Raw genomic sequence first — 137,150 nt, forward strand, 5'->3', positions numbered from 1 at the left:
TCTCAAATCATCTGACTATATCAGTTCCTGCAACTGTGTTCTCGCCTCATGACTGAGGACTCTTTTCACTGAGTCTCATCACAGCGTTGACCCTCCTCTGCTTCTTTCTCTTCTTATAAAGGTCCTTTGCCACTGAACCGTTCCCAAATACTTTCCCGGTACGCTCTATCGTACTCTCACGAAGGTGTCAAGGGTACCACCATGGTTGATCCTATTGGCGTTATCGGCGTGGCTAGCCAGCTCTTGGAGTATACCTTCAAGTTTTATAACAACTGGAAAGATATTACGGCGGAGACAAAAAGCTTCATTTTCGAAGTACAGGCCCTCAAGACTACTCTGCTATATGCCCGTTCTATTCTCTTGGATCCAATTTGCAAATGCTTGCAAAGATGGTTCTTCAGCGTTGCTTTCTGAGCTTGATCCCATGCACGGTACGGACACGGCTATCCTCTTATCTACCTGTGAGGAAGAGCTGCAATATTTGCTCTCCAAGATGAAAAAGCGGGCAGATGGTCGTAGATTTGGATGGGAATGCCTCAAGGCCGCACTCGATGGTGGGAAAGCGCGCGAAGCTTTCGAAAACCTCCAACGGCGATATCAGACCCTGACTTTTCTTTTCGGCCGAGTTCAGAAGCTTCAATCTATTGAACAACGGACGTGGGAGATTGAAGAGAGAGTCAATACTGTGGCATCCGGTGTACATCCCATGATTCAGGAGACCTATACCGCCGAAGCTCGACAAATATATGACGAAATGCTTCAATGGCTCTCTCCAATGGACTATTCGCCACAACAAGCCGACTTTTTACGCCAAATCCAAGAAGGAACAGGACAGTGGTTCCTAGAATCTCGTCAGTTTCAGGAATGGTATAATCCTTGTTTGTTTTACACCTGTCTCCTTCCCAATTTTCCTCAAGCTAATAAGTCCACCAGGCTGTCAAGGAAGCCAGTGACTCTTTCTGCCCCGGCATACCTGGTGCTGGGAAGACTATCCTTGTGTCCGGGTAATTTGAAACAGCGCGTAAACTGGACATCTGAGTGCGTATGTATTGCTCGATGTCGTTCTTTGGGGCTACAATCTCAAGACGGGAGTGCCCATCAAAGGCTTCCACAATATCAGGTACAGGGCGGGCTGTGGTCAGGAGCTTGACATTACCTTCCCTCGATTGTAGACGTAGTAATGATTCAATCAGCTTGGAACGAACATTGTCGCTCATTTGGCACTCGTCCAGCGCATCAACAATAACGAAGTCCCCATCCTTGTACAGTTCGGCAACAGCATGGAACATCTCCTCGAGATCGATCAACGATGGCTGTGATTTATGTTTCTTGGAGTGAGCATAGGCATCCATGACTGCGAGCGGCGTCGGAAACTTATTGCTGAGTAGTTGCTTCACGATGTTGGTAGTGAGCTGCTCTACGGTTTGGTCGTTTACGCGCCGGAAGTTACAGAATAGGTATGCGATGCCAACGTCACGGTCTCTTAAATTCCTTTGGAGTAATCAATGACGATCGACCTCCAACATGAGATCATTAATTGTATTGCAAATGTCGGAGATGGCATGTAAGTAATCAGTATTCCATGACCAAAGGGTTATCGATTCAGTTGAGCACATGCTTACTCTCAGAGTCAGGTTCCTACTCGCTCACCTCTTCTTCGAGTCCTTGAAGGACAAAGTTAGTGCAAAACTTGTCCGTAAGACACTGAACGGGCTTCAAAACGACTCGGAGAAAAAGGAGCCGAAGCTTACTCTATTACGCCGGGCATATGACAACGCAATGGAGCGAATCCATACCTTTCGTTTGAGGACTTTTCAGGTGGCCCCATCAGGACGTATGAGGAGGCGCGTGAACGACTTGAAAAGCACCTCTTTACCTATGCTGTTGACTACTGGGGATATCATACATCTGCGTGTTCGGCCTGCGTTCCTCAACTGCTCGACTTATTGAAAAATCCGGAATGGGTCAGTATGGTGGTGCAACTTTGTGCAAGATTTTCCGACATCAAAGAGTGGCCTTGGCTCCTTGATGATCGAGACCTGAGTTCGGAGTATTCAAGGTCGTCTCAGAATGCTCTTTATATAGTTTGTTTTTTGCGGACTCAATTATTTAGCCAAGGAGCTTCTCACTAGCGCCCGGAATATTGATCCTAATCAACGAGATCATCGAAGTCGACCGCCGCTGAGTTACGCTGCAGAATATGGCCACACAGATGTTATCAAAGCTCTGTTATCCGATGACCGAGTTGACCCAGAACGACAAGATAACCATGGCTAAACGCCGTTGTTTTTGGCTGCATCGCATGGCCATACAGAGGTTGTTAAGGCTATGTTGTGTGATTTCGAGTTGATCCAGACCGACAAAATGATTATGGCCAAACACCGCTGAGTGTTGCTGCGCGGTTTGGCCATATGGAGGTTGTTAGAACTCTGTTATTCGATGGCCGAGTTGATTCAGAACGACAAGACAAGCGAGGCCGACCGCCGCTAAGTTTGGCTGCAATGGATGACCAAATGGAGGTGATTAAAACCCTGTTATGTAATGCGCGAGTTCATCTAGACCGACAAGACAACGAAGGTCGAGCGCCGCGAAGTTACGCCGCTATGGATGGTCACACTGAGACTGTTAAAATTCTGCTGTCGGATGGACGAGTTGATCCAGATCGACAAGACGGGGAAGGGCGAACGCCGCTAAGTTGGGCTGCAGAGTCTGGCCATGCGGATGTTGTTAGAGCTCTGTTATGTGATGACCGCGTTGACCCAGATCGAGAAGACAACTGTAGCTGAACGCCACTAAGTTGGGCGGCAAAGAATGGCTGTATTGAGGTTGTTAGAGCTCTGTTATGTGATGGGCGAGTGGATCCAGACCGACAAGACAAGGAGGGCAAAACACTGCTGAATTACGCTGCAAAGTGTGGCTATACCGAGGTTATAGGGGCTCTGTTACTCGATAGCCGAGTCAGGTCAGTGGGTTAGTTAGGACTAATCTTAGATTGGAGTCAGTCATTTGGATATTGCATAGTTAGTTAGTCTATTTCCTTGCTCATCCCTTCTTAACTCTAAACTGTCTTACTCCTTTTCAATTCTAAGATTTTGGAAGAGTAGATGACATTTTGATTCTCTAAAGGGAAAATATCGTCGCAAACATAGCACTCATTCTCGTAAACAAGTTTACAAGCTGTATCGTTCGAAGTCAGATATTGCCTTATCTTTACTTAGTAGTCAAAGCATATTGTGCCACCGCTGACCTACCTCGGTCAGCCCGGGCTCCGCTGAGGTCAGGTGCACACTTGACCTTATTAAGAGCCATGCTCATTCATCCACCCCCACGCGTGTGTAGTTTAGAAGGTAGAGCGTTGTTGTTCTGCGACAACTATTGTGCTCGACAGATTCCCTTAGGGCCGCGTGTCGTGCAGGGCAACGCCCAAATACTCCTATCCACATCGCCATTTTCTTATACATCGAACATCAAACGTAGTGACCAGGCTACATAATTTGAGAGATAGAAGTTCCCACACAGAATGTTCAATACTGTAGTAATCAGTTTTGGTAAACAGTTGTATATATTGCTGGCTGAGGAGTTCTCATGAACATTCTTGAGTGAGTGACTCACTACATTCTTGTATACAAGATGTTGATCATTCTCCTGTGGTGATTATCACTGTTTCCTAGGTAATTCTTGTGTCTGTGTAGTTGCATTGAACTGAACTGTATGTTCGACCCGTCTCACCCTTGAGGGTGCTTGGTCGTGCCCACGACGGCGGCGCGCAAGAGGTGATTATGGGCTTCCCAAACTACACTATTCACATGTGGGAAAACCGCCTGTGTAGTTGATTATCACTCCTTGCTTGGTGATTATTAACGGTGCATACATGGCCGTGTTTTCTCATTGGTTAGTTTCATTTATGCCTTTCTACCTTGCAAGTTAGACCTTCCTCTATATGCCTTATTCTGTTTATAACATAACATAACAAAAAAAAAGCTAGTCGACAGCCAGGGAGGATCAAACGTTTATCCCTCTTCTAGGTCTAGGTCTTATAAGCGAGTTCCCAAGTGTGAGTGAGTTTCGGCTCTACTGCTACGGCCAGAGTGCAAGCCAATCAGGAGGTTTGAAGATTATCCGTGTCAAGGAAGCGTTGATAATGAGACTCAACACCTGGCGATAATTAAAGAAGTGCTCGATAATAATTGAATCGGCAGGGCAGGCGTGTCAATAACCCTCGAATATAAATATGTATACAGAATTGCACATTTTCAGAGCCATGATGAGGACTCCTCGTTCAGCAGTAATCTGTCAATCACATACACTACTGTGTGAGGACCCCAGTCCTTTAGGTTCTGCAACCTGGTCGCTACCTTCGAACCCATTTTCAAAGGTTGTGAAATTGTCACATCTACTGGTTGAATAGGAAGCAAAATAAGCAGTTACGTAAAGATAAGTATTTTTGGATTTGTATGCTAATATCTTGGATTTGCAAAAGTTGTGTGTTTTGCTAGTGTAACGGGTGACTTGGTCTGGTGCAGGCAGGGATCGACAATAGGTCAAATGGGTTAGATGATGGCCACTGATGATGTGGGGTGCACAGCGAAGTCAATTACTACGTGTAATCATCTTTCTTGGTCCTCAGTATCCTTGTGTCAGGGAGAGGAGGAACCAAGGGAAGTCTTATCATGACTGGGCAGCTTCCTTTATAAAATTTTCATCATGCCTCGGCCATATGGCTCATTCTCTTCAGTCATCCGGCTCTAGACGTCTTCCGGGATCAACCACTTATTTGTGCCACTCACAATCATCCTGTCTCTGGTGTCCCTTGTGTTGGCAGTTGGGGACATCCCTTTCCTTGGACTGCCGTGTCCATGTGACAGCTAGTGAAACCCTGAAATCGTAGGGCATCCAGCAAGAGACAGAAGAGACAATATATCCAACACTAAAAACTCAAATGTTAACACATACATACATAGTGAAACGAGTTTAACATACCATGGCTTCCTCGCTCCCAACGGTTGTGGGTGTTGGAGATTGTATCTTTGGCTAAAGGACCAGCAATGTTATGCTCGCCGTCAAATCCCATTATGGCGGATTAAAATCGGACTTGCTCACTCGGACATTTGACCTACTTGAGCTGAACTGGTAGGGAGCAATTAAGTACTTCAAAGACAAGTTGCCCTCAAGTCAACCAGCTTCGAAGGGTGCCATGTCTCAAAAAATCACATCATGTCTCCCTGTATTCGCTCATCACTCTTCTAGTAGTGTCAGGAATCCAGTTTATTCCAAACCAGATTTCAACACGAGCTCAAAAGTTTAAAGCCATCATTAATCGTCATCGCTATCCTGAGTTGAGAATCGTGCCAACGGTGGATGGTCCTCTGGCCGATCGAACTTGCAACGCCGATTACTGCACCTCCCGTTCGCATCAAGACTAGGACACTGTTGTTGTAAAACATTAGCTACACTGTCATTTTGCCTTCCTTATAGCCAACCGCAGCTTAAAGGCCAGGCAGTCAAGCATGACTCACATGATGCCCGAAAATACAATTTTCCACCTCGCACAACTGACGATCCTTGCACGGATACAGACGGGCCGCGTAGATGAGAGCGGCGCGCTGTGCAGCATCCAAAGATGACAAGGTAACGTCGTGTCTGAACGGACAGCCGTCCCGATGACAAACGCCGCGAAGAACCATGTACTTGCACACATTTCGGACAGATTCAAGGTCTGTGTTAGCGAAGGAAGCTTCCAATAGTGGATCGAGGCCCCGTGGACCTTGCGGCCTTTGGGTTTAAGACATGTTAGTGGGAGTTTTACTTGGGGTCTAAAGGGGTAAGTGGGGGTATAACAGACCATTGTTCGCTTCAGGAAAGGGAATCCAGCAAAGGGTGGCTTGAACTCCGATGTAGAGTGGTTATGGTGGTCAATTCTGAGGAGGGCAGCCTGTCTGGAAGCTGGAGATCAATGCGGTCGAGGCCGGTGGCTTCGATGGCACTGTGAACGAAGCCTGAGGATAATAGTGTGACGCGCTCGCGCCAGGTGTCATCCTGTTTGAAGAGTCCCAAGAAAGAAGCATAACCGGAGTCGTGGCAGATGCCCAGGTAAACGTGTTTGCAGTTGGGGTTGCGGAGGTGCCAACGGGCCATCTCTGCATCTGTCGTTAGCCTGCTTGGATCTTCAACAAGAAGCTCTAACTTGTCAATTCACCTCGAATCTTGCTATCTGCCCGTTCCTTACCGGGCCCGACATCAACAAAGTCGAATGTAGCCTTTGCCCCAGTAAAGCCCTGAGCAAACTCTCGAAACTGGAGTTTAGAAGTTCCGTAGTCCTTGCTAAACTCAGCCTTTGGCTTGAGACGGCAGAGATCAGTAAGGTTGGCGTAGATTGTAGCAACAACGTCAAACTGCTTTAGGTAGTGTTGCGAACGAATGAGGTTCAACAGCTTTGAAGCCATCTCCTTGCCGCCACTCTCGCCGTCAAAGATGCTAGTCCTCGTGTACTAGATGGGGAATGTGTTAGCAGGGAAAGGAACTTAATACTTAGCGAAGAACTGAGAACATACGTAGTCTGTACAATCGCCATCAATTAAGACAGCGACGTAAGCACTATTATTACGCCACCTGTCGTTTTCTGCCCGCTCCTGCTCCAGCTGTTGCTTGAGACCTTCAACTTGTACCTTATATTCCAGGTCTGCTTGTCTCCTTGCTTCCACAAATATCTCATTTTTCTTGAACTTGCGGTTCTCTATTTTCAGTTGCTCGAGCTCTTGTTCCAGGGCTTTATTTCTCTGCTGGTAAAGCCGAGCGGTATCTTCTTCACGCTCAAGATCGAGTTTCACTTTTCTGAATTCTTCTCTTTCCTGTTCTAGTTTGAGGCGGAGTTGATTGACCTCTTCTTTTAGTTCCTTTACTTGACGTTCAGTTTCGATTAGGGCTGGGAGGATCTCATTCTAAAATGCGAGGTGTTAGCATCAACTTGGCAGAGTGATACTTGGGAGCAGCTGACGTTGAAGAGTATCTGCTGTTTGTGAAGGAGATCCGAGTAGCGATTTTGAAAGTCGGATACAGTTGAGCAGTTATGGGTGTTCACCACATTGCGAATGTCAGCAGCCTCGCAAGGCGCAGACACATAGAACTGACCACCAGGGTACCAAGGACTAAGAGGAGGAGAGTGCTGGGCTTGAAGCTTGCTTACGTAAGAGTCTGACGTCACGATGCACGGTTTTTCAGCCATTGCAATGAATTTTGTTTAGCGCATCGGTCCCAACTCATCATCATGAAAACCAGGAAGTCCAGGATGGTTTTCATGTCTGGGGTGGCCCATCTTATAAGTGAGACCTGAGACGCCAAGTGCAGATGAGGGGGTAGGTTGAATTCAAGCGTGAAAGTTAAATCGAGGCGCTTCAGCATAATAGATAATGATATCCTGATTGGAACGACTATCGAGTGACCAATCCAACATTTCAAACTCACGTTACTCGACGTCGAAAGGCTGTGCCCGGCAAGGCAGCCACATGGGTGTCTTGGCTTCTCTTCGCTCGTGCTCGGCCATTCGTTGAGAGAATTCCACGTTTCATCGGAAAAAACTGTGATTCTTACCAAGCAATGCATATAATGTCATGAATATTGAAGTCACTTGGGTGAAAGAATCAGTCAAAGCCTGAAGAAGACTAAAACGGTGAAGGCGAGGGTGGCGATTGGGGGAAGCATAGAGTGGTGGAATCTAGTGGAAGTCAGAATTACAAATTCTGAGATATGAAGACAGAAAACAACGCCGTTTAGTCAGCAAGACAGTTCATATAAATAGACCCTGCTTAGTTCATGAACTTCTGCTCTGATACTGTCGAGGGAATATGATAAGAGAGTTTGATTAAATGAGTTATGGCAAGCTGAAGTCTCTGAGTCGCTGCAGGGTTAGGGTTAATTCTGGACTAGAATCAATGCCCCACTACAGAGATCCACATCTCAACTGTCCCAGATCTCCGTCAATTGGCACTTTGGTAACCTCACCTCATTGCGAGGCGTGACATCCACAGGACCTTAAGTTCAACGTCGACCTCTTCTCCAACGTCCCCCCGCAGCCACAAGACTCAGTCCGTCAACCTGATCACAAATAAACCACCACCCAAAATAATGTCGCACCCCCGCGTAGAAGAGGTCTCCGATAGCGACCTCGAAATGTCAGACCCCTCCGAAGCCGACATTGACGACTTTGTCGAATCAGACATCCTCCGCGCCCGCAATCAACAACAGTCATCATCTTCCTCCTCAAGACCCTCCCAAAACCCCCCCAAACCAGCCCCCTCCTCCCAAAAACAACCCCACTTCCCCCGTCCTTACCCCGCTATGGCCACTACAACCGATGAATCTGCCTACAAGCGCTTCCAATGCCTCTACCCCGTCTACTTCGACGCGACCCGCTCCCGAGCCGAAGGCCGTCGCGTTCCGGCCCATCTGGCCGTCAAGAACCCCTTAGCTACCGAGATCGTCGCCGCCTGCGCCAACCTCCGCCTAACCACCGTCCTCGAAGTTGGCAAGCAACACCCCAAGGACTGGGCAAACCCCGGCCGCGTCAAGGTCGACCTGGCCAGTTTGCCCCCCAACGCGCCGGTTAAGATCAAAAATAAACACCACCTGTATCTGCTCGTGGCGCAACACTTGCGCGAGAACCCAACCAGCGACACCTCCCCCGCATTGCACGTTGTCGTGCGGGGGGCGCCGCCTCCGCCGCCGGGAGTCGTGGAGCCAGGGAAGCCATGGCCTAGACCGGCTGTGCCGAGGGGTTGGAAGATGGGGGAGTTGTTGCCGTATTATAGTCCTGCGATGACGGGTGGCGGGGTTAGTGAGAACTTTTTAAAGGATATGATGAAGGAGATGCAGAATGCGGGGGCGGGAGGAGGGTTTCCAGGGCTTGGTGGGGATATGGCGAGTTTGTTGGGGGCAATGGGAGGGGGTTTGGGAGGGATGGGGGTTGCGCCTGCGGCGGGGGGCAGTTCGGGGGGGAAGAAAAAGGGGAAGAAATGAATGGAATAGAGAGAGGGCGGGGATGGATTAGGAATATATGCAAAGAGTGGGTATGGTCATGAGAGAAGACTTTGGCGCTTTGCGAAGCGCCCTAATCGAGATCTTCCTAACGATTGTTCCATGGGCCATCGATAGTACTTGGTGTCTCCCTCAACTGCGCTCTTTCTAGCTTCGTTAAGTAGGTCATCAGGACTAGCCCATTGTCAAGCACCTCAAGCTTCTGTACTTGGATTTAGGAGCTGTACGTGCTCCATGGCAGAGCTCGAGGTTATCCCTGCTTCCCAGTCCCTTGTCACACTCTCTGGTTGTCAAGCTTTAGCAACCTTCAATCAAGTGCTGTCCTCCCATGCTGAGGGGCAGTTGAGAATCACTATGTGAACCATCAAGTCTAACCAAAAGGCGCACCAATCCGTATATTGATCTTATTCGCACCTTGAAACCAAGTCCCTATCCAAAAAAAAAAACCGCTTAAATCGCGCTCTCATCGACGCATACACATGAGAATCGAAAAAGTACCATTTTCGTGCTTCAATGATGATGATGATGATGATGATGATGAATCCCAACCCATCCAATAATCCATCCCTATCCCAAAATCCCATTCATCCTAATTACCCTCCAATTATGAATCCCATTACCCCCTACTCATCCTTCCCCAGTCGCCCCAAATAAGCCTTCCACGCCCTCTTCCTATACCTCTCCGCCTCGCTAACCGGATCCGCTGCCTCCAGAATGCCTCTCCCCACGATAACAATATCCGTGCCCGCCCCTTTGATCAGCTTGTCGGGGGTGTTGTACTGCTGCCCCAAACCGTCCCCATCAATCGGCTTGTCCTCCTCGCCGGGAGGAGGCAACTTGCAACCAGGCGTCATATGGATGAAGGCATCGTCATCAGCAGAATTGAGAGCCTCTTGAGACACAAAGCCCATGACGAAGTCGCGGTGGTCGCGCGCCGCCTCAACGCAGGCTTGCGTGTACTCGCGGGTCATGAGGCAGCCTTTGGAGGACATCTGGGCCAGGAGTAGAAGCCCGCGGTCTGCGGGGGCTTCCTCGATGCCAGGGAACACGGACTCCGCGTCGTCAGCGTGGCCTGAGGCGCCGGCGTGCTCGAAGGACTGAGTCACGGTGGTGATGGACACGATGCTGCCCTTACGGCCGTCGGCGTCACGCTCTGGAGAAACGGGACGGATTTGCTCTTCCAGGGGCTCGACATGGGAAGGGCTGACGCCGTTGACAGTACCGTCTTCGTCGAGAGCGCCGACAGTGACGGAGGTCTTGACCTCGCAGTGGCGGCGGCCCTTCCACTTGGCAGCCGCCTCGGCCAGCGCGCGCACCATATCCTTGCCAGCATCAATGTTTGCATTCGTAATGTGCGCCCAGTCGATGATGCGCGCGGTGCCGGCGGTGTACTGCATCTGCACGGTCTTTCCGATGTCGACGAACTTGCGGTCCTCGAAGATGAGGAAGCCGTGCTTGCGGGCGAGCGCTGCCAGCTTTGCGCCCGTGCCGGTCTGCGGGTTATAGTCCCACCCGCTGATCAGGTCGTAGTGTGTTTTGAGCACGACTATGTAAGGGCCGACCTTGTCCGCGATCGCGAGCAGTCCGCGGGCTGTGGTCACGTCCGCGCTCAGGCACAGGTTGGATTGCTTCAGCTCCATCAGGCGGAAGAGGTAGCGAGTAAGGGGGTGCGTGGCCTTCTCGGCCCGCTCGGCGAAGGTTTGGGTGAGGGTGGCGTGCCGGCTTGTCGTCATTGTGTCTGGTATTTGTAGAGGTGATGAGGTACGGGTATCAAGGCAGGAGATGGTAGTGGTCACGTAGGGTACACGCAGATCAAGGATCGGTCGAGGAGTTGGTACAGTCGCCGTCGTCCGAAAAACCGGAGAGAGGTATATATATATGTTTGTATCGTGGCGCCGAGACTCTTGTGCGTTGCCAAAGAGCTCTAGGCCAGGGTGTAGAGCCGCTGAGGAGTGTTGTGGCAGGGAAAAAGAAAAAAAAATGAGGGAGAGGCAAGCAAGGTCTAATCAGCAATGGCAAGTCAGCGATCAAAGGAATGTGTTCGTATCTCTCAAGGAGATGCAGATTTGCAATGGGCAGTGTCTCGACCCGACCGTAAAAAAGTGAAGACGTCGGCGAATTGGGATGGGATGCTTCGTGCCTGGGACTTTGCGACTTTTTGACTTTTCTCGTGTCGGCCGTCGAGTGGTTTCTTAAGAAGGCGGGGCTCCCTCGATGATGGCAGGATCCGGCTGTGGATTGGATTGCGCGCTTTTGGAAACCCCGCACAGTGGAGCGATCTGGGACAGGGCCGGCCGGTGGACACGCTGGGTTTGGTGGATTGGGCCGCTTGGTGCCGACACTCAAGTGATCCCAAGAGGCCGACAGCCAGTGGGCAAGCGCGGATTGACGATTCCGAATGCAGATCGAGTTGCACGGCTAGCGCAAGGGGAACTCCCTCAAGTTGGGTCGGCAGCTGATTGGAAACAAAAATGGCTGAAAAATTTCAACTGGCAAGGGCATGTACAGCTGAGTTGTCCGTGACCTTTTATATCGATTTTCATATTGCCAACACGACTCAAACTTGCTGCAGCTGCACGGAGCTGAGGGCAAGAGAAGGGGGCCGCTGTATCACACAACACACAACTGACAACCACCGAATCGACTCCCCCGGACTGACAGACACCCTTCTCCCAAAAGTCCCAACCGCCGCCGAGCAGGGATACACTGTCGAGCCCGGAGCCGCAGCGGAAGACGGCTCGCTTGGCGCCTCCCGGATTGGACAGCGCAGATCTCACCTTCAGAGGGACGGACCATGGGGTAGCGATGGAACGGTCCAATGCAGAACGATTGCGCTATAGGCACTGGATGGCTTGTGCTTCACGGCTTCACGGGGAGTTAGGATTGGTCTAGCACTCGGCAGAAACGGATAGGCTGCACCAGACAGAAAGGATCAAAGGATCTTGAAGAAAAAGGATCGGGAGAGAGGAACACCGACGGCTGCTCGCCCCGCATCCATCCATTGATGACCATCGACCTCTTCCCCTCGGTAAGCAGGTGAGTGGCCGGTAAGCTCCGATCTCTCTCTCTCTCGGTGGGCAGCCAAAAAACCCCAACCCAAGGAGCAAAAACTGGAAGCGACGGTAACTGCAACCGCAGACCGATCCGTCTGTTCCGGTCCCAGACCGCACTAGGCGATTTGCATTGGCGAGACGAAGGCAGAGGGCCAGGATCGAGGTTGACCCGGCGGTCGCAATTCGGTGGTTCACTGGCATCGCCATCTGCAAGCTCCACTCGCTGTGAGCGATGCTGAGCCTGGGCAAATCTAAAAATTGGGACCCTCACATCACGAGACGAGAGGTTCATAGCACATGCCGTGGTTCTCTAAAGTATGGGGTATCGCCACACAGGTTCGAGCCTGGTCTATAGCTGGCTGTTCGAACGGTCGAGACGTGCTCTGAGTCAAATATTTGATGCTTTTGATCGAAATGAGGCTCGATGCGCAAGACTGCGACTTGGAGTTGCGATCTAGCGGGGTCTACGTACATCACTTCCCCCCCCCCTTGGGTGTGTCCGGTCAGCGCTAAGATTGACACCTGTTACGTAGGGGGGTCGTGCGGCTACTTGTTGCTCCTGCTGCTGCCGTGGCTGCGTGAAAATTCGACGACACCTGCAGATTCATCGATTGGATGTGTTGGCATTGCAGCGGCAGGTCTGGCAAGTTCCGTGACGCAGCCCGGAAGCAAACCTCCCTTGGAGCAGCTTGCCTCGCAACTGAGCTGGAGGACCGACTTCCGATGCTGAGCGCTCCGAATGAGGCGCCGACTTTACTCCCGGCGATCAGGAAGCTTTAAGCATCGCATGCCACTTGCATTCGGATGCCAACAAAAATATGCATTCCTCCAGCTGCCTAACTCTTTTTGCCTTCTCTCTAACCTTTCACTCTTCCTCTCAGGATAAGTTCTGAGTGGATCCCATCTACTTGAAGGAAGACCATGAGACCGCAGTGTCCTTGACCGAGTGAGTCGGTGATTTCGCGGCCTTTGGAGTATGCAGGGCCAGCAGAAACCAGCTCTGATGCAAGCACAGACCTCATCTCGCTGGCATTTTGGCACAAGGTGGGCTGTATCAGTCGATCTCGATGGAGCCATCACCACTGCACACGAATCATCACCGCTGGATACTGTACGCGCGCGTGTAATGTGGGGAGAGTGTCGATGAAGGACGATGGTGTTGGAGAAAGGACTGGGACGATGGGTAACCCTGTTGATTGGGAACGAATGGATGGCCCTGCAAGGCCCGAAGCCTAATACATGGTGTGGATGAAGTACAGGAGCGATGCTGTGGAAGAAAAACAGGAAGAGGTTCCTCCAGGCTGGCCAAAGCCAAGAAATAGTGCTCCAACAGGGCCAACGCTCCTCCCCACTCAGCAGGAGGGACCCCCTGAAAGTGTTGGTGTGTTAAAAAGTGCGGTCGTGGTTCATGGGCAAACCCAGGAATCGCAGAGTTCAGACCACAACGTCCCATCGGGCCAGACAACCGGTGTGATCGCCGCCCCACGCAGATCGTACCGTCTTGGTGTTTGGGAGAAAGTGCCGTGCGCGTGAGCTACAATTGTTGAACGAGGGCATATGGGCTGGATTTTCTGTCCATTTTGTGTTCCAGGAGCGACCTCTGAGGAAGACAGTAGAGCATTCTTCCGAAAGGCAAGCAGAGGGTCCTCTGCGTTTACAGCTCGTTGTGTGCCTTCAGGTATGCATCTCCAATACTTCTCTCTCAAAAAGTTCCTACCACCTCTTATAGTAGGTGGTACGGATTGTGAGATGTTGGAGGAGGGGTACTCAGGACGAAGCAATTTCACTGAGTTCAGTGCTTGGTCGAACCCCCGCGGAACTACTATCGGAGGATAAATGGGATGTTTGGACATGAGCCTAGATAAGACCTTGCCATCAAGTCGTTGATACAACAAGCTAAGGTTAAACGCGGGGCATGATTTCAGAGTTGCACTGCGTCGCGGGGAAGAGTGACGAGGAAGGCAGAAAAGATCTGATAAGGGTCGGCTGCCCATACATAACCCTGGAATTATTCCTCGGCATGTGTCGATATGACCAGGGTTTGTATCGACCGGCAGCTGACAGATACTCCTTATCAGCCGCTTAGCGGACCAAAAAAACTGGGTCCAGCAACGCAAGCACCACCAACAAAAAGCGCGCTTCGTCGCGTGGTTCGTGGCCGGCCCAGCGATCCAGCATTTGCCAATTGTCAGAGAGACTGGCGAGACAACCCTAGCTCTTGTCCAACCACGCAGCTCAAAAGCCCAATCCAAAGGAGCCCACCAGGCGAAGCTTGTCTCTGATTTGAAGGTTTCCCGAGCCCCCGACGACTCATCTTGCGAAGCCCGGCCCGTCCTCAACGACGCCCCGTTCCGACTCCGCCCCTTTCTCCAAACTCACGTTCAGGCTCTCGCTTTCGCCTTTCGCGTCACTCGTGCCTTGCAGCCTGCTCTCTGCTCGGCTGACCGTCGTGATCTGACCTCGCCTGCTCAAACTTCCGCAATCAATCGCAAGCACCGTGCTTCACCAGCTCAGCCTGCGTCTGGTTGCACAAGCCGCGCCGCGGTTTTGCCAAACAAACCCTACTGCCCGCTGCGTTTGGATTCTGATTTCAACCGCGGCACTCCTGACCCTTCGTCATCGGAGCCCACATCCACATCTGTGTCTCCTTCTATTTAGCTCCGCCCCCCTTTTCTCGCGCGCAATCTCCACTACTTCAGCCGTCGATTTCTCTCCATAGAACAACTACAACAACCTTCTGTGTAGCCTGACAACCCGTCATCATGGCAGGAGCCAAGAGTCGCCGCCAGGGCCCGTCCCAGGAGAAGGAGGACATCCCCGTCAACGGGTCTGCCCACATTGAGGCCAAGGATGCCGCCGACGATGAGCCCCGCGAGAACATCTTCTGGTTCTGGCCCAACATCATCGGTAGGCATCTGCCACACTCCCCAGGCTTCGACACCTTACCGAGCTAACCGCCCGCCGCCACAGGCTATTCCCGCATCATCCTCGCCGTTGCTTCCCTCTACTACATGCCTCTGCATCCGCGCACCTGCTCGCTTCTGTATAGTGTCTCGTGCCTGCTCGACGCACTAGACGGCTATGCGGCGCGGTACTTCGAGCAATCGACACGCTTCGGCGCCGTGCTCGACATGGTCACCGACCGTTGCACAACCGCCTGTTTGCTTGTCTTTTTGTCGTCTGCCTTCCCCCGTTGGGCCATCCTCTTCCAGGGCCTAATCTCCCTCGACCTGGCCTCGCACTACATGCACATGTACGCGACCCTCGCCATGGGCGGCGCCGACCAGTCGCACAAGTCGGTCGACAAGTCGCGCTCGCGCATCCTGTCTCTGTACTACACCAACAAGACGGTTCTGTTCATGGCCTGCGCCCTCAACGAGGCCTTCTTCATCGCTCTCTATCTGCTATCCTTTTCCTCGCCCTTGCTCTCCCCCTCCCTGCTACAGCAAGTGCCCGACCAGGCGGCCGCCGCCATCCAGCAGGGCGCGCAGGTCAATACCTCTCTGTTGAGCCAGCTGTTTGGTCCCAGCCCGTATAGCGCCGCTGCCCTCGAGCTCGCCCGCGCAAACAAGATCGATAGCTTCTGGCCGTGGGTCCTGGCTGCTGTTAGCTTCCCTGTCATGGCGCTCAAGCAGATTATCAATGTCGTGCAACTGGTTAAGGCAAGTAAGTGGCTCGCGGAGGGCGATATTCGCGCTCGCAGGGCTGCGGGGCTGCCTAGGAAGAAGGCTAAGACGAACTAAGAAGTGGGGAGTGAATGGGATGTAAGAGGAGGGAAGAAAAGAGATGTATGAATGAAGGTTGCCGTTCAGGGGTGTGTTTATATGCTGATTGGTTGTTGACAGTCTGGACTAGGTATGGACAGGTGGTCGGTCAGGCTGGCTGGTCTTGAAAGTAAGGGGAGGATTAGTATTGTTTTTAATCTCGCGTTCTCTTTCTTGTTGGGGATGTCGGGTTTTCTGTTACGTCTTCTTTTTTAAGAACCTGTCTTCGCTTCTCATGTCACTCGTGGGGTTTGTAAGGAAAGAAGGGAAGGAAGGAGAAAGGGGAAAGGTTAAAAGAAGAAATAAATCTATACAATCCAAGGGTGATGATTCATGGGTAGGATCCGGGGATGGTGATGGGTGATGAGTAATGCTAGGTACCTCCTCATTTCCTACTTTTCTCTGGAAGACGGCTGATTCTTGCTGTGGTGGGAAGTACCTATATATTTCTCATGGTCATCATGACGGACGACAATTACCTACATCATTGGATTCAGGCAGCGGATGGTATTTCGTGGGATCGATGTCTGGCCGGCTGGATGGATGGACTGGTGGTTTGTGAATGAACCGTATGGGAATTGGAGGGATGGATGGCGACCTAGGTCTTTTTTTGTTGTTGTTGTTGTTGTTGTTGTTGTTGTTGAGATGAGAAAAGGAGGATCATGCATTGCCATTCATGAGCTTCGTTCAACGCCTTAATTACCTTTTTGACGACGTCCTATCTAATCTGGATGACACAGAGGGTGTGAGATGGTTGCTAGCGAGGGCTGGGGGTTAGTTGCTTTGAAGTCATATTGAAAGATGGTGTCGCTTTTCATTGGACATTCTTGCTCCTAGTCATTTTCTTTTTTAGATGTACATAGCCCTATTATCTTTAGTACCGTATGTCCCTAAGTCATTGGAGATGGATGAGACTTAGAGAGACTCAGTCACCCAAGTATCTCCGCCTTTCTCATGTGACCCTCGCCAGTACCCTGCTCAGCCCCATACCTTACCCTCCTGGCCCTAGCTCCTTCCTCCCAGCACCGCCTACCCTCCCCCACGCAAGCAAGCAACCATATAATGCGCCCTTCGGATTCTACCTTTCAACAACGGGGCATCCGACTACGCCATTTGGCGTAGATGAAGGCACGCCAGACTAGAGATATAAATCACATAAATCACTGCCGCTACCCTCACGAGGGTCGTAGCTTCGAATCGCTGACCTGTGTTTTCAGCGGACCCAAAAATATCCTAAGATATTGGTTAGGGGCCACGGGGATCTTTTCCACAGCCACGCACAGGACCCTACCCCTCTAGTCAGGGCTCCGGTTGCAGCGGGATTCCCGGTACTTGCGGTCGCCGAAGACAAGCCCAAGTTAACCGCGAGTTTCCGTAGCCGGATCACTCCCCATTGATAAGTGGGCTGGCTGGTGAACTTTACTCGTCGGTCTGAATTTGGCTTTTTGGCATCGTTGTGCTGAAATTTGAGTGACCAGGTATGTCTCTCAAGCATGAACAGGGAGGTGAGAGAAGGGAAGGGAAACAGCTTTGATGCTCTCCAACTCAAAAAGTCCATGGACTTGGTGTTCTGGTTGATGCTATTGCTAGCGTGAGATAAGAGAATCGGTGGATGAAGTCCCATCCTTGTAAGGCAGAAGATCTGGATACTTTCTACATTGCTTGCAGGATGTAATATATCCAGAAAGGAAGTGTTGACAACCAACAAATATCATGAGCGGCTGCAATGCAACGGTGTGGTTCGGCCCAAGATGGGGACAGCCGACAACCATTTTATAAACAGAACGGGATGTCACCATTGATGTCTGCAGCCCCTCACGCGTTCTTGTTGGCTTCGGGTTGAGTTCCGATGGCCTATACTGCAACCCTGGCTGAGCAAATTTGGTCCCTTCAGCCTGGTTGAAATGTATTTAGTAGATTTTGACAACAAGCTGGTCTCATGACTTTGGTTGGGAAATGACAACAAAACTGATATAGGTTCTATCTTGATAAATACTTTCAACCACTGGTTTAATACATCAGATATCTTCAGAGCTGCTCTTCCAACCGGTAGACCACCTGCAGGGAAGTCCACACAATCAATGTCCTGCTATGATCATAATTGTGGAATCCTAGAGAGTTTATAGCCTATTCCAAAGTGCAACAGAAGTAGTTATCACCGCCAGGGCAAGTCCAATCTGCCCAGTGCCTATCAGCCTGTTCTGGTCTAATCGGTATCAGGTCCCTTGAACACTTACCTGAGATGAGGTGAGAACCAGGATTACACTTGAAAGCACACTCACTGTACCCCATTGGCCTCTTCTTGTCACATCCAGGTACGAGACAGGCCTTGATGTTGTCCGGGTCCCAAGGGCACGGCTACTGGCTTTGCCATCCGGTAATGACATTGCCACCATACTTTTTTTTTTTTTTGCACTCGTTTTCATCCCTGCAGATGCACTTGTCGCCCTGGAAGATCCTGGAACAGCGATCACCGGAATAAGCTAGGGTTACTGGGGGAGAGTGGAAGACAACAGTCAGAAAAAGAAGCTTCAAGCTCTGAACACTTGATCATATGTAGGTACTTTACCCACACCTTGCACCTCCATAACCGTCTAACCTCATTCTTTTCCCCATCCCATCTGTGATCTGTGTTTCTACCCCTTCAAAAAAAATACACATGAGCAAAAACTCAGATTATCATCTAGACTGTTTAGACTCTAGTGCAGCAGAAAGGAGACCGAGAAACTTCATTGTGATTAGAGATTTGTGGACAGAGGATTTGCTGTGGGGGACTGTTGTGGGGATCCTGTATCTAAGCCAGTCTGTTGCCAAGAGGATGCCATGGGTGTCCTTTATACCTCTGACAAAACGAATCACCAGTTGATGACCCATCCCATCCCATAATACTAAGATTGGAAGGCTATGCTAAACTCTTGAACGTCTTGGAGATCACATGGCCGAGGAACATTATTATGGTGAAATATGGATTGGGATAAGGAGAATCAGGGTCTCATAAGGACAGGCTAAACACCACAAAGATCAGCCACCTCGGATTTTGCAATTCTAGTCCCATTTGAACCTCGTCACCTTCTTCTCAGATGCACTCTGACAGTAGCTGGACTTCGGCCCGTCTTTGGCAGTGTAGATCATCAGGTTATTTTGGCCTTCCAAAGGGAAAGTGAGTACCGTGCATCAGCATGCACCCAAATCCAATGACAGAACAGAAAGCCTCAGATTGCTACAGAATATGGCCATCCCCACAATAACACTGACATTCAGCCCAACCCAATTCGCAATCAATAACGACAGTAGGTGCAGCAAAAGAAGTCATTCTCCCCAGGGCAAGTCCGGTCTATCCAGATCCCATAGCCCAAAGCCTCGCAAGCACAATAGCACCAAAGAATATGGGACTTGCCTGTGGTCGGCTTCCAACCAGAATAACACTCGTTGAACCGGCACTGACTATTCAATAGATAGACCGCCTTGTGATCACGCCATCTCATAAAGCATCCAGCAGTGTTGTTCGGATCATTTGAACAGGTCCAGTCACCGGGCTTGCCCTCGATAATCAAGCAATTGTACCTATGGATGTATTGTTGTGGCCCCAGCAGATACAGCCTCCGTGAGTGCAACTGCCAATGCAGTGGTCGCCGAGTTTTCCAAGGACAAGAGTGGTAGTGAGAACGAAGAGGAGGAGTGCGAGGAACTTAATTCTGGCCATACGATGATGAGAGCAAAATACCTCTGGCATGTATTCCCAGGAGATGAGGACCTGGTAGGCTTGAGCACAGAAAAAAGGTTGTAGGAGAGGCTATGTATATCTGTCTTCACCGGCGAGAGATTTGTTTTTCTTGAAAGTTTCTGTCATGCGCAGAATCGTCTCTAAAATACACAACCTTTGTAATTGATGCTGCTACTATTTGAGTGTGATAGAACACCTCGTTGATGCATTGAGACCATGTTTAAGCCCTCCAAACGAGGAAAATATTCACCATGACTCCGTAATCTTGATGCTTCTAGAAGTCATGAATGCTAAAATTAGGTTTTGCGTGAGTGGATTGGAAGAGCCCGTATTGACAGTAACCGGTATTCCCAAAGTTGACCTTCTGATCTCAAAGATATTGCATCCAAATTCAGTTATCCCGCCATTTTATATTTCATTTCCATTTGATAATTCTTTATATAACAACGCTTATGCCATATGGAAGCTTTGATATGCTACAGCGGCACTGCAGCTAAAGTTGGGAACAGCAAAATAAGTAATTGTCACCAGGGCAAGTAGAAATTATTAGCTTCCTGTCAGTTCTCCGTCCATATGACGAGCTCAGCATCCTCGCTAACGACTTACCATTAATCTTCCAAAATCCCATGGCCTCACTGCACTGACACGCGCAATAACTGCAGGCGTTGGAGCCCCTATAGTCGCAGCCCCTGACAAAGCAGGCTTGCATGTTGGCCGGATCGTCCGGGCAGGGCCAATTGCCAGTATCTCCGGGCTCCGGAGTGCCGTAATATTTCTGGCACTCTGTGACGTCGTGACAGATGCAGTTGTCGGTATTCCAGCTGCCGTGGCAGCGGCCGCCAATCTTGGCCAGGGTTATGGGGTTGAATAGGAGGAGGAAGGCGAGCGGTCTCATTTTGTTAGGGGCAGCATGGGGGCTTGGGGAATGAGATTGAATGATGACTTTTGGGATTTTAGAGAGCTGCGAAGCTGTTTGACAGGAAGAAACTGGGTTTTATGAGGCTCAAACAAGAGCGTAGTCTTTTTCGGGACATCTTTATAGTGCCTTGATTAGGATATTGCCTCGAAAGTCAATATTCGCCTGTCGTATGTGCCTTCTGGAAGTAGTAATTTCAAGTAGATACATGCTTACAATGACCCATCCCCAGATTTACGCTCTTGAAAACACTTTGCCGATCCATTGATTGTCATACAACAAGAATTGTCATTTCAAGTATCAAGTTGTAGTTGTATTTCTTCTCATTACAACCTCAGTTGACCGAGAGCATGCAGGCAAACTTCTCTCTTCGGTGAATGCATGGGAACTAGAAGAGTGGCGATGTAAGTAGTCAGCACGACCCGCAAGAATATGTGCTAGTTTCTATTCGCCAACTGATCAATGTTGGACGGTTCCCTTTACATCGATGGCATCTTGAACAGCAAGGTTTCCAAGACATAGCATCGAACTCAGCGCTATGATCCTTCTTCTAAAAGCTAAGGTCGTCACTTCACCGCCTCCTGTTACGGAAAGCCCGGAGCTTCCAGAAATCCGGGACACCGAAGTGTTGTTCCCAATCGAGAAGGAGGCTAAACGGCTGTGGCACTGCGCCCGACGTTGCACCCCGCCGCCACCTTGTATGGCTTCCCCAAGGGGTCCGGGGCGGCGGACCGGAATTATGCCGCCGCTGGTTACAGCTTACGGTTCACAGTTCACGGGCTGTTGGGGATATATTAGTTTGCATAGGGCTGCATAGAGCTGTGGAACATATTCCCGGATTGAAGAGAGAGAAAATTAGTTGGACAGGACTGGTACGCCCACATGTCAAGGGGTAAAGAGTCCCAGTGGTGAAGAGTTGGAGGGGAGGTTGAAACTCGGGAATTACAGTCTTAATTAAGTGTCAGTTATGGAAGAGCTAAGAATCAGGTGTGAAGCCGAGTGACCCAATGCAAAATGATTGCTCTAGAAAGGACTTTGCTTCCCTGTTTAATAACTTTGTTCTGGATGTGAAAGGTGCTGCGATGGCCAGTTGAGCAGTCCTGCTAGCAAGGCTGAATCTGAGTCTCATTGATCCTCACACAGAGCTTGATCTCACTCTCGACCCGGGCTGATCGCTGCAAGTGAGGGGCTCCAAGCCTTCATGTTACAAGGTAGTTCCGAGTTGTTTCAGCTGAATGGTTCTTTGTGGCTGAAGCTTGCACCAGAGAGATGAACTTAATGTAATCCAGGAGTTAATGTTGCAAATAGGTAAACCAACTTCGTCAGGATTGGCTGAGTCTTGACTCGGAACCAGCTAGTTAACCTCAACAAAACAACAACGTAGAGAATCGCCTTTGCAGATTGACAATGGGAAGCAAACAGTGTTGATTTTGCTGGAGGAAAGACCTGGTGTCCTGTCGCCAAATTATCAGATATTGAGAACCTGAACTGCTCTATGAAGGCTCTCATGACAGCCATTCATTGCCATAGATATGTTGACGTCAGGTCGTATAGCGAACCTATTAAGAACCTTGAGATACTACGGGTCGTGGCTGTGTCTAAAACTCTGAACTCTACCAGCTTTGCAACATCACGAATGTGTTTCGGGATCCTGTCGTAAGCAGTCTACATGGACAGTATGATAGCAAGGACAGTAAGTGCAATTAAGCAGCCTCTTTTTTCACTATCAACTATTGCTTCAAGCTATGAGGAGCGCAAAACCAAGTGTTAATGCTCTGTGTAGCAGGGTTCTTCAGTTCGAAAGGCATCGTCAGTGTTCCAACTTGTGCATCTCTTGAATGATTGTCTCACTCGAACCCAACTCCCTCATACTATCAATTCTGCCTCGTCATGGATAAATAACCCCTTTGTTCTCTCTTCCTTAAAGTCAATCGAGTCATAAATCACAAGCTTCGAGCTCAGGCGTACTCGAAGCAACCTGCTCTGCGGACTAAGCCAGTCACCAAACACACATACCACAAAACAACCAAAATGCAGTTCCTCAGCATTCGAACCATTACCTTCCTCTTCCTTGCCCTCCCCTCGGCACTGGCAAAGGCCGGCGGTCCTTGTGCTCCGCCCTATAACTCCGACAACGACTGCATTTGCTATGATAAGGCGCGATGCGAAAGCATGCACGGCTTCACTATCGTGGGCTCTCCTGGCAACTGGCCCTGCCCGGATGATCTGAGCAACATCGTTGGCTGCAAGAAGGTCGGCTGCGACCCCAAGGGCCGTGGCAGCTACTGCGCTTTTGGCTGTAGGCCAGGTTATAGCAAAATTCCTGGTAATGATCCTAACATCACTCCCTCATGAATGTTATCTATGAAGAGAGTTGTTGCTGACGATAACGACAACTAGACCCTGTCTGCCCTGGCGGCAATGACTTCTTCTGCTGCGTTGGGATCTGAATGCGGTTGGGTGGTTCTTGGCTTGACTGCTAGCCCTTTCATATCCCGCGGAGATGTTGCGAAGGGCGAAGACAACGCTGTGAGAGCAGTTCAGATCCAATCTGGACACGGATTGAAGCCGTTGGTGGAATACGGGTGCAGGGGTTGGTGTGAGACTTGAGCAGCGTAATCTCAGTTCTGCTAGATATGTCAATAAGGAATTGGTGATCTCTTGAGTTCTTTTTAACTTGCCATGTTACCGGGTCCTTACAATCTTTTACTACTTGATGTCAAGACACACCCCCTACACAATAGAGACCGAAGGCTGCAGATCCCAAAACACATTCTCCAATAACGGGATGGCTGTCTGTCTGTTTCATCACAGGTTATTTACCATCTTCCCCACATATTGGAAATACATAACCTTTTTAGTACTAAGTCAGTCAATTGCCGGCTAATCTAAGACCCCTGCCGTCACACAAGAGTAATTCACGACTCTCGTTGAGCTTTATTGGCAACTAGCAATCATTTATCACAATGGCAGCAAGCCATCAGGGTAACTTGCCTCTTACTAAAGTATATGCACCAATATTAAAATCCATCTCTTTTGTCTTGTAACCAGCAGTCAATCTCAGCAAAGTTTTGCTCATACTGCCCCAGTTCTGTAAATCTCCCAGATCATTCACATAATGAGATCTCCATCCTTTTTATCTCAGCCCCGCCTACCCCGTGAGCTGCTGCTCCAACAGTCATTACTTATCAGCATGCATCTATCTCGATGTTATTAAGTGCAGAGTATCTGGCAGGAACTCAATTCTAAATAAGCCAGGTGACCGGCCCTTTCCTTTATGAGCCTGACAACATCCAGGGCTGCAACATCAAGCCTAACGACCCAGCTGGGTGTGCTAGCTCCTGCGGTTGGAGCTGTGATAGTTCGATGCGTCTCAGATTGGGCACTGTAAGAATCAATGTTCTGGGATTTGTAATGGATACGAATGGCAAAGTTAGCTACGAGTACTGGCTAGAATAAAACGGTTCGAAGACTTTAGTGCTCAAACACGGGAACAATGAGACCTCGAAGCCAGAACTGCTACAGATATCGTATGCGACCAAGTTATTTTGGGCTAAAGACTCTCGGGGAAACGATCCAAAAAAATTCAGACTACCTGGTGATGCATGCCAGCCTTAAAAGTCCCAAGCGGCGCCCAATGATCAGAGAACATCCCGTTCTCGTCTTACAGTTGGTTCATCTGCTTCCTTCAAAGCCCTGTTGCGTTCCCGGAAGACTACTAGCAGCTTCACTAAAACTTTGTTTACTTCAATATGAGTCCAAATTAGACAAGAAATTTTCAGAGGCAGCCGGGTATGTTGGGTCATAACAAGCAACAACACTGCATGATCCATGTAAACCCGATGGGATTACATATAATCCCCTTTCAATATCCCATCTTTCCATGTCCAGCCCATCCTCTAAGTTCAACCTCCGACTCCATCAGAGGCTAACACCAACTACCTCCTGACCATTCCCAAAAACAAACGTGATGTTTCCCCTTACCTTACTCTTCCCTCCCTTACCCTTTATATCTCCGGCTAACCCAGGCGGGCTCCTGCTCCTTCCTTCACAACAGCCAAGACTGCATCTGCATTGACGTCAATCAATATCGACAATGGCGAGGAACTCAGTTCCTCGGAGAGCTGGGTGAATGTTCCAATCCCAAAATGTGTGAGGTCAGAACCATGACCTGCTAAGCTCGTACTCAGTCTCACGCTCACCAAACATTCCTTGATACCCGCATCTGTCGTGCTTATGGAACAGGAGCCCATCGACCAGATAAATGCTTCCTCCTTCCCTCATTTTTGAACTCCCCTTCATGGACACGTCTCAGAACTCACCTACCCTTCACCAATAGTTATAGTTCCCTTCGTTGCAACCAAGTTCCCTAAACCAACCCTGCCCCTCATCCTCCTCCTTTTTCCCCTCTCCCTTGAAGCCCTCAACCGACCCTGCACCGGTCGACCCTTCGACAACACGTACATCTGCCCGTCCGTCACTGAACGCCAACAATTTAGTGGCTGGTCCAATCCCAATCCGAGCAACTGGCTCTATACTAACGATCCCCTTACCATTCTGGGATCTTAGGTTTGGGGATGTAACAACCGTAGGAACGATATAGAGAACATCTGTACTTTTCCGAGAGAATATACTGTTGTTTTTTTTTTTTTTTGGAGGGGGGGGGGGAGGGAGGGATTTGCTTTGAGTGCCAATGAAAAGTGACTGATGCTTACATGCCTGAGTTGAATCAAGTTACTTAGAGGTGAGAATGCTGATGAAGGGGGGTACTAGACTGGATGGCCTGTCCTGGGAGGATAGCATGGCTTGCTGTTGTTGGGTTGAGGAGAGGGGACAAACTAGGAGTGAGTAGGATGTCAACGGAGTCAGGAGAGGAGAAGTCAAGGCCAGGCATCTTAACCTAGGGGAACGAAATATGGTAGGAAGAGAAAAGTTTAGCAGAGAGTCTAAAAGCTTCATAGATGTCTTCACCTTCATGCCGTAGCTGTGCGCAATTGCTGATCGGGTTACGTCCCTAAAAAGTGGTTCTCAGGCCAGCCAGCACTTCTAATATCGATTAGGCGGAGCTCACTTCCTTACTGAAAGATCGAATAGCGTAGCACACCAACTATATGTATGTAGTCGGGATTCCATACCATCATTGAGACCCTGGGGGAAAACCTGAAACAGAGCAAGTAACCAGCATACTGCTGCGCCTCTCGGCTGCTCTACTCTGATCCGTCTTAGCCTGTAGGTAAAAGAAATACTGAGAGCATGAAAGCGATATTGCAACACTTCAATGATGCTGATTAGGCGTTCCTAAGGCATGCGACATTTATTTCCCAAGATATAACCCTCCTGAAATGGGGACTGAGAGCCTTATCGTGAGCTTCCTTCCAAGCCTCTCAAGCATACCAGGTTCATTCATCATCTCTTGATACCATCAGCATGAGGCCTCTTCCCTCCTCTCTTCCGTCCTCCTTCCCTTAGGAGTCCAAGCCTGCCCAGGCGGCTGCTGGTCCGGCATGTATGGCCACCAATAGTGCATTTGCCTCGGCTTCAACAATAGTCCCGCTACGAGGGCTACTCCTAACCCGGAGAGCCCGGTGCCTGGCCATGCCTATGGGACCCCGATATCCAGGGATGTGTGGTCTGAGGGTGCGATACCTATGAGCAGGGCCGATTGCGCAGCTATTGTGCTCGGGATATACGGAGAGTGAGCCGGCTTTGAGGGGTGAGTTTTCCTTACTGAACTGGTGTGAGTTGTTTTTTGGAGCGATGGGTGATACGGGGGTGGGTAAACAGATCGGGTATATCCTGGAGGGAGATGGGTTTGCTATATGCGGTGGGTGTGAGGTTAAGGAGGGGGAATGCTGGTTGAAGCGGAAGTGTTTCGTAGGAGACTGGATGATAAAGCGAGGGAGTCTGAACGTATAGCCTGTCTTGTTATTACATAGGATGTCACGCATCTAGTGATCACGCAGTATGAGACTATTGCTCCAAAGGTCGCAGCCTCTATAACAAATATGTGAACTCAAGCCGGCTTCAAACTTGAAGTTTAGAGAGCAATGAAGTCTCTGCACATAGTCAGTGTGGCAAGATTAGGGGAATGAACATACAAGTCGTCCTTCCAAAGCAGGACTCCCTTGCAGAATGACTTAGCAGTGTTGGTAGTCTTCTACACATATGCATGTATTCGGAAGCCTAGTTGATCACTAACATACTGGGGTAGAAAGCCGAAGGAGAGCCGATTACCAGTGTACGGTTGTGCTTGTGGCCAGCTCACTTTGATCCGGCTTACTGTTTATTGTCTCGCCTACGCTGCGAAACGAGCTGGTCAGAATGGTCACATGTGTTTAATGACATGAGACGTCACTCACTTCGGGGCTTTGGAACACTCATAAATATGGTGGACCGAGCAATGGTACCCTTATCTTGAGCTCTTACTCACCAAAAACTCCATCATTCCCATCCCAGTTCTCTGTTTAATCCCATAACAACATGAAACCCCATCTCTCCCTCTCTCTTCTTTTTCTCCCCTTGCCCGTCCAAGCCTACCCCGGCGGACAATGCAGCTACCCACCAGACCACAGGCTCTGCATATGTCTCGACCGCAACGAATGCCTGAGATATGGAGGTCAGCCGTTCGAGAAACTTAACGGGCATTGGCCGTGCCTACACGATCCGAATAATATCCAAGGGTGCATGATATACAATTGTGACCCGAAAGCCTGGAGCTGGTGCTCGTTTGGGTGTGGGGATACAGGGAGTTGGCCGTTGAAAGGCGAGTTTTTGATCATCAGTTCATTGAGATCTGGGTCATGGCGAGTTGAGGATGTTGATGGGGTTGGCTTGTAGATCCGCTTTGTCCTGGAGGGAATGACTTCGTCTGCTGCACCACGAGAGAGTAGAGGGAAAAAATTGGCCTGAAAGGGTGGGCGCTGTGAGGTGAGAGAATAGAGGGCGATGGCTGCAGGCTGAGGAGAGAAAAGCGAGGAAGTTTGGACAGAGGGAGAGGGAACAATGCAGCCCCAGAGTTATGAACGAGAGGATATCAATGCAACAAGTTTCGTGTCACGATCTCAAACCCATCATCGCATCACCCAAACCTCCACCTCCCCATCCCCTCTTCCCTCCCCTGATCCTCCTCCGGCGTCCAATCCCACTCATCTGCCGTAAACAACTCCCTCGCAATACGCTCCGTAGCCATAGCCCCCTCATACCTCAGCCTCTGATCCGTCGCGATGCCCCTAGTGAACCGAAACACTCTCTTCTCTCTTTTTCCATTATCTCTCGGCATCCAACTCGTCGCCTCACGTGCCTTAAGCCATGATACCCGGCCAATAGCGACGGCACTACTCGACAACATAGCCTGGACAAAATCCACTATGGGCAGGATCCTCATCCGAAGGCCACAACTAGTGTGATATTTATCGAGTGGATACGAAGGACACTGCCTGAGGGAAGCGATGACGTGTCCTAGATCGGTAGCGGCAAAGTCGCGGATGGTGTCGAGAGAATGGGGGGAGAAGTCCACTAAGAAGAGGAGGTCTCGGGACACGAAGAACTTGATCATCTCGCCCAGCTGGAAGGAGTCACAAGCGGGGGAGGTGTCATAGCCGAGGGAGCATTGGCGTGTGCGAGAGGTGTAGAGGCGAAGGAAGTGGCGTGGGATGGAGGCTAGGGTGTTGAGGATGCAGTCCCGGCGGTAGTGGAGCTCCCCTGGGGACGTTAGCAAGCTCTCATACGTGAAATGGAAGAGGGGAGCTTACTCTCCAAATCATCGGGGAGATCCCACCACGCAGCATGTCCAACCTCCTCGTCCTCCTCGTCCTCCTCATCGCCGAAGGTCCGCCATCTCCGGGAGCCATACATAATCAGCTCCCGTGTAGAAGTCATCAGCTTAGGCGGCTGATCCAACAGCCATGCCACCAAAATCTTCTGCCGCAGCGTCTCCTCAGCGGCACGGGACAAGGTCGGGCCGTCATTCTTGCCTAGCCGCGTTTGAGTGGCCGGCCACTTGTACTTGAGCGCGCTCACATAGCGGGACACGATCCCCGTGGAGGCAAATCTGTCGGCCAACACGGCTAGGACAGCCAGGTAGTGCATGGACACATGCTTGGTGTTGGTAGTGGATTGCTTCCTATGCAAGATGCGCAGAAGATCCTCGAAGATGCCCTCGCGGCCTACGGAGCGCGTAGTCTCGTCATCTTCGTGGATCTTTACCACAGGCAAGTCGGTTGGACTGGCATTTTCGGGCTTTATGCCTTGCAGGGAGAGCCGTTGTAGAGCAGACTCGATCGACTTTGCCTCAGCAAATCGCTTGTCGCCAAGGAGGTTGTCGAAGTACTTGGACTGCTGGCGCAGGACGGCCAGGTGCACGCGGTAGGCGACGCGGACGGTTGACCTCAGCGTCGGCTGTGGCAGCTCCTTGGGAACCGACGGGACCGTTTTCCTGGCCGCCTTACGCGCGGCTTGCAGGACATCTTTTGAGGTGTAAAATGTCACATCGAGTATGAGATCACCGTCTGGAACGATATCGACGACCTTGACGCCATTCAAGCCGGAAGGGTCGGAGCCGTCATCCTGGGCGGGGGCTTCTGCACTGTCGCCCATTGTCTGCGTTCGAGCCAGCGGTCATCGAACAGGATACCAGATCTGTATTGTACGTGTCGAGGTATCAGTCCAGAAGTACTATGTGTGCATTTCCGCGATTGGACAGTAGCTGAGCACCTGACAGGCGGGACGTTCAGCTCAGGCTGTCAGGCTGTCTTCAGCAGTGATGATGTGGATGAAGTTGATGGTCCCTAGTCAGAACCCCAACGCCAAGACGCATGGCTGCCAAGCGGTGTCGCACTGTGATTGGGCAGACGCGCAAATCCACTCCCACAACAAGACCCACCAAATGACGTTGGCCCTGGCTCCACCAGTAACAGGGCTTTTGCGCCCGGCATCGTAAGAGCAGGGGGGTGGAGGAGGGCGGCCAGCCCGAAGTGTGCATGCTCTCGCACGTTGTTACGATGGAGCAACGAGAAAAAAAATGGAGGGATGAAGAAAAAAAAGGAAACTCTGTCAGAAAATCTTGTCGGCACTGACACGTTTGTGTTGGAGCTGGCGGCGGAGAGAAGCAGAATTGCAGAGAAGAAAAATCAAAATTCTTAGATAAAAAATCCACTGCAGCAGCCAATCACAGGGCTGACCGCCAGTGGAAAACAAGACCCGAGTGTCCATCGTCGATGGACTCGAAGCTGTCAGCCCAAAAGCCAAGCCGCCAGAGATGCCAAGACTCGATGCAGAACCCCATGTGGACATGCAGCAAAAATGCAGGCAGCCCGTGAAAGTTTGGCAGCGATTGGCAGGGGGGCATGGGGCATGGAACATGGGGTATGTTGTGCGCTCCCGATGCCTTCGAACCTCAGTAAAGTTGCTCAACGACTTTTGAAGGTGGTGCGCCATCAACAAAAGCTCAAATTGGTCCCTGTCCCCGTCCCTAGCCTTTGCCTCGTGGCCGCAGCCCTCTGCCTTTATTTTCTTCGTTTTGACTCTCTTGTTATGATTGCATAGTGGGCGAGTTATGCAGCAATTGCAGCGCTATTGCATCGCGCCGTCGCATTTGGTTGGCATTCTCGCTTCTGATCTTTGATAACGCCCATTTTTTCACTTCGTAATTACGACTTCTCAAGCCCAATGCCACCTCGATCACGTCCTTCTGCCGTCCAGCAGACTGCATTACTCGATCTCTTTGGCGATTATGTTGCGACCTTTTTCCATTCTCCAGGACATCCAAACTATCAACAGACCCGAGCTCTCTCTACATACCCTTGTCGTCCACGCATGACCTCTCTAGCAAAAACCTCGCGCTTCCTGCGCGTCCCCTCTGCTCTATGCCTACCATCACGGCGCAACTTCCATAACTACTTCGTCTCACACCTCCCATCGGCCTCCCTTTTCCCAGATTCGCGCTCAACCGCTGGTCCTTCGGCTCCCAATCGCGATCTAACCGTCGTGCGCATCCCGCTGCGCAGCGCCAAGCATCACTTTGGCGTGGCCGTCTCCCGTGGTCAGCGCATTCAGAATGAGGACACCAACCAAGCCGGGACCATCACCATGCCCGCGTTTGCGAAGCGCCCTCCGATCAGTCTGGTTAGAGGCCAGGACGCCGCGGCGGCGGCAAAGGCAGCGGGGATTGGGACCACGGCAGCCAGTGCGCTTGGCGACCCGCAGGTATTCTATTTCGCCGTGTTTGATGGGCATGGAGGGACCGAGTGTAGCGATTTCTTGAGGGACGAATTACATGGGTACATCGAGCAGGCGGCTGCCGATCTGCAGTTGCAGAGCAGCCTGCAGAAGAAAGACGACCCGAAGAAGCTCCCGTCTTCCTTACAAGACCCGTCAACGCTCTCATCGCCGACGATCCTCCCTCAACATGACCACGAAGTCCCCCCCTCCGAGTCGTCGACCCCTCGGCCTCTTCGCCTGCAATCCGACCTTCTCCAGGAGTACCGCCGCACCATCGGCGGCTACTGGCGCCGTTTCCGACCCTCCTGCTTTACCATTCCCCCAATTCCTTCCTCCCGGGACCCAAACCCCCCTCCCCCGTTAACCTCTCAAGGACCAATCACCCTCGAAACAGTCCTCACTTACGCCTTTCTCCGTGCCGACCTCGACTTCGTCACTGCGCAAGCCCGTAAGCCCGACCCCGATGATCCTTACGTCGCCGACTTCCCCCTCAACAAAGATGAGATACTGGGCTCCCCCCAACTCCCCCCTCGGGCCACGGGATTGGAGGGCCGCACCGCTTTAAAGGGGGATCGACTGCCTCCGTGGCGTTGATCTCTACCCCCTCGTCAACGCCTTTCTGGCATCCTTCCGCGCACGCAACCATTGCCGTTGCCCACGTAGGCGATACGCGAGTCTTACTGTGCGAAACCAAGACCGGGTTAGCCGTCCCTCTGACAGCAGACCACCGTCCCTCTAGCCCGACCGAATCTCGCCGTCTACGCCGCTACCTCTCGGACAGTCTCGTAACGGACTCCTTCGGCGAGGAACGCCTCCACGGCCTCGCCAACTCCCGCTCCTTCGGCGACATGGGCAGCAAACGCATCGGTGTTAGCGCCGAACCGGACATAGTCCGCGTGGACCTGCACCCCGCTCAGTACAGCTTCATGGTCCTCTGCTCCGACGGCGTGAGCGGGACACTGAGCGACCAGGAGATAGTGGATATTGTTAAGGAGGCGGGGACGCCGGAAGAAGGGGCTAGGAGTGTAGTCGAGTATGCGACGGAGGTTAGTTCAGATGGGGATAATGCGACGTGTCTTGTGGTCAGGTTGGGGGGATGGGAGAGGAGGTGTGAGGGCGGGCTAGGGAGTATGGGGACGAAGGAGGTGAGGGAGATGAGGAGGGTTGAGGCGGAGGATCCGAGACGGAGGGGGCGGTAAGGGCCTTTCTTTCTTTCTTCTTTTTTTCCCTGTCCTCAAGGCGAAGAATTGCAAAGGTTTATTATGGTATTGAGTTGATTGATGTTTATTTGGGCTCGAGTTTTCAGGGTAACGGTCTGGTTTGATGATATTGGGTTTATGTATATAGAGGTAGAATGGGTGTGTGCATCTATATTTGAACGGAGTTCAAGAGGATGGTGGGGGGGGGGAAAAGATGGTTTTACCGTTTTTTTTTTTTTGGCATACGACATGTTGTTGATGGCTATGGCATTCGGGAGAGAAGAGAGTCATCAATTCTGCATTATCAAACAGATATAGTGGATGGAATCTTTAATAGAAGTTATATATAACACACCAAGATCTTTCCCATGATCAACTGTGAATTATTCTTCAGTTACTTGAACAGGAAATTTTTCTAAGTCCTCTTAATTTACTTTTTTTTTTTTTTTTTTTTTTTTTTTACCTGAGCAAGCTATTCCCAAGACAGCTTGGCTCTGGTCACTTCACAGTCCAGTCCTTGAGATTTGAGTCTGGGGAATCGCGTTTATTAACGTTCCAAAGCACATAAAACAAGACTGGTATCTCACATACACGCTGTCATCGACCTCCCACCGATAGCCAACACAACCTATACGATTGCGAATAAGCCGACTACCAATGACAGCAAAGACACAAACATGACTAACACATGCCATCATCTGCAAGCAAACCCTTCCTCTTAGAAGGAAGCTGTCTCTTCCGCATCAGTCAACCTTAATCCCACCATCATATACCCCCCCCCCACCCTGTCGTATCCCCCCTTAATACCTAGGATACCCCCACCCTCCTCCAGGCGGCCCCTGATGGTGCGGCGAACCCGGATACCCCCCATGATGCCCCGGCCCAGGCGGGTAGTACCCATGCGGCGAAGCCGGCGCTTGCCCATACCCATGATGCCCTCCATACGGTGCCGGCTGCTGTTGCCCATAATACCCCGCCGGCGGCGAAGTCTGCGGATGGTAATATCCGGCCGCCTGTCCATGTCCATGTCCATACCCCGTAGGGCTCTGAACGTGATGCGGAGATCCATACCCCGCCCCGCTAGAGTATGCCGGCGAAGGCGAGGAGGTCGTCGCCGAGGAATAGTAACTCGCTGCGTGGCCGGTCATGGAGACAGGGGAGTGGGCGGAACCGTGCGTACCTGTAGAGGAGGGACGGGTATTCTCCGTCTGCAGGGAGAGTTGGCCCTGCTTTTTGAGCTGGTTCCAGAGGGAGTTGGCGGGCTTGCCATGGCCTTCGAGGCCGTGACCGCAGCCGCCGTGGCCGGGAACGCCGCGGGAACTGGTGCTCGCGCTGAGTTGCAGCTGCTGCATCTCGCTGGAGAGGACGTGGTTCTTGTGGTTGCGGACTGATTCGGCCGAGAGCAAGTGGTTGAGTTGGTGGCGATAGGGGGTTTCTTGGGTCCACTTGCGAACGGTCTCGAACATCTCGCGCTGGATCTCAACACGCTCGTCGCGCGCGGCGGGATGGTGCAGGGCACGAAGGACGTCGTTGACAACTTCGTCGACGGGGACGCCGGGGTTCTCCCAGGCGTAGACGACGCGTGGGACGACGTAGGCCACGATGGTTGCGGCCACGCGGCCCGCGCACGAGTTGAGGATGTTGGTGAAGTGGTCCTTGGAGAGCATGCTGTGCGTGGGGTTGTCACAGCGAGGGTTGTTCCAAGGCTCGAACTGCGAGGAGGCTGAAGTCTCGATCAAACCCGAGGAGCCTTCCTTCAGGAGCTTAGAGGCCTGGTTGATGAGCGGGCGGACGAAAGGGGCCAGGAGGGAGAGGATAAAGATGGTCAGGCGCTCGCTGATGCTTTCGAGAAGGTTCTCCAGGCCGGGGATTTTAGAGATGGTGTTGCTGATGGCGCGCACGATCTTGTCGCGGAACTCGAGGATCGGGTAGATCTGCGCGGCGATCTTGACCGCGTCAAAGGTAGGGTTGACGTCGGGGCTGCCGCTGACACGGGCGTTTTCTTGCTCCTGAGCGCTGGCCGCTGCCCTCAGGTTCCTGGCCTGGGCAGCGAAGTCGTTGCCGACGGTGGGCATCTGGGAAAGGAGAGAGATGAAGTCGTTGCCACTGTTCGAGCTCGAGCCAAAGAAGCCGCGCTGGCTCGAGTAGCTGCCGTCGCCCGAATGTTCGGCGTTGCGAAGGGCGGTGTCCATCTCATCGATCTCGGATTGTGTGAAGTGGTCGTTGGCCTCGCTGCGAGGGTCAGCGCTGATCATCGTCGTCGCTTAGAGGGAAGACTTACCCAAGGACAGAGTGCAAGAAGTCCACAGCGCCAAAGGTACCAGTAACCAGGGGGTAAACCATTTTGCCACGCAGGTTGATCTTGGTATCTCTGCCGACGTGAGGGAAGACGTCACGGTAGCCCAGCTCGATCAAGGCCAGCTCGCAGTAGTTGCTGTGGGCAGGGAAGTCCTCCAGGCAGTGCAGAGCCTGGCCCAAGCAGCGCAGAGCCTCGCAGAGGTCGCTCTCCCTGCCCGAAGTACCATGGGCGCCGCTAGTGTAGACACGTCCGAAGTGGATGCTGCGGGCGAAGCTCCAGCGAAGGTAGCCAGCACTGGTCGCCCATCCTCCAGACTCGTTGGCGATGTAGTTCTTCATGCCGGTACGAGGATCGATCTCCAACTCGCGCTTATCAACGGGGGCGCGCAGGCGCGGGTCATACTTGCGCGCGTCCTGGCCATCGGCATAGCCCAGCGGGTTATCGATGTGCTCCTCGGGACGATACACGCCTAGTCGCTCCTCAGTGACCTCGAATTCGCCGGTCGCATAACCGTTAGCAAGGAACGACAAGACCCAAACCAGCACGCGGATGGTTGCCGCGTTGACCTTGGTCAAGCTGCCGACATCGACGGCTTGGGAGTAGTCGCGCAGCCAGTTGCCGAAATAAACACGCGCGATCATCATGCTGGACCACTTCTTGCCGTATAGAAAAGCCAGCGTTTTGATCGTGTCCTCGATGTCGCCATGGCGCCAGTTGTGGCCTTCGACCTGCGCAATTGAGGGGATGTTGCCGGCGCCGAACGCGGCCGCCTTGTCGGGGAGTACGACGAGCAGGATGGCGAAGGCCAGCAGCATGGTGCCCCAGCCTAATCTGAGGCCGGCCATGGTTGCGTGAAAGGTTGTCAGATGCTTAGTGAAGTGCCTGTGATGGTTATGGTGATAATCTAAGCTCTGAGCGAGGGTTGAGCGACTGAGAACGCACTGAATCGTCGCTTCTTGAGCTCAGGAAGTCGGCGACAATGTTGGTGACAAGAGCTAAGTAAGACGAAGGAAGTCTCAAATGCAAGTGAAATAGGAGTCTGGTCTGCAAGTGGCTGGCTAGAAAACACAGTCAGGCCTCCCGTCCGGGGCTGCTTCCAGGTTTTGGACCCAGCCTGAAGCCCAGTGCTGCGAGAGAGAGTCGCTACTGGAGCTGGGAGCAAGAATGAGCCAGCCGCCGATTTCCTGGTTCTAGGCAGTTTGGCAGTTCCCGCTTTGTACGATGGACGCCAGGCGAATGCTCGGCTACGACTCGGCTAACACCTCAGATGCGCAAAAAAAAAAAATATGCTAAAGATGCAGTCGCAACTGCAAGTTCCTAGAGTCCCAAGTCTAGGTCAATTTACAATTAGAATTGATTTAAAAAAGCCTTGTCTTGGATCATCGAGCCCTGATCTTCAATATTCGCCGACGAGCTTGTGATGAGGGGCAGAACCCCGCCATCGCAGCTGATGTGGGTCCGGTCCTGGCGGGTTCTTGGCGCCAAGATATGGCCACCCTCAAATGCATATTCCCGCATAAATTCATATCAGCAGGATCGATGCATGATCGCGTATTCAACAAGGCAGGGGATGGAGTCGATCGCCAAAACGAAACTCCGTTTGCCTAATGCTATTGGCACCCATGCGGCATCCGGCGGTAGCACTCTTCACACTGTATCCGTAGAGCCTTGATCTCTTCTCCGACGACCATCATGAAGTCCGGGGACCTAGCGTGTAAGAGACGACTCTACGTGTAGGTGAGGTTGTATTGTTCATCGGATTTGAAGAACCCGAACCGACAGTTCCGGTCAGTCGCTCCAGCACTCTTGGCATTCTCACAGTGCCGGAGGTAACGCCACTGCAATCCGCTGTCATCCGATGCCACCAGAAGTCCCCCAGTGGCCGCGGCGACCGCAAATGCCCGTCTGCGCGGCGAGTCCACGCATCCTCGCTGCTGCGCGTCTCTGATTCGTGCGACCCCTGAATCTTGGGTTTCTGGAACCAAAACCTTGTCCACTCACTCAACCCGCGGGACGGAGACTGCCACAGTCCGTTGCAGCGGTCAAAGCTTTGCACTTGCACGGTGTCTTGCAGTCTCTTTTTACACCACCCCCTTCCCAACACTTCTCCCTTCCCTTTTTTTTTTTTATTTTTTCAACCTCATCTTCCTTCTCTTCTACTCCTGTCCGTCGTTTGTGTGTCCCCTTTTTGCGCTGCACTTGCGCCTCGCTGCCGTCATCCGAGAGAGCCGAGTCCACGCGTCAGGACACCATATATAATCCCCAGAGCACATCATCTACAAGACACTGCCCAGCGGCCGCCATGTCGCGCACCTTCACTCTCGCCGAAGTCCAGAAGCACAACTCCAAGAAGTCGTGCTACGTCACCCTGGGCTCCAATGTATACGACGTGACCGACTTCCTCGATGCCCATCCCGGCGGCGCCGATCTCATCCTCGACTGGGCCGGCAAGGACATCACCGAGATACTCAAGGACCCGTCCTCGCACGCCCATTCCGATGCCGCCTACGAGGTGCTCGACGAGGCCCTTGTTGGCACCCTCGTCGATGCCAACGACAAGATTTCTGCCAATGGCTCTGCTAATGGCAGCGCAAACGGCCGCCCTGTGCACCCGCGCACCGGCATGTCCTGCGAGGAAGACCTGACGAAGGACACTGACATCGTCGCCGACTACAAGACCCACAAGTTCCTCGACTTGAGCCGTCCGCTCTTCCCTCAGGTCTGGTTTGGCGGCTTCTCGAAGGAGTTCTACCTCGACCAAGTGCACCGTCCGCGTCACTACAAGGGCGGTGCCTCTGCGCCACTCTTTGGCAACTTCCTCGAGCCGCTGACCAAGACACCGTGGTGGATGATCCCGGTCGTCTGGCTGCCCCCCGTCAGCTACGGCCTGTATCTGGCCTATCCTGGGTTCCAGAACCCAACCAACCAGGTTATCTGCTTCGTGGGCGGCCTGTTCATCTGGACTCTGGTCGAGTACATGATGCATCGGTTCCTCTTCCACATTGACTAGTAGGTACCCTTGTAGGCTTTCTGCTTAGAATTTTGCTAACGTTCTAAACTAGTTACCTTCCTGACAACCGCGTCGGCATCACGCTGCACTTCACCCTCCACGGAATCCACCACTACCTGCCCATGGACAGGTACCGCCTGGTCATGCCACCCGCGCTCTTCGCGATTCTGGCTGCCCCATTCTGGAAGCTGGCTCACACCGTCTTCTTTTGGAACTGGTCCGTTGCTACGTCTGTCTATTGCGGTGGCATCTTTGGCTACATCTGCTATGACCTTACCCACTACTTCCTGCACCACCAGAACCTCCCTCTGTGGTGGAAGAAGCTCAAGAAGCTGCACCTCGAGCACCACTTCCTCGACTACGAGAACGGCTTCGGCGTCACCAGTCCCTTCTGGGACTGGGTCTTTGGCACTGAACTGAACTCTGCAAAGCCTAATCTCAAGCTGCAATAAACATGCTTGTGGGGACAGCTGATGACGGGCAGGGGAGCGTGACGTTTTTAAGGACAGCATGTGGTTCTAATCTCTACCTAATGAGCTTGGCTGGCATGTCGGATGGTCTTGTATTCAGTGATTCCCAGCTGACGATGGACTGATTATGAAGAGGTTAGTGAACTGGGCAGGCAGGCATCGGATTCCTCTTCATGATGAATGTTGATGATACGTAATGCCTTAAAATACAGTACGTAGAATACCCTAATAATACATTGATGTAAGCAACCCTTCCTACAGTCCGGATGCTGGGAACCAACGCATTGTAACACCCTCTTTTTACATGTGCCCACGCAGGGTCCTTGCTTGTTCTTTGCCATCACTGAGTTGCGGAAGAATTTCATCTGTTCACAATCCGTGATGCACGGTAAAGCTAACCCTTTAAATTGCTTAAACTCGACCATCAGATCAGAATCATGATCGCCCTAACACCGTATGGATAACCGTGCACGGATCACGCATGTACTGTACCATCATCCCCGCCACCGACGAGGCTGAAGAACTTCACGTGACTTGAAGGCTGCGGAATTCCCTTCCCTTGGGCATCCACTGCTTCGATTCCCATCCACTTTCCTACAAGTCTCTGCCTTTCGACCATCTCCCCACCCCAAGGTCATTGTCAACTCCACCGACTCATCACCTCCTCCCATTGCTACTCATCGCGGCTTGCTCTCAGCGCATCGGGAGGTCAGCATACGCCCTCGCGCAGTAGCGCAATTTTCTCCAGAAAAGAAGGGGGAAAAAAAAATATTATCTAGGAAAAGAAAAAAAAAACAAGAAGAGAAGATAGAGGGAAGAGCAAAATGTCAGGCTTAGACGTGGAGGCCCTCCTCGATTCGACTGCCTCCTCCAAGGAGCAGAACAGCAAGGCCACCGCTAATGGCGACTCGCCGCAGAACGGAAGCCGCAGCGAGCATACCGACCGCGAACGTGGTCGGGACGACCGTAGCCGCGACGACACCAGAGGCCGGAGCCGCGACCGTTCCTACTCCCGCTCGCGCGACCGGGACCGCGATCGTGACCGCAGCCGCAGCCCATCCCGCGATACCAGAGACCGTGACCGCGACCGTCGCCGCCGTGACCGCAGCCCCGCCCGCTACCGCGGCTCGTCTAGCGGACGGGACACACCCAGGAGCGAAGCCGGAAGTCACAAGAGTAGGCGCAGGAGCCGGAGCCGTGAATCTGGCCGACACTCACGTCGTCATAGAGACGGAGACTACTATCGTGGCAGCACCCGAGGAGCTGGCCGCTCCCGCTCTCGCTCGCCCACCCGCTATTACCGCCCGGACCGTGACCGCGACCGCGATGCTAGGGACCGCGGTGACCGCTACCGGCGCCGCGACGACGATCGTGACCATGACCGTGATCGGGACCGCGACCGCGAACGTGACCGCGAACGTGACCGCGAACGTGACCGTGACCGCCGCGACCGCGCCCGCCGGCGCAGCACCCCGCGCGAGCCTTCGCCCACCAACGACGAGCGCGATCGTCGCACCGTGTTTGTCCAGCAGCTGGCCGCTCGCCTCCGTACTCGCGAGCTGAAGGAGTTTTTTGAGAAGGCTGGTCCTGTTGCTGAGGCCCAGATCGTCAAGGATCGTGTCAGCAACCGTTCTAAAGGGTGAGTGGACCTTGTCTCTCTTTTGGATTTGAAGAACCAAGCTAACTTCTCTCAGCGTCGGCTATGTCGAGTTCAAGAGTGAAGAGTCCGTTGCTGCCGCCCTTCAGCTCACTGGTCAGAAACTCCTAGGTATTCCCATCATCGTGCAACCCACCGAGGCCGAGAAGAACCGCCAGGCCCGCACCACGTCCGGTCACCATCCAAACTCCGTTCCCTTCCATCGTCTCTACGTGGGCAACATCCACTTCAGCATCACCGAGACAGATCTCCAGCATGTGTTTGAGCCTTTTGGTGAGCTTGAGTTTGTCCAACTGCAGAAGGATGAGAACGGCCGCAGCCGCGGCTACGGTTTTGTCCAGTATGTTTTACTTCCCCTTCCTCCTTCCCTTTTCCCCCTGGGTAACCATGGCATGGGGCGCTGACATCATCTCTTTCAGGTTTCGCGATGCTGCGAACGCCCGTGAGGCTCTCGAGAAGATGAACGGATTCGACCTCGCCGGTCGGCCGATTCGCGTGGGACTTGGCAATGATAAGTTTACCCCCGAGTCAACTGCCAATCTCTTACGGGGCTTCCCAGGCCAGGGTTCCGCTTTCTCCGGCGCCGGCGGCCGTGGCCCACCGGCCTCAACCTTTGACCGCGCCGGCGGCCGCGACAGCGACAAGGTGTCGGGCGCCAGCGCGCTCGACGACACAGACGTCGCCGGCGTCAACTTTAACAATTACAGCCGTGACGCCCTCATGCGCAAGCTGGCCAGGACTGACGAGCCAGCGCCCGAGCGACAGATTCTCAAGCCCAAGACCGTGGAGACTAAGCCGCTTCCTGTTAATGTTAACATGGCCAGTCGGTGTGTCGTACTGCATAATATGTTCGATCCTGCCGAGTATGTCCTCTTCCCTTTTACATATATGAGTCACGTCAGCTAACAACAAGACAGGCAACAAGGCGAAGACTGGATCAAGGAGCTCGAGGACGAGGTGCGCCAGGAGGCCGAGGAGAAGTATGGCCACGTCGTGCACATTGCCGTCGACCCTAACTCCAACGGCGACATCTACCTCAAGTTTGACAAGGTGCAGGGCGGCGAGAACGCCATCAAAGGCCTCAACGGCCGCTATTTCGACGGCCGCATGATTACGGCCGCGCCCGTCGTCGACGCCGTCTACAGCAGTTTGTTCTCTCGCGCCAAGGCTCTCTAACTTTGTAAGAGAGGGCAACAACACGACTACTAATCTCACACTTTACATTTTTATTTTCAGTTCGTTCGTCGTCGGCATGATGAGACATTGGTTGATGTGCTTTGCTTTCGCGCTTTTTAGGGTTCTCGACGAGACGGTTAGTAGTTTAGCTCTCTTACCTATCTTACTCTCTCCTACCTAGTTAAGTTTGTTGCTGGGTCGTTAAACTACTCCTGGCAGCGCGAAGTTCGTCACCATTGAGAAACGGGATAAATTCTGACTGGATTGTTTAAATCTAGAAATGTTGATTCCGACTCCGGCAAAGTGCAAGGCCTGCGTTTGCCTGACGGGTGTTATCCTAGTGTCTTCCTACCTACCTACCTGCCTACCTACCTACCTACCTACCTACCTACTTACTTACTTACCTACTTACCTACTTACCTACCTACTTAACTTACCCCCCCCCTTCCTCTCTCAAGTACTTACGACTTCGTCAGATGGTGACTCTTGGTCGTGGTCCGGAATTTCTTTTCTAGGATTCGACCCTTTCTCCGTTCGTCCGTCCGTCCGTCCGGTCGTCTCGCCCATCAATCGCTCTTCGGCCTCCTCTTCGACCCGTTCGCCAAGTCATTTTTTTTCTTTGGGGATGATCATCCTCTCCGCGCGTAAAGGTTCCAGATCTGAGTCAAACTCGTTTTAGGGTCTGTTTACATCTGCCGTCAATGAGCCGGTTTTTTGTCACCACCCACTCTCATCTTAACTGCCACTCAGATCTGCCTCTGCTTCGTCGAGCAACTTAACTGGGTCACAGTTGCGCCTGTCTGCATTGGCTGCATCGGTTCAACCAAAGTTGTATTGGTCATTCTATAGCTCTCATCTGACGACCACTGGAAACAGATCACTTCTCGACCAGAAGACCTGATTACTTCAAGTCAAGTCGGTCCAACCAGTCACCCACCCGGGGTTGGGCTTAGCGATCGATCAGGCCACTGAGACAGTCAAACCTCGAACTTCTCGGTCGTCTATGATCAACTGTTTGACGGCAGCGTTGCTGATGTGGTTGTAGTCTATTTTGCGTTTCTTTTCTAGGAAGATCATACCGCGACTGTCAGCACGTAGATAGCTACTATCAACAAGCGGACAAACAAACTGTAGGGTAGAGAACGTAAGATGACAATATCACTCTAAGTACACACGTCTCGCTCGCTTTGTCATCGGTGCTATAACTGTATCGCTGTGTCCCTTACTTTTCCTAGTGCTCGTTGAGCAAGAGTGTTTTATGGTCTTGGAAGCGTACAGTCTGATTCGCCACCCAAGCTACATGAGCTGATAGGATTCTGTAGACGCTCTGTCATGCACCTTTTCATGATCACAAAACCCTTTGATATCAACCGCCACAATGCGAGGGCCATTGATCCCAATCCCCAAATCTTAGATGGAGATGACGTGTACCATGTCTTGAGATGCCTAGCTCGGATGTAAAGATTGACTTGTTTGACCCAGAGAAGCTCTTTCCTTTTCACTCCTGTAGGTGTCTGTAATTATCGTTCTTCTGTTGTTTTCACGGTTTGCCAAAGAGCAGGCTGGAGCTTCGTACCTGACTTGCTTAATCGTTCCCTCACGCACTAATAACAACACGACTCCCACATTTCTACAAGATACTTCACACAAAAACCAATTTTTTTTCCCAAAGGGAAGTATAAGTTTCTAAATGAGGTGGCGAGGCGACGCGTTCCGGCTTGATATGCATTCATCCATAATTACGCTTGCCCAGCAGTTGTTATTTCCCAAGAGAATTATCCAACGTGCAAGAGAGCATAGATAGACTGGCTGACGCGGTGTGCGAGGAGAGGCAAGGCACATTTGCCTAGGGCACATTTGCAACATTTACTCATGTCCGTCTTTCTTCAGCCGCGCCAGAGCTTCATAAGACCAATCAATCAAATCATATAATAGGACTGTGATTTACTAATTGGTATGTCAGCACTCACTTCCCTCTACTAAAGATCTACTGACATGGTTGTCTGATCAGTTGACATCCTAAGTTTGGTTGTGACTTCAAACTTTCATATTGCTCTCCTTTGGCTTTTTTTTTTTTTTCAAACGCTTATCGACATTCGCAAAAGATGCCGAATGCCGATGTCCAAGTGGCGATGACACATTCATAACACGAGCTACAAAAAGTCCAGTCTCAACAAGTAGTATCCTATCAGCAGTTCCATAATCCTTGCCCGTCATTTCACTGTTGAAGAAATGCGGATGAGAACAGCCGCTTGTGTGTAGTTACCATATCGCGGCATACTGCGGGTTAGCGCCTTAGAAATTAGGTATCCGTTTCCCCCTTGCTTGGGGTGCCCCAATTGCTTGGGGCTGCCACGGATTTTTTTTAAAAAAGATATATCCAACAAATTCTGTTCCTCGGCATCTTTTCTGTTCAGATGCATTCCTCACACCTCTGCTAGTTTGGCTGAATGTTTTCACATGGAGGGTTTTGGACTCAGTACCAGGTTTTTGTTTATAAGTTTCCTCTTCTGGAAGTGTGTTTACCACCTCAAGTGTGGAGTTCGTGAGACTGAGGCTCAGATCCATGCACATGCTCACAATTCCATCATCGCAGATGCAAGTGTGGTTATGGTAGAGAAGTGCACCAACAGTTAAATGCGGTGGTTTTGTGAAACTCTCACAGCATCTAACATCTCTTTATCTGGCCAGTTCCATTGTAAGATCACCAAGTGGTAACTCAAAGCAAATGCCTAGTAAAGCTTCCTTGTTTTCATTGTTTGTTTCCCATCAGACAAGCATCATCCACATATGAAGAAGAAATCATTTGAACGAAGGCAACAGGGGAGCCACATCGATTTCATCTTTCATGCTTTGTGACCGACAGTACAGACTTCCTAAAGCTCAAGTATTTCCTGAGCCCGCTTGGGCTCTACAGGTCGCCAGTCGTGCCCTCGTCCTGTATTCTTGTTGCTCATCACTGAATTGATCCGAATTGATAAGCATGTGGATGAGCTCAAAGGACACCATACATAGGTTTCGATCTAATCACCCCCGCTTTCCAATATTGATGCTAGCCAGTTGATGCGGGGAGCCTAGGTTCCCGAGCTTTTTCCACATAGCTACGTTCTCCCGAGTTGTTTTGTCTTCTTGAACCTCACATGAGATTTGGATCACGGCTTGATCTGATGTCAATCGCTTGAACAGGCTGATCAGTCCGATTAGGGTTTACAGACGTACTCTGGGAAAATACTCAAAGCTTTTGTATAGCCTCGTTCTCCCAAGTCGCTTTGTCTTCTCAAGTCTTCCATCATAACCGTATCCAATGTCCTCCTTTCATAAGGGTTGTTCATCCGATTCAGGGGCATCGAGACATGTTCGAGATACTCATAGGCTACCTTTGAACCTCTCTTGTGTACCCGCATCCCTCCGAGTTACTTTGTCTTCTGAAGTCTCACATTGTGAGCTCATCCAATTATCGCTCTTTCATACAGAAAGTTGGTCCGATTCAGGGGCATGCGGGCATGTTCCGGGAGAACACAGACCACATTGAGCTTCCTCGATATAAGTACCCTCACTCCTCCCCGAGTTCCTTTTCCGCTTTACTCTTCCGCTTGTTTTGTTCCATGAATTCACCACTCATCGAGATCAGTCCTCTAGCTTGTGTTCTCAGCGAGTTTCCTCGCCATCCCTGGATCATCACGATCTCATTGACTGAGTCGCCCTCCCTGTGTACTTCCACGCTCAAGCTTTCTCGAAAAGAGCATTGAACTCAGGGGTAAGTCCCGATCTCAATTCTTGATATTCTCACTCTCATTGTCCATTATCTCCCTTTGTGTATCGCCAACGCCTTGTACTTTGTTATTCATTTGAAGTTTTCGATCACATGGCTTGAGGTCGGCAAACTTCACTTAGTCGTCCATGGTGATCACTGTCAGCCCAGTCCGGTAATAGACTCAAGAGTAAACACGCGGGTTTCAGACATGAAATTGCGAGGGTGCACCTGTACCCGCGGTCCGGATTCGACTCCTGAATTGCATTTACCAAGTTCCACCATCATAGGGAGTTGTCTCTGGATCGTCAAAAACGGGTCTCAAGCTTTGCCGGCAGGTACAGGATCAATGTCATTTGCTCGATTTAACGTCATCTCTCAGCATGTCCGCGTTTGTCACGTGTTCGGAAAGAATTGCTGTCGCGTTCCTGTTGTTGGTTGCACCAAGATGTTAGCAATGTCTCTAGACGCATGACAAAGCAGATCCTCACCGGGCTTTTGCTAGAACTTGAAAGAACTTCCAACGGGAACTATGCCAGCAAACGACAGATACGAACTGGAAAGCCGATGTCTTCGTTTGTTCAGGATTCTGCACCCAGTGATCTACGTCAGATAGAACCTGCCATAAAGAGAGCACTGCGGCGTCATCAGCGAGTCTTATAGTTTCAGCCCTGGGTCGACCTGAAACATTTGACCTCCGGCAGCTGGTGGAAGTCAAGCTTATTTAATGGCGTTCTCATCGTTATTAATGAAAAGCTCGGCCTTAGACCTCACGCTTGTCGGGAAAACGGTCGTTCATAGAGCACAGCTATTTGATCACAACCTCATCATCCAGTTGCTTGGACTCGACTAGGCCTTTCCCAAAGTTTGCTTTGACTTCTAGGTCCTATGAACCTATCTCACGGGAACTCTCTTGGGGAGCATTGTCAGGCTGGCAGCACGTCCAGAATCACCAAGTTCTCTTCCCGAACCGAACATCTATCAGCACTTCCTTTCAAGATCGTCTGGACATCTTCAGGGTGAGACTAGTTTAGTACTAAGATCAGTCAGCATAGGACATACGGACCGAGGGCGATAGCCGTGTTCGGACGACTTTCCTGAATAATGCTGAAAGATCAGGCTGGTTGCGATCTACACAATATCAATGTTGTCTTGCGATGAAGTCGTTGTGAACTCGCTGCAAGCAAACGAAGAGTGCCTGCCGGACGAAACACAGCAAGACGAAAACGCAATTCTTTGACTCGTGAACTTTCCATCTCACCATCCTGGCATTAAGAGATCAGGGGCTGCGTTCAGCTTGAGAAGGAAGGCATGAGGGCACAATAGGAAAAACGAAGAAGCCAGAAGAATAGGATCGCGCTTAGAAGGGTACACGATTTGGACGTGTTGTGCCCAAGTGGTGTGCCTCGATAAGTGCACGCCCCCTCGCCCCCCTCCCCCAGACACACCTATAAATTTCCCCTCATCTTTTCCAACTTCCTCCCGAAAACTTCTTTCTTCCTACAACGCCAACACGACTAGTCTTCGCCAGCTCCCGCACCCTTCTCATTTCCCCTCTTGGCAGCCCCGGAGGATTCGTTTGGTGTTTTCTTTTTCTTTTCTTCGTTTTCGTTTCCGTTTCCTGGCCGTCGGCAACGACGGGCAGGATGGCTGGGCGACCAGCCAACACGGGGCGTTTTCACGCCCTGCTGTCGCGGGCTGCTTCTAGCAGCTCCGACAGCAGCTCCGAGGGAAGCTCATCCCTCGATTTGCCCACGTCTGCGGGCAAGCCGGCGTCTTCGGGCGCTGGCCCTTCCAAGGCCGCCGCGCCCTCGGCTCCCATGGGCGCTCCCGCGAGTGGGAACGGGCCCTCGCGGCAGGCTCAAGGTTTGCTCCCGGCGACTCCCATTGTGGGAAACGATCGTGGGGCCTCGATCCCGGCCTCTACTACGGAGGCCTTCATCGAGGCCATGCAGGCCTTGAGCCTGCGGCCGGATGAGAAGCTTCATCCGGCCCACCAGGTACGTGCTATCTTTCCCTCCCTCCCCCCATGCAATCTGCTTCTTAATCAACGACTCTCTTCCCCTTCCCCACTGCGATCTGCTTCAGCAACGACCTCAATGACGACTTCGCCGACTGCTAGTGTCTGTTGTGGTCGCCCGCCGTGGCAGCGATGCCGGTTCGTCTATCTCGGTTTTTACCTCCCCTCCGTTTTTTTTTTCGCCTATCCTTCCCCTGGTCATCGGCTTCGCCATGAGCTCTTACCTTCATGATCGTCTAGTCTCCTTTCTATTGTCTTTCTTTCACCTAAACTTCTGTCTTCTGGTCCGGTATTGGGCACTTGGGGAAGAAATGAGAGATACCGAGAAGCTTCACGGTCTACAACTGATTTTGCCCCAATCACTGTCACCTCTTCATCATTTCCCATCTATTCACACCAGAACTTTCTCTTTCCCGCTGTTCTCTCTAGTCTTCTTATTTTACTCTCCAATATTTCTTGAAGATCTGCTTATTTTGCCCCCTTTTCAACGTGTTCCTGATCGTTGCGCTACTGTCAGTGAGGATCATCAACCATGAGCATGCTGACTGTTTTTCAGGCACTCCGCGACCAGGCCTGCAAGCTCCAGTCGCGGATTTGGGGTCTGCGCCAGGGCATGCAAGCCCAGTCCTCGGTCGTTCCGGCGGACCTAATTGCGTCCTTCGAGTTCGACCTCAAGCTGTTGATTGGCACCACAGTCACAATCAACAAGCTCGGCGATGACCTGGCCACCGAGCTCAAGAAGGCGCAGGATGATGTCAAGCGCCTCACCGACCGTGTAAATGCCCTGGAGCGCGACGTTGAGAGTCGACAGCGTCGCGAGGAGAACCTGCAACGCCTCGTCTCCAAGGCTGAGGAGGACAAGAAGCTCATAGCTGTATGTCAAAACTGCTTAAAGTTGAACCACTGACGTGACCTGTCTAACTCCGATATCCAGGAGCTTCAAGAAAAGCTGCGTCAAAATGAAGTTACCCGAATGGCAAGTATTTTCTCTCATATGCTCTGCTGAGACACAACGGTCAAGTCTAACGTTACACAGATGCTTCAAGACCAAGTGGACGGCAAGCGCAGTCTGTGGATGGACGTCCACCGCGACCCCCAGGAGCGTGCTGCCGCTCTCCAGAACCTCGCCCGGTCATCGGCGCTGATCAGCCCAACCTATCCCAATTTCCCTCGGCCAGCAGAGACTAAGCCCTACCAGCCCCGACAGGGAGGTCCTACCCTTATGGGCCCGCCGCGTCCGGTCAGCGCAATGGGCCACATCCCTCCCGCGATGCGTCAGGGCCCTCATCACCCGCCAACTCACTTATCGGGCGCCCAAACCATGCGCGCTCGCACCAACCTAATGGGTTTCGGTCACCCCCCTCACCACCGCCAGGCATCAATGGCGCTGACGCCAACTGGACCTTCACAACCTCCTCGCTTCGCGGGCACGTACCTCGGCAACATGCCGTCCAGCCAATATTCCGTGGCTCCGAAGGGTAGCTTCCAGAACTTCGACAGCCCCGAGTGTTCCAACCCTCCGGCTTTCCCTGCGGCCCCGGGCCCCACTCTTTCGCCGGTTCCGCCGCCGAATGCTCTCATCTCCGATAAGGATGTTCACATGTGGGCTGGTGAATTCCAGACCCTCTTTTCCCTCATTAACGGCTTCTGCAACACTTACTTCCGAGAACTGCCCTGCCTCAACGACGATCTAAGGAACCGCCTACAAAAGGAAGCCAAAGGCGCCCTCTGGGACTACGTTTGCAAGGTCTGTCATACTCTTCCTGGTTCGAGCCAGTCCAATGGCGAACGAGCTCTTCGTCTTCTTCACGACAGGGTTGCCCGCCCTTATCTCATGGAGCGTCTTATCCTTCAACATATTGTCAACTCCATCTTCCACTATGAGGGTTGGAATGATTACTCCGATGACGTGGATGCCGAGATGGCGAGAATCCATCGGGATCTCAAGTTCATTGAGCGTAAGCGGTTTCTTTATTTTCTTCCTCTCCGGCTCTGACTAACGCTTCGCAGCCGCGCGTACATTTGAGCGCCAAATGTGCGTTGACCGCCGTGCCGAGCTGATCAAGAAGATGACAACCGGCCCCAACGCCCCGGCGTTCAAGAATCACAAGCTTAACCAACATCATCAACACCTGAAGACTATCGTCACGCCCCTACTTCCTTACGACCCTAACCGCAAGAAGTCCGACCTCACTAACGAGGCTCTCTACGACCTGTTTGCCGTCGTCAATGCCGCTTGGGAATTGTCTTCCAAGATGATGATGTCCCGGTTTACCTTCAGCTTTGACTGGGCCCAGGGTCACGATCGCTTCTCTGCCGAGACTCACGACGCAATTGCCTGCGACATCCACCCCACCATCCTCCAACGCGATCACTGGCTCGTCAAGCTCGGCGTGACACCCATCATCACGGCGAGAAGCGATGCAGGTTTGTCCATTGCCACCCGAACCATTCTTAAGTCCGGTGTCCTGGTCACCCGGATGTGATTACCGAGCAAGCGCTCATATTCGTCTCTTCCCACTCTGCTCTCTTCATATGCTTTGGGTTGCGTCCATGGCTTACGACTTTCTGGTCCTCTTCCATTTTTCATATTCTCTTCTCTTCCGATGGTGATGACTTCGACGATTTTCGGCTCAGAAAGCTTGTGTCCTGGCCATGCCTAAAAATGCGCAAAAAAAAAAAAACTTGAAAAGCCAGAAAAATTGTTAAAGTATAAAAAAGACAAAAAAGTGAAGAATGTGCTTGTGCCTAGTTAACTCTCGGCTCTTACATTTTCCGAGTTCATTGCACTTACCTCGGACGCAACCATCATCAGCGTGAAGAACGACAGAAGTCTGCGATCTTCACCAGTTAATGTCTAATTTCCACCTCTTTGCTGGCTTCAGAGTCCTGGACCAGTTACCCTTGGCTGGTAGAGTTTCCGACACGATACCGACAAGGCTTCGGCATCAGACTTCCAGAGCTCTCAACCAACTTCTCAAGGCCTCAGCTTCATGAGGGCATAAGATGTAGAGTCATCCGCTCTGGTTAACGACAATGGCTTTCTCGAGCGCAATATCGAGTGATCGACAGATTTTTACCCCAGTTTACGATGGTTAATGATTTTCATGAATTATGACGAGCAGGAAGGAATGACACTGGTTGATTGGCGGAGGTTTCAGCGGCCTGGGACTGGCGTTCGTGGTCTAGTGAGTTAGATAGATAGTTTGTGGAGTTTTTGGGATCGTTTGGGCACTGGTTCACGGGCGGAAGGAAGTTCGGAGTTTAGGAGACTTAGGACTGGCGTTCATGGATTGGTGCAGGGATCTGTGACATAGAACAGGATCAAGCAAGGCGTTGAGGATACAGATGGGCATATGATAGGAGCTGGTGAGAGGAATGAAGCTTGATCCTTAACTTTCGAGTGTCTGACCTGGTACTCATGACCGCAGTGGCCACGGTGCTCGACCATTTAAGAAAGCAGGACAGAGCCAGATTGCAGGACATTCGACTCGTAACCATGAAATGATGTGTTCGATGAACTACTAATATTACTTTATTTGCTAGGGCATGCATGCTCTCGTACGGTCCGGCACTAGACCATCCATCCCATTCTTCCTTCGACTATGTTTCCCATCCGTTGATGCTGAAACCCACCGTCCAAGCCACCCGCTCGAAATGCAGTACATAGGAAATAAGTCACTTGGGGGTATACGGACAAGAAGTAACACGCGCCTCATCAGAGGCAGGAATAGCAACAAAGGACGAAGCACTCATCTAAACATATCACCACAGCCCCATTCATCCAACGGTTAGTTACTCAGTCCCAAACACCGGCGTCCATCATGTCATCAAACCCGAGCCCAAAGCCAGACCCCCGACCAGACCGTCTCCGAGAAGCCCCTGCAAACCCGCTCACAAACTCTCCCGAGCCAAAAACAGCCGAGGAAGCAGGCACGTCCTGCTCTTCATCCCCAACACCCGAGTTGAACCCGAAATTCACACTCTCACGTTTAGCAGTATCGCTAATAGTGGAGATACTATCACCCATCTCCAACCCAAATCCAACTCTAGATTGTTGCTCTATCTGTCTCTGCTGCCTAGCCATACTCCTCAGCTCGGCGTCCAAATCCCAGCTCGTGCCGAGGAACTCATCTAGGTTTTGGAGCACGGCATTGACGTCGTCGAGTTGGGTGTCAAGTTCTTGGCTCAGTTGGTTGGGGTCGATGTTTTCTTCGTTTTCGGAGTCTATCTCGGAAGAGTGGTGGGAGGGGGATTGTGAAGATTCTTCGAGCTCGGTCGAGACTTCGAGGGGGTTAGGTTCATCGAGGGGTTCGGGGGTGATGTTTTCTTTGTTGGAGTCCTCGTCGTCGTCTTTATCTTCAGAGGGATCGGCTTCTTGAGGTAGGGCGTTTTCTTCGGGTTGGGGGGTGGATTGCTGAGATGATGGGACTTGATCGGTAGAACCAACGCCACGTCTGCGCCTAGAAACGGCAGCAAAGTGCTTCCCAAATTTTTCACCCTCCCCAGGGAGCTTGGCACGAGAGAGGATACTCGGCGGAGGGGAGGATGCCCTCCTAGACAGTTTCTCCCTCGCGACACAAGACGCTGTCTCAGTCTCGGCCTGGCTGTCACCCCCCTCCTCTTGACAGAGATTCTGCCCCTCTAGATCCGCCCACGAGACTCTCTTCTTTCTCCGCCGCTTGATCCCCCTGTTTTCGCTCTTCGCTGTGCAAGGCATGCTTGATGAGGGACGCAAAGCAGATGAGGACTGCCACGGGTTCGTGGTCGCTGCGTCGACCAATGCTTGGGTGCTGGGGAGCAGCTCACTTGTGTCCTCATCACTCTTTCTATCCGTGTAATGAAGAGATGTCCGTCTGCGCTTCATAGCACGCTTAGGCCGCGGCGAGGGCGTCATGAACTCCTTGAAGGAACGGACCGAGATGCTGAAATCAGGGGGGGTTGGCAAGCTCGAGGGCTTTGTCTCGGGGGTAGAAGGCTGTGGAGGGAGGCTGTCGGCTTCACCGCCCTGGGAGTCGGGCATGGTAGTATTTTGCACTCGAAGCTTGCATAGTGATTGCGGCTGTTGCTCGGGATTCTGCGAGAGGGAGTACTCGGCCTCGAGTTCGGTGTTTTCGGGAAGGATGCTGCTGTTGGCGGGGGAGGAGAGCGGGTTGACCATGCGGGCCACGAGGGACGGAATTTGAGAATCGCCACGGGCCCAGGGACTTTGTGAGGCGGTGTTGACCAGACCCTGGTTGGCGATGAGGGAGAGACGGGGATTTTGAAGGGCACCGAGGGCTGAGAGGATGGAGTCGTCCTTCGTCCAGGGGCTCTGGACGGCTTGGGGAGTTCGGGCGACTTTGGGCTCTGCGGGTTCAGCTTCCTGAACAGTCTCGGGAGCAGGAGGGGGAGGAATGGCCTCTTCCTTAATCCACGGGCTCTGTGCCGCAGGCTCTGGAACAGAGGAAGGCCGTCTTGTCTCAGGCTCATCGTTTGCTTCCTCAGGCTGTGGGGGCTCCTCAGGATGAACGTTCTCTTCCTCAGCTTCGCTGGCAGTCTCGCTTCCCGAATATTGAGCTACGGTGGCCGTCGGCGTCACGTCATTGCCGTCTTCATTGGTCTCTGTTGGAGCATCCCTATCCGCGACCACGGGCTCGATGGCATCATTCTTATCCTGCACAACATGGTTTTCTTCTGGACCAGCCTGAACCGCCTGCGTCTGGTTCTTTGCCGGGATCGAAGCAAACCCAAACAGCGGCCCCGGACTATTGCTCGCCCTCTGAGACCTGGGCCAGAGCAGCCTTCTCGGCGAAGGCAGAACTTTCGAGGGCATATCCTGGGAGAAGCCCTCTTGCGAGAAGTAGGCGAAACTGCTGGGTTCGCTGGACGCGAATGAGTCTCCCGTGGCGATCAATGTAGGGCCATCAAGCTGGGAGACGGATGCCGCTGGAGTATACGTCTCGGCTTGTTGAGCCGGACAGGCCACAGGGCTGCTGCCGCTGGTCCTTTGTACGCTCCTCTGAGCGGAGTTGGGCCGAGGTGTAGCCTCAGATGGTGTCTGTTGTGTGACGTCGTTGGGACCGGCAATTGGCTCGTGGACAGCAGGGGGAGTGGATGTAGCATCGCCTTCCTTCTGCTCCGGCTCTGACTCGGGAGTTTGATCCCTGGGCTCAGAGCCTTGTAGGAGTGCTTCCGCTGCCGCGGGAGCTCCAACTTGCTGCTCGGGAGATGGAAAATTATCCTCCAGTGCATTTTCTGGGCCAATTTGCTCAGGCACCGTTCCGACAGTCTGAGGTTCCGTGTCAGGGATATGCTCACTCGACATAGAGACCTCTCTTGACTGATCCTCTGGTGGCTCTATCTTGACCTGAGACTCAGGCTCCGGTCTGGTACTTTCCTGTTCTAGCCGAGGATGATCATCACCTGGTGGTAAAGCCTGCTTGAGCACCTCCAGTTCTGGCCCAGCAACCTCAGGCTGTTCCTCAGACACTTGGTGTTGCTCCAATGTCGGACCACTCTCCCTCCTACTCGCCGGCCTCTGTTCCGAGCCCGGACTAGTCGGCCTGCTGTCATCCCCGCTTGGTGCAGACCTTTTCCTCCGGAAGCGAAAGCTCCCGTCAGTTTGGGTACTGTACTGTAGTTGATATCGGATTGCGGAGACGGGATGATCGGGCAGGACATCCGGTGTAGCATACGCCTGAGAGGCAACACCCTGGATATCTTCAAGACTCGGCTCCCTGGGCTCTTCCTTCACAGGTGTATCCTCTCCGGGTGGTTCCACGCCTTGAGGTGCTCGTACCGGCGAGTGTGCCGATGACTTGCCAGCCATAACAAACTGCTCGTAGAGCTTCACTGCATGTGGAGAGAGGTCGATAGCGGCAGTCGGCTTCGGAAGAGTAGCGCTCTGAGGAGTGCTGTGGACAGCTTGAGGTTGACTGGCTGCAGGCAGTAGACTCGAGGGACCGGGCTCGTTCGGCTGATGGAATGTTTTCGATTTGCTTAATGATCTCGATTCCTGTTTGGAAGCCTGTACTGGCGTGCTTGGGGGGAGTACAAAGCTGCTCTGGGGGATTTCGTCGCATACAATACGAGACGAGCTTCCTGGTGTTCTGACGGTCCATTGGATGGCCTTTCTCGAGTCGGCTGAGGTGGGAGTTTGGGGTGCAGAATGCCCTGGAGTTCTAACACTGAACTCTCTGGCAACCCTCTGTCTCCAAGCCTCAATCCTATAGAGCGCATCCTCGTCTAAGTACTGCAATGGGCCTTGTAAGTTGTCGTAGTCTTCTTCATATTGGATATTGGTAGTCTTGAAGGAGGCAAGGTTTGCAGCATTACTGTTGGCGGACTCGAAGGTATGGCTGGAGACATTATGGTCTTGAGAGGTTCGCAACGAGGCGGCGGTCTGCTTTGGTCTGGACAGCCACTTGCTTGTGCGCTTATGCTTATCCACTCTAGACGCTGAACGGGAGCGCCAGGGGTTGACCCAGCCGGAACTGCTATCAAACGGGCCGCGGAGTGAGGTAGATAGCAGGAAGACTGACTTCCCTTCGAGGTATCGGAGGGCCTGGGTCTCGACGCGTCGGCTACGTTCTTCGGGGTCGGAATAGGCATCGTCGTCGGAACCGGAATAGATGACGTCTTCGGGACCATGCAGGGGATCACATCGCAAAGGTTCGACATTAACGCTCATGGGCTGCAACCACGGGAAGGACTGCGACATTGTGGGCAATGGTCTGTTTGCTCTCGTCGGTACACGGATCTGCTGGAATGGAATTGGCTACATTGGCATGGCGCGGGGCTCAAATGGCTGCAAATTGGTGATGGAGGGGTTGCGTCTGGACGTCAATGGACGTTGTGTCGCGCGATTGTTTTGCAGATTGGCGCCAGAGCTCAAGCAAATGCTTAAAGAGTGCAAGCTGAGTGTGGGGGACAGGGGCTGTTCGTTGCCAGGGCTTCAGCTTGTGGAGCGAACGCGTAAAATCGCGCCAAGACTACACAGACGCGACGCGCGCAGTCACCTGACTTTAATTGGCTGCGTGCGAACGTCACGTTATGGCTTTATGACGTCGATCGATTCTTCAACCACATCGTTTGTAATTGACCTTCTTTAGCTCTATTTCAGCTGCAAGATCATTAGTCCTGATCTGGTAATCAACGTCCCATCATAATAGTTTCCAGTATTATCATATGCTGGCGATCGACTTCCTGACAATGAATTGTTCGTCTGAAAAAATCGACAAAGAGGGGGGGGTCAATGAACAATTAACCTCATGAAGAAACTTATGATTCAGTGCCCTCCACTTGACTTGGACTTAATTGTTTTCTCATTGACTAACTGTCTGGTATACCAGGGTGGTTTATCGCTTTGCTTCGAGGCACTTTTAAAATTTGGTCAAGTGTTTCATCAATTTGGCCACCAGTTCCTTTCCGAACACCTGAACTGCACACCCGCAAGTAAGTCAAGCATATGTAGTTAGAGATGTCAGGGAGTAGCGGCCATGTAGTGTGATTGTGGAATCAGATGAACCGAGACACTCCATAGCTCCATAGCTTACTAAAAGTATTAAGACACTCAAAGTAGACAATTTCTAAAGAACTCTGTGAAGGGAATATAAAATACTTGTCACAGGTCTTTTTTTTTTTGTGAAGTGTGCTCCTGCACTCCCAGTCCCAGTTCCAGTTTCTGCATGGGTACGTTTCAATGATTGATACACCCAGGTCACCGACTTCCCTGTAAGTTACCATATGATGTTGTGTAATAAACCTACTTGAATACGGAAATTTAACTGCGGTTTAACCGAAGGCTCAGTGTGGTTGCTCCGTGGCTGCTACAACCCTTTTATCGTTTGTTTACTTTGGTATCAAATGTAACCTTCAGGGAGGTCACAAAGATTGCTACGTAATTTTCATAATATTTGATCTCAGAGAACAGCTTCATGGGGTAATAAAGCTGCGTTTAATTGCTTAAAATACCTTGCTACCGCAATCTAGCACTCTGTAACAGTCATACTGTAACGTTTGTAAGTATGCCGTAATATATATGATAAGCGAGCGGTCGGGTGTGACGATCCAGACAGACCTCCTGAGATGGGTTCGATGATTGTCAGGCTGCTGGGTTGAGAGACAGGAGTTCTCACACAACCTAAGTGGCCGTTGTGCTCACCAGTTGGTAAGCAACTGTTTGTATTGCTGACTAGAAAGTTTTCTTGGGCCAGATGGCCCTGCTTGGAATCCATATACATCTCATGCACTCTTGTGGCTTCCCCTCCTTCTTCCTCAACAGCACATACTGTTGAGAGTCAACATCCTTGGGTGTTGAGGAACACTTTTTCAATGTTCGGTTGTTTGGGGCGGGATATCCGAGTTTAATGGTTCACAACTCCCTTCTACTCCGATCAGTGAGTTGCACGGAAGCTACTCTCCCAGAGGGAGTCATCGTTGGTCGTGACATCGGGGGCCAAGCTCATCTTGATCTTAAACATGAATGCATTAAGAAAAACAGTATCCTTCCGCAATCTTGAACAAATCTGGATCACTGGTTAGCATATAGCAACATCTATCCTCACTTAGGGAAAAATAAGTTTCTTGGCTCTGCACGGCCACAGTGAATGGATCTTACCTGCATGATTCATTGGGAAGGTTGTTAAGTTATCATCTGCCTCGGAAGATACTAGTCCATTACGCAGCCTGGTCGGTGCAATCGTTTTGTAGCCAACTCATCTTCATGGTTAACTATTCTATTAAAAAAGAATCATGATCTGCCAACATCAGTTGACTAGCATACCAGAAAGTATGTGCTGGTACTTGTAGCCACCTATAATGCCTGATTTTAGTTGTAGATGTATCCACCGATATTGAATAAGCAAATGTATCTGCCCATGTCGTTTCATAATAAAAACGGATTAAAAATATCGTGAACATCAACATGAGTCAATGTTACAAGATTGTTGGAAGGTATCTACGCTTGAGCGAAGCACTGGTCAAACATCAGGAGAGGTATATCTGTGTTTATCTCTCGATAACAAGACTGGTGTGTTTGCATTTAGATAAAACGACTAGCAAAGTACTTGCAGCCTCGTATCTCGAGTGGTTATAGCTGGAACAAAACGGAGCTTCTGAGTGGGATTTCACACGAACTGTGCATGCTTTATACTAGATTAAAATATTCTACACACTGTTTCCTTCTAATGCTCTTTTGACTTCGAGAAGAAAAGGAATGCTCTATCGTCAAATGCTCTGGAGGATCCTCAGTACATGTTCCTTCAACGTATATCCACGTTGAAGTATTCCAGCCGTATGCTGTCTGGCATTCACTGTTTTTTTCAAGTAAGGAGGTATAAATGGAGTTTTATCATCATCAAGGGCTTATTTTCGAACATACTTGGTTGACTTACATTACTAATATAGTGCCCGACGAGATCATCAGGGAACCAACAACTAACGAAGCCACAATTGAGAACAACATGAAGTTGGCTAACAAGGATCAAGTTGGTCCTAAGGTGGATATTATCTCGTGCGGTCTCTCTTGTCTCCAGCCTCATCTTATGCTGAAAGAAGAGCAATCTAGCCGCTTTCCCATCGAGCGCAAGAACGTCAGTCACAGTGTACGACAAAACAAGGCGTCTATCTTCAGCCAGAGGCTGGGAAGCCTCTCAATTCTCAGATTCATCGTTGCATTCTCTCACCAGGTTGGAGGTAAGATAGATTGGAAAAACTACCCAGAAGATATCTGCATGCTCCGTAAGTGTAGCCGGGCCGGATGACCCTCTTAACTGGCGTATGTATGGAGACGCGTGGTCCTGAAGATGGTGAACTAGCCAATGGCCATCCCTCCGAGGCAGCAAAACGCTGGATATTGATGTGGGTGGTTCATGAAGAGCCGGTCTCCTATACCCTGATACACAGCAGACGCATCTCTTGGGCCAGGAAGAGATTTCATGAAGCTAATTGGTTGGGCGAACCCTAAAATCATATCTACCGGAGGGTAGAAAGAGGCTCAAGTGGGAGGACACGTTTCTCATCATGGACAGTTGCGCAACTTGCCTTAACAATAAACAGGAAGGCAAGGAGTCCACATAAAAGGACCTAGTGATATCGCAGTTAGACATAAGATGTTGCCTGAGATGCCTGGCCAGTCCGACAACCTTTAGGACAACCAGAGAATCGATCAGGAGTGCAGTCAAGCGATGAGAAAATGGTGGGGGTAAAGGTCGTAATTGGCGAGAGCCGACATTGCAAACTCGGCGGAGCAAAAACTGCTCAGAGAACCGTGAGAAGTCGGTCTCCAAGGAGCTTCTTGACGAGGATTGGAAAAAGGATGAGCTCAAAGAGATATACTTAGATTCAGGGATGGAAGGACGAGGCGAAAGGGAGAGCAAGACATTACCAAGACCCTCCCGAGAGAGTGTGATGTTGAGGATCCGCTTGTGGAAAAGGCTTCCATTCTAGATCTCAAGCATCCTTCTTCGTCTGGTCGAGGTCACTTGTTGGAACTCTGCCCCTCTATGTGTTTGTTTACGTTGTATATTACAACACTAGTTACGAGAGGTACACTATGCAGGCAGCCGTTGTTGCCAGGGCATGTGGGTGGGGTTAACTGCAGCCAATAGAAATGCAATGTGGTGTTTACGACGACGCGACAGGGAGTTGTGGCCAATGAAAAGGTAGCGCGGCGCATTCCATGAACATTTTCCAGCACGAGCACATGCGCCGGCAGCGATCGCAGGGGGGAACTCGTCCATCCAGCCTATCTTATCGCCGTTTTTCTTCCTGAACTCTTAGCTGATGACGACACGGAGGGGGATTTGGATTTTGTTCATTTTACTAAAGCCAGCAACAAGCAAACCTTTCTCTTAGAGCGCGATTCAACAGCCCTAAGAAGCCCGTTTCGACGCGGTGACGGCGACGGTGACATTGAGACCGCGGGTCGAGTGCCCCGCCATCGACCGAACGGTTTAAGTCCGACACGGATCACGAACACGCCACCATCGCGTACTATCACCGCCAGGACCAAGATCACGAGCGGTTACGAACGAAGCAAGCTGGCGCGCAACACTTCGCACATATCATAGGCCAGCCGCCATGGGCCCTGCATGGCTGGACTCGCTCGACGAGGACTGGGTGTCGCAGCCCGGGTCGCCGATCGACGCGTCGTTTGCCGACCTTGCGCCTTCGCCGTCGCCTAAGCCACAACTTCGTCCCAAAGCGGCTGCGCGCAGTAGCAAGATCCCGCGGCCCAGTCCCCGAGGGAAAAAAGGACTACAACAGCATGGCGCCGATAACAGCATCAGCAGCAGTCCGAACGGGAACACGAGCGTCCTCAACGAGCGCAACCTTCATCTGCACGAGCGCCGAACCGCCGCGCTGGGCCATAGTAGAAAACATACCCCGTCAAAGCTGTCGCGGGAGATATATCCTGGGAGTAGCAATAATAGCGATGGCAATAACACGAGCAATGCTAGCCGCAGTCATAGTTGCAGCAGTAATAATTCGAGTGCAAACCCCGGAAAAAGCGGCGTGCGTGACTGCCAGGCATGTCGCTCAGCATCGGCATCATCAACGGCATCGGTCATACGACGACCAATGCTTCGCAAATCGGGCGGCGCGGCGAATGTCCGTGGTACAGGAGATACGCCCGAGTGGAAGCGACGACTGGTATATGGGGAACTGTCTTACGGCGAGCAGCGCGACTTATTCACATCGGCAGGAACAGGTCTCGAGAATATTTTCAAGCCTCCGCCCACGACCACTCCATCCACACGTCCGACGACCGCTGTGACCGAGAAGATGGAGGAGTCACCGCAGCCGCAAACGTGGAACAATGATGAGCAACATGAGCAGGAAGATGATGAGCACGAGCACGAGTTCGAGCTCGAGCCTGAGCATGAGCATGAGCATGAGCATGAGCATGAGCACGAGAATGATCATGAAGAGCACGAACAGGATCAAGAACAGGAAGAACAGGACCAAGAACATGAACAAGAATCTGACCACAACGAGCCCGAGCCTTCAGAAGAATACCCAGAGCCCCAGAGCCATCCTCGTGTCACATTCTCAGCCAGACCTCCGCCTGTATATCCTCCCGACGCATCCCCCGAACCAAACGCTGCCCACGACGATGACAAGTTCTCCCGATCCCCAACCGAATCCCCTCCTCAACCGCCTCCTCCCCGCCGCGGCCCCCGACAAATCCGTTACCGTCGCACCTCCTCTGAATCCGACCGTTCCCCGAGCAGACGCTCCCCTTCCCCAGATGGCATGCCCCCAGCAGACCAAAACCATCAACAACAGCCGATCCCCCCAGCGATCAACACATCCTCCCCAGCCGTGCCCCCCCCAAAACCAGCCCAACACCTCAACGTCCCCTCCGACATTCTCAGTAACGGCGGCGACGACGGCTCCCGCAAGGTCAGCGGACGCAGCGACATCCGCAATGAGGACTTCAGCCCAATCATTCTGGAGCGACTCCAAGCCAGCGACGGGCGCACCATTGCTTTTCAGCCCATGGAACTTCCGCCGGAGGAGCTTAAGAGAAGATTGCAGCGTCTTAGGCAGAGGCAGAATCAGATGCTCTTCACGGGCGATGCGAGGTCTGAGACGGGGTCGTTGATGGGAATTGTTGAGACGAGTGAAGATTTGGAGCGGTTGGGGAGGTATGTCAATTTCAAGAGGGGGAGCAGGGAAGTCGATTCGTTTAGGATGGAGGGGTTGAGCGAGGCGTTGAATGAGATTTCGGAACTGAATCCGGAGACATCGTTGCAGGCGAGTACGCCGAAGAAGTTTCCTAGTGTTCGGTCGGAGAGGCCTGAGGAAGAGGAAAATGATCCTGCGTTTGATAAGAGTCCGGATCAGAGCCCCCCCAGAGAGGAGAAGAGAGCTGGTCTGGCTGTTGGGCCGGGGAACAGTCCGCTCAAACTATTCCAGCCGTACGACACGTTCACCAGTCAGACGCTCATGCGCAGGCTTAGTCAGTTCCATGAGCCTGCTGGTGATGGTGAGGCCAACGGCAGTACTTACTCTCCCGGCGCCAAAGAAGGCGAGTCCCCGCCGCGTAACCAGTCCCACGGCCGCCCTAGGCAGGTCTCAACCAGCCGTTTCGGCGCAGGCGAGCTCGACGGGTACGAGTTTCATGAAGACGAGTTCTCTCACCTCGATCACTCAGGAGGCATGGACGGCGACAAGGAGAACCGCGGTCCTTATCGCCAGCTCGACGGTGACGACGAATACGGCGACTCCCCCAGCCCGAACCAGAAATTCCAGCCTATCTTCGACCTCAGCCACACAAACTCGCCATCTGACCAAGCCGACTCCCAGTTCGTGCTCCCTCGACGCAGGGGAAAATCTCGTCGGCGCACAGCTAGGGCCTCGCTACCTGTCTACCCCTCCGGTGCAACTGAACTTCCGCTATCGACGCCCCACAGAAGAAGAGACGCGATGAACGAACCCAAGCGTCCGCGTACGTCGCCCTGCAAGTATGATCCTACCCCCAAACGGAGGAGAACGCTACACCGCTCAGATATCGCCTACGGCATCGAGGACGGAAGGTTACTCCTTGGCGGCGAGCAGCAGCTCCAACTCGAGCACGAGCAGACGCCTAGCCCGGGACAACACTCTCCCGACCAAGATGGGGGTATCACACGGTCGGGGACGCCATCGCCCCCGCAACGGGCTTCTGCTACTACCCATCCGGTTGACTTCGAGGTGCGGCCCCTCAGAGCAAGCAGGTTGGGCGGGCAGCCGCCTACGGGACCTACCGCCCTGCCGCCTGGCAGCGCAATGATGGAGACGAACAGAAAGCCGTCGATAAAAACGGAGGACTTTTTGCACGAGGCGAATAAAATTATGGCGATGATCCGCAGTAAGGCGGGGCTACAGACGGGGAGGGGGCTCGGGAGTGTGGAAGAGGAGGGGGAGGGAATGAAGGAGTCTGATGAACAACAGGAAGGACAGCGGGAAGAACAGGGGGAGGGCGACATGTCGTTTGAATCCGACAAGGAGCCGTTTTCTAGGCCTCCGAGCAGAGAGGGGAGACCGCCTTTGCCGAGACGGAGCACAAGGCAAGAGGATCCCGTGTTGGCGGAGCAGTTGAAGAAGTACGAAGAGGGGGATGATGGAATGGGGGATGTGGTTGCGTCGATGAGGTCCGGGGGATTGAGACAGAGTGCCATGCTCAATTCCATGGCGAAAAGGCAGCAGCTTTGGATGCAGATGCAGGGATCGCAGTTGCAACAACCGCCACAGCCTCAGCAGCAGTCACCACACGACTCCTTCGACCGACACTCCAGCTGGGATAGCCGTGCCACACGCACCTGGCTATCCAACACTCCTGGTGCAGCAGCCGTCATGGGCAACCTTCCTCAAGTCAAAATCATCCCTCCCAACAACGGCTGGCCCTCGCCACAACCATCCGGCCCGCACAATGAGGAGGGCCCTGCGCCATCAAGTAGGCACGTCTCTGGCGCGAGCGCGCTCTCCGTATCGATGCTGCGCGCCGGGTCTTCGCGCGGGTCGAACCCCAATGACGCGCGCAAGACAATTGCCCCTGAGAGTGTGTCGCACTTAATTCCTGATCAAGTAGGGGACATGGTTCTCGACAGGGAGCGTCAGGTGTGGGTGAAGAGGAAGACTTCTGCGGCCGGGGGCCCGGAGCAGAATGGTGTAAAAGGGAAGGTGTCGGTCGAGGAGAGCGAGGATGAGGAAGATCCGTTTGCGGGGATTCCGGATTTGAGCGTGGATATGACGAGCGAGATGCTTAATCTTAAACCGCCGGCTGGGTTGGGGAATGAAAAGGGAAGGGATCCAAGGAAACTCGCGTTCTCGTCGCCGCTGGCAGAGGTCATTGTTGATCAGCGGAGTTTGGGGACAGCGACGACTACAGATGAGACAGGGAGTCAACCGCCGTCGGGGAGTACACCTTCCGTGGTGAATAGGCCGCTGCCGGCGGGGTACGAGACTATCGCTAGTACGAGGTCGAATGGGTCGCGTCCGACGGTGCCTATGAGACAGTTTTCTGTGGGCGGGGAGACGCAGACGGCGAGACCGGTGAGCAGGATTGATGAGCGCAGTGAAGAGTCAGAAGATCAAGGAAATGTTGGCCTTGCAGCGGGAGCTGAGAATCTCGTTCTGCCGCCGGAGGAGAATTCCAAGGGGATGGAACTGAGTTTGGTGGGGGATATGAGTATGAGTGTTGTCAGTCCCGAGAGGGGGGGTGACAAGGAGAAGGGGAAGAACCCTGCCGCTGTCACAGGGGACCAGACGCTTAGTTTGCTGGTCGCTACGCCGCCCGTCGGTCGCAACACGAAATGCCCTGTGGTGGAGGCAGATCCGGTTGCGGTGCTCAACACTTATGTGGGCAACCTCTCGCTGAGCCCGCTGTCTACATTTACTATTCACCGCCCAAATGAGTCGCTGCCGCTCGAGGCTAGCTACGTCGTCGGCAACCACCGTTTTGCGACGGGCAATCCTGAGGGTAAACGCACCGTCTCACTTAGTGTGCAAGAGCTGGTGGCTAAACTGGCCGAGGTCGAGCCGTTTGAGCCCTACTGGGAGGATATGAAGGAGTTGGATCTTCGCAGGAAGGGGTTGACCGCTGTGCATGCACTGGAAGAGTTCTGTCCCAAGCTAAGGACGCTGGATCTGTCGCATAATCGGATCAGGAACTTGGGCGGGATCCCTGGGACGGTGTTGCATCTCCGGGCTATGGAGAATCTGTTAAGCGACCTAACGGCATGGAGTCACCTACAGAATCTGCAGTACCTCGATGTATCGGGCAACGATCTCACCACGCTCTCGCCGCTGCAGCATCTCGTACATTTGAGGGTCCTCAAAGCGGATAACAACCGCCTGGCCTCGCTGGACGGGATCAAGTTCCATCGGTATCTGCAATCGCTGCGCGCGAGGAACAACGCACTTACTGTCTTGGATCTCTCCTCATCGACTATGAACGAGCTGGCGACGTTAGACCTCAAGCATAACCGCATCTCCCGCGTCACAGGCCTCGCCCGTCTCCCCGCCCTCACAACCCTCAACCTCGCCCACAACAACCTCACCACCTTCGCCGTAGACGACACCGACGGCCCCTGCCCCGCCCTCAAGTACCTCCATCTCAGTGATAACCACCTCGTCTCCCTGTCTCTAGCAAACCTTCCCCACCTACGTCTCCTCCACGCTGACCGCAACAACCTCATCCAACTCGACAACCTAAACCCCCGTTCCTGCCGCCATCTAGACTCCCTTTCCCTCCGCGAACAGCATGGCGAGAAGGGTCTCGACGTGACACACCTTTTGGCCAGGGCATTCGAGGTGCGCAAGCTGTTCCTCAGCGGGAATTTATTGAGTAAAGGGTTTGTGCCGAGAACGGATATGCTCAACCTGCAGGTCTTGGAGGTCGCAAATTGTGGGTTGGTTCAACTACCCGAAGATTTGGGGCTTTTCTTGCCCAATTTGAGGGTAGTTAACTTGAATATGAATGCTCTCAAGAGCATCGAGGGATTGAAAGGGGCGGGACGGGTGAGGAAGGTGTTTGTGGCGGGGAATCGGATTGGGGATTTGGGGAAGTTGGTTAGCGTGTTGAGTTCTTGGCGGGGGTTGAGGGTGTTGGATGTGAGGGAGAACCCGTGTACAGGGGGGTTTTATAAGCTGGGTGCGTTGGCTGTTGCCAAAGGAAAGAAGGGGAAGAAGCGTGACGTGAGCGGTAGCTCTGCCGCTGCTACCGAGGAGACGGCTACCAAAGAGCCTGACACTCCCAAGGACACTCCCTTCCCTTCCCTTCCCGACGATCCAGCCCTCCCACCCCTGGACCCCCAACATAACTCCGAAGACGACCCCCATGATAATCACAACTCTGACTCCGAATCCTCCGACCTCGACGCCTCTCCTTCCCAGTCCTTTACACTCCCGGACCAGTCGCCCACACAAGATAGTTCCTTCCGGGCCCGACTGGATATGGATACCCGTGTGCGCAGGAGGCTGTATGAAGCGCTGCTTGCGAGCAGGTGTCCTGGGCTGAGGAAGGTTGATGGATTAGGGTTTGATGCCAAGAGAATGGGCACGCCGAGGGACGGGGATGAGGTTTGGAGGGTTATAAGGGAGAGGGGGTTAATTAGGGGGGATACTAATCAGAATGGAGAGGGGACGACTAAGAGTCGGTGGGGGGTGGAGGATAGTTTTGCATAGGGGGAAGGGATTGGTGTATGTTGCTGGCCAAGGGAACCCCTCTCTGTCGTTGTTGGCTTGTTAAGTATTAGATGCTCTTACTGTTCTGTTTGCTTATTCTGTATTCGTGCATGTATCAGGTCTTTTGGGGGAATGGGAAAACGGGATGACGAACGACGGGTGGACGGGCAGGTAGGCAGGAAGAGGGAAGGGCGTTTTGTGAAGGTTTCCTATTGTACGGATTACTACTTTATGGTTTGGCTTGTGGGAGTTTTGTTTGAGCTTTAGAGTTATTATGATCATGATAGTAATGATTATTATGACCAGTGTGGTCCACGGCTGCGTCCACCAACTGAAATTTCAAATATTTATTTATTTTTTTTTTTTCATTGTGTATCCTGTTCTATGTCCACACAGCTCCTTCGCTCCAACCCAGGGTATCGGTAGATAGTACAGTGCCAATATGCTTCGAGGGCTCCTCCTCTATCACGCTGACCTGACCGTGCTCACCAATACCCAAAACTCCATTATCATCATGCTCAAACTCACCCCAGTGTACTCACTCAAAAGCCCGCGAAAAAAAAGAAAAGAAAAAAAGAAAAGAAAAAAAAAAGAAAAGAAAAGGCTAACACGCTGAAACAATCGAAAATCCCCGCTCTACTACGGTCTAAGATACCTTCTAGAACTCTCAACCTCCATCCTATCCAACCGCCTATGCACAGCCCCCAACACGGTCTTGAGAATACCATCGGCAGAAAGCGTCTTCTCGGAGCCCTCCCTATCCGTCCACGACACTTTATCAACCATATCCCTCACACCAGTCAGTCCATCGTCCAACTGCCTTAGAGCCGCGTCGGCTTTGGCATCGTCACCGACCTGGAAGAATTGGATGCCAATCTGCCACGCGGGCGCCGAGACATTGTCCAGCCTTTGCGCAAGCGCCTTGATGTACGACTCCACGTCGTCCTGCGCCTCCCCGTCTGTGATGACGATCAGGTTGACGGGCTTGACGTCAATTTCGGTGGTATCAATGATGGCATCCTTGTTCTTCATCTGCTTCTTGAGTGTCCGCACGGCCTCCTCAAACTTCACCACCTCCGGCAGCAAGATCTGGTTGATCCTCCACCCCGTCATCGTCCCACCAATCGGCTTCGTCGACCGGAACAGCTGATCGACCTGCTCCGGCGTCCGGATGTTCTTGTACCCGCCGGGGGCATTATGGTTGATGAAGTAGACGTCGATGCCGTCCGCGTCGCGCTCCGTGCAGATCGGGGTGATGGCCCTGAGGACGCCAGCGACTTCCTGCCAGCGCCGGCCCTGCATCGAACCGGAGTCATCAATGAGGAATTTGGTGTCGAATTTGCGGAGGAAGGCGTACTTGTCCTCGGAGGTGCTCAGGTAGGAGCGGATGGAGGGGGCGGGAGAGGCGGACCGAAGGGAGATGAATGGCGAAGAGGAGGAGTCCTGCCCGATTGCCTCCGCGTAGGACGGCGGCGGGGGGTCATTGTTGTCCTGGAGATTTAGGAACGGTTCTGCTGTTGGCGGGGATGAAGAGGCAAATGGGTTATTCTTAACGAAGGATCCCTTCCTGCCCAAGGTTGGCGACCCCGGCGCCCCTGGGTTTGGGCTCGGAGACCGGGATTTGATCTTCTTCTTGAGAGATCCAAAGAGGGAAGCCATTTCTGTTTTCGCAGCCGACAGCAGATCCACTGGGATATGGAGTTCAAGAAGGACGGTCTATCAGTTCTGAGCGTCGAGCCAGGGGCAGAAGCGTAGATGTAGACAGCTGGAACGGGGGAATCTCTCACGGAACTGTTGGTTTATAATGGATCCTGAGCAACATACACTAGGGAAGGGCAAAAAAAGCATGAAATCGAGAGGACCTGAGAACAATGACGGGAAAGCGTGACTACCCATCTGTTTGCTCAAAAGAGCTGCTGACTGGTTCAGGTGTTGGGTCTCACTTTGCCCCTTGGCCACCAGCCTCTTTATACTGGACATCATGGCCCAATACCAGAGCCAACATCATGCGCATTCAGGATCTGCACTGGCGATACCACTGGCAAGAGCTTGCCCCGTCTAAGCCCACGGTAGATTGCATTTGCAATGTGATCCACAACCCATCCATCTCGTCTGCGCTAGTGATGTCGCCAAAATGTTGCCCGAGTACATAGCTCTGTGCCTAGTAGCATTTGTGCGCACCGCGTTTGCCCGCTTCCATGCTAAGCCACCCCCGAAAGGCTCACCATATCCATGCACAAGAACCGTGCCTCTCGGTGCGGTTAGGCTTTATGGCACGGAGGGTTGTGTGGCTGGTGACGGAGAGGATTGCAAAGCCTCCATATGACGTTGTATTCTTATTGGTCAGCCTTGCACCCGCCAACAGGCGTCAGTAGGGGTGTGCAGCTGTCAGAACAAACAACACTCACGATCCCGTGGTTTCGAGGCTGACAGACGAAAATCGCGATGCATAGCCTTAACATCTAGAGATGTGGGAGGTTCGCGCGGTTCGTATTGGAATGATGGCGCCTTTCCGTTGGCAGCTTCGTTCTCAAGGCTTGATCAAAGAAAAGTTCGATGTTGCCCGAAACTGAGATAGCACAAAGCCTCGAAATCTTGGGCGAGTCCCCTGGCTGAATGCCATCAGCTCTTTGTAGGCTCTAGTTTGATGTATACCCTGATATCTTGAAGTGGGCGGCATAGCTCACCGACGCCCTGAACAAAAGGCGTAGAAGACTGGCTCAAGCTGTAGAGCCACGGTTTTCTGACTTCGTCAATGACTATACTGATTCTCAAAGATGATTATGTTCAAAAAAGCGTAGAAACCCAGTCACACTTCTGATGAAAAACCTGGACATCCTAAAGAGAGATAGTGTTGCGCTTTTGCCTCGGCGCGTTTGGCCAGTTGGCGGGGCGTAAAAGGTCCACGCTGATTCGAATTTTCTTAATTCCACGCACTCAACATGATGGGACGAAAGGAAGAGACATTCAAGCTTGGTCAACGTCAAGAATGTAATATTTCGAAAGCTTATTTAGAATCTCTATTACTGAGTCAACAGGAAGAGACTGCGACCTCGTGGCAGAGGTCTCGATTTTTACAGGATGGAGGGAACAGAGTTGGCAGTGCAGCAGGCCGCCGATGTCGAGCCACGTGACAGGTTCATGGGTCTCTCCGTGCTTGGCAGGGGATCTGGGCCAAGAGATCTGCCCGTCAGCCCCGCACTTCAGCCCAGTGGACAGCGGGGCCCTCGATCCACATTGACGCACTGTGCTAGACAACATCAGCTTCTGCCAAATCCCATTAACATCATGTTGGGCAAGCTGTCTTGGAGAGCAATGGACTACTAAATAGGACGAGTGTCCTGTGATGGCGCTCTAAAATTATGATCACATCAATGTTAATGTGATCAAGTTACCAGAATAAATCCTAAAAAGAACCCTCGCAACATCGTCGTGGAAAAGCAGCATATATGTTTCGAGTCTTAAGACAGTCCAAGCACCGAACAACACAAGGCGATCCCCGATGAACCCCCCTTCATCCAATGTTATTCAAGATCCAAGCGATCATGTGGCCGTATCTCAGACCGCCAACTCTGGCCAAACTTGCCGGATGCGAAGCGGCCTCAGGAACAGAACCACGTAATAGCGGACCGAGGAATGTGTGGTATTGGGACTTATAAGTTGAGCCTGTGGCTCGCTCCTGTTGGTCGAGCTCGATGACCTGCAGCCAGTAAAAGACCAAATAAAACGCCGTTTCATACTGCGTGTGCCACCTTTCTTGTCAGCTTCGAGTCTAAGCAGTTTCTTTTGCACTCAAAGCCCTCGCAATTTCTCCAGTTCTAGTTTTTCCTCTGCTTGACGACCCGCGAAGTGCGCTCATTGCGTAGCTCACCACCATGGACGACCATCTAGCCTTCCGACGTAATCGCAAGTTCAGTATCAACCGGAATACCGGCCTACCCCGGCCTGCCCGCCGCTTCTCCCTGGGCGAGCCGGGCTATACTGGTACGAGACAAGTCAACAAGAATCGGCTTGTTGAGATCATTGCATACTCACCCGTCTCAGAATCCAGTAGCCAGGCCCATCGAGACTTCCGTGCTGCTCATGAAGGGTATTATGAATCTCAGTGCTAGTGTCGAGATAGGGAGCTTTGCTAACATTGATAGTCACCTCCCCCATGCCGGCCTCGATCCCACCCGCTCGTCTACCGGCGTTGTTTGGTGCACCGAGCAAGCTGCCGAACACGGTTTCCTCGATGAACCCGAGAAGTGGGCGAACCTTGGCCGTACGTGCGCCCCTGCTTCTGCGTGGACGCCATTGTGTCCAAATATTGGTACCAATGTTAACGCAAACTAACACCCTGTTCAGAGGGTGCCCCCGAGGTCGATGACGAAATCGAAGGCTGCTTCCCGCGCCCCAAGTCCATCGATATTAGCACCGCCAGCCGCGAGTATGGCCCTACCGCCGGTATCAAGCCTCTCCGCGAGGCAGTGGCTCGCCTCTACAACGAGATGCACCGCAAGGGCAAGCCCAGCCAGTACACCTGGGAGAACGTCTGCATCGTGCCTGGCGGCCGTGCCGGTCTGATACGCATTGCTGCTGTGTTGGGCAATACATACGTTGGCTTCTTCATCCCCGATTACACTGGTATGTGGCGCTGCGTAGCATAAGCAGAGAGGATACTACTGACCATCCAGCCTACAATGAAATGCTCTCACTGTTCAAGAACGTACGTACCTCCCTTTCCCCCCACCCTTCCTTTCACAGCCCGGGCTAACATTAGCAAAGTTCGCCGCCATCCCCGTCCCTCTCTCCGAAGAAGACGGCTACCACATCCATCCGGACAAGATCGCCGAGGAAATCTCCCGCGGCACAGGCGTCATCCTGACCTCGAACCCGCGTAACCCGACCGGCCGCGTTGTGACCAACCCGGAGCTGGCCGAGATCCAAAATATTTGTCGTGACCGCGCGACTCTGATTTGCGACGAGTTCTATTCAGGTTATAATTACACCACTGATTGTGATGGGTCGACTATCAGCGCGGCGGTAAGTCCCACTATTAGTGACAGCAATGGAAAACGGATGGATCTGACCCCAACAATAGGAGAATATCGAAGACGTTGATAAGGACGACGTCCTCATCCTCGACGGCCTGACCAAGACCTTCCGCCTTCCCGGCTGGCGCGTTGCCTGGATCCTCGGCCCAAAGGACTTCATCAAGGCGTACGCCCCTTTATCCTCTCTCCCCTTTTTCGAAACTGCCCTCTAACCAGTGAACCAACAGCATCGGCTCCTGCGGAAGCTACCTCGACGGCGGCACTAACGTGCCCTTCCAAGAAGCCGCGATTCCCATGCTCGAGCCCTCCTTGGTCAAGCAAGAGATGGCCGCGCTGCAAAAACACTTCCGCGAGAAGCGCGACTATGTCGTGGCCCGCTTGCGCGCCATGGGCTTCTCGATCCGCTATGTGCCAGACTCAACCTTCTACTTGTGGCTGAACCTGGAAGGCTTGCCTGCGCCGATCTCGGACGGCCTGAACTTCTTCCAGGCTTGTTTGGAGGAGAAGGTTATTGTCGTGCCGGGGATTTTCTTCGACTTGAACCCGTCGAGGAGAAGGGATTTATTTGATAGTCCGTGCCATCACTTTGTGAGGGTTTCATACGGGCCGAAGATGGAGGTGCTGAAGAGGGGGTGTGATGGGATTGAGAGTGTTGTTAATAAGTAAGTTGCGGTGACTTCTCCCTGCCGTGGATGATGTTAACCAGTATGTAGGTTCCGCAACATGGAGAAGAAGCTTAGAGGTCAGACCCAGGCGAACCAGCAGACTCAAAACTAGCTCTTGGCTGCCCTCTTGACCAGCACATCAATCGTTACATGCCACTGGCAAAAGATCGATAGATCCTACAGGAAACTACTAGGGAGGGATGCATCTGGTAATGGTAATAAAGCACAATGAACCATAACTTTTCTCATCATTGACTATATATATCTTTCTCCGTGTGTTTTGTGTGATATTCCAAGACCCAACCAGTCATGGTGAGATAGAGATTTGGCTTCCACTTTAGAGTCACCTTGGCCTGTTAGGGACTGAATTAAGGGAAGTTATTCACTACCCGGGCACCTGGAACTGCCGTTAATGAGCAGACGTTGAGGCATGGGTTTTATCTGCTCAAAATGCGTGAGCTTACATGAAGGACAGTTTCTGTGTACGGTGGTCGTCCATGAACTCTACTACAATCCGATACAGAGCTTCCGGGAGTCTCTCATGCAGCAAGAGCGAATTGTGAGAATGGAACTTTAGCAATGGTCTCAATGATACCAAGCAGTGGCCTGCATGAAACACTTGCGTCAGCGCAGCAACTTGGAAGACCAACTGGGAAGAAGCGTGCAACACCACAACACAACGAAAAGTTTTGGATCGGGTCGAGAACTCGCGCGCCCTTTCAAATATCCAATGTCCTCATCTGAAAGCGATACCCTAAGCCAATATGTCCTCAAAGGGCGTCGGGAAGACCGTTATCCGATGCCAAACCAGCCTCACATCCAACAAAGCACTCCGCGGAGAAGAGCAAACCACCACTCTTACATCGGCGAGAAGGTAACAGACTTATAATAATCATAAATAAAAACACCATTAAACCGCGGCACAAGACCGGGCATAAGACCGGGCCCAAGGATCCTCCTCTCCGAAGGCTCGCGCTTTCACGCAAAAAGATAGTGAGGTACCTCCATGTACCTCGTCCTGAACATTTACCCAGCTGCTACCCCAACCCCCACGCCTCACGCTCACGGTTCTGAACAGTATCCATCGACCTCGGCTGTTGGAACTCAGGTTCAGGTACCTGCTCAAGTAGCCTGGCTTCCCCTTCAGCTGAGATTCCTGCCTCACGGAGGGACCGATCTGACATCCAACACAGCCCACAGGCACGACGCCCGCGTGAGCTGAGAACGTGAATGCCTAGCCCAGCCCAGCCCAGCGGCAAAAGAATGGATCTGATGAGTTAGCGGCCATTTCATAAACAATCTCATGCAGAATTGCACCGTTGCGACAGCACGTGCTCGCACAGGGTGTTTTTCCCGGGTTTCTTTTACGTAGAAGATGCCCCAGGAGCCCCTGGGCGTTCGTGGGGGACGTGGGTGGCTGTTTTATTTTAGGCCTTAACAGAAGGGTCAGACTGGGCCCGGGCCGGATAGTTCGCTCACCCGTCCGTGGTCCATCAAATGGAATAGATATGTTGCAGGCAGCAAGGCCGAATATTTTGCCCCTACGCTACTGTTATGCCGTTGATATGCAAGAAGAGCCCAGCTGCTGACCAGAGCACACCGATGGACGGTAGATGCATGGGGAAGATGTTGAGATCGAAAGGGCAGCCATCCACTTCATCAACGTTGAAAAAACATTCATAGCTATTGGTCAATGAAAGTGGCGGACTGAAGAGGCGTACCCGTTGAGGCCTGGGGACGAGGACAAAGGCCCGGTGACGCCTGTCGGCCCGCGCATTGCGTGATCAGGTTAGGTTTCGGTTGTCATCGGCGCAGAGAACTATGCATTACCATTGCAGCAAAAAGGCTTGGGTTTAGTCGTTAGTTTTGAGACTGGCTTCAAAACGTGGCCGTTGGGACGTGGCTAGCCTTTCGGGTCGAGCACCCGAGAGCTAGACGAAGGTCCGTTGAGATGTTTTGGAAGTTGATGCAATGCTGCCCTGATGATGGACAACGGAGATTCCCATTCTTGTGACGTCCGTGATCGTTTGTCCCAGGTGCCAAGAGAAGATCCACAAGTCGAACCTTGGCACCCGGGGGAAGCTTGGCGCCCGGCTGAGCTCTGCCAAGGTGAAGCTCTCGGTGAAGTACTCTCACCGAGCTCACCGTCGCTCGGAGGGGCGCAATCGCGAGGAACTTCTAGACGTTTCCAGTTCCCGCCAACGATCACGTTGGGCACGAGAAAACGGCTGCCATACACTGTATATCTCGCAATTGACTTATGTGATCACACATTGACTTTCCTCTCCCCAAATACACTCCAGTGACCATCTCTAAGCCTGATATTGGGCTTCAACACCCTGTAAAAGCACCACGGCACCCATCTGTCACATCGACACCACCCAGCACATCTCTATCGAGAAGTTGCCAGAAGAGGGAGTGAACCACTGACGGCTCGCACAACCCAGCAAATCAGAGCCACCAACCCCGCAGTATATCGCAACCCCTCACTTTATCAAATCTAAAAGAAGGAACCAGCAGGCAGGCAGGCAGGCAGATACATTCTGCGCCCGCCCGCGAAGACGACCCAATAGGTCGCACCAATCCATATCCATGCCCATCCGCATTCCAACGACAGTGACAACACTTACGACAACTCTCCTCGGCACAAGCAGCATCCTCCTCCCGCGCATTATCACACCCGCAGCAGCACTCTCGACAGTTTCAACAGCGGCGACAACCCTCTTTTCACCGTTAACTCCGCGCCTAACACCCAATACTACCGCGACCTGCCCCCGCATCCACCACCAAATTATGACGTTCAGCAGCACCAGCAACTTGGGAACGGAGGCGACCAGCCCCGCAAGCACGTCAACTGTGCCAGGACACGCACCATCGGTGCAGGACGCCGCTGAGGAAGCCACCACCACAACCACCACCAATGTCGAGGCTACTGCCGATGGCGAACAAACGACCAACCCCGACGCTCCCAGAGCCCTCCCGGCCCTGCCAGCGCCCCCTCCGCCGGGTGAAGACACCGACAGCGGCAACGGGATGCGCACAGTGATGGTGAACGGGCAAGCAGTGGCGCTGGACAACCTAGGGCCGATGGTGGTAGGTCGGGACGGGACGGTGTCGCGTATCGCAAACTGGCCCGAGATGACAGAGATTGAGCGGGCAAATACGCTGCGGATTTTGTGCAAGCGGAACCAGCTGCGGCTGGCGAATTTGCGGGCTGGAAGGCCGGCGGATTATAAGGGGGAGGAAAATAACTACGGAGAGGTCCAGGGGAAGAAGGAGGAGGTTAAGCAGGAGTGATGCATTTGGAGGGGGAAAGGATAGAGAAAAGACTCGGGTCAGGATACTGGTAGGCGTTTTGATATTGTACAGAAGCATACAGGAGCAACAGCATGTACCTAGCCAGGCCAGGTCAGGTCGGCATTAGACGGAGAATCAGATACCTATCCGCTCAAAGCATATACACAATACATCTCCTTTCAGCTTAACCATCCATCCCTGCTCCAGGTCCTACTAGGCAAACCATGCCATCAGACCGTGATTCTCGTCTCAGGAGCACCCCGGCACCAGATCATTCACAATATCAGGCCTTCTTGATATAACCCCCCAGGTTCCCCACCGTCCACCCATAGTTAAAAAAAGAGCCATCTGTCAACATCACGAAAAGCGAGATCTGGGGGATATATATGACTGCCATTCATCAACACATAAACTGATCGATAATCAGCATCAAACACACACACACACATCAGTTCTCCAAGAACCAACCCCCCTGATGGCCATCCCCTAACCCCGGAGCCCCACCACCGCGCCGGACCTGATCGACCCCCTCCACCCAGGTTAAATTCACACAACCGGTTCAACGCCCCAAAAATGATGATCAATGATATCAAGAGATGATGAGACGAGATATAGATCATGACATTGAATTGGACAAAAAAGAAACGAGACCCAAAAAAACCGATAGAGGAAACTGAACGCAAGAAAATGGAGGAATATACCCGGCCTGTCCGACCTGTATTTTAATCCTCCTAATATATCTTTCCCAAGCCCCCCTACATTTCGAGCCATAATATCATAATTGAGGAGACGAAAAAAAAATCCCGGACTAACGTTCCTCCATTTTTTTGAAACCTAATCATAATCAGGTATCTCCCAACCATCCCATACCGTAGTCCGCTCCTTGACTTTGAAAAATGATAAGCCCGGTTTCATACCAGTTCAGTAAGCGTATCTCATCTCCTTTGACCTTCATCGCTTAGTTCTTCGCTGCTGCAGCCGGAGACGAGCTCTTGTCCTTTGCAGTAGTAGCAGCGGTAATGCTGTCTTTGACCTCCTCCGAGCCCTCCTTCTTCTCCTCTTTCTTAACCCCGTTCGTTTCACTGCCCTCCTTCTCCCTCTTCTCCTTCTCCTCCTTCTCTTTCTTTTCTGCCGCCGCGAACTCCTTCAGCAATTTTTCCAGGATATCATCACGACCACCATGCTTCTCCGTAACCAAGCTCTTGAGCCAGCGGTTCTCCGTCTCCAGAGCCGAGATGCGGCCCTCCAGGATGGTGACCTTCTCGCCCATCTCCTTGGCCGTGCGCTCGAGCGCCTGCTCCCGCTGCTTTTTCTTGATGCGGAAGCGCGCCGACGCGGCCGTGTTGCGCCGGCGCTTGTCCTCCTCGGCGGCCAGGCGAGCCGCCTCGTCAAAGGTGAGGACCCGGCCGTTCGCGGCGGCAGCCTGCTGGACGGCCACGGCAGCCTCGTGCGGGACCTTGCGTTTCTCACCAACCATGCTGCCCGAGCGGGTGTGGGTCGTCGGGGCCGGGGTCGGGGCGGTTATCCCAGGGCCCGGAGGGGGCACGTAGGTGCCGGTGTGGTGGGCATGGGCGGCTTGGGAAACGGCAGGAGGGGCAGGATAGGCCGGAGCAGTCTGGGGATTGGGCTGCAAAGGCTGCAGCGGGTGGTGAGGATGATGGTGGTTCCCTAGCGGGTCGGGGAACGCTGGGATGGTGGGCGAGGTGTAAGTGCTGCTGAAGTCGCCGAAGCCAAAGTCGCCTGGAGCCATTGTGCCATGGTCAGCGGCGGGAACGACAACGACGAAGAGTGGAACACTCTTGGGAGAAGACGACAACGATAACAATTGACAAGTCTGGTCTAGAAGCAGGCGTCGCCGCCGACGATAAGACCACTAAAAAATAGAGGACGGCGAGAGGCCCGGCAGATATCCAGACTTGCTGGCGCGGGCCGCGATGTCGCCATGCAGCATTGCTGCTGCTTCAAGGTCGATGGTGCAATCGGCCCCAGGTCACGAGAAATGACACCATACTCGGCAACGACGATCATTTGTCAGCTCCTCTTTAGGCGGGCCCCGGGGGGGTAGCCGGGGGGGGGGGGCGGAAGATGACCTGTGGTGGTTCCCCAAGGGTCCAGGTGCATTTTTGCATGCAAGACCTGCCTTCTGGAGCAAGAACTGCAATCCAGCCCTCCCGTTTCCCCTCCCGGAGCCCAGGATGCGGTCCAGAAGGTGAGAAGCGCGCCATAGAACCATGGAGCACTGCGCATGACGGTCTGTATCTCTTGTCGGCCGGGTGTGGGGTAAGACCAAGGCTTTTGAGAAAGATGCCTTGAGCTGGGCAAACGAACGAGCAACAAGCTGTCTGCTGTGTGCACGCCTGCAGCACGCGAGCACGCAAGCACGCAAGATGCACAAGCCGTCCAGCATGCCAACCTGGCCACGCCCCGGTTTCCAATTCGAGATAACGAGACGACGCCTGCGCCAATCACCCTCTCACGCTGGCCGTGATCCCGTCATGTCGTGTAGTTTTGATGTAGCCGTCTTGCGTGAAATGCCGGTGCCGCGACGATGCACTCGCTTCGAGCGGCCGTTGCAATGAGAGTGTACGGAAACGGGAATAGGGGATATGATGAGAGTGATGGTGAATTGAAGGGAAATGACAACATCAGCTGGCATATATGGTAACTGTCATGAGATGCCATCTGAGGAAATCATAAAAAATTTCACATGAGGAGGGATTCCAGAATGACAACAGAACACTACTCACCAGGCAAGCTGAAGTCGAACTGGCCGGAGAAATCGCTCAGCAGAGGATCAGTAGGCGTAACATTCTCCTCAGTAATCGGCGACTGCGTGGTTGTCACCTCGGGTTTAACGGGCGGCGCCTGGTAGTCGGTGTGCTGACCAGAGTCGAAATCGAAGAACTGAGTATTGGTGAAAAGAGCCAGGTCCTTGGCAAGGTCCTCATCTGTGATGTACGTCTCCTCAACCACCGGCTCCTGGACGTTAAGGTTGCGCAGATAGTTCGAGACGTTGACTCGCCCGTACGACATTTTGGCGATTGTCTGCCTTTGAAATTCCCCCGGGGATCCGTCTAAAAAAAATTGACTGCTAAAGTCGATTGACGATACGGGTGCGACCCGAGCGCTCAGTCGAGTCACCGGTCAGCTGGTGATGCACGGGCGCGGGGTCGATGCTGTTGGCGATGCTTGCGTTCGGTGTTGAGATAGCTCTCCGTCTGCGTTTGGGAGCCAGACTGAGATATGGAAATGAGTCGGTCCCTGGGCGATGTCGGCCTCTGTGTGGGTTTGACGGGACTGGAGAGGCACAAGGACAAAGACACTCCGCCAGACGGGGATGAAGTGCCTTCACTCGGCTGTTCTTTTACCTCAGGCGGGGTTATCCTGACAAAGCGCGGTGAAGGCCCGTTAGGATGCTGAATCTGGACCGCGAGTCAGGAACGGGGCCGGCCTGAAACAAAGAGCCTCAGCAGGACTCGTTCAGGTGCAAGGGCCGTTGAAGGCCGCTGTCGGTGTTTGGCGATGGAAGGGGTTGGTGATGGTCACCGTGACGGTGATGATGGAGCGAGCTGGCGCTGAGTTGTTGAAAAGAATCCAACAGGTGAGGTGCATTCAAGAAGAGGGGACACAGCTGCAGATGAGGGAGCGCCAGCAGCCCTTTTCCTCGCTAAAGCTACCACCGAACTCACCCAAGCTAGTGGAGTTGCAAAAGCTTCTCTACGGGATCGGAACCGTCTCGCGTGGTGTGCTCGCTGGTGCACTTCCCGCAGCCGACACTTTTTTGCTGGCGGGTAGGCCTCTACAAAGCGGTACCTATTAGTCACAACGAGCTGGATCCCACGCCGTCGGTAAAACCACTTTCTGCCCTCCCGTCTGGAACTGGCCAATCCCACGCGCAGAAGCGGACTACTGACCAATCAGATGGCTTAAATCATGCAGATGCATTTTTATCACCACGCTTCTTTACCAATTGACCACTCCAGTGAAGCCAGGCTGCTATCCACCATGGTTGGGAAGGTTAAACCTTGGGACAACTGCTATGAATACAAAGAACTGCCCTGCTCATCTCGATCTTGCCTCCACGGCAGATCTGAGAAAGCTCTTTTTCTCTAATTCCGAAGGACACCGTTGTCACTTGACACATCACCCGCTCTGTGGGCCCCAGAAAGCCATGCTCTGAAAGCATATTTGCCACGCGGCCTCGGAATCACGGCGGTCTTGACCGTCGGCGTTGGATTGTCGAATAGCGCATGTTGGCAGTGATTCCAATAGCGCTGTACGCTCGGTGTTTCAGTGGCAGCGAACGAATTGGCTGGACCCGAGACGGGAAAACGGGAAGACAATAATGCGAGCAGCGAGACCCACGCCGACGTCGGGGCCACAGTGTGTTCCATAGCGCATCACCGCAACATCGCTTCGCTGTGGCAGGGCTGTGACAGTGGAGTCTTTTTTAGTGTAATCAGACGCTCGAATGCTGTCTGCAGGAAACCTCACGTCCGGCACTTCAAAACCATGACCAGAAGAGCTTTTATCATCAGTCTGATTCAGAGCCCCAGAGAGCACCTAACATGACGTGCATCAGCCTCCACCGTCTGCTTTCGGTAGCCTGCTTGCCGTGAGGGGTCGGCAGGATGGAGGAATCTCGGGTCAAAGTTCACATGTTGATGCATCCAGATCCAGGCGGAAGCGGGAAGAAAAAGTGGGGTTTAGGGCGCGGCGTGGGGTTTTGTTACACAGAGCCAACCACTGACCCCAGCGTTCAGCCAGCTCCCGCCCACACGTGCCTCCGATGCCAGAATGTGGGTTTGTCAGCAAGTCTCCCGGTCTGCCCCGGTGCCAAGCCGGTCTTGGCCTGAAAGCTTGGACTCTTCTCGGACTCTGCCGTCCATTGGCTGTGGGGTTCAGGGTTAGGGTTTCTGTTGGCTTAAGGAACAGCCATTTATCCAAGGGTTAGGGCTAAGGCCATGGCCAAAATTTCACGTGGGGACGCGAGCAACAGTGACGACACGCGACGCGGCGTCAACACAGCGACATTGACGACAGCCCGCCACAGGCGAACAATGGGCCGTCGTAGGCCCCAAAGGGACTTGTTTTGACACGATGCCTCGCCTTTCAATTCCCACGACGGCGCGCCTGCCGTCGTCACTGCGCGTCGACCCAACCAATCCTGCAGTACACAAAATCCTGGGCCGACTCTCACGCCCCTCCCTCCTCTCTGTTGTCCTGGACTGGCTGCATGAGGATAACCTCCATCTTGCCATGCCCTTCTTGCGCCGACCATACCAAGGCGAAGACTACTACGATGAGGATGAGCCTTCAGACGACGAAGACGATGAGTTCGCAGACGATTTCTATCCCCCCGCCCGCTCCCCCGCCGCCCTGCGCGAGCTCTACATCTCGCTGCAAGCTCGCAAGGGCTCCAAGCGCGAGGTACTCGATCGCATATTAGACGGCGACTGGCGTCACGGCCTGACGCTGTACCAGCTGGCCATGGCCGACCTACAGTACATGCATGACCACCCGACATCACAGCGCTGGGCTGCGTACAAGGTTGTACCGCTCAAGCTCCAACAAGATCAGGATGGGGAACAACAGCTGAAGGCAGATAATGAGTCATTGAGCATTCCGCGGTTTCATCCTTCAACCTTTCTAAGGAACCTGCAGGCCCAGGTTCTGCCGGATGTGAAGGCGCATTATACGTTTGAGCCGCACCGGACGCTACCGGTGCTGTTGCTGAGGATATTTGTTATTGATTCGCCGTATAATACATCGCTTAGTCTACAGCATGGAGGGATGAGTGCTACGACGTTTGATTCGTCACGGACGATCTACATTGCCTTCCCTCATGCCGCGCCATACGTCTACCTCTCTAGTCCTCAGGCCACAACTGTCGATCCAATTCAGAAGCCTGGGCCGGGACCAGGAGTGGGCGAATCAAAGTCCTTGGTGTCCCTGCTCCTCGAGGGTCTGCCAAAGGCCCTCTCCCGCCCACTACAGCGTCAGCGTGTAACCCTCCAATCCACAGGTTTAATCACTCGCAACCTAGAAGAGCTCGTCGAGCGGCGAGGACCGGGGAGAACAAACTTCGCTGGTGGCGGCTGGAGCTGGTACGCAGATGAGATGAAAGGACGCGACCAAAAAAGGGAAACGCCGCTAGACCTGGTGCTGCCGAGTCCCCCAGACTCGGAAGACGTCGAGGGTGCGGATGAGCAGAGAGAGGGGAGGGAGAAGCGGATAAAGATTAAAGCACCACTTGAGGAACAGGAAGAGGAGGCGCGCAGAAGAGCTAAGAGGGTTGCGCAAGCGCGGTTTGGGAATACAGCGAAGATGAGGGATGGGAAGGGCGTTGAGAGGGTGGATGTTGTGATTGATGATCCATTCCCTCAAGGCGACGGGGATGAGAACGAAGAGTGGAGGCCGAAAGTGCGGCTTACTTTCCATGGACCGCATGTCTTTGCTGGTATTCGACAACTGATCGAATGCGGCATCGTAGATGGAGAACGTATGCCAGGATGGATGACCGGTGAGGAGGGTGTGACAATCGGGGCAGTAAGGCATGGGAGGATAAGGGGTCATAAGGGGTCAGGTGTTTAGGCTAGGCGCGTGTGACTGCTGTAAGCATGAGATATTATGACTTGTAATGATATACCCCGGGTATTGATTGGAATGAAATGAGAATTTTTAAAGGCAACATCTATCAAACACACTTCTCTGCATGTTCTATGAAGATGAGTCTATGTCCAAAATTACTCCTTCAGTCCAAACACCTTGACCGTATTCGCCCACGACGCTTCGCAAACCTCCTCTAACGACACCCCCTTAATGGCAGCAATAATTTTCGCCACACGTTCAATCATGCATGGCTCATTGCGCCCCTTGACCATAGCACCCTCCTCCCACTTCTCCTTCTTAACCGTCTTAAACCTCTCCGGAACTTCAGGCTCCTTCTTTTGATTTTTCTTCCCCTGTTGCTTCTGCTTTTCAGGCTCAACTGCCTGCGTAGTCGCCGCTCCACAAGGAGTAGCAGCAGCAGCCGTCTTCTCCCACTCAACCAGATACTTCCACCCCTCATGACTAGGCCTAACCTCACACCACGGCCCGTCCGTCTCAATCATTAACCGGTCCAGCGCGACCTCCTTCACCACAGCACAGTTCTCTGCCGTCTTGAAGCTGCACCCATTGATACCGATGTATAGCCCTAGGTCCATCAGCTCCTTCATTTCCTCAACTGTGCCCGTGAAACTGTGCACCACGCCGCCTTTCTCAAGTTTCTCGAGCTTCTCGCCAAAGGCCTCCTTCAGTAAGCGAACAAAATCAGCGTGTGCGGCGCGGGAGTGAAGGAAAAGCGGTAGCTGGGGAGAAAGTGATGCCGCGAGCTGGAGTTGAACTCGGAAGGAATGGAGTTGCACCTCCTTGGAGCAGTAATGCAGACGGTCATAGTCGAGGCCGAATTCGCCGAAGGCGACAAGGTCGCCCGGGTTGTTGGCGCGAGACTCGTTAATGAGGGTGGTCAGGTCGGCAATGATGCGTTCGCTGCGTTCCTGGCACACGCCGCCGTCGCTGCCGTCTTGGATGGGTTTGGTCGGGTCTGGGTCGCATTGGGGCGTGTGCTCGGCTTCGCCTTCCGACTCGCTCTCGTCGTGGTGCTTGTGGTGGCCGCGGCTGAAGATCGAGCTGCTGCAGGGGTGGATGCCGGCTGTGGCGTAAACGGTGCCGGCTGGGGAGGTCAATATGATGATGTTTAGAAGGAGATCCAGGGGCAGGACGTACGAAACTCCCTGCAGAGCTTCAGGGCATCCCGTGTGCTCTTGAAAGATGAGCCCGTCACGATGAGCTTTGTGCATCCGACCTCGATGGCGCGGTCTACTACGCCCTTGAGGTCGTCGGGGTGTTTTTGCTTGCCGTGGTAGCGGCCACGGAAGATGGGGTCGGCAAGGTTGATGCCGATCTGGACCGATTAGTGAGGGGAGAGAAACTAAAGCGAGAGACATACTGAGAGGGGCTCACATCAATGTATCTAGGCCTGTAAGCAGGAAGGGAAGGGGCAAGATCAGCCTGACTGGCGCTCTCTGAAACGGTTTGACTTGTCTCTGCCATTTTGAATGTTGTAGTTGTGAGTGGTCTCAGGTGAAGAGGGGCTGATGTGGCCGGAACCGCGAGTGAGGCCAATGCAAGTCGAGAAATGGCTTGCAGTGGGAATGGACGTTTCATAGCCGCCCGTCACTATTCTGCCGTTTTATAAGATACGCTCCGGCATCGCCAACAGCCTGACTCACTCCTGTCACTCACCCTTTCATATGTAGTTGGCCCTCAAGTGAAGATGCTGCGTTTGTGAAACGGCCGTCCTCACATCAGCCTTGGGCCCTGGCACTGTGGCACTGTGCGCTCCGCCCTGAACCCTTGCAGACGCGAACTGGGCCAGGGGTCTTCTTGGCATCCAACGCCGTAGCCCCACTCTCCTTGCTGATTATGTAAGTGGGCGATACGGGAGACGCATGCACCATCAGTGGGTATTGACCGCGTGTCGACGCTGTATTCGCTGCCCAGCACAGGTGTAGAATAAATGAGATAGATCAACAATTCGATTCACTCGTCCAACAATGTTTGTTCACCCAGATAATTGGCTCTTAGGTAAGCAGCCAAGGCCAGTGAAGAGTCCGAAAGGGTGGGCCTTGGCGGAGCATGTGGCCCAAGCGTATGTATGTTGTTTAATAGGCGGGGCATCTCGACGCGTGCCGCCAGAATTTTGGCGCGTCGACGCGGTCCACAGCGCCCCCAGCTTAAAAGACTCTCTGCACAGGGTCTGCGGCTCGCTGCTTCCTCCCTCCTCTCCTCCTCTCCTCCTCAAGACCTCCATCTCATCCTTCCCCTCCATCACGCGTCATCTCTTCCTCCAGGCCGATACGGGCTATCTGGAGTTGGAGCTAGACTTAGACGACACCCAGAGCAGCTGAACACTCGTCTATTTTCTGGATACCCAACACCTTCTTTTCTCTTCGTTATCGTCACTTTCCCCTCAATTACCCGGCCCCACCCACTCACTAAACTCCTAGCCATCCGACGCCATGTACGTCAGGAAGCGTGGTATGTAGACAGAAAAGGATCCCAAAAACAAACCAAGCTCCTCGTGCTGATACCCTCCAGACGGGCGCCAGGAGCGCGTCCAATTCGACAAAATCACGGCCCGCGTCTCGCGTCTGTGCTATGGTCTTGACATGAACCATGTCGACCCCGTGGCCATCACACAGAAGGTTATTGCGGGTGTCTACCCGGGCGTCACCACCGCCCAGCTCGACGATCTGGTGAGTAACAGTATGCGGCCTCGAAGAAAGGGGCCCAGCTAATTATTCCCAGGCTGCCGAGACTGCCGCTTACATGACGGTCACCCACCCCGACTACGCCGTCCTGGCTGCCCGTATCGCCGTGTCGAACCTCCATAAGCAAACAAAGAAGCAGTGGTCGGCCGTCATCCATGACCTGTACCACTACGTCAACCCCAAGAACGGCAAGCCGTGCCCCATGATCTCCAAGGAGACATACGAGTGTGTTATGCGCCACAAGGATGAGTTCGACTCGGCCATTGTCTACGACCGTGACTTCAACTACCAGTACTTCGGCTTTAAGACCCTTGAGAGGTCCTACCTGCTCAAGATCGATGGCAAGATCGTCGAGCGTCCTCAGCACATGATCATGCGCGTGGCTGTTGGCATCTGGGGCGACAATGTCGAGAGGGTCATCGAGACGTACAACCTCATGTCCATGAAGTTCTTCACCCATGCCTCGCCGACCCTGTTCAATGCCGGCACTCCTCAGCCCCAGCTCTCGTCCTGCTTCCTCGTGGACATGAAGGAGGACAGCATTGAGGGTATCTACGACACCTTGAAGACTTGCGCCATGATCTCGAAGATGGCCGGCGGCATCGGTCTTAACATCCACCGTATCCGTGCTACCGGTTCCTACATCGCCGGTACCAACGGCACCTCCAACGGCATCATTCCCATGCTGCGCGTCTTCAACAACACCGCCCGCTACGTCGACCAGGGTGGTAACAAGCGCCCTGGCGCCTTCGCCATCTACCTTGAGCCCTGGCATGCTGATGTCTTCGAGTTCCTCGACCTGCGCAAGAACCACGGCAAGGAGGAGGTCCGCGCTCGTGACCTGTTCCTGGCCCTCTGGATTCCCGATCTGTTCATGAAGCGCGTCGAGAAGAACCAGGACTGGACCCTCATGTGCCCCAACGAATGCCCTGGTCTTGCTGACTGCTACGGCGAGGAGTTCGAGGCTCTCTACGAGAAATACGAGCGGGAAGGCCGTGGTCGCAGGACCGTCAAGGCCCAGAAGCTCTGGTACCACATCCTCGAGGCCCAGGTCGAGACGGGCAACCCCTTCATGCTCTACAAGGACCACTGCAACAGGAAGAGCAACCAGAAGAACCTCGGCACCATCCGCTGCTCGAACCTGTGCACGGAGATCATTGAGTACTGCGCTCCGGATGAGGTTGCCGTCTGCAACTTGGCGTCTCTCGCCCTGCCTGCCTTCGTTGACTACAACGAGGGTCGTTATGACTTCCAGAAGCTGCACGAGGTCACTCAGGTCGTCGTGCGCAACCTGAACCGTATTATTGATATCAACCACTACCCCGTCCCCGAAGCCCGCAAGAGCAACTTGCGCCATCGCCCCATTGGTGTTGGTGTCCAGGGTCTAGCTGATGCCTTCCTTGCGCTGCGCATGCCTTTCGAATCCCCTGAGGCTCGTGAGCTCAACAAGCAGATCTTCGAGACCATTTACCACGCCGCTCTCACTGCCTCGTGCGACATTGCTAAGGAGGAGGGTCCCTATGAGACGTATGAGGGCTCTCCCGTCTCTCAGGGCATCCTCCAGTACGATATGTGGGGTGTCACCCCCAGCCCGCTCTGGGACTGGGAGTCACTCAAGGCTAAGATCAAGAAGTACGGTGTGCGCAATAGCTTGCTGGTTGCTCCTATGCCGACTGCCTCGACATCCCAGATTCTGGGCAACAACGAGTGCTTCGAGCCCTACACCTCCAACATCTACCAGCGCCGTGTCCTGGCCGGCGAGTTCCAGGTTGTCAACCCGTGGCTGCTCAAGGATCTCGTTGAGCTTGGCCTGTGGTCTGACAACATGAAGAACCGCATCATCGCCGAGGGCGGCTCCATCCAAAACATTCCCAACATCCCCGCCGACATCAAGGCACTCTACAAGACTGTCTGGGAGATCTCCCAGAAGACCATCGTCCAGATGGCCGCTGACCGCGGTGCCTTCATCGACCAGTCACAGTCGCTCAACATCCACATGCGCGAGCCCACTATGGGCAAAATTACCAGCATGCACTTCACCGGCTGGAAGCTCGGTCTCAAGACCGGCATGTACTACCTGCGCACCCAGGCCGCCGCGCAGCCCATCCAGTTCACCGTCGACCAGGAGGCCCTGCGCGTCCAGGACACCACCACCGCCAAGCCTGTGTCGGGCCTGCCCAGGAAGCGTGCCCCGCCCAACCCTAGCTTCGTGTCCTCCCCCAGCGCCATCCCCCGCACCCTGGCCTACCGCCCGGCCGAGACTGCTGCTGCAGCCGATGGCTCTGCCACCGCCGGCACGGCTACGCCTACTACCCCGACCAGCAGCATCTCGCGCCCCGTCAGCTCGCCTAACAAGCCGCCGGCTTTTAAGGCGGACATGCCCGAGGGCGATAGCCCTAAGGCGCTGCCGACCGAGCCGGCGGATAAGCCTAAGTTGGAGGAGATCAGCTCGCCTGGGCTGGATGGCAAGAAAGAGAGCCAGGCGGAGGATAATGAGGATGAGAGCAAGGAGAGGGAGATGGATATCTATTCGGAGGCTGTTCTTGCTTGTGAGTGTCTTCATTGCGACTTGGGATGAGGGCGTGACGTGAGTGCTGACGATTTTTTTTGTGATACAGGCAGCATTGAGAACCCTGAGGCCTGCCTCATGTGCAGCGGTTAGAACGGTCAATTTGGTGAATGGACACGATGCGGAGGACTCACCTCACCGAGGTGGGCGTGTTTGTTGTGAATGATGGGTAGAGTCAGATGGGTACACCTGTGGGTGGCATGTGTGATGTGGTTGACGACGGTCGGAAGGCAAAGTAGGGGTGGAGTAATAATGGGTATGGATGGATGGTTTGGCTGGTTTGGCTTAAGTCTTTTTACTGTTATCTTGTTGGCTTGATGTTTTGGCAGATCACTAGTACCCCATTACGCATGGTTATGGTAGTTATGTCCTTGTACAGCTCTGGGTGTGGGATGAGGGTGAAGTTATGAGAAGTGATGTAGCGTAGCAGGCTACGAAGATGAGTATGATGACACTGGACTTGTTGAGATGGTTGGAACCAACTCCTCGCCGACCAAGTTATTGGGCTAACGTCGTGATGGACTACGTACTGCTCTACGTAAGCGTCTGACCTGCCTTCAACTGTTGCTACACAGATCGTGGAAGCCAGTGCCTGTTGCTCAGCCAAATAGAAGCACAGTTGTTCGGTCTGACACAAAGTATAGGTAGTCTCCGACTCGGTAGTAGTCGCTGCTGTGCTTGGTAGGGATAGGCCACATGGCATAGGGATATAGGAGAAAGTTGGAATTGGTGGATGTCATGCAAGTGTACATCTTATGCTGTGCTTTGGAGTTGGTGATAGTTTGCTGGGGGGGGGGTTTCTCCTAGAGTTGGGCAGGGAAACTGAGAGAGCTTGCTAAGCTCTCTCCCCCATGAAGCTAAAACAGAGAAGTTGGTGAAAGTGAATGAGGGGGGATCTAGAACTACGATCCCTTAGTTAATACCAACCTGCCAGCTGTCAAGCATCGCAGCCACCCGAACCATGATTGTCTTCAATGCTGTCCCTGCAGCTGTCTGTCTGCACAGCATCATGTCAGGGCCAGCCCCTTTATCTCATGCCCTCGTGTTGTGTACCCCGAAAGCCCGACCACCTAGATCATCCTACCTTGATCTCGGGTATTACAAGCAGGTTTCCTACCGGTATTCTCTTTACCTCCCTTAGCGTCGCAACATGACTCCGAGAGGCATCTCGGTGCTAAGCTGCACAACCCCCAATCTGCCACACGACAACCAAACGGATGGTACGACAGCAATAATTACGAGGCGTGCAATACGTTAGACTGTGCAACCAGTCTGAGGCGTTCGAAACGCGCGGTTTGTGATCTGGAAGCGTGGCACAGGCAAGGCAGATTGCGGGAGGTAAGTTGCAAGAAGGGAACCCCGGGGTAACAGTGGCATTTTTTTTGAAGGATGTACTCTTGTCCGCTCTTTCAGTTGTCTACAAACAGGATGGTGTTGCTCTTCCATTCTCCTGTGCTATGTCCATCGTGAATATTGTCGGGAAGGACTGCAGATGCAATTCCCCGAGCCTGACGCAGGAACCGGTGATGGGATGGGCCTGACCGAGGACGTCGACCTGACTATCTGCCCAAGTAAAAGGGTCATTCTTCACTGCTTCTGGATTGATAGATTGTACCGTCATCGAGGTCGGTTACCCAGCGGCCATACCGGCTAGATAAGATCCGACGTCGGCGTGGCAGAGCCAAGCTTCGCGGCCGCTCGATCAGACGCACACCAAGCTCTACCACTAGTTCCGAGTAGTGGAGCCGACAGGACCAGCTAGACCTCGAAGGCTGGAGTGCCAGGGATTCGGCAGATCATCCGGGAATCGCTGCAGGCAGGTTGGCGGGAGGGAGTGAGGTTGCTACGATGGGCAAAGTTGGTGATGTCATCGATGGGTTGAGGTTGCTCTCTGAGCCAGGCGACCCAGATAGCCACTGCCGTGGTTTTGAGTCGCTGTTGACTTCGTTTCTTTACTAGTCCTTGCTTGATCTCACAAGCAACAACTGATTACCAACAAGACGATGGTTCTGCGGTTTGAATCGCATCTGGATGGCCCGGTCATCCAGCTGCGCCAGGGTCTTGGCGAGCGAGGTTCATCCCTGCCGTTTTTGGCACAGGCACAGGGGGTGCAGCCAATCAGAGGAGACGATCTCAAAACCCTTGCTGGGATGTTGAACGTCTGCTCCTCGCCGCGCCAACGGTTCTTCAGACCAGATCTCGCCGTGAAACCGCTCAAAAGGTTGAAGAAAAATGGCAATCTCAGCTGTGGGCGCTCAGACAGATAGATAGACGCGGGCTGCAACTTTGCCTTCTGCAAACTCTGCTAGCTCGAAGTGGAGTCGTCCTTGGTTGGATCTGGACAGAGTTTCGTCTGACGTCGAACACGTCCCACGTCCAGGAGGAAACAAACCATCTTCGAGGCTGCTGTGTCCTTGAAATGGCAAGACTTCGCGAGAAGTCAGAGTTGCTTGTTTAGAATATGGATTCCGTTCAAGATTGCATCCTAACAGGCTACTTCAGTTGGCTCCCTCTTCAGCACGGACTTGGAGTCTTTTGTTAGCCACCGGTCCATTGTTGAGGCCCTTCGACTGTGCTAAATCTCGATGGTCTTCCCAGACATTTAGTGGCAGTGATCAAAGACATAGGAGGCTGGAGCTATTTGGTATCTGGTTTTCGTTGCGCAGTGCGGCAGTACGCCGGCTGGCGACATACTCTGGGGTTGCCGCTGCGAACTTGTATGCCGCTTGCCGAAGGCATCTTTGACATTCAGGATAGCTGCAGACATGAGATCCTGATGAAAGGTGAAAAAGCAAACCTCATACTGGCGACGACCACTGGGATGATTGGTGACCTTCGCCCTCTAGAGCACCTAGGTAGATGCTCGTAGGCATCCCTTGATCGCCGGTCTTCACTCATGCTCTAGACCGTGGGGCATTTTTGGATCCCCGTGACAACAGATTAGCTCGGAGAAGATGTTTAGACGAAGAATTGACGATACCCGGTTTTATTTGATGTTCACCGCTTTTGACTAGCGCAAAACCTGATAGCGGTCTGTTTGCTTCCCAATCAACAAGGCAATTAGTCCACATCGCTCCTTCCCGTGGCAGGACAAATCACAGCAGGATCAGGTGCTATCGTGACCCACATCCTTCTCCCAGTCTGCTTTTTTTGCAGTTCACAGGAAGGAGCAATCGTCCACCCTGGTACAAACCGACAGGTTCGATGCTGTGACGCCCGCACCTCCCTCTGAGTGCCTGATTTAAGGCAGCCTGTCCTCCCAGTGCTTGGACCAACTTTCTTTCCCCTTCCACGCTCATCCACCTTCCTTCCTACAAAGTCAGTCCATAACTCACGATCCCCCAGGCAACTCAAACCATTTTTCGAATTCCTTTTCTTCCAAACCTTCCCCCCGCCCAACCCATCCGTTTCACTCCGCCAACCGAGTGAACCAAACCACTACCACTTCATCTTCACACCTCGATCGCAAATTTTGGTATCAGGCCTGTCTCTCGGCGCAATTGTTAACTCGACCCTCAAATCCTCCTCTTCCAACTACCAAACATTGCAAATCCACCAATATGATGAAATCTGGCTTGATCACTCTTCTCACCCTTGCGGGTGCCGCTACTGTGGCGGCCACCGACTTCCCGCCCAACATGCCGGAGTGCGCTGTACGAAGCAATCACTTCGACTTCCTCGTTATCCTACTAGCGGGAGTAGAGAAACTAACTTGGTTTGTTATAGAAATGGTGCGCCACCGAAATGCTCGAGAATAAGCCGGGCGAGCTTGGTTGCAACGTCGGCGATGTTACTTGTCTGTGCCAGAACCAGAACTTTGCCTATGGCGTGCGCGACTGCTCTCATGGGAAGTGTGGCTACAATGCCGATTCCGACTTTGCCATCGCATGGGTTAACAGCTTTTGCGGTGGCATTCTTGCGACGGCCACCACCTCCGCTGTAGGTCAACACTATCCGAAAGATTAAGAATGGTGCAGCGCTGATCAGACACCCAGTCCTACATTGAGTCGCCTTCTATTGAGCCGACTCCCATTTGGACTACGACCTATACAACCACCTTCACCACCGACGGCATTGTGAGCACCACCACAGGCACCTCGACTGTCTTCGGCATCAGCGGTGTTCCCGTTTACACCTCCCACCCATTCACCACGGTGACCTCAACGTTTGTGTCGACGCACACTAGCGGCTCGTCGACTTTTGAAGTCACCCACGCGACCACGTTCACGACCTCGGTCGACTCTGCCTCATTGACCGAGCCTACTGAGGCAGAACACCCCTCTTCTAGCTCCAGTGAAGGCCATGTACGTTCTCATCATTTCACTCAATTGTTAGATATAATACAAGCTGACAATCACAGGGTGCTCAAATCACCGGGGCTCCAGCCCTTGGTGTCCTGGCCGCCGCCGGCCTAGCCGCTGTTCTCTTCTAAGCCGGTTTTTCAGACGGTGCCAACGCCACCATGGCGTTCTCTCTCCCAAAGAATGTGTCTTGCAATGATTATTTATGACTGGACAGGGTAAAGGGCGTATGAGGCATGATACCGGTACCTAATGGTTAGTGGCGCATGGTTACGGATGAAGAGCCCAGCCCGGAATGATTTGATGCCCTTTCTTTGCTTTCATATCACGTTGATATGCCCGTCGCGTTTGCGGCGGGACATTGGTTCTTGTACATTCTATGTAGACTTTGGGAGAGGTTTTCCGATATGAGATACTTCCAATGGGCCTACCACAGCTAGGTAGTTTCGTAATCAGACCCGAGCTTAATGGGCGGGGTGAGGAGACGGGTCTCGAAAACGCCAAATAGCTGACATTTTTCTTCTCTTCTACTTGGGATATGCTGTGTCTACCTGAGTCATGACCGCAACCAGCGAGTGAAGTTGTCAAAGAGTTGACCAAAGGTTTATCGAAATACCGCAGTGCAATGCTCATGAATTCTGCCTAGATTCATTTTCACTGCAGTCTACAGTAAGTGTCATTGTTTTATTTGGCTTCCATGGTCATCAGAGACACAACGGAAGACATCTAATCAACGGCAATCTCTCCTTTTGACATTGAAGACTTGAGTCCGAAGTAAAGTGATACGGAGAACAAACCTCCGTTTACTTCAGTATAACATCATATCTCTCTAAGAAGCAGTATATCAAGCGCACTAAGTGTTAATTCCTGATGGCGTTCAATCCCCAGATATCTTCCGGCCATCCCACTTATCACGATGTCATGACATGGAGAGTTTGCTCAGGTTCCATGGCTCCATGGTCTAACACCGGCCCCTATCGTTATTTTCTCCCAGGACTAAACTGTACTTTGTTCAGCCACCTCTGGTATTGTAGTCATGCCGATGACACTGGTCGTTATGTATTGGGGCATCTGTTCTTTCTTCTCTCCAGCTCAAAAGACTTGAGGAAAGCAACGTCGATATTGTACAGTTGGTTCAGAATCTCGTTCAGTTCAGCTTGCTGCTCAAAGTATCCTCACAAAATTTCCCCTAATCTGATATTTTTGGGCAGGATCGTTTACTAAAATGTCTTCTCAATGTATAGGAAGGACTTGGAACTGGGCGTGCGGTTGGAAGAAGGCCAAAGGTATGGAGAGTAAAAGATAGACAAAGTAAGTGAAAAAAAAAAAAACTTTCAAAGGCAGCTGAGAACAAAGCAAGAAATCGTGTCACAAGCCCATACCACGTATGATTTCGTTCTAACATGTAAGCACGGAACAGATCAATGATAATATCATTTGTAACTAATGCGTGGTATGCATGATGTTCTAAGCTTTATGGAGCATGCATCAGAAAATCTCTAAAGATAGCCCGTTGGCTCCTAACCTTTGCAACTCCCCTAATTTAAGACGCAGAACAAATAGACTTAAGATACTCATGTTTAAGTGTAAACAGAATGCACCACCACGATCTATTTAAAATATATGTATCTAATGAATTTGGCATTACACATTGCAGAGCCTTGAGGCTGTAAGATGTCTCATTATAGCATATGCTCCCAGCTTGGCAACATTCATGCATCAGTTGTTACGTGAAGGACTATATTAACCTACCTCTATCAGCTACTGCTCATCACCCATTTTCCCCTCGTCTGTATCTCTCTTGCCGGACTTTTATTGATTATGTGATCACGCTATGATTTACACGAGTGTCATCTTTGAATGTTGGCTTGGCCAATATATTTTCGTTGACTCCCTCATCTTTCTTAGAGCGCATGTTAGAATGCCCTTCTGAAAAACTTGCGGCCTGATGTCTTGGCTCATCCCAAAACACACCCCTGCTTCGTCACATGAGTTCCCAGTGGTGTTCGTGGTCGAAAAGACGATCGCCTTTAGAGTCTTCGCTTTCCCCCAGCTGTGCTCTGGTCTGAAAAAAAAAAGTAGCATTCCTGAACCGTTTCGGGCCCTCTTTTAGATCCCTGATAGATGCACAGTTCAATCCAACCCTTCTTAGCTTGCATAGAGGCTGCCAAAGCTTTCTGGTTGCAAACCAAGTTATCGATCTGCGCCAAAACATTATGGAGTGAAGAAAGTGGTCGGCCTTGGGCTGGAGCCCTCGTTGCCAGCAGTCACTAGCTGGTACCTCTTCTCATAGCCATCAGCTGTAAGTATGTTTAAACCGAATAAATGATCATTGCTATGTTGAAATCAGTTAATCATAGCGCTGACCTCTTACCTGGTTGGTATGGTTCATACCAGGAGTTAGCATCGAATGTTCAGGCCCACATTGTGTTGTAGAGTGCGACCTCATTATATGCTAGCGCTTAGCAGTTAGTACTTACTGATCACCACCATGCATTCATGTATCTTGCATTATCGCCGCAGGTATAAGGAGTTAGGCGACACAACAGGGCAGTGTAAACACACCCAACCTATGTTATTTTCTAACCCAAAAACCTCTCAAGAACTCTAGCTTTACTCGCTTATGTTTATCATTATAGCGGACATGCTTGGCACGATCTGCCTTCAAATGATTGCGAGAATGGCACAGTCGACAGCACGTTGCATACTAGTAGGTAGCCCACATGATATGAATTTAGTTTGCCCTCGGTCAGATTATGTTGTTGCATTCTCATCAATTTCCTAACGAAGTTCAGAAATCCAGCGCCAAACTGCTCTGTCAGGCTTTGTATCATCCGATGAAGCCGAATAATCGAGATGACCACAATAATATCCCAGCGGACTAGATCATGGAATGTTTCTGTTCTACTCCTGAAAAGACCTGTCTGAACTAGAGCAGTCATATCTAATAACAGGTTATCCATATAAGCTTGCCGCAGCTCCCTCAACCTAAGCGTAAAAAATTTCCTTGAGAACTAAATCTGGGTAAATAATACAGTTAACAACTCCGTGTGATGGCTTTTCTGGCCAGCAGTTGATGGTAGCCTTCATTTGTTTGTAGGTCGCCCGTAAGGACAGTAGACTAAGACAGCCGGAGTGTAAGAGGTAATAAAACAGTTTCGAACTTGATATGTTAAGCTATGTCTAGAAGTCCAGGCACAAGAGTTGAACGCATCTGATTAGGGGTTTCATTCTTTGTAGTATGGCTTGTCAATTGGCCAAAGGAGTAGCAGACAAAAATGACATAAATTTTCCAAATACCCCAAAATTCAGTTGTAGCAGCAGAATTTGAGTATTGTGTGCCGTGGCTCCGGCTAAGAAAAGGTCACAGAACAAATACTCTTTCACCAACTGTGAGGGATGGATACAACATGGAGCAACTGAGGAACTTGCCAGAAAGAACGGCATGACCCATATGTAACGGGCATCTACATTGAGTCACTCGATGATGTATTCTTGAATTGTTGTTGTAAGGTTCAAGATGAGCATGTCATTAGTAGACATCCAGAATCTACTGCAATCTTTGTCACAGGTCTATATGCACTTCCAACACATGCTGGCTTCCTTAGGCTTCAGTTCCTTAGAAGTTCTCATAACGCGTTCTCAATGCACCTCTGATATCTTGACAGTACTGCAGTAATCAATTCTAACCTGCCGCAAAAGTTTGTCATGCTGAGATAACCGTGATTAGTGTTCAATATCATGACCTCCATGATCGCCACAGGTTGATTCTGGATGTCGCGTTTGCTCTCCTGAGCTTCTGTCAAAGAGAAATCCACGTTTGATGAAGATACAAAACTTTTTTTTCTTCCCGTTTGCAATGAGACATAGTCTGCTTTTGCAGGGTGTTACTTAGTTGCATATGGTGTGGACGGATCTGCTTCTTGATTGAGGGATATAGGATGTTCTGTAGGCATGTCAATGTCCTCCTCTTCAACTGGGGCCATCTCCCACTCTTGCCCATCTTATAGTCTCAAACGTGGTTTTGCCATGCAGCCATTGCATGGCATCTACATCCTTAGTTGTGGAGGCATGGTACTAGGGAATCGCCTCGGAGCCGGTTCCCTCTCAGTATTGGCGACCAGTCTGTTCCACAGCCATCATTTTTCCACAACCCCGATTTGCTCATTCTATTCTCATCCCATAATTCCATTCCAGTGAGCATCAAGGTCATGTAGTCACACTCTCATAACCAAGTCTCTTTGTTGTATATATCCTCTTTCTTGTCAGTAGATTCTAATTGATTCAAGCCTATTTGGCTCCAAAGCTTCTTTGGTCCACTATCAGGGTCTTGGTAGACAGCAGAGTCCAATCCTGGTTACCTTTTTGAGCGGGTCTCATTGTGATTTTTCTTTTTTTTTCTTTTTTTTGGAGAGTATAAGCCTACATACTGTTCACAAGCCTGATGACAGCGTGACTGCAGAAGTTGAGTCCTGGAGCCAATCTATACATCTTTGCTTGACAGCTGGGGCCTAGCCAATATTTTGCAATGCAATATCGTTAAACACTCTAGCAGCCTCGAACGAGGGGATCATGAGTGACTGAAGAAGCTTACATGAATTTTCAGCCTTGTAGCTGAACGTACCAGTTACTATCCTGAGCCATCAGTAATAATGGATAGAAGCCAAGTGCACATGTTCCAATGCAGCAGGGTATGAACGAGTTTACAGTATTCTCAGACCATTATATTGCCCACCTAATCCTTAGCAGCTCACGTTTAGACAGCTTGTCTTATCCTGTCTCAATCAACTTTTCAAGCCATCCCAGCAGAAGCATGCCAATCCTTGGCCAAGCTGCTAGTCCATTCACCCAGTTGAAGTTGGTTGATGAGCCAGCATGATGACAGCTTGTTAACGCTGTATGCCCTACTCATGACCCGTTAACAAGTCCACAATCCTTATAACTTTTTTGATACAAAGTCAAGACAGAACCATAAACATTGCTACAAATATCTATTGCAGCCTTAGTCACCAATCACGTCAGGGATTAAGGCTGTATCAAACAGCACGATCCAATCGCAATCGTGGAAGGCCTTTGACATATCGGTGAAGATTATGACAAGTCCATGCTACGAATAGTACTATGTTGGTATGGGGGACAGAGTTGACAATGTGGCAGAGCACATCGAACGGCAGTGATTTAAGCTTACATTCTTCCTCATCTGCCCGATTACTGTGATATCTTGCATCCATGAATTAGATATGATGGTTTTTGACATGGTAAAGTCTCGTGTTCCTGGGGTATATTATTGATACAGCGCAGAGAGCAGTTACTTGGTATAAACTGTCAAAGATACTACAAACCTGAAGCAGCTTCTCAACAGCGCAGAATATCTACAAATATGTGTGGCTAGCTGAAGCCAATTGATCCTAACCTTTTTGAATGTCTTTCTTCTATTGTTGGACCAGAAACCAACTATGTGAGCTGCTTGAAGTGGGATAATAAGTCGTTCCCTGCCCACAACCGAAACAAGGTTGGTTGAGATAATGATGAAGATGTTGCGGTATTGAACAAAGAATGAGGACAAGATTGTTCTTTTATAAATGCAGGGGTTTCTCTATTTCTTTCTAGAAGTGCTCGCAAGAGTACAACGATTGGTTGAAGGCATCTTCAGAAGCGGGTTCTTGGTACTCTTATCTAACGTCTGTGCAAGGGGGAATCATCAGTCTAAACTGTCTACATAGGTTGTTCAAGTCAGATTGACCCTGAGGCATACATGGCTTTATAGATCGCTCTCTGGATAGGATATTAGGATATTTCCCACTCGGTAGGTGTTTATCCTGCAAGCCCTAGAGAGGGCAACTGTTCCTAATGACACTCCTAACCCCCACGTAAGTTTTTTTTTTTTAACCTGCGCATGTGATGCGACAGGTGTCATCTAGTGAAGCTGTAGGATTCAGCACCCCGCCCCCCCTAATTGTGCGTTGAGCCATAAACCAGATCGATAGGTTCGATAGGTTCTGATCCAGGAAAAGCAGAGGTTTGGATCTAGGGTTGACAGGATGTACGATTCTGGCAGAACCATGGTGACATAAACTGTCCTTTGCCGAACAATCAACTATTCCAAAATCTTGATGTATGTTTTGATGATGGTGAGAGCATGAATGACCAACTTGCCTTTGCAACATAAACCAACTCGTAATGACCGTTTATGCTATAATTAAGCCCCAAATGTAGATAATAGGGTGACAGTTACACATCAATGGCAACTTAATATCTTCCTTGTGCCACCAGCCTGTTTATGTCTGCCGCCTTGTTAAGTCTACCTTCTTCATCCACATTCTGCCAACCAGAGCAAGTATCACAACATCGACGCAACCCTCCATTAATCACTATCCCCATGGGGAAGATCAAAAACAACGGGCACAAACTGGGATGGGCGACCACTCACCACCTCTGCTTGGCAGATGAAAGAATTTTAGCGCAGTATGATAAAGATGCATATATACGCAAATCAGGCAAATGATGCCCGCCAAGCCCGTTTCGATCATGCACTGAAGTACACGGGACAAGTTCTCCGTGCATAGGTATGCATTCCTACAGGGCAAATAGGCATTTGGAAAGACACGGGTTGTCGTGTCCATTATAAGGGCTCACCGGGTTGGGGCGCGCAGAAGGGATGAAACAAGTTGATGGAGGTTCATATTTCGGTTCTATAGGCAACTGAGATGATGGAATAGGAGTGTAAAAACCATGTCAACTCGGCGAATTCTATGTTGTGATGTTGTAGTCGTATTTCCAGTACTGGATCAAGGGGCTAACCCCCCCCTCTCAACTGCCGTGCCGATATACCCGCATGATTGGTACCTTTCTGGAAGGATGGATGTTGTGCTCCATGCTGTCGTGGCCATGAAACAGCCATTGAGCAGCCCATCCTGCTGTTATCATCGACCTTTCAGATGCGAGGATCCTGTCAGGGGTGACGTGAAGTACCGGTACGCGATAGGGGCAGATCTCTGCGCTGCTGCGTTGGCCTTCATCGAAAGGGACAACACGGTACGGCACAACTGCGCAAGCCACGACGAGCCTATCCGCTATCTTGACCTTCATGTAAGGTTATCAGTCAGCCAGCTAAGGGGGAGGGGGTTGAGGCAACCGTTTCAGCTGGCGTGACGCGTACCAAAGATTGACCCTCTTTACCCTGCGATTCGTAGACGCCAGATCTGCTCAGCTGTCAATATGCCGTCTTCAGCCCTGACATTAGTCTTTAGCACAAGCGAAAGATGTCGACAAAGCGATTTGCGATGCGAGTGGGATGGTCAGAGGAAGATCATTGCATCGCTTCTGACCTCAGCAGCCACTTCGTCACAGATCATCTCTTGCTTTCTTGTTGACGTGCAAATACTCAGATCGGCGTCATTCAGCCATGGCATGTCATCCGTACCACAAAGCCTGTGGTGGACACAAAAAAAAATCGGTGCCCATTTTGAAATGCACGCCATCAAAGTGTGATCCCTCTCGATCGCAGGCGTATACCAACAGCCTGCCCCACCCTGTCGATCTTGTGCCCCACCTTGGCCGGGAAGCACAGCGCTAAACCCGATTCTGTAGAGACTCCGCTTATGCCAAGACGAGCTAGAGCCTGTAGGCTGCGATTGGATGATGAGATTTGCAGATCCCTGCCACAGTTTTGTGGTGTAAGGACACTGTGCCCAGTCACTGTCCACACGAGGATTTGGAACTTCGATTCGATTCGAGCTTTGCTGCTCTGCTGCTCTGCTGCCTTCTTTCATCCATTTACCTGGCCTTTGCCTGCCGGCCGGTTGTCGACTCGGTTCTGTTGATGTATTCGATATGTCGAAGCGAACTCTCGGTTAAGTGGGTTAAGTGCTGGATTTCCATGCCGATTACCCGAGCGCAGGACTCTGGCTCAACGAGCATTTGATCGGGGGATTTATTGGCAGACCAGGAACAACTCAACAGAACAGCGATAAGCTCATCACCAACAGTTAGCATTCCATGGTTCTTCTCGCTGGTCACCAAAATTGTTGGATGGCTGCCCAAAGCTACAACCACCAACCAAAACACGACCACCATGAATCGTGAGTAACACTACGCACGGCTTCAGTAGAGCTGGCTGAGACATACATTGCCCATGAAAAAGGACAAGCCGACTTGGCTGAGACAGCAACGTATGACGCCCGCTCGTATCAGCGGGAGAAAGTCAATCGGGCCCGGAGGAGATATCGGCGCAAAGGTTCCTCAGCCAGCGATGTAATTGGTGATGAGGCTCTGTCCCTGTTCATCTTCCTTTTCTATATTTGCTATGTCAGACGTGATAACTCACAACAACGGAAGACGTTCGGAATTCCACTTACTTCATCTTCCCCTGCCGCCACGCACATCAGAAATGCGACTGTGGCTGGCGAAGAACATGTTGACAGGTTGCGAGGTTCTCTGCTGTCTTATCACCATAGTCCCCATCACACGCCGGGCACCAGGCCCCCGTCGACCTGGTTCGGTAGCTTGCACCAATGACGTCGCCCAGTGCGTCACTGAGGGATCAGGGAAAAGCAGGGCTGAACGGCGGCGGCGGCGCCCGGTCCACCGGAGACGCCGGAGAAAGAAGAGGGGACATGATCCGTCCATTGTCGGCGGCTCGGTGCGCGGGCGCAGTGCGTCCATCGCTATGGATACGATGTGGGGATGACTGAGGGGTCTTGAGCGCCTCAAACATCTCGCACTGTATGTGATCATGAACGGCGACGTCTCGGTTCAAAAACTCTCCGAACAATTCATTCCAAATATCAATGCCTCCCCGTTCTAGAAATCCGCTTACTCATAAACCCGGCCGTCTGGCTTACGACAAGATCAGCGATCCATGGTCCTGGTTCCCAAGCTAGTTACCAACCTAAGTAAGTGACTTTTCACGCTACTGGCGTGACGAACCGTGATTCGATCCGTAGCGCCAGGATCACCTGCTCCTTTCACTTTTCCCATGGATCGTTATCATATGAAGCCTAGACCATGGTGCCGACATCCATACCCAGCTGATCGGAGCTAGGCTACGACTTAGCGTGTCAAGGGATTTGGGAAAATCTGGGGATGCCTTGCCGTAACCACGCAGTTGGAACTTATACGAAGTCCGGATCGATCAGAAAACCGGTGTGTTGGTGAAGTTGCGTTGAATATGATTTGTGGTTGGGTTGGCGAGCATCAACTGTGGCGCGAACACCAGGCTGCCAGCCATAGTTCTCTAGCCGGCCAGTCACATTCTTGAGTAGTTACCAGGCTGTCCCGATGACATGTCTCGATGGTGCCTTGCTCTCACTTCGGTGTGGGCTCCTGACCGAATGAGTAACCGGCAAGGCCGGAGAGAAGTTGGTAAGAACTAGTATTGTGGCTGGTGATCATGTTATCACCAACATCTCGAGACCAAGCTGATTGGTCTGAGACAACACGAGGTAGATGTTTAGACAGCAACGCTAAGAAGTGCCATCTGACGCTCCTTGAGAAGCAGGTAACACTTTGACCCTGGAAGGCGTAAAATTTCGATCACATGCTAGATCAGGCGCAAGGCCAAATGCTAGGCTGCAGATTTGCAGCAGCCATGCAGTTGTGGCACTAAGATCGAGCGACCAAGAGTGTGCGTGCGTGAGGGGCAGACAGGAACATCATAGAAGTGTGCAAAAAATCTTGCCCTTGGCGATAGCCCTTCTCCATTAAAGTCACGGTAACACGCACATGATAATTTCACTCTGCACGCTCAAGGCACAGCCTGTGAACTGTTGGAGTCGCAATAGGGTCGATCCATTGATCAATAAGTAGATCAATAATCACATCGCAACCCTACCATCGACCCAACTCAGTAATCCGCGATTCCATGATGGATGGAAGACTGACACAGGCCAAGACTGGAAGCGCGAGTCACCTTGCGAAAGTCCCATCACCACCAAAGAATCAAGGAAGCCAAGAGGAGGCAGAAGAGGAAGCAGACCACCGCCAGCGTCGCATCCGCTCAACCCTCCCGTTCATCAACCAAGCTCGAGAAGCCAGAAGACCCCTCTTTGTTGATTGGCTCATCTGCCGTCCCGCCTATCTTGGCCCATCTGCAGCTATTTCCGAGCAGGGAAATCGAGGGGTGGCAGCACAATAGAGCTTGAGGAGTGTATGGGTGTGTCGTTGCTACCCTGCCTTGTTGTGAGAAAACACAAAGTTCCAAGACAGAGCAAACCCTTACTGTCCACTGGCCCAGCTACGGGCTGGATGGATCGACCGCCCATCAAAGCAGACAACTAACTTGACATTGTAGTTGTGTGTGTGTGGTGTCTAGTCCAGCATGGTTGGTGGGGCTGCAGAGAGCCAAAAACGGCTTGCCAGTTCCATGAGCCCATCCTACCCTGGCTTCATGCACGTCATCTCGCGAGGTGTGCTGCAAGGCTTCTGGTTGGGCAGAGCGGCTGGCTGGGTGGGGGATATTGAACTGTGAGTGGTTGGTCCATGTTTGGGATGGAGAACGCCATGTTTCGTTATGGAAGGCTGGGGCAAAGGCGCGTAGGGTTTGCTTGTGGCTTGCTTTCGTCTTGTGCTTTGAGATTCATGGATTAAAGTCGAGAGCAGTTAAGTGGTATCATCACGGCTCTTACTCGACGAGCCAAAGTCCCACATTTTACGCAGGCCATCGGTGGTCTCCACTGAAACGGCGAGGAGGGGCAAATCAAAAGTCCGCTGCGCCTGCTAGATCCAGCACTCAGTGTTATACAGAGGGCTTGATAAAGGTAGGATTGGGCGTTTGGAGACGATCCATAGGCACAAATCGGCGCAATTCCTGAGGGGCAGACAAAGTCGTGGGGAAAGGCGATCCTCGCCGACTCTTGCATTTCCGTCCTTGCTTGTGCATCGGACAATATGTCATGTGCCTTACAGGCGCCGATGTTATAGCTCGAGCGCGTATAAGACGCGCTATAGAGGGGCAACAGAACTTGTGTATGTTTTGGGAGTTGAGATATTAGAGATAGGGTAGCTGGTCGCACAAGGGCAACACGACCCCTCACCGCGTCTGCCCTTGTGTTCCCTCGGGCACCAAAGGATAAACACGGTATAGACCGAAGATTTAATATTGGGATCATTATGGCGTCGTTGCTTCTAGAAATATCAACGGGCTGAAAGGATGCTCTGAACCCCGAGGTGTAACGAGTGATTTGGCGTAATCTTTGATCTGTGCTGTCTTCTCCGGTCCGTTCCGTTGGCTGCTTATGGCTAGAGATATGAATGGCTGCCGAGGTTGTCGTCCCGGATTGTTTTCTTTTCAGCCTGCTCATTCATGCTACAAAAAGTTCTGCTACAGGGGAAGAATTTAACCTGTCATTTTCTCTATCCTCGTCGTCCCAGAGGAATGGCAGAGGCACAAGCCACATGGCTCGAGCTTGGAGTGAGATATTGAAGGAGCGGAGCCGATGAGAATTCGGAGGTTGTGATTGGCTGAAGAGAAGCTACTGGGGCTGGCTTCAGACTGGTAGGTTCTTGTACAAGGTACATCTTTACACTCTCGAGGGGCTCGAAGCCGATGGAGTGAAGCAGTCACTCATATCGAGCCCAACTGACAGCGAGAGAGAAAGAGCAAGTGAGAGCCATGCTGTGCGGTCATTAATAATATTAGAAGGTGACAGGATTGGTATCACATCCTCTCGAAAGCATTCAAAAGAAGTCACAGTCCTGGTTGTTTGAATGTATCTTGACGGACAGGAGACGGCCGTGCGTCGATGACATCCTTGACACAGTGTGGCTGATTCCCCAACGACGTTGCAGGTTCGGGGGTCTCAATCCGCATCGACGGTTCCTGGTACCTCCGGAGCAACAGGCCCAAAACTATCGGGGCATGGTTGAATCGACCGTTGATGTTGATCAATCGCCCGGGTTTTTATCAGACTTATCAACTGCATGTTGCCATCTTTGTCCAGACTACGACGACAAACAGGGCGTTGGAAAGGACCCTAGACCTAGAATGATCCCAAAGATGGAAGTCCCGGGGCTCAGTGAACAAGCTCTCCGTGATCGGCCGGCAGCAGAGAATCAAAACGTTCCATCGAGACTCGGGACATGGCCTGATTGCCTCCGTTTTCATCAACCTTCAAACAGCGAGCAGTTCACCTTCCACGGTCCCGATGGCAGTACACCTACGCGTATTGCCTGCCAGAAGAAGGCTGGAATAGTTGTGCACTTTGTACGACGCTCCCGTCTTGATGAGACGATGCTGGTGGCAAGGGAGGAAAGCGGTCTCTGAAGCACCGTCCGGGGGCGGGCCGGGAGCTCTCCAACCACTCAGACGTGCAGCAGGCTTGCGCAGACAGTCCGCCGACACAGGACGGCCCCGGACCTTCAATCTGAAGCCGTGTCCGCCCTTCCCCAAGAGGGAATCCCGAAGCCTGATGGCTTCTCGGGAGGGTTTGCCTTGTGCTGCCGTTCCTGGACTCTTTCAACGTTTCCCCGGACAGCGGACTGCGGAGGATCGGCGCCTTTGCAACGGCCGGCAGAATGCAAAAACTGCAAGCGATGGAAAACAGATAACGAAATCTTGACGCGATCAAAGCCTCTCAACGATTCAATCTGGCTCTCCATCACGTCTCGGAGCACTCATTGGGTGGTATCGCATCATCATCATCGGACAGTTATCACAATGATACAAGAAACCCATTCGGCAGGCCGAGGAGTTGCATTTTGTGAGGCCAAGACTCATCCCTTTTTGGCAAGCCGAGGTACGTACCCGGCTGCTATCGTACTTCATAATCTCGGCCACGATTCCCATTGGAAGAACTCCAAAGCCGGCACCGCCATGGTGACAGACACACAGGAAACCATGGAGGTGTGATTCAATAGAGGATGGCACTGTGTAGAAAACTTTCTCGCCAGCATGTGCAGACATACGATGCCTATCCAGATCTTTTGGTCAAGAGAGCTCTCTCTGCTGCTCTGGAGGGTTTCGCTCTGGCGTTGGAAGATCCCCCTGCTCCCGGAGACTTCGACATGACGCTAGCATCTTGATGTTTCCACAACCGCCAGCCATCTGCGGAGGCCAGAGAGGAAGAGCAATTCCGTCCCCATCCGGCTTGCTGGACAACTTCTGAGAGAGCGGTCTGAGCTGGCAACGAGGTCGCCGGTTATACGTTATGCAGGAGACAGCACGCGCAGCTCAAGTCTCGCCGGCGAAGTCCAAATCGCCGTAAAACATTGCCATTACGGCGCCCGACATGGCAGCCGGCGTGCCAATGGGGTGGTTAAGGTTATGTGCGAAAAAAGCTGAGAACCACAGTGGCGTTGGCGCCTGTCTTTGTCACACCCGTGACCAACCGAGAGCAGCCGCTGGGCACAGACCACAGCTAAACGGAAAGCTCTCGCTGGCCATCACAGGCAGGACGGCAGCGATCCAGCGCCGCTTTTTGGGTTGATCCAGCCAGTTGGGAGACGGGAGGGGCTCACTCAGGTGCCAGGCAGTTCCCGTGCTGCATTAGACGTCGTGAAGTGTACCCGGCATATACCTGCTCCAGAGATGGCGTAGGACATCCGGCGACATAGGGTCCGTAGACCAGATGTTTCGGTGTCGTACCACGGCATTGTCACAGTCAAGGAGACTCCACCCAGAGGACGACGTGGCAGGAGACGAGGCCGAGATGAAAACCAACGATGACGGGGTCTCCAGCGAGGTGAGATGAATGATGGGGTGAGGTCTAGGGGCTGACGTCCAGTCTGTGAAATCGGGGAGGCCCGCTTCTCATCAAAACCGCGCCGCAATTGCGATGTGTCCTCCGTCGTAGGCCCGGCTTCATTTTGAGTGATGCTGCCAATTTTCTCCACTCGTACCGGCTCAGAGATGCTGCTAAAGCGGCATCCGGCAGGGCAACCAACCGAGAGTCAGTTGATAACATCGTGTCCATTGTCCGCACCACATCACCTTAACTTCTTCTTGTCCTTTCACAGTCTTGCAACGTCCCGGCCGTTGTGATTTGGGTTTCACTTTGCCTGACACCACAACCGCAGGCCAGGGGTCAGGGGACGATTGCTGCAGTTTTGCGAGAGGCGGAGGGGTCGTCTTGGCGGTCCCGCCAATCGTCGCCCGTCTGAGGTTAGGGCGATAAGCCTGGCCCCGCCTTTCCCGCTCCCAGTTCTTTTTTGGCCGGGCTCCACGAAACTGTCTTGGCGATTTGGCGATGGCGACCAGGGTCATCATGAAGGAGTTCGGGCTGGGGCTGAGCCTGTGCAAGAAGTACCTGTACCTGGCATATAGACCACATGCATCAAGCACGTCGTCAATGCTGGCAATACCTACTGCTCGTAGACAGCGTAGGCGAGGCATTGTGTGTTCAATTGCGATTCGTAGACAGCCAGCGTGTCAATAAGCAATGCGCGTGGACACAGACGATGCAGACGCCGCCAAAATGGAGCGGATAAGCTTGCCACACCTCGCCATCTGGCGTTTGTGCGTCTGATTATCACATCAGTCTGATTATCATATCACTCGCAGGGCCAGAGAAATATGAGCTCTTGGCGGCAAAACCGTGCCAGTGAGCCAGCAGTCTGCCAGAGATGCCCGGCATGCTGGCCCAGAATGATTGGCAGTGCGGGTTGCTAGCCTAAGGCCGTCGGGGCCGAGTGGTCTTCGATGGGGATCTGTCAGTGTCGATTCGTCGAGGACGCGTTCTGCTTAGAAGATTCCATTGCGTTTGAGAACGTCTCCAGACGGCAAAGCAGCACGGCGCGGAAACTCTGCACCGACATGCGTTTCTGAGCTCATAGCTGCATCATTGGATGCCCATGTGGGAAGGAGTGAATTCGCAGGCTTGCTCAGCACTGGCCAGCATCAAAGAGCAGTGTCTAGCAGACAGTGTCGCGCGCACCGTTTACCTCCAGAGCGTCGGCGGTGCAGGGCCAGGCATTTTGTACACAGTACAACGAGGCAGGTACGTACCCAGCGGCCCGGTTCACGACGGCGCCGCACCTCTGCAGCGACTGCAGCTATGGCAGCACGCCGAGCCTTGGGCCAGCAGCCCAGCAGCCCAGCAGCCCCGCTACTAGCGCCGACCACGGGCAGGTTCTTGCCCTGATATGCACAGTATGCAGACTGGCTAGGACTGTGCTCTGCGGGCATGAACCGGCCCCGACCTGCAGCGGAAGTGGGTCGGTGGGCTCTGTGGGTTCACTTTTCCTTGACGACCCTCCCACCTTCTTCCTCTGCTGCTCCATCCCGACCACCGACCGACGAGTCTTGCGTTTCCGCATTCTGGGTTCTAGCACCCGCTGGTCCTGGATTTCTGGAGTCCTTGCCTTGCCTTTTGTGGCTCCGACTCCAAAACTCCTGGATGCTGCCTTGCCGTCATCAAACCATCCACGCCCTCCGCCATTCTCAATCTCATCCCTCGCCATCGCCTAGCTTTCAATCACACATCAACGCATCGATTCTTGTGCAGTCTCAGATTCCCCCCCCCTTTTCCCTACGTCTTGCGCAGCATCGCAGCATCCCCTCTCTTTTCTGCCGTTCGACCGTCTTTCCTCTCCGCCAGCGCGTCGTTTCAACCCATTTCCCCATAATTCAGCGACTGACCCGACCATGGCCGCTTAAGCGTAGGCTCGACCGCCGTTCACGCGACTGACAGGAAAAGCCAGACGCCAGTGCGATTCGATCAAGATCCACTGCCGATTTTGCTTGCGATTATCTACTGCCTCTTGACCGGCCAGCATGAGGTCGACCCCCCGTGGCTCCCAACAGCAGGATTCCCATCATGGAGCCTCATCAATCCGGACAGCAACCACCTCATTATCCTCACTCTCAACCTCCCCAAACTCATCGCCACAGGCCCTCTCATTCTCACCTTCGCGACATCTTGCAGTTCGCGTCTTCCTCCCACACCATGCCACATCATCGGACGGCACATAGCACTCCGGTGTCATCGCCGGGACTGTTTAGTCCAACAGTCGCCCGCTCGTCGACATCGCTGTCGCCGTCGCATCCGCACCAGCAAGGTGGCTGTGATAATGTCACCCCGGCTTCTGCCAGTACCCCTTACCTGCATCCGCTGCAGGGCCCTCCGCACAAAGTGAGAGAGTAAGTGTCTAATACGATTTGCCCTGGTCCCATTTCTCGCGCGCAGCCGGCAACTGGCTTGGGGTTGTCTTTGCAGGCAATTGCGGTTTTGTTCGCTGCTCATGGGCTCATGGGTCGCGCGGGGCATGCTCTCCCCACCCCCCTCCCCTCCCCTCCTCTCTCCCCTGATTGGGTTTGAGACATGTTGCTCACCGCTCCTCTCTTACTCCTACAGGACGCACAAGGCGCTCGTCGAACACGACAACGTCACTGGCCGCAAATACATCAACAATTACGAGATCATTGAGGAGCTTGGGCGAGGCGTGCACGGCAAGGTCAAGCTGGCCCGGAACACGGAAAATGGCGAGTTCGTGGCCATCAAGATCATCCCTCGCTTCTCCAAGAAGCGGAGGCTTGGCAAGGTGACGGCCATGTCCACCCAGGACAAGAGCAGGAGGGAGATTGCCATCTTGAAGAAGATCCGTCACCCAAATATCGTCGCTCTGCTCGAGATTATCGACGATCCCGAGCTCAAGAAGATCTACATGGTACTGGAGCACGTCGAGCTGGGCGAGGTCGTCTGGAGAAAGAAGGGGCTGCCGTACATCTGCCTGTACGAGCGCCGTCGTATCGAGCGAGAGATGCGTGGAGAGCAGCCCACCCCTCAGGAGCTGGAGTTCGAGCGCCTGCTGGAGCAGCGTCAGATCCTTCGGGACGCGGAACGCGCGAAACAAAGGGCAAAGGCCCAGGCAGCCTCGGCAGACTACTGGAGTCTTGAATACGGCCAGGGTGAAGACTCGCCGGTGGTGGCGTCTTCGCGGAGGAATTCGTCGGCTGGAGCTGGCGCTTGCCCCTCGCAGGCTCCGGCAGGCACCGGGCCCAGTAATCCTGAGAGCGACGACATGGAGACGGAGAGCGCACTATCCTCGAAGCCAGGCTCCTCAACAGCACTAGACAGCATTTTCAACGTTGCCAACCTGGACGAAAACACGCTCCAAGGAACTACCTCGAGTCTTCAGCACTTAATCATGGCCAATCCTTGGCTTGAGTACAGCAAGGATGACCCGTACACGGACGACTTCTCGTACGTGCCCTGCTTCACCATCGATCAGGCGAGGCAGACGTTCAGGGACACGGTTCTCGGCTTGGAATACCTCCACTGGGAGGGTGTCATCCATCGCGACATCAAGCCGGCCAACCTGCTCTGGACCAAGGACTATCGGGTCAAGATCGCCGATTTCGGCGTCTCCTACTTCGGTAGGCCCCTTCGCGATGGCGAGCCCGACGACACCATCTCTGAGTCGGAGGCTAAGGAGCTCGATAATGAGCTCGAGCTCGCCAAGACGGTCGGTACCCCGGCCTTCTTTGCTCCTGAGCTGTGTGCTACGGATCTCTGGGATAGCCCCCCGGGCCACCCGCCGAAGGTCACGGAGCAGATTGATGTTTGGTCGCTGGGTGTGACGCTCTACTGCCTCATCTACGCCAGGCTTCCCTTCCTGGCGGAGGATGAGTGGCAGATGTATCGCAAGATTGCCAATGAGGAAGTGTACATTCCGACTCGCAGGCTGCGTCCCGTTGACCCTTCGACCAAGCCCAACGAGAAGTCTTTGTACACGCGGATCAACGGGCCGCCTTACCGCGATGACGAAGACCTCCTCTACGAGGACATCGACCCGAACCTGCAGGACCTCCTGCGAAAGATGCTTACCAAAAATCCCGAGAAGCGGATTCGCCTGCGTGAGGTTAAGCGTCACCCTTGGGTCACCGACGGCATTCCCAATGTCCAGCAGTGGCTTGAGGAGACTGACCCGGCCAGGAAGAACTCTGGCCAGAAGATTCAGGTCGACGAGAAGGATCTCAGCCATGCTGTTATCCCCCTGACCCTGCTGGAGCGTGCTCGGTCTGTCGTCAAGAAGATCGGCCGCGTCATCCATCGTGGCGAGAGGGCTGAGAGTGTGTCGACGCGCCGGCGTGCCCCAAGCAGTGCTGCGAGCACGGCTGGAGACACGTCCATCAGCGGCATGGTAACTCCCCAACACCATCATGCTCGCCGGGGAAGCCTGCGCCCTGATGAGCACGTGCCGCCGAGCTTCTCGCAGCAGACCACGCCGCAGGGTAACCGCCCATTAACCCATAGTGCGCTGGCTTCTCATCAGGAGCAGGCTTCTCCCTCTCGCCATACCCCTCCTCCACAACAACAACAACAACAACAACAACAACATAAATCGACGGCAGGTGCTTTTTTCAATGCGCTTCGCCGCCCCCTAGAATTGGTGACCAACATCCCTCGAGATGAGCTCACGGCTCATCATCCCTCGCCGTTTGCGCACAGGCCGTTGCCTCGTCACGGTCATGCGCGCTCCCTTACTAATAATTTCTTGTGGTTGACGCCTACAACGTCGAATGAAGCACAAACAGCCCCTGCAACACCGGTTTTCGATAATCCCGCGGAAGATACAACCAAGTCGCTTAGGAGCACTCGGGATGCCAAGCTTGTTGCGGAAGACTCAAGCCGGTCACGGTCAGTCGACCGCGGCTCTCTGGCCAGCACGGAGAAACGGATCTCAGCGTTGAGCACGGCGGCTGCAGCTCCGGGTAACTACCATGCTGCCGCGCCGCTGCTGCGTTCAGCACGCACGATGGAATTCCCCAGAGGCCTCGAGAACGTTGCACCGCAGTCTACTGTTATCAGGAGGCCCAGCTCGCCTAGTACGCTGACAGGTTATCAACATGGCCATTTCAGGTCTGACCCCAACATCAACAACAAGCAACGGATTTCTGTGGATATTGACGAGAGACCAATGACGGCGCATCGTGTAGACGACCATGGAAGCGGATCCGTAACCAGGGAACCACGGCAAACCACCATCACTCTGGCCCCCAGCCCGACGATCCAAGCACCCGTTAGGACGGCACCGCCGGCCGAGCAGCCCACCCAGGACCAATCGGTTGACTTGTCTTCCGAACCTGACCCTGCCCAGATCCCATGCCCGCCATCTCCTCCGTCCAGGGACGAGACGATTCCGACCGGAAAGTCCTCCAGCTCGACGTCCATGGGCGCCATGACGACCCCGCTGACCAGCCCTAGCGAGTCTGCCAGCCCCGTCTATGGATCTAACTCACAGGTATCCAAGAAGGACTCGTCCGAGCAGATTTTTACCTTCCAATCAGACCCGTCGCTCCCTGCTCTTCTTAGCAGCACGAGCTCGGTGTCGGCGGACCCCGAGGGAGACTTTCTCGGCAACCCGGGCGTCGTGAGTCGGTCATCGATCGTGAATACGACGGATTCGCTCACACCCCAGGCCTTGACTAAGGAGCCAATTTCTGGATTTCCCCTGGAGATGAACGACGACGTCCTGCCGCCGGATGAGGCTGTCCCTGTCAAGCTCGATGACAGGCCCCATTCTGCTGCCGCTGCCATTCCTTCCCATCATCCCCCGGCGTTCCGTTCGCCGCACCAAAACCATGCCGTTCCGTTTGCGCCGTCACCTCTGTCCATTGTCACGACCCCTCCGCACGCTCATCGTCATCATCCCTCGCTTCCTGTCTCGGCTCACCCCTGGCGCTCCCCTCCTAGCGCCAGCCCTTTCACCCAGTACAGGCGCGGCTCGCTTGCCTCCAACTTTCGTCGTCGCGACGAGAGCGAGGATGAGGGCAGCGATAGCGACGAGGGCTTCCTAACGATGGCCAAGCTTAAGAAGAAGGTGTCGACCAGCACAGTGATGAGCTCGAACAACAGGGACTCAGAGGAGCGGCTGGGCAGCGGCTTATTTATGGGCGATAACCCGAGGCGCAGAGATACCAGCGTAAGTGCGGGCAGCACGGATACGGCGAAAAAGCTCGTCATGCCAGAGGACGAGTAGTAGAGTAAAGCATGGATGGGGACAGCATTGCGTCGGTGTCAGCGAGTGTTTGGATTCTGAAGCCAATGGCTTGTGTTGCGTTCTGTGAAGCTTTGGTTTTGAAGTCCGTCCCGTTGCTGTTGCGTTTTCAAAAGTCAAGTCGAGTTTATACTGGGGTTCGATATTACCTTTGCTACTACCTTCCGATAACATACCCGCTGCGCTTCCCGCCAGTTTTTTTGGTGACCGAGTTGAGCTGAGATCGACATACCGGGTCAGGTGACCAGACCGTCGTTGGATCTGGGATTGTGCTCGCCGCTCGACGGCAGCAATCAACCACTCTCAACGCACTCTGGCCCTTCTGGTCAGACTTTATGCCAATTCAGTTTCTTTCTGTCTTGTCTCTCTCATTGCACTCATCAATCATCAAATCAACCTTGCAACAAATTCGGGCGGGCACGGGGTTTATCTTTTAACGGGATCATCATCTTCTCATTATGGCGTTTTGTCGGTTTACTACAGGACACAGGGCAGGTTTCGCATCGCATCATGGACACACGGACATGGACACACAGGCAGGGTCTAGGGCAGGACAGGGTTTTTCTAGGATGGATTGATTCTCTTTCACATATTGGACTGGACTGGGCTGGGTTGTGGTTTGTTGGTTGGGTGGTATCAAAGAAACAAAACGGAACTAAACTAACAGGCATGAATATGACATAAACACTTTTCTTCGTTCAAGGGAGTTGCCCACGCAAGGTGTTATATGTTATACTCTTGTCGACGTCGTTTCTGTTTCCATTGACAAGGTATGGGTGGGAGGGCTGGGGTTTTGAGAAGTATAACTCTACAATCGGGCTGGGTGGATGGGGATGGAAATGGAACTTTTTCTCTGAGAACTGATTCTTCAGTGTGCGGTGTTTTGTTGAGCGATGTGAATGGTGATTGACTATAGACGTGGGTTCTTGGTGTCTCCTTAAGATTTTTTTTAAACTGTTTTTCCTGTGTCGTGAAGGCTGGTGTTGGGTTGGGTTAGGTGTTAAGATTGCTTGCTATGTTGGGCATAGCACTGGGGTTTACAGACTGGGGAAGTGTCGACTGCTGCGGAAGATTACCGCCTACTTACCTATAGCTTGCTCTACATCGTGTTTGGGATATGGAGAAGATAGGAGTTGGGTGAAAGAGCTCTTAGAAGATGGCGACGATGGCGGGGATTGGGAGACAACTACGGTATCGTGTAGCTTGTAGGCTGTAGGCATTATGAGCCCTGTCTATATGACTACGGGCAATTGAGAAGTGAAGTAAAGAAATATATAACAGCACGAGCAGCGTTGCAGCGGCATTGGCTTTCGCTTGTTCGTTGCCTGGTGATCTTGATTCTTGATGTGACACGCTATCTCTTCTCTCTCCGCTTCCCCTACCCCTTGAGGGTGGTCTCGGTAAAAGTCGTGTACTTACAATATCATACTGTGTAATTTACATACCTCCCCTGTCACTGCCCCCTGGAGCGCTGTGCGGCAGTGACATCACACGTTGCAGCTGAGCTGAGCTTGCGGCTCCAACGTCGCAACCTGTCCTCTCAAACATCAACTCTCGAACCTCACCACTTGACGGACTCGACCGGCCCTCCAATATGACCCCTTCCGACGACACGAAATATACAAACGAAGCATCAAAGAAAACGATTGTCTTCCTCCACCCCGACCTAGGCATAGGTGGCGCCGAACGTTTGGTAGTCGACGCAGCAGTTGGCCTGCAACAGCGCGGCCATCGCGTGGTAATTTTCACAAGCCATTGTGATCGGGGGCATTGTTTCGATGAAGTTAGGGATGGTATGTCGCTCCCCTTTCCAGGAATGATAGAAAAACACAGAAGACAAGAGGTGCTAATAAGGACGGGGTGGGGGTGAATATAGGGACGTTAGATGTTCGTGTGCGCGGCGACTGGCCCGTTCCTCCCACGCTGGGGGGAAAGTTTGCTATTTTGTGTGCTATACTCCGGCAGTTGACGCTTATACTGCAGATTGCCGTTTTGACGGGGGAGCTGAGGGGGCTGAAGCCGGATGTGTTTTTTGTGGATCAGCTAAGTGCCGGGCTGCCTCTTCTCAAGCTCCTGACTGGGAAGCCGATCTTTTTCTACTGCCATTTTCCGGACCTGTTGCTCGTTCAAAATAGAAGGAGCTTGCTGAAGAGGCTGTACAGATTGCCCTTCGACAAGTGGGAAGAGTGGAGTATGGGATGGGCGGATACGATTGCGGTGAATTCGGGGTTTACGGCGGGGGTTGTCGGACAGACCTGGCCGAGGCTGGTCAGACAAAAAAAGCTGGAGGTTGTCTATCCGTGTATTGACACCGCTTCTATACCCGCCTCAGAGGGGGAGGAGAACCCCTGGCCGGGGGTGAAGTTTTTGCTGTCCCTTAACCGCTTCGAGCGCAAAAAGAACGTGGCCCTTGCCCTGCGCGCCTTCGCCGCCCTCTCACCCGACGTTCGAAAGAACGCGAAGCTGGTCATCGCGGGGGGTTATGACCCCCGCGTGCGGGAGAATGTGGCCCATCACGAGGAACTCGCCACCCTAGCCACAGAACTGGGTCTCTCCCACACGACAGTGTACCGGCCCTCCACCCCTACCGACGTCCCCCTTTCCTCCATCTCCCCCGACGTTCTGTTTTTGTGTTCCGTCTCAACCGACAAACTGAAAGACCTCCTCCTCCGCCACTCCCTTTTATTATTGTACACCCCTTCGAACGAGCACTTCGGCATTGTCCCTCTCGAGTCCATGCTCCGACGGACCCCCGTCCTGGCTTGCAACGATGGCGGGCCGACGGAGACTGTTGTTGACGGAGAAACGGGGTGGTTGAGGGATGCGGGGGATGTGCGTGCTTGGAGAGGGGTTGTTGAGTCTGTGCTGGGGATGAGTGAGAGTGAGGTGAAGGGGATGGGCAGGAGGGGAGAGGAGAGGGTTAGGGAGAGGTTTGGGAGGGGGGTGTTGGTAAGGAGGGTTGAGCGGATTTTGGAGGGATTGGTGGGAGGAAGTAAGGGAAGGGAGGAATTAGGTTTGGGGGTTGTGATTTTGGGGGCTGTGGTTGCTCTGGTTGTGGGGATGGTTGTTGTGAGCGGGTTGGTGAGATTGTAATGTTCCGAGGGGGGAAGGGAGGGTTTTGTAGGGGAGTATTGGTGAGATATACCCCGATTTGAGTTAATCTCATGGTTTTGGGATTTGGCATGTTCAAATATGGTGATGACATCGTGTTAGTTTTAGGGGAGTCTCTCGGCTTCTTCGCTGGGACCAGGGCTGAGGCGTTTGGTGGTCATCTTCCCCTGATTATGATGGATTGCCCACGAATGGTAAGAATCCCAATCAATCTCTGGCTTTGGGCGGCTAACAGAAGAATAATCGAGTTCGAGAGTCAATTTCATCGCTAGAACTAAGCTTGGAAACCTGCCTTAGAACATGGGGAGCTCTCTTACGAGTTAAGGACCAAGATGATTTCCATCGGAAGCCAATTATCTCATACACACAAACACTGTAACTGTTCGCTGAGTGTTGCTTTATTCACATTTCACATATCTACTTTTCGGGACTAAACCCTATTTGTTAATTTGTTATGGCTCTGGACTGGCATGACGTCCACCATCACATATGCTCGCAATTGTTCTGGGGTAAAAGCAGCCTGGTATCACCATTCATGGTTTTCACCCAAACCCTCTTATGCTAGGTTCTCTCGACCTGCCCAGATCCCTAGAACAAGGCCTAGTTCTTCAAGAGCATAACACAACACATTTGGCTGCGAGCAGCATTACGGTCTCTTAATTCCAAGCCTCTACGGTACTCATTCTGCTTTAGCAGTTTGAGTTAGCTACTCTAGAGGTCGATGACTGCATGTGAGAAACTTAAGTGTCCTGCCATTGGCCTCATTGCCCTGCACCAGACCACAATGGCCAAATCGCATCATTATATCGTTGTTCTCCTTCTTACACCTTGTCTTTATCATGAGATGCCTCAATTGTTGCCTTTTCTTGGCCCGTCCGGTCACCAATTATAAATTTTATGACTCTTCTTTTGCTGATTCTCCTTTGTAGCCCCGAGAACGCCTACGGTAAATTTCACGTATCAGCGAGACATACCTACTCAAGGAGCATCAATCCTATGACCATGCCAAGTAGAGTATCTCGCTGAGATAGGATCGGCCTGTATGACTTTCTTGGAGGAAGACTAATGAATATAAAATGGAACTCGGAGTCTTGAGCACGCTTGGCTGTTTTTCACATGCAGCTAATTCGGTGAATCGGTCTTCGAGATGCCAACAGTGGCCACGTCGCATGTCACAGCTGGACAGCAAACTAGCGAGTTGGCAAATATGACGTTCGATCTCATATCGAGCAATTGATCACTTAGAGGCACACTTTACAGAATACCTACTGCCATCTACTACTCCGAACATACAATGCCTTCTAAACATTGAGCCAACTCGAGCCCTCAAACCCAAGGCTAACCGAAAGTTCTCATTCACTTCGACCCGATCGACGCTCCGACCGCTGCTAGGCTTGGCGAAATTTGGGCTCCGCCACGGGCCAAACCACGTTTCCGGGTGATTGGCGGAGAGAGGGCCGGCGGTTGGACTTGGCGATGCGGAGCCCCCAGCCGTCCGTCGATAGCCGTGGTCGCATGCAGCGTACGTAGCTACGCAGGTTCGCTTCTCCAGATGGACAGGAGGAACATGAGGAGGAATGACAGGTCAGGAACGGGTGGCGGATCTAAGATCAGGAGTTCATATTGTTATTGAGGGGGAGAAAGTCTCAACGCCGGTGAGAATGGTCGACAGGAAAGATCTAGTTGTGAGGTTCAGAACGGTGGCGACTTGGCAAGCTCGAGTCCTGCAAAAGACAAAAAAAAAAATTAGAGAAGCTTTTCTCCAATAGGAAGGCTTCCAGACGTCTAAGCCAAGAGACCTAATTTGAGCACCTAGCCATGTGTTCGTTGGCCAGATCTTCCCGAGGAGCGGAACTGTTCCCTTAAGAACATCCATGACTAATCATGGTGATGCTTCACGAATAAAGGGAACAGAAAACAACAGCAGCGTAGCATATTCTAAGGTCCCTTACGTAAGTCCGGGTAGAGATGTCATGCAGTGGAACGAGAAACCGACGGTGAAAAACCGAGAGAGTGTGGTGATGTGTCGGTCACGGGTTTTTTACCCGAATTTTTGATTCGGTTTTGCCTGGAGAATCCGCGGTCATGGAGACGCAGCACGCATCGCAAATTGCAAGACATGCGTGCCTTCAGGCCGCGTCCAGCTGTCTGGTTGCACCTGCGTTAGCGTTGCCAGTGGGCTGGGTTGGGGTTGGGAACGAGACAGCAGCAAGCAGTAGTGGCTGGCACATGGCAGTGCCGGACATTGATGGATTGGCACGGTCGGGGAACGGTGTGTGGGGCATGAGCGGACTGTGGTGGGTCGTAGTGGACCCCTGCATGGGTGGATCGATGGATGACTAGACCAATGACAGCACGGAACGCGCTTCCCAGGACGGGTGCAGGCGGGCTCTGGGCGGCCAATGGAAATGCAGGAAGTGACCACGGGTCCCACTAGACCCCACTGCACAAACAAGATGGCCACTCTTAATCGGGACCGCCCTTTGCGTCAGAGACGGCTTGGCCGCTGGTGAGCTTCGACCGAAACATCTCTCTTTTGCACTTCACAGTTTCTTATCTCGATTTTATCTCCGTTTTATCTCTCCTCGATTACATTTTCCAAATGATCCTCTAGGCCCTACACCCCAGCACAATCCGTCTCTGCTGTGTCTTGTCTGCTGCTGTGACGTTTGTGTCTGTCTGCATTGCATTCCAATCGCCCGCAGGGCCTGCCTTTTTTTGATCAGGTGATTTGGGAAGATTCCCATATCCCGTATTTTTTTTTGCCTTTTTTTTCTTTGGTTTCATTGGTTTTTGAGATTCCCAGCGTAGGTTTTCGGGTTCAGTTCCAGCACGCAGTGACAGCACGGAGAGATAGTGCAGGTGGGGAGCACACGATCTCCCATTTTATCATCTCGATCTCTCTCGATCTCCCCACAGCCCAGGCTCGCCAGCTTTGCCGTCTAACTAGCCAGGTGTCGTGGAACACGCCCAGACCTGGCCAGCGGTCGCCCTATCGAGTCGCATTGACGGGACAGGGCACGTTGAAACAAGACCAAAAACGGCCAGAAGAGAGCACGCTCGGTCAGCCAGTCGACCGACCACGTTGTCTAGTCCTGCACTCTGATCGAACCGACTTTCTGGACGCAGCCACAGCCACGACTGCGACCTTGCACAACACATCTCTACTAATTCGAACCTCAGCGCGAGCCTGTCGACGAGCTGCACGAACCTCGAACCTCGAAGACCATACAGCGCGTCGCGCCCGATGTTGGCTCCATGTCTAACCCGCCATTGTCTGACGATGCTGCATCCGCTGCAGGGGTGAGCGATTCCCACGCTCACACTCGTCCTGCTGCCTACGACGATGCTGCCGCGCTCCAGATCGAAGCCGGCCAGGTACCACAAGAGCCACAGCCACAAAGACAATCACAGACACAAGCACAACCCCAACCACAAGAGCACCAACCGCCACACACCCCAGAGCCCATCAAATATACCCGGGGTCCTACCCTCCAGCGGCCTTCTGGTCCGTCCCTGCTGACCCAGGCTCTTGCAACAGCGCGCGGCATCCCGAGAGACAAGCAAATTTCCGCCTTCTCTTCCTCCCAGCCCACGTCTCAGGATAAGGACAACGAAGGCCGACATGAGTCGTCGACACCGCGTTCATCCCCTCGCAAGACGACCATGCATGGAAGACTCGATCTCGGCGAGGTCAACTCCAGGCTCCTCAACGGCGAACACTGCGATAGGGAAAGAGACGGACGTCCACCCCAGCCTGCTCGACCGCTGCCCGAAAAGGTATGGTCGATCGGAGCTGGCGACGCCGGCATCGGCGAGGACGGCAAGGTGGAAAAGTCAATTTCCGAGGTCCTTGCCGGTGTTGAGCCCAACAATCGCAGTCGCAAGGCCAGCCACAGTCTCCGCTTTTTCAAGGAGGGTCTTCCGGACGAGCAGCGGCCAAAGAAGAAGGAGCACAAATCGGAAAAGCTGCAGGAGATCCAGGAGCGGTCTGTCGACGAGAAGCTGAAAAGCGGCGGTGACAATGGCACTGGCTCCCATATCAGGTCACAGGCTGCTTTTCCGTCTTCATCCGAAAAGGGGATCGGTCGCGACATCCCTCCTGAGGACCAAGCTGTCAAAAAGCCAGAAGGCGATAACGTTGTGTCGGTGGTGGGCTCGCCCCCGTCGAGCCCCGGCGCCGGCGACAGCGAAGAGGGACAAGAGTCAGGCGAGGAGCAGATCTCTTCTGCCGTGTTTGTGCCGCACAAGGACCCCCGAGGAGCAGCCGGAAGACCATGCGGCAACGCCCCGGCCGACGCCTTCGAGGCGACACTCACGGCACGATGACTACCATCCGTGGCTCGTCAAGGCAGACGAGCCCGAGCCGGATGAAGAAGAGCTTGAGGAAGAACGTGGAGAAGATGAGCATGAGCCAGCGCAAGAGCACAAGGACAAGGACAAGGACAAGCACAAGCACAAGCAGAGAAGGATCAAATCTGATGCTGCCGATGGTTGTCCCACTGTAGCTCCCGAGGTAGCTCTCAGGCAGGTTGATCAACCCACGCCCACGCCCACACCTGCCCCCCATGATGATGATGATGATGATGATCATGATGATGTTGATGATGAAAGTGAACGATCGGCGCGTGCCCAATCCTCGTCCTCTTCCGCCCCGTACCATGAAGAAGCTGCGTACGACCATTACTATAATGCGCCCCGGCAGCCGCTGGAGGCGATTGAGTTGATTCCCTACAAGCACCAAGTGGGAGGTCACACCACGCTGTGGCGTTTCTCCAAGCGTGCCGTCTGCAAGCAGTTGAACAATCGCGAAAATGAGTTTTACGAAAAGATTGAAAAGTACCATCGCGATCTGTTGCGCTTTCTGCCGAGGTAGGCTTTTATTTTTTATTTTATTTTATTTTATTTTTTTCCCCTTCTCCCCCACCCCTCCCTAATCTTTCTTTTTTTTTTTCGGTTTTTCTCTACATTATGTTACCATACTAACGTTTCCAGATACATTGGCGTACTCAACGTCACATTTCAGAAGCAGCCGCGGCGCAAGTCGACCAAGCGCGAGGATGCGGGCGAGCCGCAGGCCGAGTCACAGGCCGGCGCCGCCGAGACGTCTCAGGACGGGCAGCCGCGCATGGTCAGCCAGTCGATGCAGTCCACGGCCGGCCAGATCCCGACGGTCACCTTCGTCGACAATCGCCACATCCTACCTCGCAACTTGTTGCAGCCGAGTCTCCCTCCGCTCGCCGGCCGCTTTAGAAGTGCGTCCGAGTCAGTGCGGGGCGCCACGTCTGGTAACGACAGCAGCCAGGGCTCTGCCGCCGCGATCCAGAACGAGTCTTCCCGGACAGGACAGCAGGAGCGTCCCAACAGCTGGGGTGCTACGACGGTGAACAAGAAGCTACGGAATGAGGTCTTCAACGATGCTTTCCTTAAGCAACCCATCGCCATCCACCGCCACCGCAAGGGCCACCACCGTCCCTTCCCGCGGCCGCGGCCGGTTGTTGGCTCCGAGGGTGCCGGCACGCCTGCGTCTGCTGCTAACGGCATTGACGTCCCGTTACCTAAGAGCGCCATCGACCTTGCCCACGCAGACAGGTATGCGGCTGACGACGAGCTGGGGCCGAGGGATATCACCGGTACTAGTGCGCCAGAGCCCGAGATCCTGGGCGACACGTCGCCGGCGCAGAGGAAGAAGAAACGGCGGTATTCGGGGTCAGGGCTAAGGAGGAAGCCGAAGGATGTGCAAGATGGGAGGGGTGACCTGGAGTACTTTGAGGAGGCGGATGATGTCGATTATAAGAGCGCTCGCGGGGATGTCCCGTCGCGCGAGGAGCTCAAGACGGCCCTGTCGCAGCGCACGAGTACCGTTGCTAGTACCGTGTCTAGCACGGCGATCCCGACTGCGTCGACCAGTCCTGCTCCCCTATCAACTACCGCCAGCGCCGATGGGACTGTTGGGAATGCCGTAGTACCTAACGGCAACGGCCAGCACCTCGCCCCCGTCCCGTACAAAATCCCGCGCCCGCTCAACCCCAAAGAAGCCCAGACCCAGCGCAACACGCGCGTCGAGTACTTCTTACTCTTAGAAGACCTCACGGCCGGCATGAAGCGCCCGTGCATCATGGACCTAAAAATGGGAACCCGCCAATACGGTGTCGACGCGACCCCCAAAAAGCAAAAGTCCCAGCAAGGGAAATGCGCGAAGACCACTTCCCGAGAACTCGGCGTGCGCGTGTGCGGATTGCAAGTCTGGGACGTCAAGACGCAGAGTTATGTGTTTAAGGATAAGTATTATGGGAGGGAGCTGAAGAAGGGCGCCGAGTTTCAGGCCGCGTTGACGAGGTTTCTCTATGATGGGGTGGATAAGGCGAGCATACTTCGGCATGTGCCGACTGTGTTGAGGAAGCTGGATGAGCTAGAGGTGATTATTGAGCGGCTGAGGGGGTATCGATTTTATGCGGCTAGTTTGTTGATGTTTTATGATGGGGATCAGTCAAGTGGCGTAGCGAATGGGGAGGATGAGACGACGGATTTTACTACCGATGCGGAGGAGGTGCATCAACAGCCACAGCATGGCAATGGTGCAGCCGCACAACAGCCGAGGAGAACGAGGAAGAGTAGGAGGGAGATTGATTTCAAGATGGCGGATTTTGCGAACTGTGTGACGGCGGGGGATGGAATAAAGGATCGACCATGTCCGCCGAGACATCCGGGGGAACCCGATAGGGGTTTCTTGAGGGGGTTGAGGAGTCTGAGGAAGTATTTTTTGAAGATTCAAAGGGATACCAGGGTTGAGCTGGGGCTGGCGGCGCCGTTTAGGAATGGGAATGGGGAGAAGGATGAGTGGACGTGGGAGGATAGTGAAGAGGAGGGGAGTGTTAGTGAGTAGGTCCTCAGAAGTATCAGGGGACTGCTCGACAGCCACCGGCTGAGGAGGCACAGATGCCTCGGACGGAGCTCTTTCCTGACTGAAGTACGTTGTTGATGTTATTGTACGGATTCTGTATGTCTGATGGATGAACGATGCTTACTTATCATATGGTTGGCCAACGAACGGGTCATGGACGGACGGATGCATGGATGGATGGGTTTGGTTGTGTAAGGGGACCTGGCGCTAGGAATCATCGGCTGTCTGTGTGTGTGTGCGTGCGTGTGTATGCGTGTGTGTGTGTGTGTGTGTGTGTGTGTGTGTGTGTGTGTTGCGCGTGTGTGAATACTTTTAGGTATCATCATGTATTGTGGTCCGGATCGTTTTACTTAGTTTACATACCTAGTGCTACTACTACATACTGTGTCTGCTGCTGCTGCTGGCTGCTACGTTTCGCCGCCTGTGTCTGTCCTCGGCGGCGATGTTTATTGTCTCATTGCTGGTTTGGAACTGGACAATGGGACAAAGACGGCGGGTTCAAGGTTTCGTCTGCTCTGGGTCCCGGGAGGGCACCAAGTACGGTGGGACGATGAGATATGAGTAGGTCATAAAACCACTCGGAGGCTGCGATCTTGCGTCTGGCTCTTGAGCTGCTCATCAACCACTGCTGTGTCGATGATAGAAGGTTGGATGAGTAAGCGCTGAAACTGGTTTCGAAGCTCTTTTCTGTTGGTGCTTTTACTTTTCTCTGTTTGTCTGTGGATTGACTTGGTCTGGCTTGTTGTCATTTCTCTTCTCTGGAAGGGACATTGTAACAGTTGGAAGATATTTCATACTGGGGAACTTTTGATGTAAGGTAGAAAAGTACCTAGACAAACACAGCCCTCAGAATGTTTTGGTGATATCTGCTCAGTTTTTGATCCATGATGAGGCGTGTGGTGTGTAGTGTATATTAGCCGGGTCTTCTCTTTCTTCTTTGTAAACAATAAAACCGCGTGGTATCCTCGCTTCTATTCTGCAGTCCCACGATCAAACAAGACTACATGCTCGAAGTCATCATTTTTCAGTCATTCAAAACAACCAAACCCCCAACCAGCGTCTACAGGCTTTGAAAAAAAAAAGAAAAAAGAAAGAAAACCAGGCTCCTAACATGATCCCCAGACCAACCAACGCAAAACCTCTTACAGTGATACGTCTACTTTCTTACAATTTCAACTTGAACTCTTTCGTCAACCTCTGCACCGTCTTCTCCCCCTCCTCCTTCTTTTTGGCTTCCTCCTCGATCAACCTCCTCTCCTTCTCGTCTCCAGCCTTCCACCCCTCCTCACTCAACAACCCCACGCTCTCCCTATACATCTCGGCCTTCAAAAGCCCATAAATCCCACTATCCCCCTTCCCGACCAGTTTCCTCTGCTCAATCAACTTCAACACCTCCTCTAGCCCCCCCACAGAGTCCACAATCCCCGCCTGCACCGCCGCGGCGCCGCCAAACCTCTTCGCTTCGAGAACCAAGTCCCGGTATGTCACCGGAGGAAGTTTCAGGCGGAAGATACTCGACATAGCGGGCTTGAGCGGCACCCCGAACTCAAGCTCATTCACGCAGGCGAAGCCCTTATTGGGATTCATCACCCGATAATCATGGTGCATAGCCAGCATCAGCCCTCCCGCAAAGGCGTGCCCGTTGATCAGCGCGACCGTCGGCATCGGGTACGTCAGTAGCCGATGGAATAACTTGTACAGCTTCTTCGGCAGGAAATTTGCATCCGACAGTGCGTGCTCCAGGTCCAAGCCGTTGGAGTAAAACTTGGGGATGCCGGAAGTCGTGATGACCACGCCGGGCTCGAGTGAGGGGTGGTACTCGATTAGGTCGAGGGCGTCGAGGAAGGCGGTACAAGAGGCGGTGGTTAGGCGGTTGTCGGGGGGGATGGTGAAGGTGAGGAGGTAGACACGGGGCGCTGCTAGGGAGACAGTGATGCTGCCGGCGGGTTGGGAACCGCAGGGGGGGATGGGGAAAGTGAAGAGGGTTTTGCCAGGAGAGGACATGTTTGGGTTGTTTTGGTTGGGATGAGACCAGGATGATCGGTTGTTGGTTGAGCAGAAAGAGAATAGTTAAGCTGAGAGCGAATTATGTTGATGTTGACTATGATTGAGATGAACTTGTATAAGCTGGGTGTATGAGGATAATAATTAGGTATTGGGGCTTGAGGCTCAATAAAGTGAACCTCGGCTTTCTTTGCTTGGTTCTCAGCCGCGTTTTCTTCCAGTCAAAACAGTCAAAACACCTGAGACTGCCAAGAAGTGGATCGCGCCGTTGGACCGTGACAGTTTCACTTTAAGCTCCAATCTCTAGATCAGGATGTTGTAAAAGGTATGAAACAAGAAAGAAAGAGAGAGAGAGAGAGGAGAGAGAGAGAGAGAGAGAAATAAACCGATGGTTATGGACAAGTGATACAGACACATACATTCCTGGATCGGCAGCGCTGTGCCGTCCCCAGTCGGTGTATTGGCCCGAACGGCTTGGGGTCGGCGTCGGCTTCGGCATGTGATTACCGAGCGCCCCACTGCTTAGCCATCAAGGTCGCTTCGCAACGGTGACAATTTCGAGGACGACATCGTAAACAGTTATGCTGTTGCTAGAAGGCATCTTGTTGAAGCATTGCCATACAAACCCGGATGGACGTTACAACCCAGCCATCCGAACCTACATACCCATTACCCCCTTCCCCCATTACCTTACGAATTCATGGCCATTAATATAGCTCTCCGACACCAACTCAAGAACCTGGTAGTAATCGCATGGACGGAACCTTCCATCATAGAAATATATATTCATATCATCACCATCACCCTCAACATACCATGCTATGGATATCCTCTGCACTTTGTTCTATTCCTTCTGAGAGAGAGACGCTCAAACCGCCGAGTACCCGCCTCTGCTCCCCGAGCTTTGCACCGTGTTCAACACCCGCCGAATGACGTCCCGCAACAAGTACGGGATATCCCTAATCAAGTCGCTATGCGGCAGCAGATCCCATCCGCGTGCGCCATACCGGTGGTAGTTGAGCCAAGACCCAAAGATGAGGTAGGATGCGACGGCGAGGAAGGCTCTGTGTCACTCTGTTAGCATATCTCTTCTGCAAATCCACACAGTCAGCTATGAGAGAGTGGGAGAGACTCACATAATAAACACCCAAGTAAAAAAACCCCAATGCTTACTCTCCTTTCCCCCATCTGTCGGCGGGTTTTCTCCCTCCGCCCGACACGCATGCTTGGTATACCACGTCAGATACAGCGTGTCAATTTCCTTCGTCTCAGTCCCGTCGACCACTTGCTCACGCTTATATCCCTCCCAAAGCAGCGCCGCATCTTGTTTGCGCAGCTGGTGCTCTGGCTGGCTGATATCTACGGGGTCTTTCTCCTCCTTCTTCGTGTCCTCTTGAGTCTCAACCCCCCGCTTGCTGTTTTTCTTTGCAGGTTCGTACTCAACCAACTTCTGTTCCCACTCGCCCTCTGTGCCAACTTTCTCTGGGTCGCAGCGGAGGGAAATGACTGCGCTCTGTGGGCGCTGTTGGTAGGTTGTGTCGCTTTGGAGGGTTAGACGCAGGCCGTCGTTCTTCTTATCCTTAGTGTCGCGCCCCTCGGCTATCCTCTTAATCCCCCAGTTAAATGCCGCGTGATCGTTGCCGTGCCCAATGACGATGGGGATCACGCTGTCGGTGACGGATTTGCCTGTTTTGGGGTCGAAGCGATGCTTGATGGCGCATACTGGACACATTGTTTCCATCAGCCATCCTGCCATGCCTCACCCATACCACTCACTCTCCCTTAAGTAGATGGGCGGTCTTACCTCTCGTACCGTCAGGACATCTCTCCTCCTTCGCTATATCCCCCTTCCGTTTCAGCGGCCCGCACAAGTCGATGGTGTAGGTCGTGTTCCGATATGTCGGTGCCGCATACTCGGTCGTGACGATGGTGTGGGGACCGGCGAGGTCGTGGAAGTCATAGGTGTGCCCGTCAAACTCTACTTTCGCACAGTCAAATGTTGAAGGAGGGGCTGTCGCGGCGGCTGAGGATGGGGACGCGGTTGAGCCGAGTAGGAGGAGGAGGAGCAGAGGGCCTGCTGTTTGGGTTGGTCGGGAGGGTCGTGTCATTTTGGTTGTGGTTCTATGTTTGTAGGTCGGTAGTAGAGGCGGCCCAGCGGGGGCAGGGAAGGGAGAAAAGATGAATCAGTTGTCTCGTAGGCACGCACACACACAACGTTGTTTTTCTCGCTCGGGCTGTCTGCCTGCCAAGTGTCACGGATGGGCGGTTATTGAATCAGACCCTTCGAATGTTCAGACCTAACCGTCCTTCCTCTAAGCCGGATGAACACGTTGCGCGTCCGTGATGGAGTGAATGAATTTCGAAGCTCACTGATCGAAAGAGCTGAGCTTGCTCGAACTTGGGCATAAGAAACAAAAAGTTTAGGAAAGTAATGAACCACTCTCCCGCGCCAGCCGATCGACCGTTCTCTGGGGTATAGAACAGAAAGTAAAAGGCTCAACACCAGCTGGTTTGTTATCAAATCTGCCAGCGAGTGTAGTGTACACAGTAGTTAGTATGTTAAGAAGTGGGAACGTCAACGGGACACTCTTGGACAGGACAGGAAGGTCAGTTGTCGCTGTCGACATTCACTGGCTACTGCTGGTCCCTGCATGCATACATGGTGGACAACAGTGCCTGGGCAATGTGCTGAATGTGGGGACTGGCGCTGGGTAACGTCATTGCTGAAATTAAATCACGTGTCATATCACGTGCAGCAGGAAAGTGGGACAACAATATGGCAAGGAGATCAACCGACGGAACGCAGATATATATCAGTGTTTAAATGGCTGACACTGCGGTACCTATTGCCATTAGCTTGGTTCACAACTGGTATGTTAGCCTCTTAAGCCAGATATGTTGTGTTGTTTAACTCTCGGTTACCAAAGAATGAGAAATTTGTCCATAGAATATATGTCCTTTCCAAGTTGAAGATCATCAAGAAGTCAAAGACATTGATTACGCATCTATTAATACGTAAAAGGTTGATAAAGAAAAATAGTGAGTTAATCGCATAAAAAACACAATCTATCTATCATCCCAAATTTTGAGTTCGCCCATGCGCCCCAGCGCATCCAGCGATCACCCGTCGGAGACTACTCATGACTCGAGTCTGTCAGAAGTCTGCTGATCTGAGGGGATGTTGCCAAAGCCTGATGATAAGGATTGCAATGTAAGCTACATGTGGTTTAGTGAAGCTAAAGGCTGGGATGAGAGAACCTACAGGTCAATCCTGGTTTACGTTAGCGTGGTTTTTAATAACAGTCAGAGCCATGATTTCAAGAGCTTGTCAGTAGTACGTACACAACCTTTGGGAAGGATTCTTGGCATCAATCATTAGCAGGCTTATTATTAAATCCAGTTGAATGTTCTGATTTCATATATACATAGTTGAAAGTGTTGGTTGAAAAAACTATGGTTTTACAAACTGATGTTGACACCACCTTCACCTCCGTCAAGAGTATTGCGCCAGCCTCCGTTTCCTCTTCCGAAAAAAGTCAACCCTCAGAACCCCCCCACCGACCTGGCAGAGTAACCCACGACCCCTTCTCTTCCTTCCCTTATCCCATCCTGTCCTTCCTCCCCCCAGACTCCATCATCGCCCTGCGCATCGCCTGCCCCCCGATCCTCGCGACACGCAGCGCAGCACTTGGCTACGGAAGCGCCTGCTCGTGCGGGGCATGGCCTGGTTCTGGGAGCTGCATCGGGCCCTACGCGATATGACGCTCGCGGAGGACGAGGAGCTTGATTGCCGGCGGCTGTGGCTCTATTTGGCGACGCATACTTTCCCGAGGTATGGTATGAGGGGTCCGTTTATGAGCGTTGCCAACCGGAGACGGATATAGCAGGCTTGTGAGGGTTGGTGAAGGAGTATTAGAAGAGGGTAAGGACGCCGTTAGGAAGGCAGGGGGAGGGCGAGGAGGAGGAGGAGGAGGAGGAGGATCTTAAGGGGTTTTATGTTGATGAGGGGGACGTTTATGCCGGCTGTGGCGGTACCCATTTCCCTTCCAAGGTAGAGAATAATGAATTCTTCAACTATGGCTATGAAAGAAGGAATGGATGACAGCGGAGAGTGTTGATGAAGTGAACGAAGAGCCTCCTTCACAGGCTACGTCAAATGCCAGCTCACCTCTTGCGTAGACATCTCAAGGAATCCGTCGAAAATTTTCACCACTGGCTGGCACTTGAACGGTAGCTTGACCTATCTCTGTCTGCAGTTTCAAGGAAAGGAGGGAGAACTCCGCCTGCTGATGACGAACAATGCTGTGAATGTAGTGTTCAGGGACGATATCGAGTTGATTTTCCACGGTGACTGGAACACTGCGTTGATGCTACGCATCTCGAATAACCCCTCTTTAAACCAACTGGCAATTACATATTCGGAGGTGAATCTACTGCACCTGGTGGAACAGATCAAGATAGGCTCCGAGTCCCATGCCAACGGATGACATTTAGGTGTATATGCGAATGTAAAAGGTGAGATGCTAACCCACTTGACTCATGGCCAGGTTATTCTTTGCTCAGGCCTTTGCAATCACATTCCCCAAGATCATCATCCGATATAATAAGTTTCAGCACAGTCTTACTGCCTACAGTCGCATCTTGTGGTGCCACGAGGGCAACGTTGTCACGGCCTACAGGCCAAGTTTCGCAGGGCATGATCCAGGCTTCTTTTGGCCTTTCCTTCCCACCTCCTTCTTCCTTATCCTTGTCCTGCCCCCTAGATTGTGTACTTAAACTAGGTACTCTTCTTATTACCGCCGGGACGGTACATTCTTTCATATAGGGTCTAATCCAAAGCCCTGGAGCAAGTCCCTCCCTCCTCTTCAAACGCCCCTGCTCTCTTACCGCATCCTTTGGCACCATTCAGTCATTCACGTCCCCCATACCCACTACTCTCCCTACCGCTTCCATCCGCACTCACCCATCCAAATCCAACTCATTTCCCATCCTCGACCAAGCAAATAGCAACAAGATCAACAACAACAATGATCATGGTAATCAGGAGTTGGTTGATTTGTTGTCTGAGAACGTGACTAGGGATGAGGATGTGGAAGAGAGAGAAATGGTGGGGGTGATGGGGAAGCTGATGCTGGAAAACGCAAACTGATGAAATGCATCAGCAGCAGCAGCACGAACATGATCAGGACTAGGAAAGGCAGAAAACCTCTACCGCTACATGCACGCAAGCCCCTATGGGTTCTTCACCGTCGAAGGAACTGGACCTCTCGGATCAAGTGGGCGAAGAAGGGAGGGTATGTCAATGCAGGAATGATGTTTTTGAATTTGATGGGCCGGGAGGAGAGAGGGTTGCAGACGTGGCTAGCCCACTTTGTTATGAGGATGTTCATGATAAAAGCACAGTAAACTTTCAATCCTTGTTATTCTACCTAACCTTCATACCCTTCCCACGAACACAGATCCGCGCCAACTTCAACCGCTCCATCATTTTGGGCACTCACCCCTCTGATGATACCAACCCCCCCGAACAATTACCTCTAACCCGACCACTTGGTCCTGGTCCTGCGTCTTCCTACCGCCAGACCGCTACATAGCCGGCATTGCAGCCTGATTTAGGACCACCCTGCCACCCGAGGAGGAGAAGAAGCCGGCAAGTACTCCTCCTCTCCCTCTTGTAATACATCCATGTCTTATGTTAATGGGGATGGGGGTGGGGGGTTTAGCAAGGTATCTTTGGTCAAGACCAATGTTTTTATTAACTTCCACACAGTCACCTTTCTTGAGCATTGCCGTCTTGACGGGTGAAGACACGAGTATGTGGGTAGCGATGCGGGAAGGGGTTAAGCTCAGTCTCTACCATAAGGTACATTTCGTACGGATATATAAACCTGCATGTTGTAAGGCCCCTTTTAATTGTTTGGGCTACTTATGTAGGCGAAGTGAGGAGACTGAGTGCTTTAATCGGTAGGTATTTAGAACACACAGTTATTGTTCAAAGTCTTGGGCATAATTTGTTGTATTGAAGATGGGCGAGATATAGTTCCTGCGCAGGTACCTACCTACCTACCTACCTACCTACCTACCTATGCAAAAATTTGGTATCTAAACCGCTGACATGAATCATCTACCTATCCTGCAGGTCTACTTCCAGGTCAAACAGAAATGAAAACCTAAGCACCTAGGTACTGTTACACCCAACGCCCCTCGGTTCGATATATATCACCAACCTGCCAACCTACCTAGATACCTGCTGCAACACTTGCTCACATCTCAACAACTACTCACCTCCCTTCTTAAATCCCTCCTCAACCCCCAACGGGCACAACAACCTCCAAGCTCCCCATCCAATGAAAATGTGGCTCCCCCAGCAATATCTCCCTCCCTTCTGCCTTCGCTTTTCTCTTCTCTTCCTCATACGCGGCCCTCGTCTGGGCACGATACGCCTTGATAGCAGCCACGACGTCACGCATCTGCGCCAGCTGGGCGCGCGTCGGTTTTGGCGCTTTGCGAGGGGACGAAACCTGGGATTGGAATTGAACGTGACTTTGGGGGGTAATATAGGCTTGATGATTTTCCGTTGGCCCCGAGCCGGTACTAGAACAAGTTTTTTGCCCCAAGAAAGGCGTTGTATAATTGTTGCCGGCGCATCCTTCGCAACCATGCACAGCACATGATGATAAATCACCGCTGGCACAGCCGCCAAGACCGGCCTTCAAACTCTCACTCTTGCTACCCGTATTGCCGCTGCTGCTACTATTACTCATCCCACGCGGCAGCAGCGGAGGTGTAGGCAGCGCACTCCAATTCCGATCACTCAACGTCGCCAATATCCCCTTCCAAGCCGCCCCAAACACGATCGCACCCCCCGGCACGCCCGCCGCCACATGGCATGGTGACGCGGGCTCAGGGTCGGCGAGGAGATCGGCATCGCCGCTGGCCAGCAGCCGCATGTACTCGTTCAAAGCCGGATGGTTACTTGGACGGAGGTGGCCGTCGCCAATGAAGACAGGTGCGATGACGGTCCGGCCATGGTACGTCCAGGTGTGGCGCATAGTGTTCTTGTTCTCGTTCTCACGGATGCTGTAGGGGTAGAAGGGGGTGAGTTGGACCGATTGAGTAGGGGAGGTCTCCTTGGGTTCGGACGCGGGTGGAGCGGTGTTGGGGAGACAGGTACCGTAGGGGGAAGGGTCAACTTGTCTCTGCGCAACTGGCTTCTCATCGGCCAGGGATGAATCCCAATTGAGAGTATCTGTGATGCTGAATTCCTGGAAACTGGTAAGTGACCGCTCAAAGTCCAACTCCTCATCATAATTTAGGTCCTCTTCAAAAGTCTGACGAGGATCCGGCTGAAATTCAAGCCGAATGTGCCTGAGACCCGATAGCACAGCCGGTCCCCTCCGACTGCTCGATCGTCTAACATCCTGGACCGCCCTCTCCTGAAGCGAAGCCAGCTTTAAAAAGGCAATCAGCTTCTCAATCAGACGACCCGTCGAATACCTCGGGATGTGCGTCAGCGTCAGGGACCGCAGGCGCGGGTTCATATCAGGCACGAAGGCTTGGGGATACGCCATCTCCGCGCGTGGCAGCAGATATGTCTCGGCCAGCCACAAGGTCTCCATGGGCAACCGGTACGGGATGTGTAGAGTCAGCAGCTGCGTAACCAGCGAGTGGTGGATGCGCAAGACCTGCAGGTCGGGCGCGACGAGCGACCGGAACCAGTGAGCCTCCCCGAGGATGCCCCAGAGCTTCACCTCCTTGCTGGCCAGCCACGATCGTCGTCGGGCTGCCTCGGGTATGGTGAAGAGCGGAGTATCACACTCGAGGTGTTGCAGCAGGCCGGGCGACATGCGCATCCGTTTGGTCAGGGCAGCAGCCGAGATGCTGTTGCCGTTCAGGTACAGGTGGGTGAGGCCAAAGGGGCTCTGGCAAATGACGAGCCCAGGAATGCGCTCCAGCACGGGGCTATGGCGTCCAGCACCGCCGGAGAGCAGGGTCTTGACCGCGTCAGCTGAATCGTCGTGTATCTTGACCGTGCCGTCCAACCGATTGGTATGGACGTCTTGAGAATACCCAGGAGCATCTGCAAGATACCTGTGAGGATGGTTGAACGTCCCGCTCCATTTTGACTCCCAGATGTGGCTGAAGAGTCCAAACATGCTCGTTCCTAACGCCGAGTGCTGCATGATTGATCCCTCAACACCAGCATCCCCTTTCCGGCAAGGAACAGGCGCAAAGCAGAGGTCCATGTCCTCAAAGACAGCGTCAGTAAGCCGGTTGCGGCTCAGATCCACGCTCCAGAGCTGCGCCCCAAAGACCTTGAAGAGAAGGGCCGCCGTTGCATCATCCATCTCGCGCCCTTGGGCCTTCAATATGCGAAGGTAGGGCAGTGAGGCGGGACTCAGCGTCTTCTGGGCCAGAGCAGTCTTCAGTGAGCCGGGCAGGTACGACACATCGAGGTACACGAGACTCCTCAGGAGCGGCGAGGCGAAAAAGGCCGCGGGCAGTTCCGTCTGGCACCGCGGGATGCTCAGCAGCAGCAGAGGATGCCCGCTCGCGTCCTCCGAAACAGGCCGAGCTGCCAGAGACGCAAGATCGAGATCAGGGTGACCGTCCACAAGCAGACAGGCCAAGCTAGGAAATACAGACAGCGCCCGGCTCAAGAGAGCGGAAGATCCCGCCATCGAGACCGAGAACTGGGCCACCGAGACGGCAGCCAACAGAGGCCGCAGGTCGAGCGAGCGAACAAGAGCCCTCGTCTCCGGCCGCACTCGCTTGATGCAATGGGCCAGAAACACATACAGCCAGTCGAGATCTGCATCTGTCAGTATCTCTTCACCACCAGTAACATCAGCGCACAAGCTAAAAGGGGCTGAAAAGGTGTTCCTGACCTACGGGGTCCCTGCTGAGCAGGCACACCACAGTTACAGGATCATTCCACAGGCGGGGAGCGAACTGGGCATAGAAACGTTTCGACACACGGCAGAGACGGGCGTAGTGCTTCACATTCATGTACGGCGCTACCAGATCGAGCCAGTCGACCCGCGCGATAGCGTCCTGGTATGAGGGCAGGCATGGCGTGTCGCTTGCATAAGTGTTCGCCATCGTTACCAGGTATGAGGTGAGTGAAGACGTTGTAATTTCGAGATCCCGCTGCCAGATCTGCGATCGAAATTGCAGCAGTCACGTCAGTCACCACGCGCATGAGCCAGAGAGCCACGATGCACGTCAACGCTGCGGGCGAGACAGCGACGTCGGTAAAATACGTATGTGGCTGACCCAGAGAGTCAGAGAGTTCCTGTGGGCTTATATCATATCATGATCCCCGATAATGTAGATTCCCAGCTCTTCTGCCCACTGAACTTGCTGACATGACAGGCATACCAGGAATGCGTCCCCGTCGGACCTTTTTCACCATCGCAAATTTTTGGTTGGCGGCTGTGAGCTTGTGGTTGAGGCGCGGGGGAGGCAGTGCTCCGAGGTTAGCCGCCAAGGGCACGCAAGATCGCTGTTATCGGAAAATTGAATTTTCCGATACGTTTATGCGCGTTAGATCACCCCGATACAACGATATAAGTGCTCATCGCATGGAATCACCAGTCTGTCTCATCTCAAAGGCTTCCTCAAGCATGCTACCTGCGGTAGGCCAGATGTGCTCGCAGCTTCCCAATCACGATCTCGCTTCTATTGCGATCTGTCCAGGCGCAGCGATCACCCACCGTATGGGTGCCACGTATCCTCTCATGCAGCGTTCGCCATAAAACATCTTGAGGTTCGCGATCCCATACCAATGACACCCACGAGCAACAAGTTCCCGATGGAAGCACAAGAATGCTTTCTGCTGCTGTTGTTAGAATCAACCCGGGAGCAACACACGATTTTTTTCTTGGAGAGGGCTACATCCAACTGCCAATATCGAAAAGACTGGCCGCACGGCAGGCCGGAATGTGCGTCTACCTAGGTCTAGCTCGCTTCAAATGTGTCTAAAGGCAAGCTGTTTTGTTGTTGCGACCGCAACGAGATGTACGTATCTATCTAGGTAAATAATAGATGATAATTGCCAAAACTGTATCCATCACTGCAGCAGCGCAGTCGATTCGCATCCTGCAATCAGCTGTAAACCATCCGTACACGCACCTTGCCAGCTGGGCAATCAGCAAAACCACAAGACCGTTTGTTGCGATGGGGAGTTGATAGCTTCACGTTCTGACCTACTTAACTTTTACACCCTGATCAGCAAAATAATAGATTCTCGTCCCATCGAAACAATCACACTGAGAAATCTCATCCCAAAACGCCCCTCCAAGCAAGCTCTCCCATTTGATCCTCACCCGATCTTCGTCCTCTCCGGTTCCTGCACACCCTTCCATGTCCAAGACAGCCCACTTCTCCATCATTACCATGCAACCTGAGCCCAGCCCAGCCCACTCAGAATCGCCATCAGAACCAGCTGCGACAAGCCGTTTCCATCATCCACGCCGTAACACGCCTCGCCTCAAGCACGCAAATGCAAGCCGCATAGCATGGCGGGTGCTGAACGACCAATGGCTAGGAGAAGATGGATTAGTCTGTCTGTCTCAGCAGGGCAGCGTATCAGTCATGCGAGCTTTCGGCAACGCAGCCGGAGAGAGTAAGTCAGTAAAAATAAGTTACCGGGTTTACCGAGAGACCTGTCATAAGGACTGGTCGGAAGATGGATTCTATTACTATGATGCTTGGTAGGCAGGTACGTGATAGAAGAGATCGACAGCGGCTATTGTGTAAGGGGAGTGAGATTCAATGGGAGTAGCAGGTTGATGTTTGAGCTAAACATATCGTGGGATCTAACAATCACCGTGTTCGTGTGACAATCTGGAAGTGAGCTGGATGGGTGAAGATGACACAACGAGAAGTTTACAGGTCGATGCGCGATATTCATTCCCAGAGCAATTGTTTGTATTCCGGTTGTGTTGCATTTCATGATGTATTTCCTAGCAAAATTAACCAAAACAAAAGTCCTCTGCGAAGATACCTAGTCAGAATCTATCCAGAAATGCTAACCTAGCCAAATCCTTTTCAAAAAATTGTAGCCACAGTCGTTCCTGAAAATAACACCTAACCCAAATACTGTAAGCAATGGAACCAACCCTCGAAGATTTCACCAAAAAGACTGGCTAAACATACAGATTATGAAGGCATGAAATAGAGAGAAAGTTTCCGTGATCCCAGCCCAGATATCTAAAAGATTGTGTGCGAACCCAACCCAACCCAGAAAAATAACCGTTATACAATAACACGTCCAACCCATCCACCAATCCAAAATTCCCAGGAAAATCAGAAAGTAATCCCATTTCCCTTCGGTTTAGCCTTCATCTTTAGTTCGACTGTCCCCCATCAGCATGCATCCTCTCAACAACAGCGGTAGTCTCCAACCGTTTCTTCGTCTTCGCGCTCCCCCTCCGCGAATGAATCCGCCGCATCTCTTCCTCATACTGCTTGACGGCGCCAGCCTCGTACCGCACACGCCCAGCCGTACCGCGAGGCAGCGTGTGTAGCTTGATGTGCGAGAGCCAGTTGTCCTTGCGGTTGACCACCTTGGGACACCAGTCGCAGGGGTAGAGGGTTCCTTTGTGGGCGCTGAAGACTTAATGTCAGCTGATTTTGTTCAAGTGATGGTTAAAAGCAGCAGAACTCACCATTGAATGTGCCTCTTAAGATGCTCGTTCCGACGATAAGGCCTCGTCTTGCATCCCTCATAGGGACACTTGAATTTACCCGTCTGGATATTCTCGATAGTTACGCAGCCGCTTTCTGTGACAAGGGCATGGGGTTTCTTGGCATTTGACTCTGGTTTGAACTGGATTTGTGCCGTGCTGAGCGTTGATGATGTCTGCTGGGCTTGCTGCAGAGCCGTGGACCGCAGCCGTGCCTCTCCTATCCTCGCTCGTCTTCTTGACACATTTGAGGAAGACATGGGGGAAATTATGTCATCCGTGCTATTTCCGAGCTTGACCGTTGACACGCCTGGTCTCATCAGCCTGGGAAGAGAACGCTCTTCGAAGTTGATCGGGCTGTCGGTCCGAACCCAGAGGGAATCCGATAGCTGGTCTACATGCCCAAAAATAGCCGTTGGCACTGAAAAGGACTGCGAAGCATAGTTGTTGATAAAGAATACGGAGTTCGTAGGCTGTGGTGACGCGATCTGAGTCCCACAATTGCCGAACGTGTGTCCAGAGAAGTCCAGCTGTCCTCTTGGAGGAGTGAATGATAAGTCCGGGTACAAAAAGTCCGTCGTCTGGCTCGAAACCTTCATGCTTGTCGAGAAATAGGTCGAAGTTGTGGAAGAGGGCGGAGTGAGGTCTAATGGCGTGTCAATAGTCGTCGCAAATGATGAGGCATAGTCTAGTGAGGCCGAGCGGATAGGGGTAGAACGACCAGAACTTGGTGTCCGAGGGCCGTACGTCGAAGGGGCATAGGATGATTTGCTGATGTTTGCGGTTGAACACCCTTCGGCCAGGTTATTGTGTCCGCCAAAGTCTGAATCATCTTCAAATTCAATTCGCGGTTGAAGAGCACACGTTTGCAACGCTGAGAGTTCCATATTGGCCTGTGCCATCAATCTGTGAGAGAAAATTATAGAACAACAACGGAGTTGGTGGGAGAGGCTGTTCTGCTTTCCCCCGGGGCAAAACAATTGAGGGATGCCAAATCGATAAAGCAAACAGACACCAGATGATCTCCGGAAGAGTGACCCGTACCCTTTAGACAAGATGAACAAGACGATGACAATCCAGGTGGGCCGATGATCTTAGGGAAGACTAACAAAGAGTCGTAGGAATGTGCCCCAGCAGCACATAGCAACAAGGACACATATACTCACGCTCTTTCAAAGGCAAGTCGAGAGGGATGAGGGGAAGGAAGGGAATGTTTAAGAGAAAGTAATGCGATCTAGAACACAGAGCCACACAGGATGCCGTCTCGTTCTTGATTGTCCTGCCAGGGTCATAGGTACTCCGTCCAAGACCTGGGACTTGTGTTACCACACCCCGAGGAGTGGTTATGTGCTGCGCGCTGCTGCAGGAACCACAAAAAAAACAGGAGAAACACGCTAGGAGCCAGCCTCGACCAAGATAACCCCCCCCCACTTTCCTGATACCACAAACAGCAGCGTACCTCTTCCAAAACGGTCAGCGATGCTCAGCCAACTAAGCTGAAGCCAGCCATGGGTGGGTGAAGAGTAAAATCGGGAGATCGGATAGTATCGCAGAAAAGCCAGGGTGTTAGCCAGTAAGAGAAATGAATCTATCCGTATCGAAGCCGGAAAGTCTGGGCAAGCAGTTGTGCTGATCCTAGCCAACAACTGTATCGGGCAAAAAGCAATCTGGAACCTGATGCTTCGTAGATCTGCCAAAGTCTGGGGAAGATCTAGAGCGAGTTGGGTAAAAGGTGAAATAGAGCAAGGTGGAAACCGTCTTTGTCTAATTGTTATTTGTTATTTCTATTTCTACTTCTCAGTTTTTATCTTTTAGTTCTTTGACTCGACATCTGGATTGGCCATGAGCACAAAAGGGCTATTCCTCGAAACTAGACAGAATGAGACGTGTCGGCGGTTCTTTTAGTCGACCCAAACAGCCCCGAGACACTTCTACAGGTTTAAACGACCAAACATACCGAACAGACAAATGCTCGATCGACAACCCATCTCTGGATACATAGTCCAAGCATCTGTTTGCCCTTCGCAGCAAACTCAGAAAATCGCGCCAGGCACTCGGCTGGCGGGGCGATGGGACCAGGAGAAGCTGAGCACCTTGAACCCCGGACCGAGTACGCTCATGGACCTCGAGCGAGCCGACGGTCCCTAGTCGGGCACCCGTCTCTGTAGATGGAGCACCATAAAGAACCACCAATAGCTGGCGACGATACAAGCACAACGGAACGAACAGCTTACTCGGGCGAGCGCATGAACATGAAAAGAACGCCAGCCGCATCCAGCACACCGGCACGCCAATCAAACGAAGACCTTAAGACCAGAAAGACCGGTATTGAGTCGTAGCAGTCTGACTCAAGCCATCGTCCTGGATTGCTGTGTGAGTGTGATAGGGTGACAGCCTGGAAATCTTGCGCTAGCGACTAACAAACTCTTAGCGGCTGCTGGGTTTTTTTTCTCGGCTCTTCCCTGGTCGACTCCAGGTTCCAACTGCATGGGGTCCCTTTTCCACGCGCAAAGGTGCCTTCCGTCTTGATCAAAATGGTATTTGCGCTCACAAGAGCGTCGAGACTCGAGAGCTGCTTCCCCCCGGATCCGAGCCAAGACCCGTGAGTTGTGGAGACCGGCGGCGATCATAACTGCCGGGCGGGGCCGGCAAGGGCAGGAATAGGAGCAGCCAATGAACGTTGATTACATCGATATGTCGAGACAAGTGGAAACCGGTTGCCGCTAGCAGCGGCGCAGAACATCTTGTGCGACGCTGTGATACGCGATACCAACCTTATTTTAACTTCGACACGGTTCAAGATGCACTGTTTGCCTAGGTCACAGATCGTCGATTGCCAAGCCGACGCCGCAACGGAAGCAGACGACTTGTGCGTCGAGATTTCCCGGCTTCCTCATATCCAGAAAGGAAACGGCGACCATGTGAGCGAGATGACTAGGAGGGCCCAACAACGCTCAACGAACTTTCCCAGCGGGTTGCAGGCTTGCGACTGTCCTGTCCCAGGGCTCACCAACTGGGAAAGCGCATTGTCGTGGGACAGGTCCTGGAAAAGGGCATGGCAACCATACGGCAGGCATGGCAGACATGGCAAGGGCCAGTCGGATATGCTATATGTAGCACGGGTTAACAGACTCCGACTCTCCGAGCCGACTGTCCCCAGCGCTGCGGCACTTTTGGGCCATGACCATATATATACTGTGTACAGCCACAAGCCCAAGGATTGAAGCCACCGCTTTGATCAAGCAAACATATCCCCCTTCGGGGTATTTTTGGGAGCCTATTGAGCAGCCACCGAACCACAGCATCGAGCTCGGCATTGGGCTCCAATGCCAGCAACCGACCCTCGTCGCAACGATTGGAGAGACTGATGATGGCTTGACTCTTTGAGGCTTCGCCTCCAGCGCCTTACTGTGCGCGCTGCTGCCTCCAAGCTGCCAAAAAGTCTGCACCTGCATACTCTCACAGTCACGGCCTAAGTCACGACTGGCCAGCATGCCTGTTGGCAAGCTCATCGCAGAGTTTCCATGTAACCTTGCTACTCAGTACAGATGCATCCGTTCGTTCCCACGGATTGCCATGCACCAGAGCTTCCCCTCGTGGAAAGTTGAGTGATTGGAGATGATAGTAGTGGTTCTTCTCTCTACCATATCCCAGATCCTTCGATGTCTCTATCGGCGACTCACCACCTACAATCACACCCCCCCATCAACACCCTCCATGAGCAAAATGATAAGGGTTCCCCGCATTTCTGGCATCCCCAGTGGAGGATCGCCCCGCGAGTGTCTGCTCTCTGTGCCGTCATCGTCACGGGCCCTATCGCGATAACCTTGAGGACGCCACCCAAGCGAGCTGTATATTGGACCATAAATCTCAAGTCC

At 52.6% G+C, this 137,150-nt stretch overlaps 31 protein-coding genes across 31 annotated transcripts; 17 read left to right on the plus strand and 14 right to left on the minus strand.

Annotated features, from left to right (window-relative positions):
* Nucleotides 1–5,853: 5,853 nt before the first annotated feature.
* On the minus strand, nt 5,854–7,222 carry CTHT_0006860 (uncharacterized protein; the record flags this gene model as incomplete). Its single annotated transcript, XM_006691154.1, has 4 exons — nt 5,854–6,137; nt 6,197–6,488; nt 6,552–6,938; nt 7,184–7,222. The coding sequence occupies 4 exons, from the start codon at nt 7,220–7,222 to the stop codon at nt 5,854–5,856; spliced, it is 1,002 nt and encodes a 333-aa protein (XP_006691217.1).
* Nucleotides 7,223–8,121: 899 nt separating this feature from the next.
* CTHT_0006870 (putative signal recognition particle protein) lies at nt 8,122–9,012 on the plus strand (the record flags this gene model as incomplete). The annotated part of the gene is made up of 1 exon (XM_006691155.1): nt 8,122–9,012. One exon carries the CDS (start codon nt 8,122–8,124, stop codon nt 9,010–9,012), a length of 891 nt encoding a protein of 296 aa, XP_006691218.1.
* A 641-nt stretch (nt 9,013–9,653) lies between these two features.
* On the minus strand, nt 9,654–10,763 carry CTHT_0006880 (orotidine 5'-phosphate decarboxylase-like protein; the record flags this gene model as incomplete). Its single annotated transcript, XM_006691156.1, has 1 exon — nt 9,654–10,763. One exon carries the CDS (start codon nt 10,761–10,763, stop codon nt 9,654–9,656), a length of 1,110 nt encoding a protein of 369 aa, XP_006691219.1.
* A 4,082-nt stretch (nt 10,764–14,845) lies between these two features.
* On the plus strand, nt 14,846–15,826 carry CTHT_0006890 (CDP diacylglycerol-inositol 3-phosphatidyltransferase-like protein; the record flags this gene model as incomplete). The annotated part of the gene is made up of 2 exons (XM_006691157.1): nt 14,846–14,990; nt 15,054–15,826. 2 exons carry the CDS (start codon nt 14,846–14,848, stop codon nt 15,824–15,826), a joined length of 918 nt encoding a protein of 305 aa, XP_006691220.1.
* Nucleotides 15,827–20,047: 4,221 nt separating this feature from the next.
* On the minus strand, nt 20,048–20,466 carry CTHT_0006900 (uncharacterized protein; the record flags this gene model as incomplete). The annotated part of the gene is made up of 2 exons (XM_006691158.1): nt 20,048–20,064; nt 20,178–20,466. The coding sequence occupies 2 exons, from the start codon at nt 20,464–20,466 to the stop codon at nt 20,048–20,050; spliced, it is 306 nt and encodes a 101-aa protein (XP_006691221.1).
* A 2,052-nt stretch (nt 20,467–22,518) lies between these two features.
* On the plus strand, nt 22,519–22,937 carry CTHT_0006910 (uncharacterized protein; the record flags this gene model as incomplete). The annotated part of the gene is made up of 2 exons (XM_006691159.1): nt 22,519–22,813; nt 22,888–22,937. 2 exons carry the CDS (start codon nt 22,519–22,521, stop codon nt 22,935–22,937), a joined length of 345 nt encoding a protein of 114 aa, XP_006691222.1.
* A 4,628-nt stretch (nt 22,938–27,565) lies between these two features.
* CTHT_0006920 (uncharacterized protein) lies at nt 27,566–29,082 on the minus strand (the record flags this gene model as incomplete). Its single annotated transcript, XM_006691160.1, has 2 exons — nt 27,566–28,188; nt 28,239–29,082. The coding sequence occupies 2 exons, from the start codon at nt 29,080–29,082 to the stop codon at nt 27,566–27,568; spliced, it is 1,467 nt and encodes a 488-aa protein (XP_006691223.1).
* Nucleotides 29,083–30,300: 1,218 nt separating this feature from the next.
* On the plus strand, nt 30,301–31,904 carry CTHT_0006930 (uncharacterized protein; the record flags this gene model as incomplete). Its single annotated transcript, XM_006691161.1, has 2 exons — nt 30,301–31,153; nt 31,369–31,904. 2 exons carry the CDS (start codon nt 30,301–30,303, stop codon nt 31,902–31,904), a joined length of 1,389 nt encoding a protein of 462 aa, XP_006691224.1.
* Nucleotides 31,905–32,704: 800 nt separating this feature from the next.
* Nucleotides 32,705–35,048, minus strand: CTHT_0006940 (heterokaryon incompatibility protein HET-C-like protein; the record flags this gene model as incomplete). The annotated part of the gene is made up of 2 exons (XM_006691162.1): nt 32,705–34,136; nt 34,186–35,048. The coding sequence occupies 2 exons, from the start codon at nt 35,046–35,048 to the stop codon at nt 32,705–32,707; spliced, it is 2,295 nt and encodes a 764-aa protein (XP_006691225.1).
* A 1,457-nt stretch (nt 35,049–36,505) lies between these two features.
* CTHT_0006950 (inositolphosphorylceramide-B C-26 hydroxylase-like protein) lies at nt 36,506–37,665 on the plus strand (the record flags this gene model as incomplete). Its single annotated transcript, XM_006691163.1, has 2 exons — nt 36,506–37,212; nt 37,266–37,665. The coding sequence occupies 2 exons, from the start codon at nt 36,506–36,508 to the stop codon at nt 37,663–37,665; spliced, it is 1,107 nt and encodes a 368-aa protein (XP_006691226.1).
* Nucleotides 37,666–38,507: 842 nt separating this feature from the next.
* CTHT_0006960 (RNA splicing factor (pad-1)-like protein) lies at nt 38,508–40,516 on the plus strand (the record flags this gene model as incomplete). Its single annotated transcript, XM_006691164.1, has 4 exons — nt 38,508–39,322; nt 39,378–39,680; nt 39,760–40,167; nt 40,258–40,516. The coding sequence occupies 4 exons, from the start codon at nt 38,508–38,510 to the stop codon at nt 40,514–40,516; spliced, it is 1,785 nt and encodes a 594-aa protein (XP_006691227.1).
* Nucleotides 40,517–45,913: 5,397 nt separating this feature from the next.
* Nucleotides 45,914–48,773, plus strand: CTHT_0006970 (uncharacterized protein; the record flags this gene model as incomplete). The annotated part of the gene is made up of 4 exons (XM_006691165.1): nt 45,914–46,267; nt 46,844–47,161; nt 47,324–48,245; nt 48,298–48,773. 4 exons carry the CDS (start codon nt 45,914–45,916, stop codon nt 48,771–48,773), a joined length of 2,070 nt encoding a protein of 689 aa, XP_006691228.1.
* Nucleotides 48,774–50,086: 1,313 nt separating this feature from the next.
* CTHT_0006980 (uncharacterized protein) lies at nt 50,087–53,989 on the minus strand (the record flags this gene model as incomplete). Its single annotated transcript, XM_006691166.1, has 1 exon — nt 50,087–53,989. The coding sequence occupies one exon, from the start codon at nt 53,987–53,989 to the stop codon at nt 50,087–50,089; it is 3,903 nt and encodes a 1,300-aa protein (XP_006691229.1).
* A 4,361-nt stretch (nt 53,990–58,350) lies between these two features.
* On the plus strand, nt 58,351–64,443 carry CTHT_0006990 (uncharacterized protein; the record flags this gene model as incomplete). The annotated part of the gene is made up of 1 exon (XM_006691167.1): nt 58,351–64,443. One exon carries the CDS (start codon nt 58,351–58,353, stop codon nt 64,441–64,443), a length of 6,093 nt encoding a protein of 2,030 aa, XP_006691230.1.
* Nucleotides 64,444–65,082: 639 nt separating this feature from the next.
* On the minus strand, nt 65,083–66,102 carry CTHT_0007000 (von willebrand factor (vWF) type A domain-containing protein; the record flags this gene model as incomplete). Its single annotated transcript, XM_006691168.1, has 1 exon — nt 65,083–66,102. One exon carries the CDS (start codon nt 66,100–66,102, stop codon nt 65,083–65,085), a length of 1,020 nt encoding a protein of 339 aa, XP_006691231.1.
* Nucleotides 66,103–68,318: 2,216 nt separating this feature from the next.
* Nucleotides 68,319–70,256, plus strand: CTHT_0007010 (transferase-like protein; the record flags this gene model as incomplete). Its single annotated transcript, XM_006691169.1, has 8 exons — nt 68,319–68,427; nt 68,495–68,707; nt 68,791–69,069; nt 69,120–69,151; nt 69,211–69,468; nt 69,527–69,645; nt 69,707–70,141; nt 70,193–70,256. The coding sequence occupies 8 exons, from the start codon at nt 68,319–68,321 to the stop codon at nt 70,254–70,256; spliced, it is 1,509 nt and encodes a 502-aa protein (XP_006691232.1).
* Nucleotides 70,257–72,736: 2,480 nt separating this feature from the next.
* On the plus strand, nt 72,737–73,441 carry CTHT_0007020 (uncharacterized protein; the record flags this gene model as incomplete). Its single annotated transcript, XM_006691170.1, has 1 exon — nt 72,737–73,441. One exon carries the CDS (start codon nt 72,737–72,739, stop codon nt 73,439–73,441), a length of 705 nt encoding a protein of 234 aa, XP_006691233.1.
* A 958-nt stretch (nt 73,442–74,399) lies between these two features.
* CTHT_0007030 (uncharacterized protein) lies at nt 74,400–75,191 on the minus strand (the record flags this gene model as incomplete). Its single annotated transcript, XM_006691171.1, has 1 exon — nt 74,400–75,191. The coding sequence occupies one exon, from the start codon at nt 75,189–75,191 to the stop codon at nt 74,400–74,402; it is 792 nt and encodes a 263-aa protein (XP_006691234.1).
* Nucleotides 75,192–75,914: 723 nt separating this feature from the next.
* CTHT_0007040 (uncharacterized protein) lies at nt 75,915–76,474 on the minus strand (the record flags this gene model as incomplete). The annotated part of the gene is made up of 2 exons (XM_006691172.1): nt 75,915–76,090; nt 76,189–76,474. The coding sequence occupies 2 exons, from the start codon at nt 76,472–76,474 to the stop codon at nt 75,915–75,917; spliced, it is 462 nt and encodes a 153-aa protein (XP_006691235.1).
* Nucleotides 76,475–78,541: 2,067 nt separating this feature from the next.
* CTHT_0007050 (uncharacterized protein) lies at nt 78,542–80,035 on the plus strand (the record flags this gene model as incomplete). The annotated part of the gene is made up of 1 exon (XM_006691173.1): nt 78,542–80,035. One exon carries the CDS (start codon nt 78,542–78,544, stop codon nt 80,033–80,035), a length of 1,494 nt encoding a protein of 497 aa, XP_006691236.1.
* Nucleotides 80,036–80,187: 152 nt separating this feature from the next.
* Nucleotides 80,188–81,538, minus strand: CTHT_0007060 (endodeoxyribonuclease-like protein; the record flags this gene model as incomplete). The annotated part of the gene is made up of 3 exons (XM_006691174.1): nt 80,188–81,158; nt 81,212–81,389; nt 81,449–81,538. 3 exons carry the CDS (start codon nt 81,536–81,538, stop codon nt 80,188–80,190), a joined length of 1,239 nt encoding a protein of 412 aa, XP_006691237.1.
* A 503-nt stretch (nt 81,539–82,041) lies between these two features.
* Nucleotides 82,042–82,395, plus strand: CTHT_0007070 (uncharacterized protein; the record flags this gene model as incomplete). The annotated part of the gene is made up of 2 exons (XM_006691175.1): nt 82,042–82,072; nt 82,157–82,395. The coding sequence occupies 2 exons, from the start codon at nt 82,042–82,044 to the stop codon at nt 82,393–82,395; spliced, it is 270 nt and encodes an 89-aa protein (XP_006691238.1).
* Nucleotides 82,396–82,506: 111 nt separating this feature from the next.
* CTHT_0007080 (uncharacterized protein) lies at nt 82,507–85,420 on the plus strand (the record flags this gene model as incomplete). The annotated part of the gene is made up of 4 exons (XM_006691176.1): nt 82,507–82,525; nt 82,586–82,743; nt 82,796–85,307; nt 85,377–85,420. 4 exons carry the CDS (start codon nt 82,507–82,509, stop codon nt 85,418–85,420), a joined length of 2,733 nt encoding a protein of 910 aa, XP_006691239.1.
* A 3,467-nt stretch (nt 85,421–88,887) lies between these two features.
* Nucleotides 88,888–89,759, plus strand: CTHT_0007090 (uncharacterized protein; the record flags this gene model as incomplete). The annotated part of the gene is made up of 4 exons (XM_006691177.1): nt 88,888–88,980; nt 89,054–89,266; nt 89,323–89,631; nt 89,688–89,759. 4 exons carry the CDS (start codon nt 88,888–88,890, stop codon nt 89,757–89,759), a joined length of 687 nt encoding a protein of 228 aa, XP_006691240.1.
* A 15,621-nt stretch (nt 89,760–105,380) lies between these two features.
* CTHT_0007100 (uncharacterized protein) lies at nt 105,381–109,545 on the plus strand (the record flags this gene model as incomplete). The annotated part of the gene is made up of 2 exons (XM_006691178.1): nt 105,381–105,703; nt 105,918–109,545. 2 exons carry the CDS (start codon nt 105,381–105,383, stop codon nt 109,543–109,545), a joined length of 3,951 nt encoding a protein of 1,316 aa, XP_006691241.1.
* Nucleotides 109,546–111,157: 1,612 nt separating this feature from the next.
* On the plus strand, nt 111,158–112,845 carry CTHT_0007110 (uncharacterized protein; the record flags this gene model as incomplete). The annotated part of the gene is made up of 3 exons (XM_006691179.1): nt 111,158–111,301; nt 111,547–112,512; nt 112,783–112,845. The coding sequence occupies 3 exons, from the start codon at nt 111,158–111,160 to the stop codon at nt 112,843–112,845; spliced, it is 1,173 nt and encodes a 390-aa protein (XP_006691242.1).
* Nucleotides 112,846–115,130: 2,285 nt separating this feature from the next.
* On the plus strand, nt 115,131–119,560 carry CTHT_0007120 (inositol trisphosphate 3-kinase-like protein; the record flags this gene model as incomplete). Its single annotated transcript, XM_006691180.1, has 5 exons — nt 115,131–115,183; nt 115,625–115,766; nt 115,858–116,909; nt 116,983–117,546; nt 117,670–119,560. The coding sequence occupies 5 exons, from the start codon at nt 115,131–115,133 to the stop codon at nt 119,558–119,560; spliced, it is 3,702 nt and encodes a 1,233-aa protein (XP_006691243.1).
* Nucleotides 119,561–120,742: 1,182 nt separating this feature from the next.
* Nucleotides 120,743–121,582, minus strand: CTHT_0007130 (uncharacterized protein; the record flags this gene model as incomplete). The annotated part of the gene is made up of 1 exon (XM_006691181.1): nt 120,743–121,582. The coding sequence occupies one exon, from the start codon at nt 121,580–121,582 to the stop codon at nt 120,743–120,745; it is 840 nt and encodes a 279-aa protein (XP_006691244.1).
* Nucleotides 121,583–122,450: 868 nt separating this feature from the next.
* On the minus strand, nt 122,451–123,690 carry CTHT_0007140 (uncharacterized protein; the record flags this gene model as incomplete). The annotated part of the gene is made up of 3 exons (XM_006691182.1): nt 122,451–122,646; nt 122,719–123,304; nt 123,396–123,690. The coding sequence occupies 3 exons, from the start codon at nt 123,688–123,690 to the stop codon at nt 122,451–122,453; spliced, it is 1,077 nt and encodes a 358-aa protein (XP_006691245.1).
* Nucleotides 123,691–127,887: 4,197 nt separating this feature from the next.
* On the minus strand, nt 127,888–130,684 carry CTHT_0007150 (uncharacterized protein; the record flags this gene model as incomplete). Its single annotated transcript, XM_006691183.1, has 2 exons — nt 127,888–130,394; nt 130,471–130,684. 2 exons carry the CDS (start codon nt 130,682–130,684, stop codon nt 127,888–127,890), a joined length of 2,721 nt encoding a protein of 906 aa, XP_006691246.1.
* Nucleotides 130,685–132,933: 2,249 nt separating this feature from the next.
* CTHT_0007160 (uncharacterized protein) lies at nt 132,934–134,159 on the minus strand (the record flags this gene model as incomplete). The annotated part of the gene is made up of 2 exons (XM_006691184.1): nt 132,934–133,195; nt 133,255–134,159. 2 exons carry the CDS (start codon nt 134,157–134,159, stop codon nt 132,934–132,936), a joined length of 1,167 nt encoding a protein of 388 aa, XP_006691247.1.
* Between the last annotated feature and the right edge of the window lie 2,991 nt (nt 134,160–137,150).

The sequence above is a fragment of the Thermochaetoides thermophila genome, assembly GCF_000221225.1.
Source record: "Thermochaetoides thermophila DSM 1495 unplaced genomic scaffold scf7180000011806, whole genome shotgun sequence".
Taxonomy (NCBI): Eukaryota; Fungi; Ascomycota; class Sordariomycetes; order Sordariales; family Chaetomiaceae; genus Thermochaetoides; species Thermochaetoides thermophila.